This window comes from Hypanus sabinus, chromosome 1, assembly GCF_030144855.1.
Source record: "Hypanus sabinus isolate sHypSab1 chromosome 1, sHypSab1.hap1, whole genome shotgun sequence".
In the NCBI taxonomy this organism is placed as follows: Eukaryota; Metazoa; Chordata; class Chondrichthyes; order Myliobatiformes; family Dasyatidae; genus Hypanus; species Hypanus sabinus.
The window spans coordinates 9,899,945-10,044,123 of NC_082706.1; the positions used below are offsets into that span (position 1 = coordinate 9,899,945).

Sequence of the window (144,179 nt, forward strand, 5' to 3'; positions counted from 1 at the left end):
AAGATGGCTGTGATAACCCTGTTTCGCTTCTTTCCGTTTCTGTGCATGCCGTTTGGACTGAACAATGTAGCACAGACTTTCCAACAGCTGATGGACTCTATTAAAAGACTTAGACTTTCTCCTTGACATACTTGCCACCAGTGCTTTCAAATCCGAACACTTATCTCATCTCCGCACACTTTTCAAGCGCTTAAGCCATCACGAGTTGATTATTAACCCTGCTAAATGCCAGTTTGGGTCGTCAACCACTGACTTTCTCCGCCATCCCTTCTCTGCAGAAGATGTGAAATCCCCTATTATGGATTTCCTACCAGCCTGCACTACTAGAAAATGACAAGAACTTTAGGTGTGATGAATTGCTATCACCTCTTCATTCTGTGAGCTGAATTTACACTCCCCCCCGTGTAGTACGCTTAAAGGTGATACTCCTAATCACGTGTTGTCTGGTCAGCAGACGTGATCAGGGCATCTGATGATACCAAACAAGCTCTTTCCAACCCGACCCTACTGGCTTCCCAATGCACCCACAGCCATTACTACTGATGCTTCAGATTATGCTGTGGGTGCTGTGCGTGAACAGTTGGTCAAAGGTGTGTGGCAGCTGCTCGCCTTCTTCAGCTGGCAGCTCCGCCTCCAACCCCCCCCCCCCACTGAAAGGAAGTACTGATGTACTGATCCTCTGACCGTGAGCTTCTCAGTCTCTATCAGGCCATCATTGTTTTCTTCTAGAAGGTCGCCATTTCACAGTGTTCGTTGACCACAAACCCCTTGTGCACATGATAACTAGAATATCAAACCCTTGGTCTGCACAGCAACTATGCCACCTGGCCTACGTATCAGAGTTCATAAATGAAATACAACAAATCAAGGGGAAAATTAATGCCATGGCTGGTTGGTTCTTATGGCCAGCTGTTGAGGCCGTACACATTGAGGTTGACTATGCCAGCATGGCAGTTACCAAGCTACTGACTCAAGCCCAGGCTTAGCAAACAGCAGTCATGGGCCTGCGGTTAGCTGACATTAGGTTCACTTGTACTATTGTGGCTTTTCTTTAGCTTTGTGACCAAAATTCTACACTCTACCCAGGCTAATTAATGCTGTATACAGTTTCAGCATATCTTAAAAAATATATATTTATTTGTAAATTGGGATCTGAGTGCACCACCCAGGCACCCTGCAAGGTCAGAGCTTATTGCCTGTCACTCACAGTCTCTGACACAGTGGTGGTAAGCTGACACCTTGAACTGCTACTGTTCTTTTGGCAAAAGTACTCCCACAGTGCTGGAGGGTGGAAGTTCCAAGACTGCAACCAGCAACAATGAGGGATTGGCTGAGGCATGGCAAAAGCATGTGAGCGTCATGCAGCCAATGTACTTCTGATTGAATGATCACCAATGAGGTGGCTGTGTATTTGTACTTTAAACAACCACAGTCATCTTCCTTTGTGCAATGTTGGACAGCAGACACTGGAGTCTGTTCCCATTTATGCCATTGATTTCAGTGCACAGGGCTCCTAGGTTTTGCCGTCAGTCAAATGATCCCATAAAATGGAGGGCAGTCAATCCTTCCTCACACTTGGATCAGGGCTGTGAAGAGGTCTGGCGATGAGTGGTCCTGATGAAACTCAAAGTATTGGTAGCAGATTATTATTAAGTGTCACTTGAAAGGACTGCCATTGACACCTTTCAGCGCTTTGTTTCAGACTGAGATGCCTACTCAGCAGATTGGCTTTTCCTATCTTTTATAGAAAAGCTAATAGAAATGAGCTCATCTATTATCCTGAAATAAAAAAGCCGGAAGAACTCAACCAGTCGAGCAGGTGATAAGCAACATCAGTCCTGAGTGCACAAGACCATTTAAGAAAGCCATGAAAGACAGATAAATATAATGGTGGGAAGTGACCAGAGAGCAGTTTTACACCAAGGTAGAAAATTTAGAGGGTTGCAAAGTTCTGTGACAGAAGTTAAAATGTTGTTCTTCTAGCTTGAATTGGACCTCACCACGGCAGTGGAAGAGGCTGCATACAGACAAGTTAGAATGGGAGCAGAATTGAGAATAAAACTGACGTACAACAGGAAGCTCAGTGTCGTGCTGCATTCAGAACACAGGCATTCCACAGAGCAATCACCCAATCTGCATTTGGTTTCTCTGACGCAGTGCGGACAATGGCGTGAACATCAAATGTAATGCACTAGATTGGAAGAAGTTCAAGTGAATTGTTGCTTCACTTGTTTGGGCCCTTAGATGGAGGGAAGGGAAGAGGTGATTTGCTCTCCTCAGAAGGTGCCTTTGGACGAGGCGTGGTGGTGAGAGCATGGACTGGTGAGCCCCAGTGAATGGTCTCTGTGAAATGCAGAAAGGGGAGCAGAGGACAGATGATCAACTGATCTGACTTGTCTCCACTTGGTCTTTTGCCTTGAGGTTCACCTCCCCAACACCCTCTCTTCATCTGTGCTTTGAAAACTGTAAACCCCTTCTCCCCAACTCTGAAGAAGGATCCCTTAGTATTGGTGAATCTTTGGAGTTCATCGCCACAGATGGCTATGGATGCCAGTTGATTGGGTATATTTAAAGCAGAGGTTGATATGTTCTTGATTAGTAAGGGCATCAAAGGTTACGTGGAGAAGGCAAGAGAATGGGTTTAAGAGCAATGATAAATCAGCCATGATGGAATGGCAGAGCAGACTCAATGGGCTGAATGGTCTAATTCTGTTCCTTTGTTTTATGGACTCAAAACATTAATTGATTTCTCTTCCACAGATGTTAGTTGACTGGTTGAGTTTTTCCAGCAATTTTTGTTTCATATTCCAACATCTACTCTTTATTTATTTTCCGGCAATGAGTCGGATTGGATTTGCCCTGCTTTTCATGTGGATGCCTGAGGAATTTTCCACACTGTCAGGTGGATGCTAGTGTTGTAACTGTACTGGAATGGTTTAGCTGGAGATATAACGTCGCTCTGGAGCACGGGTCTTCCGTGTTCAGTTCTACAGCTCGGGAAGGTGCTCATTTTTGTAGCCTTTGCCCTGTCCAGTTCTCTGAGCTATTTTCCTGTTCTATAGGAAAATAACATGGTTAAAGAAGGCATTTTGTTTGTTGCTTTCCCCTTTTAGCTGAGAGGTGGACTAGAAGAGCAGGTAAGTTATTTTGGGACATTACCTTGACTGTATACAGTTCTGTTTAGTAGAGTAATGGAGGGGATAAAGAGGAATTTTGCTAAGACTATAGAAAATTCAGCTGTGAGAAAGATTGATTGGGAATAGAGGTGTATAAAAATCTGTTGAACTAAAGGAAGACCATATTTCCTTTAGTGTAAGGGTGATAAACACCAGAGGACAGAGATTTAAAAGTAATTGGAGGAAGTATTTAGAGCAAAGGTGAGGAAACCTTTTTCACATAGAGAATAGTAGAGTCTGGAACTTATTGACCCGATAGATAACAAGTGCAAAAAGCCATAAGACATAGGAGCAAAATTAGGCCATTCGGCCCTTCAAATCTGATCACCATTTCATTATGACTGATCCGTTTCCCTCTTAACCCTATTCTCCTGCTTTCTCCCCATAACCTTTCATGCCCTAATTAATCAGGAACCTATCAACTTGCACCTTAAATGACCCACTGACCTGCCCCCACAGCCACCTGTGACAAAGAATCCCACTGATTTACCACCCTCTGACTAAAGAAATTCCTCATCTCTGTTCTAAATGGACGTCCCTCTTTTTGAGTCTGTGGCCTGTGGTCCTGGACCATTCCTCCCCCTCCCCCCAAAAGAAACATCCTCTTAAAATCCATTCTCCCTAGGCCTGTTAACATACGATGGGTTTCAATGAGATCTCCCCTCATTCTTCAAAATTCCAACAAGTACCAGCCCAATATCTTCGATTGATACTCATATGATAAGCCTTTCATTTTTAGAATCATTTTCGTGAACTTGCTCTGAACACTCTCCAGTGTCAACGCATTCTTTCTTCATCCTTCTAGTCCTCTTGAAATGATTTTGCCTTCTTCACCCATTCAACATCCAAATGAACCTTCAGGGAACCCTGCAAGAGGACTCCCAAATCCCTTTGCACCTTGGATTTTTGAATTTTCTCCTCATTTAGAAAATAGTCTATGTTTTTATTCCTTCTACCACAGTGCATAATCATAAAATTCCCAACATTGTATCCCATCTGCCACCTTTTTGCCCATTCTCCTAATCTGTCAAAGTCCTTCTGTGGCCTCTCTGCTTCCTCATCATTACCTGCCCCTCCACCTATCTTTATATTGCTTGCAAATTTGGCTACAAAGCCATCTACTTCGTCATCACAGACCCCTGTGGGACACCACTAGTCACCGGCAGCCAACCAGAAAAAGCCCCCTTAATTCCCACTGTTTGCCTCCTGCCAATCAGCCAACACACTATCCATGCTAGTATCTCTCCTGTATTACCCTGGGCTCTTATCTTGTTTAGCAGCTTCATGTGCACCACCTTGTCAAAGGCCTTTTTAAAATCCAAGTGCAAAACATCCACCGATTTTCCCGTTGTCTATCCTGCTTGTTTGTTCTTCATTGAATTCTATCAGATTTGTCAGGCAACATTTTAACTTCAGGAAATCACGCTGACTTTGGCCTAATTTGTCATGTGCCTCCAAATACCCCCAAACCGTATCCTCAACAATTTACTCCCAACATCTTCCCAATCACTGAGGTCAGGCTAACAGGCCTATAATTTCCTTTCTTCTGATTCCCTTCCCTTCTTGAAGAATGGAGTGACATCTTCAATTTTTCAGTCCCCCTGAACCATGCCAGACTCTTATTGATTCTTGGAAGATCATTTCTAATGCTACTATAATCTCTTCAGCTACCTCTTTTAGAACTCTGGGATGTAGTCCATTGTGTCCAGGTGACTTATCTATCTTCAGACCTTTCAGTTTCCCGAGCATTATTCCCTAGTAATAGCAACTCCACTCACTTTTCCCCTTGACATTCTCAAACCTCTGGCATCTTACTAGTGCCTTCCAGTGAAGAATGTTGCAAAATACTCATTCATTTTGCCATTTTTTGTCCCTCATTGCCACCTGTCCAGCAGAATTTTGCAGCTGTCCAATATCTACTCTCTCCTCTATCTTATTCTTTATATATCTGGAAAAAAGCCTTTGGTGCATTTTTGTTATTATTAGCTAACTTACATTCATATTTCATCTCCCCCCCATGTTTTTTTAGTTGCCTCTGTTGTTTTTTAAAATTCCCAATTCTCTATCTTCCAACTAATTTCTACTCAATTATATGCCCTCTCTCTTGCTTTTATGTTGGTTTTGACTTGCCTTGTCAGCCACGGTTGCATCACCTGCCATTAGAATACTTCCTGTTCTTTGGGATGTATTTATCCCGTGCCTTCTGATTTGCTCTCAGAAACCCCTGCCACTGCTGCTCTGCCATCATCCCTGCTAGTGTCCCCTTCCAATCAACTTTGGCCAGCTGCTTTCTCATGCATCTGTAATTCTCTTTACTCCACTGCAATACTGATACATCAGATTTCAGCTTCTTCCTCTCAAATTACAGGGTGAATTCTATCATATTATGATCACTGTTACTTTAGAGTTCCTTATCTTAAGCTCCCTAATCAAATCCAGTTCATTACACAACATCGTTCAGAATTGCTGATTCCCTAGGGAACTCAATCATAAGCTGCTCCAAAAAGCCATTTTGGAGGCACTCCACAAATTGGGATTCTCTTGGGATTCAGCATCAGCTTTATTTTCCCAATCTATCTGCATATTGAAATCCCCCATGACTATCATAAAATTGCCTTTTTGACATGCTTTTTCTATCTTCTGCTGTAATTTGTAGACCAAATTCTGGCTACTTTTCGGGGGCCTATAAATAACTCCCTCAGCCCTATCGTTCTTACCCTTGCAGTTACTTAACTCTACCCCAAAGGATTCTACATCTTCTAATCCTATGTCTCCTCTTTCTAAAGATTTGATTTGATTTTTTACCAGCAGAGCTACTCCTCCTTCCCTGCCTACCTGCATGTCCTTTTGATAGATTCTAAATTCCATATCCTTGGATATTAGGCTTCCAACCACAACCTTCTTTCAGCCATAATTCTCTGATACCTACAGCATCATACCTGCCAATCATTAACTGCACTAAAAGATCATCTGTCTTATTCCATATCTTGTGTGCATTCAAACGTAACACCTTCAGTCCTGTAATTGTCACTTTTCCATTTTGTCCGTTACACTGCAACCCATCCCACAGACTGCAATTTTGCTCTATCATCTGCCTGTCCTTCCTGACAGTCTCACTATACACAACCTCTGCTTGTAAACTAACATCTCTGTCCTCAGCCCTATCACTCCAGTTCCCATCCTCTTGTCAAATTGGTTATAACCCACCCTATCAGCTCTAGCAAACCTGCCCACAAGAATATTGGTTCAGATGTAGCCCATCCCTTTTGTACAGATCAGACCTTTCTCAGAAGAAATCCCAATAATCCACAAGCCTAAAAGCTTTTTCCCTGTTACCTTTGGCACAGGGAAATCAAGAATCTATCCATCTCTGCTTAAAATATACCCAATGACTTGGCCTCTGTAGCCACCAGTGACAATTAATTCCACAGATTCACCATCCTCTGGCAACAGAAATTCCTGTCATAGAGGGTCTTTGAAGAAATGAGATGTGCGTGGTTATGTTGGGAGGTTCATCATCAATGAACATGACAGTAATAGCTTCATAATGTGTTATAACTTTTTTATGTGTTTCTTTTTTGATTTCCAGTCCAAGTTTTATTTGCATATTACTTACCTCAAGATCTGTACTGGTTGGTCTGAGTGTGTAAACTGGGAAATACTGCAATTAATTGTTTGACCTGACACATGATACTATGTGCAATTTTTGCTTACATAAGTAACATTCTTGCAGAATATAATGCTTTCAACTTTTTGTGCACTCCTGTCAGGGTACAGGGAAGTGGTACGAGCGGCAAGATTTACAAGTAATTGACATCTTGCTACAAATGATTACTTTATTTGAGGCTTCAGGACTGAAGAAGAGTCTTGGCCTGAAACGTTGACTGTTTGTTTATTTCCATAAATGCTGCCTGGCCTGCTGAGTTCCTCCAGCAATGTGTGTGCGTTGCTTCTTCCCATTATTTCTCTCAAGGGTGAGGGTGAGCATTCAGAAGTGTTGGTACATATTGTTAGCAATGATATAGGTATACGTGGTGAGGAGGTAGCGAAGAGAGATTTTAGGAAGTTAGGCAGAAAGCTGAGAAACAGGACCTCTAAAGAAGTAATCTCTGGATTGCTGCCTTTGCCAGTGAGGGTCAGAATTGGATGATTTGGCAGGTGGATGCATGGGTGAGGAACTGGTGCATTCAGATTGATGTCTAATTGGAATCTCATCTGGGCATGGCATGACCCATACAAACGGGGAGACTGAACTTAAGGGGGATCAATATCCTTGTGGGCAGGTTGACTTCAGTTGATTGAGTGGATTTAAACTCATTTGGCAGTGCAACTGGAACTGGAGTGATAGTGCTGAAGATGAGGTAGTTGGTTTACAAACAGAGGCAGTGTGTAGTCAGACTCCGAGCAAGGTGAGGCTGATGAAGGGGCAAAATTGCAGTCAACAGGATGAGTTGCAATGTGAAAGGTGAAGAAAATTGACAGACATTGTATCGAAATGATAGCCAGGAAGGCAGACTGGGTGGCGTGGCTCTATTTGTAAAAAATAAAATTATATCATTAGAAAGAGGTGATCAGGGGTCAGAAGGTGTTGAATCATTGTGGATAGAGCTAAGGAACTGCAGGGGTAAAAGATTCTGATGCTAGTTATATACAGACTCCCAATCAGTAGTAAGGATGTGGTCTACAAATTACAATGGGAGATAGAGACTGCATGCCAAAAGGGCAATGTTGCAATAGACACGGGTGATTTCAATATGCAGGGAGATCGGGAAAATCAGGTTGGTGCTGGATTCCAAGTGGGGGAATTTCTAGAATGCCTCCGAGATGGTTTTTTAGAGCAGCTCATGGTTGGGCCCACTGGAGGATCAGTTATTCTGGATTGGGTGTTGTGCAGTGAACCAGAATTGATTAGAGAGATTAGATTAAAAGAGCCCTTAGGGGCAAGTGATAATAATATAATTGAATTCACCCTGAAACTTGAGAAGGAGAAGGTAAAGTCAGATACATCAGTATTATAGTGGAGTAAAGGAAATTACAGAGGCATGAGGGAGGAGTTGCCAGAATTGATTGGAAAAGAACACTGGCAGGGATGACACCAGAGAGCAGGAATTTTGGAAGGCACAGGATAATTACACCCCAAAGAGGAAAAAGTATTCTAAAGGCAAGATGACACAACCATGGCTAACAAGGGAAATCAAAGCCAACATAAAAGCCAAAGAAAGGACATATAATAGAATAAACATTAGTGGGAAGTTAGAGGACTAGGAAGCTTTTAAATACAAACAGAAGGTTAAATACAAACAGAAGGTATTAAGAAGATAAAGATGGAAAATGAAAGTAAGCTAGCAAATAATATTATCGAGCATACAAAAAGTTTCCTCAGATACTTAAAGTGTAAAAGAGAGGTGGGAGTGGATATTGGACCAGTGGAAAATGATGCTGAAGAGGTAGTAATGGGGGACAAGGATGAATTGAATAAGTATTTTGCATCAGTCTTTTCTCTGGAAGACACTTGCAGTACAGTGGAAGTTCCAGGCATTGGGGGCATGAAGGGTGTGTAGTTACAAAAGCTAGAGAGAAGGTTCTTGGGAAACCGAAAGGTCTGAATGTAGATAAATCACCTGGACCAGATAGTGCACACCCCAGGGTTCTCAAAGACATGGGTGAAGAGATTGTGGAGGCATTAGCAATGATTTTTCAAGAATCACTAGATTCTGAAATTGTTTTGGAAGACTGGAAAATGGCAAATGTCACTCCACCCTTCAAGAGAGAGAGGCAGAAGAAAGGAAATTATAGGCCAGTTAGCCTGACCTCAGTGGTTGGGAGATGTTGGAGTCGATTGTTAAAGATCAGGTTTTTGGGGTACTTGGATTCACATGATAAATTAGACCATAGTCAGCATGGATTCCTCAAGGAAAAATCTGTTGGAATTCTTCGAAAAAATAACAAGCAGGATAGACAAAAGGAGAATTGGTTGATATGTACTTGGATTTTTAGCAGGCCTTTGACAAGGTACCATACATAAGGCTGCTTAACAAGATAAGAGCCCATAGAATTACAGGGAAGATTCTAGTATGGATAAAGCAGTGGCTGATTGGCAGGAGGCAAAGAGTTGAAATAAAGGGAGCCTTTTCTGATTTGATGCTGTTGACTAGTGATGTTCCACAGGAGTTAGTGTGTGTTGTCCCGATTCTTTTTACGCTATATGTCAATGATTTGGATGATGGAATTGATGACTTTGTTGTAAACTTGGAGGGGAAGGTAGTTTTGAGGAAGTAGAGAGGCTAAGAAGGACGTTGACATATTAGAAAAATGGGCAAAGAAGTGGCAGATGGAATATTGTGTCGGGAAGTATATGGTCATGAACTTTGGTAGAAGAAATGAAAGGACAGTATTTCCTCGGTGGAGAGAAAATTTAAAAATCAGAGGCGCAAAGGGACTTGGGGGCCCTTCTGCAGAATTCCCTAAAGGTTAATTTGCAGGTTGAGTCTGTGGTGAGGAAGGCAATTGCAATGTTAGCATTCATTTCAAGAGGACTAGAATATAAAAGCAAGGATATGACATTAAGTCTTTCTTAAGTGCTGGTGAGGCCTCACTTAAAGTATTGTGAACAGTTTTGGGTGGAAAAACATGATGCTGCTGCTCAGGTGCATAGTTCACGATCAGAATCAGAATTATTATCACTGACATATGTCACGAAATTTGTTGCTTTGTGGCAGCAGCACAGTGTGATACATTAAAAAAACAGAAATTACAGGGAGAATCAGCTGACACATGATTATCGCAGCCTTGACATGAGCAGATCTGGAAGCTGTTGGCAATAGCTGAACCAAACTCTGACTATATCCCAGTGTTCGGCAGATATGGATTGAACTGATTTGTCATTGATGCAAAGTGATTTCCCACCTCTGCTGCTGCATGTCTAAAGGAAAGAACAGGAAGTTCACTACTGACTTGTGAAGGGAGTACAGTAACTCAGATCCTGCTACCTGGAGGTATTGCCATGACTATTTTGATGGAATGAGTCTCATTTGACAGAGTGCCATGCAACAGCAGCAATTATTTAATTTGCCTGGAAATGGCACCAACTGATCTAATCAACTGTTCTCTTCAGTTTTGTCCTTGCGTTCTGTTCGCTGGAACACTGACAATGATTCCCATAGGATGTTGCAGAACTCACTGTATTTTTGTTATGACCTTGCCTTATTTTGTTCAAGCATTCTGGCTGATGTTTCAAATGTTGCAGAGCTGAGAAGAGAGATAATTTACTGTGTTTTACAGCCATTCCAGGTTGCAGAAACTGGCTGTTTGTCTTGTTTCAGGCTGGAAACATCAGTGTGTGATTCCCAGGTCTTAATTTTGTAAAATGTTTTTGAGTGGATTCAACTGCGTAAGACCTTTGGTCAGTCCTGAACACTGAAGGAGGGTGGTCTGGGGATTTGGGGTGTTTTTTGGATTGGTTGAAATAATTTTTATAAAATAGAGCAAGAGTAAAAATTATCACTGAAATATTTCCCTGTCTGCTTCCTACCTTTCAGCTCATTTCTGTCAACCAGGGTAAATAAAATTTTCAGAATTGTTTAAGCATTGAGCAATTGGTGTCAGTATGAATGCTGCGTTGTTGATATAACTGAACAAGCCTTAGCCACCTGAAGAGTAATGCCATATGTGTGTATATTTTTAAGCATTTGGCATTATTATATATATATTTTTTAATCTACTTCTCTATTGCTAGTTCCAATTCCTTGCTTTCTGCAGATATAGCTTTTACTTTGTGTCTAACAAATGTACAAGCCCGGATGGTGGTGATCGACAATCTTATTTGATCAGGATTTGGTCCTCAGGGAACTGTTTGTTTTGTGCATACCCTTACCCTGGCACACTTTGGATAATGGAAAACTAATTAAATTTATAGTTTTATAGTTCAGAGTTGCACAGTCACACAGAACAAGGCAGCAGGCCATTGACATCCCAAGTCTGTCTCAACTATAGAGTACATCTTTGCATGAACCCTACACAATCCTGTTGTTATTCTCCTCAGATTCTACTAGGGACAGTTTACTGGGGACTTCAACCTACAAACCTGAACATCTGTGGGATGTGGAAGGAAACTAACAGCACCTGAGCAAAAGCCACATGGTCACAGCAGGAACATGTAACCTCCAAACGGTCGGAGGTTTAGGTTTAAATCTGGGTCACTGGCCAGCATTCTATAGCGGGGAAGATGGATTCCTTATAGGAAAGTCAAATGAGGAAGAAGCGGACTGTTGGGTTGTGTTGACATTTTGCTATGGCATTGTGTTTTGACATCAAATCATCGAGAAGTACAGAACAGAAACAGGCCCTTTGGCCCAACTAGTTCATGCTGAAACCACTTAAACTGCCTACTTCCATCCTGTACCGGGACCAAAGCCCTCCATAGCCCTACTATCCATGTACCCATCCAAACTTCACTTAAACATTGAAACTGAGCTTGCATGCACCACTTGTGCTGGCAGCTCATTCCACACTCGCACAACCCTCTGAGTGAAGAAGTTTCTCCTCATGTTCCCTTTTTAAAATATCTCTGCAAGGGCTCTGGCAATTTCCGCAATTGCCTCCCGTAGGGTCTGAAGGAGCATCTTGTCAGGCCCTGGGGATTTATCTACCCTGATTTGCCTCAGGGTAGCAAACACCTCCTCCTCTGTAATCTGTACAGGGTCCATAAAGTTGATGTTGCTTTGCCTCTGTATTCATCCCCTGAGTAAGTACAGATGCAAGAAATGCATTTAAGATCTCCTCCATCTGTTTTGGCTCCACACATGGATTACCATTGTGATCTTCCAGAGTACCAATTTTGTCCCTCTGGGTCACTGGACTCCACTTTGAGGAAAATGTTTGCATATAGGAACCTCAAATGATGGAAGGGCTGACCACAGGGCTGTGTTGATATATCTGCTGTGGTGTCATGTTTTGTTTGGGTAGGAAAGGCTGTGTTCTCAAGTTGATTTGTTTATGATGCCTTCTACAGCAGGGAAGTGTTGAGCCTTGTATGACTGACTACTTGAGGCAGGTTCAGCAGCCAGATATTGAAGGGTACGAGAATGAACCACAACTCTAAAAGCTTATTTAAGAAACAGAACATGATTTTAAAGCACTTTAGTCTGCTGAATTTTTACAGTTGATGAAATCAAAACCCCAATCAATATTTGTCATTGAAACTCTGCGTATATAGCATCTGGCAATGTTGATTCGCTGGAAGTAAAGGATTACCAATAATCTCGTCTCTGTAACATCTCACAATAAAAGAGATTGCATTGAATGCACAAGCTACAGCAACACAAAATTGCTTAAAGGAAACATGCAAACACACAAGCAGAATCATCATTTAACTGGTACTAAAGGAAGAGCCTTTGCATTTTTTTAAGTATTCAATTTCTGTTGCCTTCCACCAGTGATATGAAATTAGCCCTGTTTCCAGCGGTGTTTCTTACAGTAATCAACAGCCTAAAAAAAAATCCAAATAGAAATAAGATATTTTTGTATTATCAAATTCACAATACTCTTTCATTTTACAAGCACCTGATCTTTAAAATTGCTTACATTTTTCTTAAGTTCCTCTAGATTGATTATAACCTGTTATGGGTAACCCTAGGTAATTTCTGAATTAAGTACATGTTCAGCACAGCATTGTGGGCCGAAGGGTCTTTATTCTGCTGTAGGTTTTCTACGTTTCTATGTTTGTTAATTTTATTTAGTGATACGGCATGGTAGCAGACCCTTCCAGCCCAATGAGCCCATGCTGTCCAATTGCACCCATACGCCCAATTAATCTAGTAACCAGCAGGTCTTTGGAATGTGGGGAAACCAGAACACCTGGAGTAAACTCACGCAGTCATGAAGAGAATGTACAAGCTCCTTGTAGACAATGGTGAAATTGAATCTGGGTCACTGGCACTGTAGTAGCATTAGGATAACTGCTATGCTACTGTGTCTTGTCACCATTTTGGCTGCATATGGCATGCTGCGTGACAAGAAGGTCAATGTGTTTTTTTAAGTAGAGAGATAACTGCAAGGTGTATCTGAAAGATCAAGAAAATGGCACAGAAAAGGAGTTGAGGCGGGCATATATCATAGTGAACGGTGGGGCAGGCTTGAGAAATGGAGTGTCCTACTACCCCTCCTAACTTTTCTTTTGTGAAAGAACACAAGAAGTTAACGTGAGGGCATACCGAGTAATTAAGATAAATGTTACTTTAGCCCACAGCGAAAAAAAAGTCAGAGTACAAGTATAGAGATGTCTTCCTCTAATTATTTAGATCCCTGGTGAGACTGCATTTGAATTACATACAGGTTCAGTTTCCCTACCCAAGGAAGGATCACAGTGACTTATCCAACTTGATGCTTTCCAAAAGCTCCAGCACATCCTTTTTCTTAATGTCTAAAAGCTCAACCTTTTCATTCCACTGTAAGTCATCCCTACAATCACCAAGATCCTTTTCTGTAGAGAATACTGAAGCAAAATATTCATTAAGTACCTCCACAATTTCCTCTGGCTCCATACACACTTTTCCACTGTCACACTTGATTGGGCCTATTTTCTCACAACTTATCCTCTTGCTCTTCACATACTTGTAGTATGCCTTGGGGTTTTCCTTAATCCTGTCTGCCAAGGCCTTCTCATGGCCCCTTCTGGCCCTCCTAATTCCATTCTTAAACTCCTTCCTGCTAGCCTTATAATCTTCTAGATTCATATCATTACCTAGTTTCTTGAACCTTTCATAAGCTTTTCTTTTCTTCTTGACTAGATTTTCAGCAGCCTTTGTACACCATGGTTCCTGTGCCTCACCATCCTTTCCCAGTCTCATTGGAATGTACCAATGCAGAACACCACACAAATATCCCCCGAACATTTGCCACATTTTTGCCGTACATTTCTCTGAGAAAATTTGTTCCCAATTTAGGTTTCCAAGTTCCTGCCAAATAGCTTCATATTTTCCCTTACTCCAATTAAACCTGTCTGTTCCTGTCCCTCTCCAATGCTATGGTAAAGGAGATCAAGTACAACCTCTCCTCTTGTAGGCTTATCTACATATTGTGTCAGAAAACCTTCCTAAACACACCTAACAAACTCCACCCCATCTAAACCCCTTGCTCTAGGGAAATGCCAATCAATATTGGGGAAATTAAAATCTCCTACCATGACAACCTGGTTATTATTGCATCTTTCCAAAATCTGTCTCCCTATCTGCTCCTTGATGTCCCTGTTACTATTGGGTGGTCTATAAAAAAACACCCAGTGGAGATATTGACCCCTTCCTGTCCCTAACTTCCACCCATAGAGACTCTGTAGACAATCCCTCCATGACTTCCTCCTTTTCTGCCACCGTAACACTATCTCTGATCAACAATACCCTGCCCTCACCTCTTTTGCCTTCCTCCCTGTCCTTTCTGAAACATCTAAAGCCTTGAACTCTTAAGTAGCCATTCCTGCCCCTGAGCCATCCAAGTCTCGGTAATGGCCACAACATCACAGCTCCAAGTATTGATCCATGCTCTAAGCTCATCCGCTTTGTCCATGATACTCCTTGCATTAAAATAGACACATCTCAAACCATCAGTCTGAGCGAATCCCTTCTCTATCACCTGCCTATCCTCCCTCTCACACTGTCTACAAGCTTTCTCTATTTGTGAGCAAACCACCCCTTCCTCCATCTCTTCAGTTCTGTTCCCACCCCCCAGCGATTCTAGTTTAAACTCTCCCCAATAGCTTAAGCAATCCTCCCTGCCAGGATATTAGCCCCCTCAGATTCAAGTGCAACCTGTCCTTTCTGTACAGGTCACGCCTGCCCCAAAAGAGGTTCCAATGATCAAAAAATCTGAATCCCTGCCCCCTTCTCCAATCCCTGAGCCACGCATTTATCCTCCACTTCAGTCTATTCCTATACTCACTGTCATGTGGCACAGGCAACAATCCCAAAATTACTACCTTTGAGGTCCTGCTTCTCAACTTCCTTCCTAACTCCCTGTAGTCTGTTTTCAGGATCTCCTCCCTTTTCCTACCTACGTTGTTGGTACCAACATGTACCACGATCTCTGGCTGTTCACCTTCCCACTTCAGGATATCGTGGACATGATCAGAAACATCCTGGACCTTGGCACCTGGGAGGCAATCTACCATCCGTGTTTCTTTCCTGCGTCCACAGAATTGCCTGACTGACCCCCTAACTATAGAGTCCCCTATCACTTCTGCCATAATCTTCCTTTCCCTACCTTTCTGAGCCACAGGGCCAGACTCTGTGCCAGAGTCTCAGCCACTGCTGCTTCCCCCAGGTCAGATGTGGGAAGTCCAGGAGTACTTATTGTAAAGGGGGACAGCCACAGGGGTACTCTCTAGTATATGACTCTTGCCCTTCCCTCTCCTGACTGTTACCCTCTTATCGGTTTCCTAAGGCCCCGGTGTGACTACTTGCCCATAGCTCCTATTACCTCCTCACTTTCCCTGATCAGACGAAGGTCATGGAGCTGCATCTCCAGTTCCCTAACACGGTCCCTAAGGAGCTGCTGCTCGACGCACCTGGCACAGGTCTTGCCGTCCAGGATGCTGGCAGTCTCCCGGACATCCCACATCTGAACACATCCCAGTACAGAACACCGGCCTCACAGACATACTTTCTATTCCTATTCTTCACAAGTAACTTACCTTGCCTCAACCTGTTATCGCTGAAGCCCCATTAATGCCAAAGCCCTCCTGTTCTGACTCCTTCTACTCTGTCTCCCGCTCTATAAAGCTGTCTTATTTTAAAACTGTTCCTGCTGGTCTAACTCACTGGCATCCATGCGCCTGCGCAGTCGTTCCTTGATCTTTGTTCCTGATAGCTGTAACACACTTGTGGAAGAATGAGGTTCTGTTCCCTGAGATTGCATTGGGCTTCATTGGAAAAGAGTAAATAATACATTATCTATCTGATGTCACGATAGTATAGTGGTAAGCATGACACTATTACAGCTCGATGCATTCCAAAGTTCATTTCCAGAGCTGTCCTGTCTCTGTATGTCCTCCCCATGAAATATGTGGGGTTTCCCTAGTTGCTCCGGTTTCCTCCCACATTCCAAAGACATAGCAGGTAGGTTAATTGGTCATTCAAAAATTGTCCTGTAACTAGGTTAGGGTTAATTGGGATCGTGGGGTTGCGGGGCCGGTGCCTGGAAGGGCCTAATCTGTGCTTTATCACTAAATAACCGTTGCAGAATACCTTGTTCCTGTTGTAGTCATGGTGGCTCTAGTGCAGCCCCCCTGATATTGGTATAAATTATATTAAGGTCTTTAAGTTGGATGCGACCACAGTGTGAAAGGCAGGCTCTCGGATCCCAGTTTTGTTGGTTCAGTGCAATACTCCAGGAGGAAAAATAAACAATCAGATCTGTTTGTCACCCACTGTCTTCTTTTGTATCTCTGGCTGCTAAGACTATTCCTGTATCACATCAAAAAATGACGTTTACTTACATGACACTTGTCAGCTGTTTTTCGGTCCTTACACCACTGTGCTGGTCCCCAAGTACATTCATTCTCTCCAAGCAGTCGTTCAGTCTGTTTCCTTACACAGAGGTCCAGTTCCTATCAGTAAATCAGAGGCATAGATAGGGTGGATAGTCAGTACCTGTTTCCCAGGGCACCAATAGCAAACACCAGAGGGCATATGTACAAAATTAAGGGAGGGAAGTTTAGGGGAGACTTCAGGGATAAGTTTTTTTTACACAGAGGGTTCTGAGTGCCTGGAATGACTTGCCAGGGATGGTGGTGGAGGCTAAAACATTAGGGGTATTTAAAGAGCAGGGAATCTGCAGATGCTGGAAATTCAAACAACAACACACACAAAATTCTGGTGGAACACAGCAGGCCAGACAGCATCTATAAGAAGAAGCACTGTCGACGTTTCGGGCCGAGACCCTAGTCCTGACGAAGGGTCTCGGCCTGAAACGTCAACAGTGCTTCTCCTTATAGATGCTGCCTGGCCTGCTGAGTTCCACCAGCATCTTGTGTGAGGGGTATTTAAGAGCCTCTTGGACAGGCACATGGATAAAAGAAAATTAGAGGGTTATGGGGTAGTGTGGGTTTAGTACTTTTTTTAAAGGATTATATGGGTTGGCACAACATGGAGGGCTGAAGGGCCTGTACTGTGCTGTAGTATTCTATGGTTCTAAATGTGCAACATTACACTAGTTAAAATTATTTTGAACCATTATGGGTTTGTACAACTCCAAAAGATCATGCTGGAAATATTCAGCAGCTGAAGAAATAAACAAAACTATCACTTCAGGTTGATTAAAATTACTTTTCGCCGAAACTAGTAAAGGTTTGGAAGCAAGTGTAATTTAATTAGAGAACAACTGGGAAAATAATGGAGTGAAGTCAAGATGGCGCTAAGTGGCGACTCCTCTGTTTGCATCTTCAGAAACATTTATATCTTTGATATCTCTCTTTTCCCTTTTCAAGGTTCTTCTGAAGACTCTGGCCCGGAGTTACTCTCTGACTTTGGTTCTCGGTGGGAATGGGACCCGCTCTCAGGGCTTAAAACTGGCTGCTTTTCAATATCTCAAGGACATGGCCTGAAAGGTGAGCCTGTCTTTTTCCCTTATTGGGGGGGGGGGGAAGAGAGAGAGAGAGGAAGGAGAGGAGAGGAGGAGGAGGGAGAGGGGGAGGGAGAGGGAGGGGAGAGAGAGAGAGAGAGATGGAGGGAGAGAGAGAGGGAGGGGGAGAGAGAGAGGGAGGGGGAGAGAGAGGGGGGAGAGGGAGAGAGGGACAGAGAGAGAGGGAGAAGGAGAGAGAGAGAGAGGGAGGGGGAGAGAGAGGGAGGGGGAGAGGGAGGGGGAGAGAGAGAGACAGAGGGAGGGAGGGGGGAGAGGGGGAGAGAGGGAGAGGGCGAGGGAGAGAGGGAGAGAGAGAGAGATCAAATTACCAGGAAAATGAGTTGTCTTTGGGGTACTGCAAGTCTGTGTCTTTATTGATGCTTTGCTGCATGCTTGAGTGCTTGGTGTTGGGCTCAGGGGCGTTTGGGGTTCTAATATTTAACAGTCATTCATTCTTTGAGGAACTCCTCTGTTTTCGTGGACGTTCGCAAAGAAGAAGAATTTCAGGATGTATATTGAATACATTTCTCTGACATAAATGTACCTATTGAACCTATTGAGAGAACAAAGGGTAGAGAGCAGAATGACCGTGGACACAGTTTGTTGATTGTCGCTCACCTGTTTGTAGATGTGAACTGAGGTAAATAAAGGGAATGGCAGACAAAAGTATGTGCTGGGACAATAAGATTTGGAACATTGGAACTTAAAACAGTACAGGTCCTTCGGCTTATCATGTTGTGCTGACCCTTTTACTTATGACAAAATCAATCTAACCATTCCTTCCCCATACAGCATTCAATTTTTCCATCATCCATCTTAAATGTCCCAAATTAATCTGCTTCTAGCAGAACCCCAGGCATTGTGTTCCATGCACTCAACATTGGTAAAATAATTCACCTCCTATACTTTCCTCCTTAAACCTTAAAGTTAAACCTCTCACTGCTCTGGGCAGAAGTTCCCACTTGCTTCAAAAGGAAACAATTTTACCAGTGCTTAAGAAGAATAATGTGAGCGGCCTTAATGACTATCACCCAGTAGCACTCACATATACAGTGATGAAATACTTTTGAGAGGTTGGTTATGACTGGACTGAACTCCTGCCTCAGCAAGGACCTGGACCCACTGCAACTTGCCTATTGCCACAATAGGTCAATGGCAGATGCAATCTCAATGGCTCTGCACACGGCTTTAGACCACCTGGACAACACAACTACCTATGTCAGTGTGCTGTTCATTGACTACAGCTCAGCATTTAATACCATCATTCCCACAATCTTGATTGAGAAGTTACAGAACCTGGGCCTCTGGTGTGTGCTTAGCCCACTGCTCTATTCTTTATATACACATGACTGTGTGGCTAGGCATAGCTCAAATACCATCTATAAATTTGCTGAATTTATATAAATAATATAATATAATAATATAAATACACCCATTGTTGGTAGAATCTCAGGTGGTGACGAGAGGGTGTACAGGATGGAGATATGCCAACCAGTGGAGTGGTATCACAGCAACAACCTGGCACTCAATGTCAGTAAGACAAAAGAGCCGATTGTGGACTTCAGGAAGTGTAAGGTGAAGGAACACAGACCAATCCTCATAGAGGGATCAGAAGTGGAGAGAGTGAGCAGTTTCAAGTTCTTGGGTGTCAAGATTCCTGAGGATCTAACGTGGTCCCGACATATCGATGCAGTTATAAAGAAGGTAAGACAGCAACTATACTTCATTAGAAGTCTGAAGAGATTTAGTACATCAACAAATGCACTCAAAAACTTCTACAGATGTACCGTGGAGAACATTCTGACTGGCTGCATCACTGTCTGGTATGGGGGGTGGGGTGGGGGGGGGGGGGCTACAGCACAGGACCAAAAGAAGCTGCAGAGGGATGTAAATTTAGTCAGCTATATCTTGGGTACCAGCCTACAAAGCACCCAGGGCATCTTCAAGGAACGGTGTCTCAGAAAGGCAGCATCCATTATTAAGGTCTTCCAGTAGCCAGGGCGTGCCCTTTTCTCACTGTTACTATCAGGTAGGAGAGATAGAAGCCTGAAGGCAAACACTCAGTGATTCAGGAACAGCTTCTTCCCCTCTGCCATCCGATCCCTAAATGGACATTGAACCTATGAACACTACCTTACTTTTAAAAATATGCATTATTTCTGTTTTTGCACAATTTTTAATCTATTCAATATATGTATACTGTAATTGATTTACTTTATATTAAGTGTTATTATTATTTTTCTTCTTCTACATTATCTATTGCAGTGAACAGCTGCTGCTAAGTTAACAAATTTCATGACACATGCTGTTGGTAAAAAACCTGATTCTGATTCCTTTATATTAGCTTATTCCCAACTACCCCCCCCCCCCACCACCTCGGAAAGTCTGGTTGTCCACTAAATCTATGCATCTTATCATTTCACCTCTCATCCTCCTCTCCAAAGAGAAAATCCCCAGCTAGCTCAACATATTCTCATAAGGCTGCTCTCTAATCTGGGCAATGTCTTGGTAAATCTCTGTACCCTCTCTGAAGCTTCTACATCCTTCCTATAATGGGCCATCTAGACATAACACAGAAATCAATGTGAGAAATTCTCTACTGCTCCTAACTGATTCTATAACTTTCAAGGGCTCTTTATAATTTTATTTGCACAGTTTATCTTCTTTTACTTATTGGTTTATAGCTGGCCTTTGTTTATGGATAGCTTTTTGTAAAATTTGATTATGTCTTTTTTTTTCTGTAAATGCCTGTCAGAAAATGAATCAAGGTAATACTCACAAAATGCTGGAGGAATTCAGCATCTATGGAAAAGAGTAAACATCGACTCTTTATTCTTTTCCATAGGTGCTGCCTGACCTGCTGAGTTCCTCCAGCACTTTGTGTGTGTTGCTTTGAATTTTTAGCATTTGCAGCCCTTCTCGTGTTTGCGAGTACATGCTAACATTTGCACAATGATAATACACTTACTTTGAAATTTGAATTAAATGTTATATTTGATGAAGCCTCATCACAACTGGCCAGTCTTGACACAAACTATATTGGCTGGCTACCTGGAATTGTTGAATTCAATATTCAGCCCTGATGACTGTAGCACAGCTATGGGAAAATAAGGTTCTTTTCCCCAAGATTATGTTGGGTTACATTGGAGAAATGAAGGCAAAGTCAGAGAGTTCAGAGTTGGAGCAGGATGGAGAATTAAAGCAATAATCAGCCGGAAATTCAGGATGTCCTTACAGACGTCTCAGACGTGTTCTCTGAAGTGGTCAGCCAATTCATCTTTGCTTTCTTCAATATACAGGAAACCACAATGTGAGCACCCAATGAGCAAAGTCTGGGGGAAGGAAATGGGAATCACTCCCTTGTGGATGGAATGTCTGGGGCCTTTGGTGAGGAAGGAAGTAGATGGATAGGGGTTACTTTTCCTGCAGCTGTAGGGAAAATGGTGTGAATAGGACAGGAGGTGGATGAATAAACCACTATGTTAGGAATGATCCCTTTGGAATGCTGGATGGGAAGGTGATGTCTCTTGATGACATGACATCAGAGGTAATGGAAATTACCAGGAAACCATTGCAAAGTGGACAGGGAAACCATTTTTGGTGTGGGGAGGGGAGAGGGTGTAAAAGGAGGAAATGGAACAGATGTAGTTGACCCTAGGGGAAGGAAGCTGTGGATATGGAAGCACGGGTGGGTAAGTTTCCTTGGTTAAGAACAGGTGAATGGAGCCATCAGAGGGAAGCAAGTTGGGAGGAGATGCAGTTGAGGTAGCCGTGTTCCAGTTTAAGATGGCGTTGGTGAAGTACAGCAACAATTTGCTGACATCAAACACAACTATTAACTACATTTTATTAACTACACTATTAACTATATTATTAACTACACTTTTTCTCAAATGATCACTGCAATCAATAGCTTATAACTTAGGTTTCAGAGCTGAGCTTTTGAACTGCCTGTACAACTGGGCATTTTTGAGGTGTGAACTGAATTCTCGAAGCTGCTGGACAGTTGCAGCATGGCATGTATGGGCTGAATTGAGACAGGGGGACCCAGGCCCAAAGGCAGGGAATGAGCCAATACTTGGACGGACTTGGAGCTGATTTGAAAAAGCAGAACATAGGCAAGGCAGAGTTGAGTCAGCAGGGCCTTGGCCCGAGAATGAGGAACAAGCCGAGGTCTAACCGATTTAAGTGCCAGGCAGAATTGAAAAGGTCAGGTATGGGCCAGCTTAAGGCAGCATGCTCTGGGCCTGAGAGTGTACTGAAGTGACTGGGACCCGATTCAAGAGTGAGGAAAGACTGAAGTTTGGCCAATTTTAGCGCCGGGCTGAATTGAAATGGTGAGGGTGTTGGGGCGGGAGGCAACCTATGGGCTGGTGTTCAGCTCGCTGCTCTATGAAGCTTACTCATCTCTGTGCCGAACTGAGGCAGTGGCCTGCAACTAATGGGCTCCTGGATAAGCCGCGACCGTCTTCGTGGCTGTGGACTCGCTTCATGAAATTCAGCCTATTAACTACTTGCATGACTCACTTGGCTCCCACTATTACAGTAGTTCTTTGTTCTCTCCAACTTCAGCCACAATAGTTACCCATTTCTGATTAAAGGTCACTGACCCCAGATATTACCTCTCCTCCTGCTGAGCTTTTCTAACGTTTTGCAGTTGTGCAGAGATCCAGTATCTGCAGATTTTTTAGCTTTCCAAATGGATCAATCATGCCCATTTGTAATTCCAAAGGCATTTTGTAAAATAAGGGGGATACATCCTCGTGGAATAATAACATTAACTATCTGCGATATTTTAAACAGCCCAAATTAGTGTGAGCCACAGCAGACAGGATCAGCAGCTCACATAACTTGTCATGCAGCAAAGACCCCTGTGCTCCCTCCATATTATCACCTACCAGTCTCACGATTCATAATGGTGAATGCAAGCAGTCATTATTTCAACTAAACATTTCCATAAAGAAATATCTGAACAGTAATTACAAAATATCCCTCTTTGCAAACGTGGAGAAAAACTGAAGGATATCATTTAAACTTACCCGACAAATGTCCTTTTCCTCCTGGGACTTTTGAAGCAATTTGCTAAGCTCTTTCTTGTAAGATTGAACGAAGTTTTCACACTGAGAAGACCAAAGCAAACAAAGAAAATCAGTTCCATCCAGGTAGAAGTAACAAATTCTGCTGTACATTGTTCTTACCATCAGTACAGTGTACACCAACTACCAGAAAGCAAAATGAGACAGTTACAGATGAGCATGGGGAAGTATTACATAGAACACTTCAGCCCACATTGTTGTGCCGATCTTTTAACCTACTCTAAGATCAATCTAACCTTTACCTCCGACATAATCATTTTTTTATCATTCATGTGCCTATCTAGAGGTCCTAATCAAAATCAAATCAAATCATCTCTAGTTATCATTCAAACAAACATAGATACAGCTGAATGAGACAATGTTCTTCTGAGGCCAAGGTGCAAACACACAAAATAGCAAGCAAAAAAGCATATTCATTAAAGATAATATAGATAGTCCAAGACTCAGATGGTACAGTCTCCCAGCAGTCCACAAACGCACGGAGTCCAGCCTGTTACTCCATTGCTCGAACACAGGAGAGTGGCACTAACGGGAGAGGCCAGTCCCCAGCCAAGCTCGGATGCCACACTACAACACTCACACGTCTTCTCACCTGGTCCAGCAGCAGCAGGCAAGCCTGATCATTGAGGCTTAGTCCTCACTACATGGAGGCTGCACAGCTCCCATGTCGCCTGTCACGCCACCAGACAAGGGTAAAAGGCTGTGGCAGCCTACATTATCATTGCTCAATAGAGAGTGAAATATCCGAGACAATCTCCTACCGTTATACCGCATGCCACCTTTGCGCACCAACTTCGATGCCTTGGAGTAGCAGGCAGTAAAATGCTCTGCAGCCAGGTCTGCATCTCCGAACCCGCATCTGCTCTGACATCCCAAATGGCTCCTTACCTGAGTTTCTTAAATGCCCCTAATGTACTTGCCACTGCCAGTACTTCTGGCAGAGCAATCCATGCACTCACCACTCTCTGTGTAAAAAAATATAGATGTTACCTCTCCTATATTTTCCTCTAATCTGCTTAAAATTATGCCTCCTTGTATTAGCTTTTTACACCCTAGGAAAAAGTCTCTTGCAATACACTTGATGTGTACCTCTCACCATCTTCCACACCTCTAGCAAGTCACCTCTCATCCTCCTTCACTCCAAAGAGAAAAACCCTAGCTCACCCAACCTATCCTCATATGACATTTCCTCTGGTCCAGGCATCATCCTGGTAAATCCTTTCTGCACCCTCTCCGCTCTCCAAAGGTCCACATCCTTCCTATAAAGAAGTTTCAAAGTACATTTATTATCAAAGAATGTAAAAATTATACAACCTCGAGATTTGTCTGGTTACAAACAGGCACAAAGCAAAATACCTGAAATAACCCAATTAAAAAAAAGACCAACACCCGATGCATAGAGAAAGGAAAAAAAAACAATTCATGCAAACAATAGGAGCGAGCAAGAACATTTCGAATCAAGTTGAGTCCTTAGATCCAAATCCTTGGAGCAGCCCGGACTAGGCCCAAAGCCTCAGTCTCAGTTCATCATATTAGCGGGACAAATCTTCATGAAACACAGCAGCCAGGGCAGTCTCATATCCTCAGCGCCATGGAGAGAGGAGTGAACATCACAGAAGAATGAGCAAAATTGGCTCTCCCTCCAATTCTGACACCCTGTCTTTCCAGTTTACCTGGGCCAGCAGATCATACCTCACATTAGGACCCAGGTACCACTGCAGCAAAAGGCTCAGGGCCTAGAACATGCTGCCTAACAACTCACTCTGGGCCCAGACTTCACTTTGAGACTTCCTACCTACTTTTGATTTCTTCTCAATTTTAACAGTCATTTCACTCTGTTGCACAAATATTTTCTGTAATCAGGGAGTGGATGCAAGGTTAACACTTACTGCTTGTCCCTTCTTTTAAGTGCTAACGTTCCTCTGGCAAGACCGTAAGACCAGAACAGAATTAGGTCATTCAGCCAATCAAGTCTATTTGATCATGGCTGGTTTTATTTTAGGTCAGTACTCCCACAATGTAGTTGGGCAGGGTGTTCAAAGACACTAACAATGAAGGACTGGCAGTATTTCCAAGCCAGACGTTCTCAGGCACCTTGGCCTAGGTCAGTGGAGATGCAGGTTTGGGTGGCACTGTCAGAGTAGCCAGGGTGCGTAACTGAATTGCATTTTATAGATCGTGGAGATCTCCTGCACAGACTGCTTCATTAGCTTTGGCAGTTCCACATGTATTTAAACATTGTCCATCCTGCAGCAAGTATCCTTCTGACCAGCAGGCTCCTGTATGGAGACCGCAGGGAAGGTTTGGGAATTACTGATACTCCTTTGCTGGCTTTTCCAATCCCCACTACATCAATTCACAAGCCAGGAGAGATCATCCTGCCAGTCACAGTCACGCCAGGAAATTGTCAAAGTAGACCCAACAGACTGCATGGCCTCATTTTGCGATGTCTTGTGGCATTACAATGGAAGATTGTTTCGAATTCAGCTCTCTGGACAAGCTCAGTATTGGCTTGTGAAGTCCTTGTGAAACCCAATCTGAATGTTGGTGAGTCCGGTTTGCTGAAAAATGCTGTTGAATTCTCCTTCTGAGACTCTGTGGAGAACTCAGAGTGAACCTACTAGGCAGTGATTAGATTGGATTTTCTTGCCTTTTTATTAAAAGGACTTCCTAGGCAATTGTGCATATTAGTAGTTTAGTAGTTGAATATGGAAATGGGGCCAGAGATGCGACTATTCAAGTTAGCAGACTTTCAGTTCTACCACTGGGACGTTGTCAAATTTGAAAGCCTTTTCTATTTTCCGAGTTATCAGTTTTGTCTTGATATCTAAAGCATCAGAAGACTGGCTTGTGAGAGCCTTGGAGAAGCTGGGATGGATCTTCCATCCATGACTTCTTGCTGAACAAATATATTTTGGGAAAATGTAACCAGACATTTCAATGTGCTGACTCACTCTTAACATGAGTGTCGCACACGCATCAACCAAACCCAGCATCTCCACCAGTCACCCTGGAAGGGCAGAATCTGGAGGTGTTTGAACGTTTGCTGGACACCTTTAAAAACAAATTATTTTAGTGAAATTCTGAGTGAAGATGAATTTCTGGCATCATTGCTGTTGGAGTCCAAACGTACACTTTCACATCCCCATTAACTCACCAGAGAACGTTGGGTTCCAGACAAGGAGTTGCAACCTTTCTCCAGCAGTGTCTTCACTTCTGAACCACTCTTCTGAGCCTGTCTGAGATGTTGCGCAATGCTGTCACATGCATCACAGGATATGATATCCCGCTGTTCATACAAAAGTTCTGGATTGTGGAGGGATTTGTATTAGATAGGCTACAGATTTTATCAGGGCAACATTGATCTTTATAATGTATAACTGCAATAATGGAGAAATCCAACTATAAAAATTTCACTTGCACTGGTGATCCTACTGTGGGGATTTAGAAAGTTAGGAAAAAAAAAACTACTGTGTGGTGAACTTTTGGAATTCTTGAGTTTGGAGTTGTGGAGGCTCACTCATTGAGTTTGTTCAATTTGACTTCCCATTCCAATGTATCAGGCCAGGGTCTCCTCCTATGACGCAGCAGCGACACCCCAATCTGTTTGGATAACCTCCAGCCTGATGGTGTGAACGTCACACTTTAATGGAAATACAGTGAAATGCATTGTTTGTGTTCAGACTGGACTGGAGGCAGGCTGCAAGTGTTGCCATATCTCCAGTGCCAACATAGCATGCTCATAATTTACTAATCTTAACTTGAAATGGAAACTGAAGGAAACCCGTGGTGCGGTGGAGAGAATGCACGAAACTCCTTACAGATAGCAAATCTTGAACTTACAGCTGGCACTGTAAAGTATTATGATGACTGCTATGCTACTGTGCTGCCCCAATATTGTGGAACTGAATGAAACCATTAAGTCATAATACCTATCACTTCTCATTCACAAATTCCACCATCGTTCCTTTTTTCCCCACTTTCTTCCCAGGAATATCCAACAATTAGATCCATTTTTAGTTCCTTTTATAAGACTATAACTGAAGGAGGAAATATTGGGTCCATGTTTACCTCAGCATTCAATACTTTCATGATTTCCATCTCAACAATTTAGCCACCCACCCATATCCCTCAGAATCTGAATCTGCTGATCTTTAGCTTCACTCCTTGTTAACGCACAATCCCAGCAATCTACAAATAGGCTGAATATTGTTGGGATTAAAGAGGCAAGAATTCCATCAAACTCCTGACTTGGGCTGTGCAGAGATATTTTGGTGAGTCAGGAGGCTAGCTACCTTTAATTGTGTAAGTACAGAAGGTACAGAAGCAAGTCAATCTGGTCTGATGGAAATTGTATATTTCTCCTTATAGTTCTATACTTGTATTAAGAAACACACGGTGAACTTCCAGTTCTGCATTACCATGGGAATGAACTACTTGTTCAGTAGATTCAAGCCACTTCCTCATGAGAAGTGGTGAGATCATATTTCAGCTCCTCGAGTGCAGCGGCTGCAGGATATTTTGAGGTAATATTGATCAGAAAACAAGAGGAGATGGAGAGGCAGACCTGTGAGATTGAACAGTAAGATGTCAACTGACAATCTCAGACTCTCCTTGACTTACTTGCTATATCTTAATGCCCTGTAATCTAAGAAAACAGCTGAGTTCTGAATGACTCTGTCTTTGAAGCTCACTGGCATAGAGAAAACTCAAGATTCACAACTTTAGAGGAAGGAGGGAAGAAACTCTTCATTTTGGTTTTGTGGTAGAGACTCCACCATTGATTGAACTCTTCCCAGCATTATCTTTCCAAAGACCTTTCGATCTGTATTTCTAAGCTCCGGAGGCCCAACTTTCCCCCTTCCTTCACAACAAGCCTCTCATTCTAGGAATGGGCTACTGGTCTTTTATCACTCTACCTGCAAGAACCCCAAGAGTAGGTGAGGCACCAAGGTCTCTGGTTCCCCCACCCCCCACCGGCTTCCTCCTACATCCCAAGGTGTGCAGGTTGTTAAGTTATATTAACCCTAACGTGTAGCTGAATGGTAGAAATCTGAGGGAATTGATGATGGAGTGCTGAGAATAAAAAACAAGAGTAGAATTAGTTGATATGATTGGTTGATGGATAGCACAAGCTCAATGGGCCAAAAGGCCTACTTATGCCATGTATTTCTATGGATGGATGAGTAGGACAGAAGGAACAACATTCAAAGAGATTACAGATATTTGTGAAAACTATGTAGTGGTTGCTTTGGAGAAATAAAAGCCTGTGTTATGAACTAGAAGATTAATATCACTAAGCACAGAGTGTACAGGATAATTTTCTGGAGCAATACATTTCTAGTTCGGTGAGGCAGGAGGAATTGCTGGATCGAAGAATACGGGGAAGTAAGTTTTATATAGAACTGCACAGCATAGGAGCAGGCCATTCGGCCCACAGCATTGTGCTGAACCAACTAAAAAGCAATTCAGAAATACCCAAACACTAATTCCTCTTACCTACACAATGTTCATGTCCCTCCATCTTCCTTACGTTCATATGCGCATCCAAATGTCTTTTAAAAGCCTGTAATATATTCGTCTCTTCCACCACACCAGGCAGCACATTCCAGACATCCACCACTCTGTGAGTAAAAAATTTACCCCTCACATCTTCTTTGAACCTATGCCCTCTCACATTCAATGCCATCTGGTATTAGACATTTCAGCCCTGGGAAATAGATATTCCCGGACAACACTATCTTTGCCTCTCATAATCTTATAGACTTCTATGAGATCTCCCTTAATTAAGCCTGAGCTCCAGAGAAAATGACACAAATTTATCCAGCCTCTCATAATAGCACATGCCCTTTAAACCAGACAGCCTCCTGGTAAACCTCTTCTGTACCCCCTCCAAAACCTCAATGTCCTTCCTATAGTGCTGTAACCAGAACTGTCTGCAATACTCCCGATGTGGCCTAAGCACTAATAAAATGCCTCGACTAATAAAATAATTCCATCAGCCTTCTTAACCACCTTATCGACCTTAAGGAGCGTTGAACTTGGATCTACGGATCTCTCTGATCAGTAACTCTGTTAAGAATCTTGACCATAACTGTGTACTGTCTCCTTCCATTTGCCCTACCAAGGTGGATCACCTCACATTTATCTGGGTTAAACTCTATCTGCCATTTCTTTGCCCATATCTGCAACAAATCTGTCATGCTCTATTCTATGCCCGGATTCTACACCATCCACAACTCCACCAATCTTGGTATTATCTGCTTACTTACTAACGCATCCATCTACATTAGTCGAATCCATGTAGAACTCCACTAATCACAGACCTCCAGCTCAAATAAGTCCCCTCAACTTCTCCCATCTTCTACATGCAAACCAGTTCTGAATCTAAAGAGCTAATTCACTGCATCTTCATCTTCTGGATTAGTCACCCATGAGGCACTTTGTCAAATGCCTAACTAAGTAATGTAGACAACGTCCATTGCCCTGCCTTCATCAATCTCTCTTGTCACCTTAAGAAAAAACTCAATGAAGTTAGTAAGATATGACCTGCCCCTCACAAAGGCATGCTGACTCTCCATAATTAGGCCATGGGTTTCCAAATGCTCATATATTCTATCTCTAAGAATATTCTTAAGCAAATGTCCTGCAACTGACGTGAGACTCACTGGTCTATAGTTCACAGGATTTTCCCTTCTTACATAGAGGTACAGTCTTAGCCACTCGTCAGTCCTGCAGGACCTTACCCGCACTACAGAGGACATGAGGCGCCAGCAATCTCGTCTCCTGCCTCCTTCAATAAATTGGGGTAAATCCTATTGGGTCCTTGGGACTTATCCAACTTTATACTCATTAGGAGGCCCAACACTTCCTCCTCCTTGAGCTCTAAATGCCCTAATGTATTTATGCACTCAGCTCTGGTTCTCCATACCCTTTTCCTTGGTAAGTACTGAAGCAAAGTACTCACTGATTACTTTGCTCACATTCTCAGGATCCAAACAAATGTTCCCCTCTTTATCCTGAGTGGTCCTGCCCTCTCCCTAGTTATGAGATCATAAGATATAGAAGCAGAATTAGGCCATTTGACTCATCGAGTCTGCTCTACCGCTCCATCATAGCAGATCCATTCTTCCTCTCAGCCCCAATCTCCTGCCTTCTCCCCATTTCCCTTCCTGCCCTGACCAGTCTAGAATTTATCAACATTTGCCTTAAATATACATAAAGTCTTGGCCTCCACAGCTGCCCGTAGCAATGATTTCCACAGATTGACCATTCTCTGGCTGAAGTAATTTCTCATCTCTAATCTAACAGGACACCCCTCTATTCTGAGGCTGTGTCCTCTGGTCCTAGACTGTCCCACTGTAGGAAACATCCTCTCCACACCAATTCTATCAGTAGGTAGATAGGTTTCGATGAGTTTCAATGGTTTCAAAGGTACATTTAATGTCAGAGGAATGTATACAATATACATCCTGAAATGCTTTTTCTTCGCAAACCATCATGAAAACAGAGGAGTGTCCTAAAGAATGAATGACAGTCAAATGTTAGAACCCCAAAGTAACCCCCAACTCCCCTCTCCCATGTGTAAGCAGCAGCAAACAACCCCCACCGGCAAGAAAAAGCATGGCACCCACCACTGAGCACTCAAGCGTGAACAAGGCAACAGCAAAGGCACTGACTTGCAGTTATCCCAAAGGCTTTGCGTTTCACCTCGTACTCAACATACCACAGGTTCTCTCTCTCCTTAATAAAGGAGAAAGAGATGTCTCCATTTTCCCAGCGAGCAGGGAGACATAACAACTCGCTGGTTTACGATGGTTTACGTCCACCACGTCGCTTTTTTTTAGCTCTGTACCCTAAAAACTAGGCACTCAACCGCAGATATTCCGAAACCCCCAACGACACATGGGTGTCCTGTCATGACACCGACCCTCAATCCGCCCATCTCCAGAGCCCCAAGATCCTAGGCTTCCAAATTTGAGCCAGACTCTTAGGCCGAGCCCTCAGTGTGCCGAACAACGACGGCTGCTTATGAAACCCTGACAGCGGATCCCATTCCCGCAAAGAACTGTAGTCAGCGTGTAACTCCAGGACAGGGTCTTCAAAAGAACCCTGAAAGGGAAAAATGAAGATATTAAAGATGGAAATGGAACTGTTTATGAACATGCAAGCAAAGGAGTCGCCATTTAGTGTCATCACCACTCCGTTCTGCCTTCTTAGGTCACCCCTCATTCTTCTGAATTCCAGTGAATACAGGCCCAGAGCCATCAAATGCTCTTCATATGATACGCCGTTCAATCCTGGAATCATTTTGTGAACCTCCTTTGAACCCTCTCCAGTTTCAGCACATCCTTTCTAAGATATGGGGCCCAAACTGCTGACAATACTCTAAGTGAGGCCTCACCAGTGCTTTATAAAGCTTCATCATTACCTCCTTGCTTTTATATTCTAATCCTCTTAAAATGAATGCTAACATCACATTTGCCTTTCTCACCACAGACTCAACCTGCAAATTTTCCTTTAGGGAATCCTGTACAAGGAGTTCCAAGTATTTCCTCCATTTAGAAAATAGTCTACCCTTTTACTTCTTCTACCAAAGTGCACAACCATACACTTCTTAACACTGTATTCCATCTGCCACTTCCTTGCCCATTCTCCTAATCTGTCTCAGTCCTTCTGCAGCTTCTCTACTTCCTCAAAACTATTTGCCCCTTCACCTCTCTTCATATTGTTTGCAAACTTTCCGGTTAAGATGGCACTACTGAGCGTATGCGACATTCCACTGGTAGTTCAAAAGGCAAGAAATTTGACTAAAAACATTACTAACAACACCTTTTCTGTAGTAAATTGTTGTAAATTATCACCACTAGCAATGAAGTGGCAAGTGAAAGCGAAACAAGTTCGGGGATGAGCTGTGCTGGTGTGTTGCAGAATTGACACAAACGGAGTGAGCCGCCATTCAGAAAGGAGAAGTTGGGCGGAGGAGTTCTGATGCCTGTACAACTGGCCTGGGTGCGAGGTTGGATAGTCTGGCTGCCGAGCCGATTTTAAGAGTTTGAGAGTGGCAAAATCTGAGCCCGGATGCAAGCTGTTGGGCGGCATGGTCTTGGCCCGGAGCCCTTCGCAGCAGTGGTTTCCAGGTCCTAATGCGAGGTACATTAAGCTGTCTGGACAGTTTGCACACTGGCCAGGCATCTTGGGATCAGAGTTGAGAGCCAATTTCACTCACTCTCTGCGATGTTCACTCCTCTCATCATGGTGCTGAGGCTATGAAGATTGCCCAGGCTGCTGTGCTCTGTGCCTGATAATATACTGAGGCTTTGGGCCTACTGTGGGGTTTGGATCTGAGGACTCAACCCAATTCAGAATGTTGATGCTCGCTTCTTTTGTTTGCATGGTTTGTGTTCTTTCCCTCTTTCTCTTGCGCATTGGGTATTGGTCTTTATTATTATCTTTTGATTGGGTTTGTTGGCCAGAAAGAACTACAGTCAGCAAAGCAGTGAGTTCAAATGAATTAAGGGCAGTGGAAGCAGACAGACCAATTACCTTTGTTCTTGCCAGGAGGGAGGAGATGGAGGCTACCATTTTATGAAGAGATTCTCCATTTTGTGAGAGTCTCTTGGCTTGATCAGTGTTTTAAAGTCAATATAATGATGCCTCAGGTAATCTGCTGGACTAGAGGTCATTTCCAGATAAGAAGTTATTTGTGAGATGTCCTTTGGTTGGATGGAACATGCAGGTTTTTGACTGTTGGAGTCTGTATCTGTTCTGCCTGATTCACACATGTTACTGATTGAGAACAAGCAGCTGTCACGGTCCGTAAGGTCCGCATTCCGGTTCACGGTCTGGTCCGTGGATTCCGTATTCTGGTTGATTCTGTTTTCCCTTGTTCCATTGGGTGCCTTAATTGAGGCAGCTGATCCTCATTTCAGGCTTGCAACATAAATAGCTCAGGGGTCCATCTATTCCTTTGCTGGACCATCCCTGTCAGAAACCCGCACCAGGAAACTCAGCATCCGAAACCCACATCTGGAAGCTCGGCGTCAGAAACTCATACCAAGAAGGGTCCCAGCTCTGTGTCCAGTGGCCAAAAAAGGTCCCGGCTCTGTGTCCTGTGTCCAGGAAAGGTCCCAGCTCTGTGTCCTGTGTCCAAGGAGAGTCCCGGCTCTGTGTCTTGTGTCCAAGAAGAGTCCCGGCTCTGTGTCTTGTGTCCACTGTTGAGTCCCGGCTCTGTGTCCTGTGTCCAAGAAGAGTCCTGACTCTGTGTCCTGTGTCCAGGAAAGGTCTCAGCTCTGTGTCTTGTGTCCAAGAAGGGTCCCAGCTCTGTGTCCTGTGTCCAAGGAGAGTCCCGGCTCTGTGTCTTGTGTCCAAGAAGGGTCCCAGCTCTGTGTCCTGTGTCCAAGGAGAGTCCCGGCTCTGTGTCGTGTCCAAGGAGAGTCTCAGCTCTGTGTCTTGTGTCCAAGAAGAGTCCCGGCTCTGTGTCCTGTGTCCAGGAAAGGTCCCAGCTCTGTGTCCTGTGTCCAAGGAGAGTCCCGGCTCTGTGTCCTGTGTCCAAGAAGAGTCTCAGCTCTGTGTCCTGTGTCCACGGTTGAGTCCCGGCTCTGTGTCCAAGAAAAGTCCAAGTCTAGTCAAGTCTGAATCTCAAGTCAAGTCAAGTCAAGTCACTTTTATTGTCATTTCGACCATAACTGCTGGCACTGTGCATAGTAAAAATGAGACGTTTTTTAGGATCATGGTGTTACATGACACAGTACAAAAACTAGACTGAACTACGTTAAAAAAAACAACACAGAAAGCTACACTAGACTACAGACCTACACTGGACTGCATAAAGTGCACAAAAACAGTGCAGGCATTACAATAAATAATAAACAGGACAATAGGGCAAGGGCTCCCATGGGGGGGGGGGGGGTGGGGGGTGGCGGTACTGTCACGGTCCGGTCTGTGGATTCTGTATTCTGGTTGTTTCTGTTTTTCCTTGTTCCATTGGGTCCTTTAATTGAGGCAACTGATCCTCATTTCGAGCTTGCAACATAAATAGCTCAGGGGTCCATCTATTCCTTTTCTGGACCATCCCTGTCAAGAAACCCGCACCAGGAAGCTTGGCGTCTGAAACCCACATCTGGAAGCTCAGCATCAGAAACTCATACCAAGAAGAGTCCCGGCTCTGTGTCCTGTGTCCAAGAAGAGTCCTGGCTCTGTGTCCTGTGTCCAAGAAGAGTTCCGGCTCTGTGTCCTGTGTCCAAGAAGAGTCCCGGCTCTGTGCCCTGTATCCAAAAAGAGTCCTGGCTCTGTGTCCTGTGTCCAAGAAGAGTTCCGGCTCTGTGTCCTGTGTCCAAGAAGAGTCCCGGCTCTGTGCCCTGTATCCAAAAAGAGTCCTGGCTCTGTGTCCTGTGTCCAAGAAGAGTTCCGGCTCTGTGTCCTGTGTCCAAGAAGAGTCTCAGCTCTGTGTCCTGTGTCCACGGTTGAGTCCCGGCTCTGTGTCCAAGAAAAGTCCAAGTCTAGTCAAGTCTGAATCTCAAGTCAAGTCAAGTCAAGTCACTTTTATTGTCATTTCGACCATAACTGCTGGCACTGTGCATAGTAAAAATGAGACGTTTTTTAGGATCATGGTGTTACATGACACAGTACAAAAACTAGACTGAACTACGTTAAAAAAAACAACACAGAAAGCTACACTAGACTACAGACCTACACTGGACTGCATAAAGTGCACAAAAACAGTGCAGGCATTACAATAAATAATAAACAGGACAATAGGGCAAGGGCTCCCATGGGGGGGGGGGGGGGGTGGGGGGTGGCGGTACTGTCACGGTCCGGTCTGTGGATTCTGTATTCTGGTTGTTTCTGTTTTTCCTTGTTCCATTGGGTCCTTTAATTGAGGCAACTGATCCTCATTTCGAGCTTGCAACATAAATAGCTCAGGGGTCCATCTATTCCTTTTCTGGACCATCCCTGTCAAGAAACCCGCACCAGGAAGCTTGGCGTCTGAAACCCACATCTGGAAGCTCAGCATCAGAAACTCATACCAAGAAGAGTCCCGGCTCTGTGTCCTGTGTCCAAGAAGAGTCCTGGCTCTGTGTCCTGTGTCCAAGAAGAGTTCCGGCTCTGTGTCCTGTGTCCAAGAAGAGTCCCGGCTCTGTGCCCTGTATCCAAAAAGAGTCCTGGCTCTGTGTCCTGTGTCCAAGAAGAGTTCCGGCTCTGTGTCCTGTGTCCAAGAAGAGTCCCGGCTCTGTGTCCTGTGTCCAAGAAGAGTTCCGGCTCTGTGTCCTGTGTCCAAGAAGAGTCCCGGCTCTGTGTCCTGTGTCCAAGAAGAGTCAAGTCTAGTCAAGTCTGAGTCTGAGCTTGAGTCCGAGTTCCAGGTCAAGAGCCAAGTCAAGATGCAGGTACCTAGACCCGGCCAAGACCCGAGTTCTCAGTCAAGTTCAAGTCTCAAGTCCTAGTCCAGGTTTTCCAGTTTGTTATTTTACACTCATGTCCAGGTTGATATTTTTTCCTCGCTCCTTGGCTTCCCTAGTATTGTTAATAGACATAGTCTTGTTCAGACAACTACAGTGTCTGTGATTTGCATTTGGGTCCATTCCCAACGCCCCCTTGTGACAAGAGAAATAAATTACCCATTGTCACTTGCTGCGAAGGGGGCAATAGATGGATGCTGGCTTGCAGCAGAGCCACTAGCTGTGTTAAAGGCCAGACACATGACCTACAGCCAATGACACTGGAATGCAATATCTGAATTGGTAAGAAAGGAATATAAAAGCAGTGCTAGTGACTTTAACTCTGTAGGAGAACAGCTATCGGGGATGCGAGGTGCCCTGCTGACACCTGGAGATTTGTAAAAGGACGATGAGGAACATGTGGCCAGCAGCAGAAACTCCTTTTTAACCGGTATTATATTTTCTGTTCTTTGACTGTTCATGGAAGGTCAGGAAAACTTAGCTGGTTTGCACACAGGTATTGGTTGTCTAAGTTCACATGTTCTTCCATTGAGACAATAAAGGTACTTGGCGGTAAATACAGATTCTCTCTTGTGCCTACAAGGGGTGATTCTTGTAACAAATTCTTTCAGGTTTCTTGCTTTGTGGCTACCTGTAAGCAATCAAATCTCAATGTTGTATAATTTACACATTCTTTGAAAATAAATGTACTTTGAAACAAAGCTACAAATTCCATCATCTAAATCATTGACATACAACATAAAAAGAAGTGGTCCCAACACAGACTCCTGTGGAACACCGCTAGTCACTGGCAGCCAACCAGAAAAGGTTCCCTTTATTCCCACTCTTTGTATCCTGCCAAACAACCACTGCTTTATTCACAAAATACACTGCTGGATTCCATGCTGGAATCTCTCCTGTAATACCATGGGTTCTTAACTTGTTAAGCAGCCTCATGTGTGGCACCTTGTCAAAGGGCTTCTGAAAATCCTAGGACACAACAGCAATCGATTCTCCTTTGTCTAACCTGCTTGTTATTTCTTCAAAGAACTCCAACAGGTTTGTTAGGCAAGATTTTCCCTTGAGGAAACAATGCTGACTGGCCTATTTTATCATGTGTTCACATCCTGAACAATCAACTCCAACATCTTCCCAACCACCGAGGTCAGGTTAACAGGTCTGTAGTTACCTTTCTTCTGTCCCCCTCCCTTCTTAAAAAGTGGAATGACATTTGCAATTTTCCAGTCTTCCAGAACCATTCCAGAATCAAATAATTCTTGAAAGATTGTTACTAATGCCTCCACAATCTCTTCAGCCATCTCTTTCAGAACCATGGCGTGCATACCATCTGGTCCAGGTGACCTCATCTACCTTCAGACCTTTCATTTTCCACAAGAGCCTTTTCTCTGTAACGGTAATTTCATACATTTCATGACTTCTGATACCCTGGAGTTTCCACCATACTGCTAGTGTCTTCCACAATGAAGACTAATTCAAAATATTTATTCCGTTTACCTGCCATCTCCTTGTCCCCCATCACTACCTCTCCAGCATCGTTTTCTAATGGACTGATATCCACTCTCGCCTCTGTTTTACACTTCATGTATCTGAAGAAACTTTTGGTATCCTCTTTAGTATTATTGGCTAGTTTACTTTTGTGTTCTATCTTTTCCTTCTTAATGATTTTTTTAGTTACCTTCTGTTGGTTTATAAAGGCTTCCTAATCCTCTAACTTCCCACTAATTTTTGCTCGATTACATGCCCTCTCTTTGGCTTTATGTTATCCTCTTGCTCTTGATGTATGTACAGAATGCCTTGGGATTTGCCTTGATCTTTTCATGGCCTCTACTCCAAACTATCCAACCAATCATATCCGTTGTTCTGATTTTGCCTTTCAGTACTATCCCTGATGTCTACCTCTGGTTCGATCCTTCCCTTACCAACCTGATGCTCCAGTTCTCAGTTTTCTGTAAAACTAGTTTCAACTCTCATGAATAGAACTTGCAACCCTCCCGGCTAGGATATTGACTCCCCTCCATTTCAGGTGCAACTTGTCCCTCTTGTACAGGTCATTGCTTTCCCAGAAAAGGTTCCAAGAACTTGAAATCCTGTCCCTGCACCATCTCCTCAGCCACTTATTCATCTCTGCTTTCACCCCAGTCCTACTTGCACTAGCCCGTGGTACTGGGAGTAATCTGAAGATTACTACCTTGGAGGTCCTTCTCTTCGGCCTCATTCTTAACTTTATATATTCAATGAGTCGGACCTCTTCCCCCTTTTTGCCCATGTCATTGGTGCCAATATGTGCCACGATCCCTGGCTGTTCATCCTTCCCATTAAAAATATCCTGCAGCCACTCCGTTACATCCTAGCACCCAGGAGGCAACAGAATCTCTTTTGTGGCCCCAGAATCTACTTTCTATCCCGTTAACTATCAAGTCCCCTATAACTACCACACGGCCCGACTTTACCCTCCCCGTTGAGCCTCAGAGACAGCGACTTTACCACCAGGGCTGGTTGTTGCTGCCATGATCTGATGGGTTACTGCCCCCTCCCCCCCCAGTAGTATTCAAAGAGGTATACTTGTTGCTGAGGGGAATGGCCACAGAGGAATCCTGCACTTTGGTGGTCACCCATCTACAGTCCGAAGCCTGACTCTGTGTCTCACCACCTATTCAAAAGTCTCATATAAGTATTAATGTCTTCAGCCTCATGAATGATCCGGAGCACATCCAATCCCAGCTCCAACTTTTTGACCCAGTCAGCCAGGTGCTGAAGTTGGGTACATTTCCTGCAGATGTAGTCATCAGGGAAACAGTCAGGTATCCAAAATTTCCACATCTGACAGGAGGAGCATTCCTTCCTGACTACTCTGACCTAAAAAGGCTTACCTCTCCTTAACTATAAATCTGCCTGTTCACACCAAAGCCTTCCCACTCTGTCACTGGCACATTCAAACAATGGCCGCTCTGCTTAAGCCTACCTTCCTTTTATTTGCAGCTGAGTTTAGGCATCTGATGCTGACACTTACCATGCCCGCGCAGCTGAAAATGTTCGGCCTTGCCCAAATCTGCTGCTTTTAGTTGGGGAACACCTAGGAGACAGTGAAGAAAACATCATGAGATTAAAGTTATCTTTAGAAAAGGAGCAATGCAAAGTAAAAGTCATTAATTGGAGAAAGACTAATTTCAATAGATTGATGGAACTTGACATTGAGGGTTAAAACTGCAACAGAGATTAATCAGATTTCCTGAACTTCTGGTAATTGCTCCAACCACCCCTCCTTCATTTCCCATTTCAGTTTCTCTCTCTCACCTTATCTCCTCACCTGCTCATCTCCTCGTCCTTCCCTTTCTTCCATGGTCCTCTGTCCACTCCTCTCAGATTGCTCCTTCTCCAGCCCTTTAACAAACCAATCAGCTCTTTATTTCACTCCCTCTCCCAGTTTCATCTATTATCTGCCACCTTGTACTTCTTCCTCCCCTCCCCTCACCTTCTTATTCTGACTTCACCCCTCCCTTTCCAGTTCTGAAGAAGGGTCTCATCCTGAAACGTCAACTGTACTCCTTTCCATAGACATTGCCTGGCCTGCTGAGTTCCTCCAGCACATTGTGTGTGTTTCTTTGGATCCCCAGCATCTGCAGAATTTTTCAAGTTGGTGGCATTCTGAAATATCCTAGCAAGTCAGTTTATCACCTGCTACATTAAAACACAGTTGGAGCACTGGTCAGTCAACTGTTCCATGCTACTGATTCGTGACCCTGAGTGTACCCTGTTTCATTGGAAGACCAGTCCTTTTAAGACTGACAGTGAACTTAAAGAGGATAATACACACAGCATGCTGGAGGAACTCAACAAATCAGGCAGCATCTAAGGAAGGAAATAAACAGCGAGGTTTGATATACCTATGTCAAGCAGAGCTACTCTTTAAATACTGATGGAATCTGATGAGATGCAACATTTCAAATACAAAACCACAAAATTGCAGATTAGGAAACATTCACAGACAGGTTAAACGCAGATAGGAAATCTGCTAATGAACACCCACCAACCCCAGCTGATGAATCAGCAATCTCTCACAGACAATCAATAACAATAGTGAACAATGGATGGGAAACAACATCACCAACAGAGACTCTGTAGCACCATCACTGACCTCCTGAAAAATCCTAGAAAGGTTCTTGGTTATAGACCACTCCATCACAGATAAAACCCTCTCCACCACTGAGCACATCTACATGGAGCACTGTCATAGGAGCACAACGTCTATCATCAAGAAACCCCACCACCCACCCAGGCCATGGTCCCTTCTCACTGCTGCCATCAGGAAAAAGGTACAGGAGCCTTGGAACCCACACCACCAGGTTCACAAACAGTCATTACCCCTCAATCATCAGGCTCTTGAACCAGAGGAGATAACTTCACTCGTCCCATCACTGAACTATTCCCATAGTCTATGGACTCACTTTCATGGACTCTTCCTCTCATGTACTTTATATTTATTGCTTATTTATTTATTATTATCTTTTTCTTTTTCTATTTGCACAGTTGGTTGTGTTTTGCACTTTGGTTGTTGTCTGTCCTGTTGGGTGTATTCTTTCATTGACTTTACTGTGTTGCTTGGATCTACTGTGTAAGTTTGCAAGAAAATGAACCTCAGGTTTGTATATGGTGACATATATGTACTTTGAATTTTTGATAATAGATCTGCAAACCCAAAATGTTAGTACATAGGGAAAGCATGGTGGTATAGCAGTTAGTGCAACACTATTACAGCACCAGTAATCCAGGTTCAATTTGGCGGCTCTCTGTAAGGAGATGGCACATTCTCCCTGTGAATGCGTGGGTTTCCTCCCACATTCCAAAGACGTATGGGTTAGTAGGTTCATTGGTCACATGTGTGTAATTGGGTGTCATGGGTTCGTGAGTCCAAGCTTTCCAATGTTGTGCCTAACTTGCTGTGTTTTTCCCAGCAGGAAGAGTTCTGCTTTTATTTTATTATTGCTTCTCTGTATTTGATTTGGGAAAGAGAAAAGATAGATAAGGTGGCAAAGGCAGCAGATAATATACTTACCTTTACTGGCTAAAACATTAAATACAAGAACAGGGTGTGTCACGCTAGACCAAATAATACCTCAGAAAGACCACCATGTTAGCATGGCATACAGTTCTGTCTGGAAGGATGTGATTTCTCTAGAGTGTGTAGAGATTATCTGTGGCACAGAATAATACCATTCAGCCCATTATAACCATGCTGGAAAAAATAATTGATAACAGGTTAATCCCAAGTCCAAAATCTTGGCTCTTAATGAAAGGATCATCTTTAGTCAGAATCAGGTTTATTATCACTGACATTTGAAATGAAATCTGTTGTTCTGTGGCAGCAGTATAGAGCAAGAGAAAAAAATGCTATAGGTTACAATAAGAAATTTAAAAATAAAGATTAGGATTCTTGAGGGTTTTTCACCTGAGGTCATGAATGAGCATTGCTAAGCTCAAAGAGGTTATGTCGGAGCTTTTTAAACAAAGGTTTAAAGCCATCTCTTCATTATCCTACTCATCTTAGAATCACTCTGTAAGATGGTTCTAAAGAATGGTTTCGCTCGAGTGGAGAAACTCAGGATTTTTTAAAGACAATGGATTGACTGTTTAGTACCTTGTTATAAGAATAATCGCTTCTCTTACTTCTGGTGAACCTTCACAGCTAAACTTCCTTGTGATTTAAATGTTTTACTTAGAGAATAAGATTTTAATGAGTTAATGCCAAGTGTGATTATATGTTATGACTTTTGATAAGTTTTTTATGACTTTATACACTTTTCTAAAGGTTTTTAAAATCAATATGGCTTATTTTTGGGTATTTTTCATTCTATTGTTTTGAAACTGTAATAACTAATCTATTTGTGTTATGAGGGCTAAGTTTTTTATGGCCATTATTTAGTCTAGCCTGGAATACAGTTGATCTTGGAATTAATTTGGAGTCAAATCAGCAGGTTGTTTTGGGAGGGTGATGTCATTAGCTGTAGCTGCCAGCCTTCTTTTGGCTGGCCTTCTGACTTTGGGAGGGGTGGGTGTCTTTCTTTGGGACGTTAGCCAAATCTGTTGTTTGGTTACCCTATTTCAAGGCTTATTCTTTGGTTTTAATGTTCATTTTACTGGTTATTACTTTAATTTCTCTATTAAATAGAATAATGGGTCATACTATTAACTTACCCAGTCTTAATATGAAAGGACTAAAACACACTGTGAAGCGGAATAAGATTTTTGCCTATGTATTAAAAAAATTAAAGCCCCCAATTATTTTTTTACAAGAAACACATGTATGTAATTGAGACAACTTGGGTCTTTTCAGTAGATGGAAAGGACTACATTTTTACTTCTCTTTCCATCTCTAAGTCTAGAGGAGTTTCAATTTTTATGGATAATTTAGTTCCCTTTGTCCAACATAAAGTAGTGCCTGATAATAATGCGTGTTTTGTCATAGGGTCAGGAAAATTAGATAATAAATTAATGGTATTTGCCAATCTGTATGCTCCGAATACATATGATCCAGGTTTTTTGAGTGTTTTTTTTTCATTTCTGCCAGACTTGAGCCTTTTCTCATTGGTGATGGGAGAAGATTTTAATTGTTGGTTAGATCCAGTTTTAGATCGGTCATCCTTTGAAACAGCAACACTGAATAAATCAGCTTTGTTTATTCAATCTTTTTTAATGAAATACGGCATTGTTGATATATGGCATTTCTTACATCCACTAGGTAGGGAGTATTCGTTTTTTCTCATGTCCATCATACTCAGTCCAGGATTGATTACTTTCTTATTGATAGTCAAATGATTCCTTTAGTTCGATCCTGTGAATACAAAGAAATTGCTGTTTCGGATCATGCTCTGGTACTTTTATCTTTAAATTTAGCTGGTCTTCCTCAAATAAACAGATCTTGGCATTTTAATTTAACTTTGTTATCTGATAAAGATTTCTTAAAGTTTCTGGAGAGACAAATTATTCTTTTTTTAAGAGAATACTTTGGAAGAAACTTCTAGTCTTATTAGATGAGACGCCTTTAAGGCTTTTATTAGAGGTCAAATTATTTCCTATACTGCAAATGTCAAGAAAAAAAGCTAATAAAGAGAGAACTGTTAGCTAATCAGTTAAAACAATTAGACTAAATATATGCCTTGGCTCCAGATCCTGTTTTATATGAAAGGCATGTTGAAATTTGAACTAAATATGATCTTCTTTTAACATATCCAATTGAAACTCAACAGGTAAATTATTGGCTAACCAATTAAAAACCTTTATAGCTAAACGGCAAATTAAAGAAATTTGTAAAGCCAATTGGTGATAGGACAACTGACCATTTAGAAATAAACGATATTTTTAAAGAATTTTATTCTATTCTTTATAGTTCTGACTCTCCCAAAGATAATACTGTAATGAATAATTCTTTAGATCAATTAACCATTCCTACACTTTCTGTTGATAACCAAAAACAGTTGGATCAACCTATTTCGTATGAGGAAATGTAATGTTAAAATTGTACAAGGCATTGGTAAGGCCAAATTTGGAATATTGTGTGCAGTTCTGGTCACCGAATTATAGGAAAGATATCAATAAATTAGAGAGAGTGCAGAGACGATTTACTTGGATGTTACCTGGGTTTCAGCACTTAAGTTACAGAGAAAGGTTGAACAAGTTAGGTCTCTATTCATTGGAGCGTAGAAGGTTGAGGGAGGATTTGATCGAGGTATTTAAAATTTTGAGAGGGATAGATAGAGTTGACGTGAATAGGCTGTTTCCATTGAGAGTAGGGGAAATTCAAACGACAGGACATGATTTGAGAGTTAGGGGGCAGAAGTTTAAGGGAAACACGAGGGGGTATTTCTTTACTCAGAGAGTGATAGCTGTGTGGAATGAGCTTCCTGTAGAAGTAGTAGAGGCCAGTTCAGTTGTGTCATTTAAGGTAAAATTGGATAGGTATATGGACAGGAAAGGAGTGGAGGGTTATGGGCTGAGTGCGGGTAGGTGCGACTAGGTGAGATTAAGGGTTCGGCACGGACTAGGAGGGCCGAGATGGCCTGTTTCCGTGCTGTGATTGTTATATGGTTATATGGAAATTGTCGAGCCTGTACATTCTTTGCACTCAGGGAAGGCTCTGGGTCTTGATGGATTTTCTGGAGAATTTTATAAGGCTTTTTCCTCACTGCTTATATCTCATTTAAGTGCAGTTTTTTTGGACTCCTTTAAGTTGGGTAGGTTGTCACAATCTTTTTATGAAGCTTCTATTTTGCTCACTCTTAAAAGGAATAAGAATCCAACTGAATGCTCTTCATACAGACCAATTTTTTAATGTAACGTTGATACTAAAATCTTATCTAAAGTTCTGGCCCGTAGAATTTAAACTATTTTACCATCTATCATTTCTGATGATCAGACGGGATTTATTAAAATTGATCTCTTAATACGCAAAACCTTATTGGAGGCTCAAAGAGCAACAATAGCAAGAGGTTCCAGAGCCAGGTTAAATAACAACAGACTAAGAGGGCAACCCTGCCAGGTACCTCTATATAACCTAAAATAAGATTTTTGATTATTAGTTATAATAATCAAAACATACTCTTTTATTTAACCAATAAAAAGATTGATAAAGAAAGAAGAAAAATCGATATTCCCATTTTAATATTCATTGTTTATTAAACGCTATTTATTCCCCTTCTAAGGAGATATCGGAATGTGTGATTTTTTTGGACGCTGAGAAGGCTTTTGATTGGGTTGAATGGAATGACTTAAAACTTTAGAAATATTTAATTTTGGGCCCGATTTTATTCAATAGATTAAATTACTGTATCTATCTCCTTCTGCTAGGGTCCTTACTAATTTTCAGTATTCCAAACCTTTTAAAGTTCAATGTGGAACTAGACAAGTTTGTCCGCTGAGCCCTTTGCTCTTTGATTTGGCTTTAGAACCCTTAGCCATTGCTTTTCGAGAAAATAATGATGTTATTGGTATTCTAAGGAGAGGGACTGTTCATAAAGTTTTGCTTTATGCTGATGACCTATTGGTTTTTATTTCTAATGTCAAGGCTTCACTACCTCCTGTGCTTTCTCTACTTACTTGTTCTAACCAGTTTTCAGGATACAAACTGAATTTACATAAGAGTGAACATTTCCTCTGAATAATCCAAGAATTATAAATACCTATTTAATGAAAGTTTTCTGACCTTACTGAATTTTGTAAAAAGGACACTATCAAACTGGTTGCCTTTTTCGTTATCCTCGATTGGCCGAATCAACTCTATTAAAATGAACATTTTACCTAAATTTATATACCTTTTTCAGGTATTACCTGTTTTTAATTCCTAAATCTTTTTTTGATTCTCTTGATTCTATTATATCTTCTTATATATGGAAAAACAAACGTTCTTGACTAAATAAAGCTCATCTTCAGAAATCTAAGAAGAATGGAGGTTTAGCTTCACCAAATGTTAGGTTTTATTATTGGGCAGTCAATATACGAAATCTTGTGGCGACCCATTTCCTGGCACATCCGAACCGGCTCACAATTAGCCAGCGTTCCGGTTAAGGGTGATAGCCTACGGGGATTTGCGAGCACAGAGCTTTGGAGCCTCTGCGCCACGGGGGGCAGGTTGAGGGAGGCTTAAAAGCAAGGCTGGGGATTTAGAATAAAGTTTTTTCTTCGACTGCAGTTACCGACTCCGTGTCGTAATTTTAGCGCTGCATGTAGCACACTGCTACAATCTTACGCTTTGGTCATATTATATTAACCATGAGAACCTTCTGATATGGGTTTCTTTAGAAGCTAACTCTGTTAATAAATTTTCTATTATTTCTCTTCTCAGATCCTCACTCTCTTTATCTTTTAGTAAACTAACTGAAAATTTGGTAGTTAAACATACTTTAAGAATCTGGGTACAATTTAGGAAATTCTTTGGTCTATTGAGATCTTCTTTGTCGAGTCCCATTTGTTTTAACTATTTTTTTAAACCTTTGATGGCCGATTCAGTTTTTAAAGAATGGGATAGATTGGGTATTACAAACGTTTGTAAATGCTTACAGGAGTTTTTGTTGGAGGAAGTCTTCTTTCATTTGAGCAAATGTCAGTTAAGTATAGTTTATCCAAAACTCATTTTCTTAGTTATTTACAAATTAGAGACTTCCTGCGTTCTCAACTATATACATTTCCTATAAGTTCTGATAAGGACTTAGTAGATATAATTTTTAATTTAAAACCTTTTTATAATGGTTCAATATCCAATATTTATGGTATGTTGCTTGGAATAAGAAACGTTCCTATAGACAAAATTAAAAATCTTTGTAAATTGAAGATTTACAGACTTCAATTTCTGTGGAAACTTGGAATGAAAATTTTTAATTGGTGAACACTTCCTCATTATGTGCTCGTCATTCCCTTTTACAATTTAAAGTGGTTCACAGGACTGTCATGTCTAAAGATAAGCTATCACATTTTTATTTGGATAGATCTTCTTTCTGTGATAGATGTAATAATGGAGAAGCTTCATTAATTTAAATGTTTTGGACATGTCCAAGCCTTGAAAGATACTGGAAGGAAATATTCCAAACTTTCTCTGTACTTTTCAAGGTAAATTTCAAGCCTCACCCTTTGGCCGCATTATTTGGTATTGCTGGAGGAAAAGACTTTATTTTGGAGACACCTGATTTGCATATTTTGTCTTTTACTTCTCTTATAGCTAGGAGGGCACTCTTGCTTAAATGGAAGGATGCTGTTCCGCCTACTCATGCTGAATGGTTACGGTATTTTATGTCATGCTTAAATTTAGAGAAGATCTGATGTTCAGTTTTTGAATCTAGCCAAGACTTACATAGATCGTGGGGGCCATTTTTGAGTTATTTTCAAAACCTTTGATTTGTTGTAAAAGTACAGATGATGATTAATAATAATTTTTATTATATGATAAGGGTTCCCCCCCGCTTTTTTCTTGCTTTTCCTAACAGCTCTGACTTTGGTAGTGGGTTTAAGTTTTTTTTTCTGTATAACAAAATTATTATATTTCAATATTATGATTTAATTTACTTTTTATGAATACAGGATTTTGTGATTGTAACTGTATTTTTAATACAATGTATTTGGTACTATTTTATTTTTTTCTTTTGACTTATAATATATATTTTCTTGTACTCTGTATTCCTCTATGCAGAAACTAATAAAAAATATTGCAAGAGTCACTGAATATTATTTATTTATTTATAAATAAATAAATATTCATAAAAAACAAATGGTTTAAATGGTGTCAGGCTTCTGGTTTCACAACACTCAGACCATATCACATAGAAGCAGTTTGCTCCACCATTCCATCATGGCTGACTTATTTTCTCCTCACACCCTATTTTCTGGGAGTAGATCTAGGGACTCAGTCTGGTTCAGAATGCTGTTGCCTTGCTCCTGTTGTTAGCATGATTTGTGTTTTTTCTCTTTCTCTGTGCAGTGGTTTTTTCGAAATTGGGTCATTCCAGTTTCTTGCTTTGTGGCTGCCAGAAAGCAGACAAATCTCAAGGTTGTATAATTTATAGATTCTTTGATAATAAATGCGCATTGAATCTTTGAGAATTCATAGGGCGGACAGACCACAGTTCTTGAATGAACCATAAAGCACCTAAGGTGAATCTGCAAAGTAACTAGAGATGAGCTTTTAACAAAGATTTTACAGCACAAACCATTGTAAACAGTAAAGAATTCGGCAACAATGGTACATCAAGGTGCCCTGTATCGTAAGAGAACGTTTGATACTGCATACCACTGACCGAGAAGATCTCTCACCTCTCATGCTTAGACTGAGAGCCACTGGGCTCACAGGTAGAGTCAGAAAGCCATCAATCCTGGGCGCCAGGGACTTAAATAAATCAGTGGATTGCACTCTTCTCTGTATGTTATTCCATTAACATTTCACTTTGACATTTAATTATATACCACCAAATCCACTTGAACTGGCATCGGGATGGTTACAGGGAAGGAAGGAATCTGCTCTGGATTTAGGGATTGGGTTCGTGTTGGGATAAATCTGGTGAGGATGAGATGAAGCTGAATTTGTCTCAACACGTGGCGCAATTTCGGTGAGAGGATGCAGAGTTCCTTCAGCAGGAGTTTAAAAAAAAATTAGCAGAAAGTCAAGTCAACTTTTATTGTCATTTCGACCATAACTGCTGGTACAGTGCATAGTAAAAATGAGACAACGTTTTTTTCAGGACCATGGTGTTACATGACAGTAGAAAAAACCAGACTGAACCACGTAATAAAAAAAAACAGAGAAAGTTATACTAGACTACAGACCTACACTGGACTGCATAAAGTGCACAAAAACAGTGCAGACATTACAATAAATAATAAACAGGACAGTAGGGCATGGTGTCAGTCCAGGCTTTGAGTATTGAGGAGTCTGTTGGCTTGGGGGAAGAAACTGTTACATAGTCTGGTCGTGAGAGCCCGAATGCTTCGAAGCCTTTTCCCAGACGGCAGGAGGGAGAAGAGTTTGTATGAGGGGTGTGTGGGGTCCTTCACAATGCTGTTTGGTTTGCGGATGCAGAGTGTAGTGTAAATGTCCACGATGGCAGGAAGAGGGACCCCGATGATCTTCTCAGCTGACCTCACTATCTACTGCAGGGTCTTGCGATCCGAGACGGTGCAATTTCCGAACCAGGCAGTGATGCAGCTGCTCAGGATGCTCTCAATACAACCCCTGTTATTAAAAGAGTTTGACAAACCCACGTCGCTACAGGGTCGCAATTACTAATCGGAGCGGTGCCTGGTGCAGAAGGAGCCGGTGAACCAAGAAATTAGCCAGGGTCTGTCCGGATGGAATCGCTCAGTCCCGGCAAAGTTATTTCGGAGCCCATCCCGCGTAAAGAACGCAAACAATATCCCAGTTGGTTGTAAACAGAGACCGACTCGGTTACACTGCTGCGGGCAAGCAGTATTAACAACCCGTGCCCTACCTGGCGAGAGACACAACACAACGAGGAGGAAGGTGAAGCCAGCCATCGCCACTTCAGTGTCGAGAGAGGAGGAACCGACACGAACAGCGACTTGCCCCGACAGCAGCCCCGCTCCCTCTCTCCTGCTTTAAACACCAAGGCTCGGCCAATGAGGAGAAGGGCGCGCCTCTTGCCGCGCCCAGCACCTTATGTCTCTCAGATTGTGCCCCCTTTCCATCTCTGCGCGATTTTCACATCTCCGTGCTGGAGTAGATTAAATGTTGAACTTGTTACTTGCATCAGACTCATGTTGCGCTGAAACAGGGCCTTCGCCGCGTCCCATGCCCGTTCTCCAAGATGCCTGTCTGAACCGGTCACAAACATAAACACACGAGATTCTGCAGATGCTGGAAATCTTCTGGCAAAACCCACAAAAGGCTGGAGGGACTCAGCAGGTGAAGCAGCACCAAGTCACTCTTTCCCTCTGAGAATCTGCCCTCTCATGTCCACCACCTTAACCATTTCTCCCCTCAACCAATCTCCTCTGCTCTAGGGGAAAAAGTCCCAAGACTATCCTTACAACTCAAGTTGTCCAGACCTGGTACATTCCTCATAATCCTTCTCTGAACCCTTTCCAGTTTTTTCTTTATCAATCACTGCATAAGACTATTTTTGGTTCTTTGGTCAGATGCCTATATTTTACGTCTCTGTCTTTGTTCAGGTCCAGAACATACAGTGCAATGCATTGTTTGTGTTAATAACTTACACATTATGGCACCAACATTTCATATCCCCAATGCTTGGCAGAACAACACAGAATACAACAAGAAACAAAGCAACCTCCTCCCTCCCACCCATCCATAACATCTGTAGCAGTTTCCATCAACAAACTTGCTTTCATAATCTTAAATCACTCTACTAGATATTCTTCTTGTTCAAAGAACAGTCCCACCTCATAATTGAAGCCCCTCATCCCTGTGATCATATAAGTAAATCTCTTCTGTTGCCCTGCTAAAAACCTTTTATCCTTTCTCCATGACTCTCTTCTTGTACCTCTTCTGAAAATATTCCCTCCAGGTAACAATGTTTCGTCTCATTATTTTGAAAGAGTTCAAACACCGCAGTACTAAATTTCACTGCTATTTCTATTAGTGGGAGGCTGAGAAGATTTGGAACATTACCAAAGACTTGTACAAATTTCTATTTGTGTATGTTGGAGAACATTCTGACGGGCTGCATCACAGGCTGGTAAGAAGGCTCCAATGCTACAAGGCTCAAGGACAGCTTCTATCCCACTGGACTTTTCACCTCACAATCTACTTTGTTATAATCTTGCACCTTATTGTTTACCTGCACTGTGTCGTGCCTGCATTCTATTCATTCGAGGAGTAGGCAGGCCAGCTGTACTTGCCTGCTGCTGTTTTGGCATAGGAATACATGAATTAGATCCATGGCTGATCTGACCGTAACTTCATCTCCATACTTCTATCCAACTAGGGGAATGTTTCAGTCCTTTGGTTAACCAAAATCTCTGCCTTAAAAATAGGCTCCACATGTATCACCCTTGAAGAAGAGAGAAAAGGACTTCTCTGCTCCTCCAGTCTTGTGTGTGTTGATCCATCTTCTTTCCACCTTAGATGGGCAACCCTTGATTTTAAACAGCTAATTCAGACTCTTCTACAAGAGAAAACACCTCCATATCCACCTCAAGACCCCTCAGGATCTTACATGTTTCAATAAAATTACCTCCCATTCTTCCGAACTGTGGGGAAATACAAACTTAGGCTGACCACCTTTCTACTGGGTTTCCTAATTACCTGTTCTGCATAATAACCTTTTGCAAATCATCTACTTTGCCTTTATTTCTTCAAATTGTGTCCTTTCTTGTGTAATTTCAGTTTATTTTATATACATTCAGTGGATACCTTACTAGGTACTTAATAATTTGAGTTACTGTCACATTCCTGTCAGTTTGAACCAGTCTGACTGGTCTCCCATGACCTCTCTCATGAACTAGATGTTCTTGCCCACAGAACTGCCACTCATTGGATTTTTCTTGTTTTTCTTCACAACATTATCTTTAAATTCTGGAGACTGGTGTGCATAAAAATCCCAGAAAGTCAGTATTTTCTGAGATACTCAAACCACCCCATCTGGCACCAACAATCACTCCATGGTCAAAATCACTTAGATCACATTTTTTCCCATTTTGAAATAAATAATGTGACCACTGATTTATGTCTTTCTTGTGAATGTTGTCTATCTGATATCTGCGATGCTGCTGGAAGTAAGCTTTTCATTGCACCTGTGCTGTACGTAAATTTGACTTTGACACCTAGACTCTTCTGCACGTCAGAGCTCTGCAACCTCCCACCATTTAAAGAATATTCCTTTTTAAAATGTTTTCTTACCAAAATTTCATATTTTTCCCCTTTATACTCCATTTTCCAGATCTTTGATCAGTTAATGATAGTTAGGGGAGCAGACGGGAGATTCTGTGCATGTGAAAAGACACCGGATTGTGTTTGCCTCCCAGGTGCAAGGGTCAGGGATGTCTTGGATCAGGACCACAGTATTCTGAAGGGGGAGGGTGAGCAGCCAGAATTTGTGGTACATATTGATACCAATGACATATTGGTATGAAATGGGAGAGGTCCTGAAGAAAGAATATAGGGAGTTAGGCAGAAACCTGATATGCAGGACCTCCAGGGTAGTAATCTCTGAATTGCTGTCTGAGCTACCTGCCAGTGACGGTAAAAACATGATGATTTGGCTGAGGAATTGGTGCAGAGAGCAGGATTTCAGATTTCTGGATCATTGGGATTTCTTCTGGGGAAAGTATATAAAGTATACCTTTACAGGTATATAAAGACATACTTTATAGGTATATAAAGTGATACTTTATATATTTATAAAGGTATAGGAAGGTAGACATGGTTATAACTGAACCCAAGGGGGATCAATATCCTTGTGGGCAGATTTGATAGAGCTTTTGGGGAGGGTTTAAGGTAATTTGGCAGGGGTATGGGAACCTTGAGGATGGGGCACTCTGTATACAAGTAGATGCAGTGAGTAGTGAGACTGTGAAGAAGGATACAGCTACGAATACATGGCTACTCCATAGAAAGAGTTAAATGCAGCAAGTTCCTGGGAGTTCACATGACAGATGACTTCACTAGGTCCCTTATTAACACCGTCCTGAACAAGAAGGTACAGCAGTGCCTCCACTTCCCAAGGAGATTGAGGCAATCAAGGCTCCCCCACCCCCCATCTTAACTGTGTTTTACAGGCGCATGATTGAGAATATCCTGATAAGCTGCAGATCCATCTAGTACGGGAGCAGCTGAGCATTGGACTAGAAGTCCGTACAAAGGACTGTGAGAACAGATGAGAGGATCATAGGGTCTCCCTACCATCCATCAGGGACATTTATCAGGACTGATGCATACTTAGCATTATTAAGGATCCCACCCATCCATCCAGCATCCTGTTTGACATTCTGCCATTAGACATGATGCTATGATGCATAAAAACAAGAACAGTCAGGATGGGAAACAGTTTCTCCCCCTCCCCCCCCCCCCCAGGCCATTAGGGTTCTGAACTCCCGGCAGCATTGTATTCAAAGTGCCACTGGCTAATTTGTTCTGTACCTACCAATATTTAAAATTAATTCACTTTAGTTTATTATTTATGTGATTCATCTGTAGACTTTTTCCGTGTCTTCATGAGTTATCGTGTGCTTTACACCCTGGTTCGAAGAAACATTATCTTGTTTCTATATACATTATATGGCTATCTATATTATATACATGTATATAGTTAAATGACAATAAACGTCACTTGACTTGACAGGCAGATCACAGGGCAAAATTGCAGTCAATGGGATGAGATGAAGTACAACATGAGGGCAAAATCAAAAAGGGTGATGAATGCAGAAATGAAGGCATTATATTTGAATGCACACAGTATATAATGTAGCACAATTAGAGATTATGGGCATCACAGATTCATGACTGAAAGAAGATCATATTTGAGAGCTTAACATCTAAGGAGTGTATCAAAAGGACAGGCAAGTAGTCAGAGGAAGTTGGGTAGTGCTGTTGGTAAAAAAATGAAATTAAGTTCTTATTAAGAGGTGACATAGAAGATGTAGAATCCTTGTGGGTGGAGTTAAGAAACTGCAAAGTTAAAAAGACCCTGATGGGAGTTAAATGCAGGCCTACAAATAGTTGCCAAGATGTTGGATACAAATTACAATGTGAGATAGAAAAGGGAAATTTTATGATAGACATGGGGAATTTCAAAATGTAGTTAGATTGGGAAAATCAGGTTGGTGCTGGATCCTAAGAGAGGGAATTTGTAGAATACCTACCAGATGGCTCTTTCGAGTAGCTTGTGGTTGTGCCCACTTGGGGATCAGCAGTTCTGGAGTGAGTGCTGTGTAATGAACTAAATTGGATTAGGGAGTTTAGGGTAAAGGAATCCTTAGGAAGCGGTGATCATAATATGACAGAATTCACCATGCAGTTTCAGGGGGAGAGGATAAAGTCAGATGTAGCAGTACTACAGTGGAGTAAAGGAATTTTCAGAGGCATGAAAGAAAAGCTGGCCAAAATTGACTGGAAATGGACACTAGCAGGAATGATAGCAGAATGATAATTTCTGGGGATAATTCGGAAGGTGAAGGATAGATACATCCCAAAGATGGAGTATTCTAAAAGGAAGATGAGGCAACTATGGCTGACAATGGAAGGCAAAAGCAGCATAAAAGCTAAAGAGAGGGCATAAAATATAGCAAAAATGAATGGGAAGTTATAAGACCGGGAAGCTCTTAGAAAACTAAAAGAAGGCAACAAAAAGCTATCAGGAGAGAAAATATGAAATATGAAGGGAAGCTCGCTAATAATATAAAAACAGATAGCAAAGGTTTTTTTCACTTATCCATATTATGCACACATATCATATGCTAGAAGACACTAGCAGTATGCCAGAAATTTGAGAGTGTTAAGGGCAGAAGTGAGTGTAGCTGCAATTCCTAAGGAGAAGGAGCTTGGGAAGCTGAAAGGTCTGAAGGTAGATAAATCACCTGGACCAGATGGACTACACCTACATCTGAAAAAAGTATCTGAAGAGATTATGGAGACATGATGCACCATCAATAACTCTCTGAGACGTGAGGCGAGATATAGGCTTTTATTGGCTGGAAGAAAGGACAAGCAGCAATTGACCACCATACTACATCCTGGAGACTGAGACCAGGGCTCAGGCCCCAATCGCCTTTATACCGGGGTCCATGGGAGGAGCCACAGTCAGTGGGAGGAGCCACAGGAGCAGTCAGCGGGGGTGGGGGCGTGTCCAGACAGGTATATGTAGTTCACCACAAGACATTAGTAGTGATCTTTCAAGAATTACTAGATTCTGGAATCATTCCTGAGGACTGGAAAATTGTAAATATCACTCCACTGTTTATGAAAGAAGGGAGGCAGAAGAAATGAAATTATAGGTCAGTTAGCCTGACTTTAGTGGTTGGGAAAATGTTGGGAGTCCATTACTAAGGGTAAGGTTTTGGGGTACTTAGATGCACATGATAAAATAGGCCAAAGTCAGCAAAGTTTCCTTAAGTAGAAATCTTGCCTGACAAACTGTTGGAATTCTTTGAGGAAATAACAGGCAAAGTAGACAAAGGAGAGTTAGTGAACATTGGATTTTCAGAAGGCCTTGACAAGGTACCATGCACGAGGCTGCTTAAGAAAATAAGAGCCCATGTTGTTACAGGAAAGGTAACACCAGGGAGAGAAGATTGCTGACTGGCAGGAGGCAGGAGTGGAAATAAGAGGGGCTTTTTCTGGTGGCTGCTGGTGACTAATGGTATTCCACAAGAATCAGTGTTGGAACTGCTTCTTTTCATATTACATGTGAATGATTTGGATGATGGAATTGATGCTAAGTTTGAAAATGATATAAAGGAAGTGGAAGAACAAGTAGTGTTGAGGAGGCAGGAAGTATGCAGAATGACTCAGGCAGATTGGGAAAATGGCAAAGAAATGGCAGATGTCATGCGCTTTGGTATAAGGAATAAACGTGTAGACTATTTTCTAAATTAGAAGAAAATTCAAAAATCAGAGGTGCAAGGGGACCTGGGAGTCCTTGTGTGGGATTTCCTGAAGGTTAACTTGCAGGTTAAGGCTATGGTAAGGAAGGCAAATGCAATGTTAGCATTCAATTCGAGCAGACTAGAATATAAGGGCAAGGATGTAATGCTGAGGCTTTATATTGGCAGTGGTCAGACTGCATTGTGAATTTGCGATTTGTGAATAGTTTTGGGCACTTAATTAAGGAAAGGTGTGCTGGACTTGGAGAACATCTGGGGAGGTTCACGGGAATGATTTCAGGATTGAAAGGGTGAACACGTGAGGAGCGTTTGATGGCTCTGGCCTGTATTTGCTGGAGTTCAGAAGATTGGAGGGGGGAACCTATCAAATATTGAAAGGTCTGGATAGAGTGGATGTTTCCTTTAGGGGGTGAGCCTAGGAACAGGGGGCACAGTCTCAGACTAAAGGGAGGTCCATATAGAACAGAAAAAAGAAGGGATTTCTTTAGCCAGGGGGATGTGAATCTGTGAAATTCATTGCCACAGGTGGCTGTGGCGGCCAAGTCATGGAGTATATTTAAAGCAGAGGTTGATAGTTTCTTGATTAATCAGGGCATCAAAGGTTACATGGAAAAGGCAGGAGAATGGGGTTGAGAGGGATAATAAATCAGCATGATGGCACTTGATGGGCCAAATGACTCAACTCTGCTCCTTTGTTTTATGGTTTTAATTTTTATCCCTTTATGGTGTTTTTATGCATTCTTTGTAACTAACCTATCATTAGTTTATTAGTAAATTTAGTATCTGTGGCTTTACTGGCTTCTTCCAAGTCCTATGAGTAAATACTAAAGTGTTGAAAACATAGCACTGGTGAGCTGCTTACACCTTGGCACCCAGTAAAGAACCCATTTATGCCTTTTTTCAGAACCAAACTCAGATTTATAATCATTGACTTATTGTAAATGATGTGAAATTTGTTGTTTTGAGACAGCAATGCAATGCAAAGACATACAATTACTATAAATTACAAAAATAAGTAAGTATTGCAAAGTAAAGGAATAATAAGGTAGTGTTCATGGGTTCATTGACCACTCAGTTTCAGGGGGGATAAAGCTATTTCTGAATCAAGGAGGGTGTCTGCCGGCTTTTGTGCAACACACTCAAAATGCTGGCGTGAGCTGACCACATAGCATCTACGGAAGGGAGTAAACAGTTGATGTTTTGATCTGAGTCCCTTCAACAGGCTCCTGTGCCTCCTGCTAAAGGCAGTAAGAAGAGGAGGCAATTTTCTCTGATGACAATAATGGTCTTTAATGATGGATGCTGCCTCATTGAAGAGGTGCTTTTTGTAGATATGGTGGGGAGGACCATGCCCATAATGGAGCGAGCTGAGTCTATAACCCTCTGCAGCCTCTTACAATCCTGTGCATTGGAGGCTTCATACCAGGCTCTGATGTAACCAGACTGAATGTTCTCCACTGTACATCTGCTGAAATTTTTAAGTGTTTTCAGTGACGTACCAAATCTCCACAAGCTCTGCTCCGAATGATAGAGCCACAGGCATTCTTTCTTTCTGATTACATCAATGTACTGGGCCGAGGATAGATCATTCCTGTTAACATAGAATACTACAGCACAGTACAGGCCCTTCGGCCCACAATGTTGTGCCGACCCTTAAACCCTGCCTCCCATATAACCCCCCCACCATACCTGTCTTGTAATCTCTTAAATTTCATTAGTGTATCTGCCTCCACCACTGACTCAGGCAGTGCATTCCATGCACCAACCACTCTCTAAGTAAAAAACCTTCCTCTAATATCCTCCTTGAACTTCCCACCCTTTACCTCAAAGCCATGTCCTCTTGTATTGAGCAGTGGTGCCCTGGGGAAGAGGCGCTGGCTGTCCACTCTATCTATTCCTCTTAATATCTTGAATACCTCCATCATGTCTCCTCTCATCCTCCTTCTCTCCAGACAGTAAAGCCCTAGCTCCCTTAATCTCTGATCATAATGCATACTCTCTAAACCAGGCAGCATCCTGGTAAATCTCCTCTGTACCCTTTCCAATGCTTCCACATCCTCCTATAGTGAGGTGACCAGAACTGGACACAGTACTCCAAGTGTGTCCTAACCAGAGTTTTATAGAGCTGCATCATTACCTCGTGACTCTTAAACTCTATCTCTCGACTTATGAAAGCTAACACTCCATAAGCTTTAACCAAGCAGTCTTCTGTTCACACTGCAAGTACACCAACACTTTTAATTTCCTCACTAATATTTGATGTAGCATCTTAACAAGTGCCTCTTGGATATATCAAACCTACAAATTCCCTCTTCCTGCCCCTCACCCACCACATGACATTCTTCAAATATGATCAAGTATGTTTTCCTTTACAAAATCATGTCAATTTTCCTGATTAGCTTGAACTCATCAGTTAATAATTCATCAGAGGTGATTGATAAGTTTGTGGCCTATGGTAGAAGGAGATGAGTTTATTAACTTCAAACTTCCTGTATAATCAGTCAAAGAGCTGACCTGCATGTGCATGTAACAAGAGCTGTATAACTCATCTCCTTCTACCTTAGGCCACGAACCTATCAATCACCCATCTGTGGATAATTTCTGGAGGTCCAAGATCCGTATGCTCCACGACCGCTGGATTAAGTGTGTAAATGCAGGAGGGGACTATGTCGAAAAATAAATGTGCTACGTTTTCTAAAATTGACTCCTTCTGCCTTAGGCCACGAACTTATCAATCACCCCTTGTAAGTACCTCCTGTATATTCATGGTCTCCTGCTGCTGTAACTCATCCACTTCAAGGTTCAATGTGTTGTGCGTTCTGCATGCCACTGTTGTTACGCATGTTTATTTGAGTTACTGTCACTGATCTGCCTGCCTGAACAGTCTGGCCATTCTGCTCTGGCATCCCTGATAACAAAGCCTTCTTAACTCACAGAACCGCTGCTCTCTAGGTGCTTTTTTGTCTTCTTGCACCATTCTCTGTAAACTCTAAACTGTTGGGCGTGTAAACCCCAGATCAGCGGTTTCTGAGATACTCAAACCACTCCATCTGGCACCAACAAACATTCCATGGTCAAAATCACTTAGATCCCTTTTCTCCCCTATTCTGATGTTTGGTCTGAACAACATCTAAACTTCTTGCTCATGACTGCATACTTTTATGCACTGAGTTGCTACCACATGAATGACTGATTAGACATTTGCATTACAAGTAGTGTATAGGTGTAGCTAATAAAGTGGCCAGTAAGTGTAAGTTTCAACTCATAAAGATGTGGACAGTAGGATATTGAAAAAAGAGTTTTAACACTTACCCAAAAGGCTGGAATATGTCTAGGGGAAACGGAGATCCAGCCACTCACCAACCCACCTCCCGTATGCGCAGGTGCTGTGAGAATCGAGTTTATGCCTCGCGCCCGCCAACAGTATCAAACCCACAACAAATACCATTATGAAATACACTTTAAAGAGTTTACTAAAATTAAAAGAGTATTAGGCAATACAATATATATATTTAAGGAAAAAAACAAAAGGCGCCAACTTATCAAAGTTCAGTCTGTTTAGTGCACTCGTTGGAGCTCAACCATCGAACCATTCGACCCCTCGTCGCTTGCCTCCGACTTCCACGTCTTCCACCCCGGACTCCCCGGTGGTCTTCCGAGCGCACGAACACCTCCCTCGGCGTCTTTCTCCCGACTCCCCTCATACCAAAAACCCGCGAAAACCCCTCCCCCAAGTTCCCAGCCTCACAAGACACAATAACATTCCCCATTGATTAACAAATGAATACAATTACCATATCAGCCATTCTAAAGTGAAACAACAGCGAGAGAAACACTTATCAGACAAAGAAGCATTCCTACTCGTTACAAACCAAAGAAGCCATTTTGAGTAACATACACAGGACATTGTACATTCTCTCCCCACCAGCAAATGTCATGCCCTCATGTCATTACTAGAGTTCCCCAAAGCTTCTTGCAAAACACAAAACCCAACCCAGGTGCAGAAAGCAGTGACATAACTACCCAGAGCAGTAGAAATCACACTCGGTTCTCCCGGTACCACATATGTCAACCGCTCCGGGGGGGCGCCTAATCCTCTGAGATCTCCATACCCCTTCTGCCCCACTGGGTTGCCTCGTCACTTGCGAACCCACTGTCTCGGATACCCCAGGTCTACCTGACAGACCCGCACCCCTTTCCTCACGGGGGTCCTCCCTCACCTGAGATCTCTCCGGCTCACGCTCGGGTTCCACCCTCTCTCCCACCAATGTAGGCTGCCTCTCCATCTGACCCTCAAGACCTTCCCTCCTCTCACCCAATTCAGTATGGGAAGGGCCAGGAGCCTCCTCTCCTGGTACTGGAGCACCAGCGAATGGGAACGGGGCCCACTCATCTGAGTCGTCCTCTTCCGAATCGGTAGCCATTCCCAGGTGAGGGACCCGTCCCCGCTCTTCAGCAGCGGGCTCTTCCCTTTCTCCGTGCCCTCGCAGAGTCCTTGTACTAGGCGTAACCTCCCACTCGGGCTCCTTATCCACCTGCACCGCTTGACCCAGTGGTAGCAGGTGATTCCGATGGAGTACCTTGATAGGCCCTTTCCCATCCTCAGGTTTCACCCGGTAAACTGGCAGGTTCGGCATCTGGCTCTCTATTACATAGGGGCTGGCCGCCCATCGATCTGCCAACTTGTGCTCATCAGGGAGTCCCAAATTCCGTAAAAGGACCCGGTCGCCTGGCAATAATTGGACAGACTTCACCTTTCGATCATACCGCATCTTATTCCTCTGATTTTGTTTGGTAGCCGCCGCCTCGGCCAACTCGTACGCCCGCTGTAACTCCCTCTTCATGTCGGACACATACTTTAGATGGGACTTCCCGGGTAATTCACCCACTCCACCCCCAAAACACAAGTCAATGGGCAACCTCGCTTCCCACCCGAACATCAGATAATAGGGCGAATACCCTGTAGCATCATTGCGAGTACAATTGTAACAGTGAACCAATTGTCCAATATGACGACTCCACCTGCTTTTCTGCCCAATCTCCAGCGTCCCGAGCATATCCAACAGGGTCCTGTTGAACCTCTCTGGCTGAGGATCTCCCTGTGGGTGATAAGGGGTAGTCCTGGATTTCTCAACCCCAAGCATAGTCAGTAATTCCTGGACAAGGCGGCTCTCAAAGTCCCGCCCCTGATCACTATGGATTCGCCTGGGAAGGCCGTAATGCACAAAATACTTCTCCCATAACACCTTCGCCACTGTCGTCGCCTTCTGATCCTTAGTGGGAAATGCCTGAGCATAGCGAGTGTAATGATCGGTGATGACTAAGACATTCGCGGTGTTGCTGGTGTCAGGCTCAATCGACAGAAAATCCATACATACCAGGTCCAGAGGTCCCGCACTCTGCAAGTGCGACAGTGGAGCCGCCAACGCTGGCAGGGTCTTCCTCCGGATGCAACGACTGCATCCCCTACAGTATTCTTCGACTTCCCCCCTCATCCGGGGCCAGTAGAACCGGTCTTTGAGTAATCCATAGGTCTTTTCCACCCCCAACTGTCCAGAATCATCATGTAAGGCCTGGAGTACAGCCTGCCGATACTCCTCCGGCAGGACCAGTTGCCAACCGCGGGATTGGTCCGGAGGCGTCGTTACCCGGTACAAGATTTTGTTCTTTAACTTCAACCGAGCCCACTCCTTCAACAACAGAGGCACGCATGGGGGTTTCGCCTTCTCAGCCAACGCCCCATCCCCCTTCTCGACCACTCTCCACACTGTGCCAATGCCCGGGTCATTTTGCTGAGCAGTTGCCACTTCCCCCGGACTCAGTTCCGGCAACTGTTTAGTCCGCAGTGCGGTCAGGTCACAGTAAGCTAGGGTTATGGCGTCGTCAAAAACCCCCAAATGGTCCACGGCTCGTTCCAGCCTCCCTCTTTCCTCGGCCTTCATGGTGATAGCAAACTGACACATCGCCTTCACTCCAGGGGCAGGGACACTCTCCCAATCCTCGTCCCTCTCCTGTTCCCCCGGCTCCCGACGAGACAAAGCATCCGCATCAACATTCTTGCTTCCGGGACGGTACCTCAGGCTGAAATCATATACCGACAAGGCCGCCAGCCACCAATATCCTGTGGCATCCAGCTTCGCCGAAGTCAAAATATAAGTGAGAGGATTGTTATCCGTTCTCACCTCAAACTTGGCTCCGTACAGGTAATCGCCCAGCTTGTCCACCACAGTCCACTTCAGCGCCAGGAACTCCAACTTGTGAGTGGGATAGTTTCTCTCTGATGGCGACAAGCTTCGGCTGACAAAGGCTACCGGTCTCAATGCTTTGCCATGCTCCTGGTACAGAACAGCCCCGAGACCCTCTCAGCTGGCATCCGTATGCAGCACATATGGCTTCTGGGGATCGGCAAAAGCCAACACCGGGGCCTGGGTCAGTGCCCTTTTCAAAGATCGGAACGCCTCTTCACATCGATCATCCCATCTCGAGCCAAAAGGTTCTGCCGGGTTCCAGTATCCTCCAGCGTCCTGCCTCTGGTCCCCCGTCCTCTTCTTTCCCACCGGGGGATAACCACACAACAGCTGAGTCAATGGGTGACACACTTTGGAGTATCCTTTCACAAATCGCCGGTAATACCCACAGAAATCTAAAAATGAGCGCAGAGCGCCCACTTTCTGGGGTCTCGGCCAGGTGGTCACGGCCTCTATCTTGGTTGGATGAGTAGCCACTCCCTCTTGCGAAATGATATGGCCAACATAGCTAACCGACGACTTGCAGAACTGGCATTTGTCCAGGGAAAGCTTCAACCCTTCTTCATTAAGCCGGCCCAACACCTTCAACAGCCTCTCCTCATGTTCCTCCAAAGTCGATCCAAACACTATCAAATCGTCCAGGTACACCAGCACCTCCAACAGATTCATATCCCCCACAGTTCTCTCCATGAGCCTCTGGAAGGTGGCTGGGGCACCCGATTTGCCTTGGGGCATTCGTTCGAACTGAAAGAACCCCAGCGGGCAGATAAAAGCGGTCTTCTCTTTATCGCCCGCACTCATCGGGATCTGGCAATACCCACCTCTTAAATCCAGCACACTGAACCACTTCGCACCGCTCAGGCAGGCCAACGCATCCTCGACTCTTGGGACAGTATAGTGATCAGGGACAGTTCGCCGATTCAACGTGCTGTAGTCAACACACATGCGCACTCGCCCATTCTTCTTCATGCCACCACTATTGGGGACGCATAAGGACTTCGAGACTCAGCTATGATTCCGGCCTCCTTCAACTTGCACAAGTGCTGCCGGAGCCAGCTGCCGGGATCTCTCTTGGAACGGGGTGTCTTCCGTCACCCGGATGGTGTGGCGAGTGCTTTTGGAGCAGCCAACATCAAACTCGCCCCGAGAAAAAACAGCTTCCATCTTCAGCATCTTCTCCACTAGCTGGTGTCTCCACTCCGGTGACACAGGGGAATCCCCGAAGTTAAAGACTTCAGCGGTCAGCTCCCTTCGATGCTCCGATCCCTCCCCGGTAGGGGTCCTCACTGGTGCGCTAGACATTACCGTCACCGGGAACAGATGTGCCTGTGGCATTCCCCTCTTAAAGGTGATTTCTCTTGCCGTGGTGTTCCTGACACTTACGGCTATACGCCTCATATGTACCACCTCTGGTCTCTGCACTTCGGGCCTCACCAATGCCCCCGATGGAAATCGTGTCTCCCCTTCAAGATCGTCTAGGGCGTCTACTAACAGGGCTTCTCCCGTCGGCACTCCTGGGAATCTGGGGGTCCCCATCACGAGTGCTACCTCCCCTGGTCGGATCACCTTGGGCCTCGCCTGCGTACACCACACCGTCCCTCGTTTACACTCCAGGTCCAGCCCTAGGGAGGCAACCCCTTCTTTGAACACTGCTCGAAACACTGGATGCCAAGAGGGTCTCCGGAAAGTCTTCACCCCCTTTCTCCTTACAAGCTCCCAGGAGCCGTCGCACCACAGGGGAGTTGGTCCCCACCAGGAGGGCAGCACCACCGGTTTCCACCGGGTCAGGACACACCAACACCAACGTCTCAATAGCTTCGGACACTCCCACATCGCCCTCCGAGAACTCCAATCTCACCGATAGGTACCCATCGTATGGGTAGTCACCCTCGCTCACACCCCAAATCTGCAGGGCGTCAAATGGGGTTATGGGCAAATGCTTTAGATATTGATTGTAGAAAGACCGGTACAATAAGGTCACCTGTGATCCCGTATCAAGAATGGCTTTTGCGTAAACTCCCTCTATCCGTAGACCCACACTGGCACGGGGTCCTACCAGCCCATCCGGAATACAGGCATGGGCACCCGGTGGTCCCCTGGCTGTTCTATGGGAACGTGTTCCTCCAGATGCTCCAGTCCGTTCCGTCACTGAGCTTCTCCTAAGTTTCCCAACACCTCTCCCTTTTTAGTCGTAGGGGGGCTTGTCCTCCGCGGGACTCCTTGTCTCTCACAATCCCACCAAAAGTGTCCCTCCTCTCCACAGCTATAGCACACCCTCGGCCGCCCACTGTCCTGCCTGAAATGCCCCTCTTTCCCACAGTTAAAGCACACGCTGCCTGCCGCCCCTCCTCTCCCAGGACGGCTCCTGCTCCCAATCCACTGCACTGATCGCCCCTGAGAGTGGGTACCTCCCCTGTCCCTCCCGTCCAGAGGGGGTTCCCTACTCCCCGGGGGGTTGTCATTCCTCCACCCAGCCACCACTTCTTGTATCGCTGAGGATCGTTCCTGTAGGCCTGCGCCCCTTTTCCGCCCCAATGCTCTCTTTTCCTCTCGCACCTCTCTAATCAGTTGCCCGAAGGATGGAGGGGGGCCTTTCCTATAAGCCTGCCGGATAGTCCACGCCACCTTGTCCTCCTCCAGAGAGCCACTGAATAGCTGACTCATCCTCACGCTAGCCACGTCAGTCGCCTTCACTACCCCCCGGCGCCGCAGCCCCGAGAGCATCCCCTCCATCCTAAATATGTACTCGGAGAGCTTTTCCCCTCTCCATTGTTCCAGGCGTTGGAACTCTGCTAAAAGCAGCCAGGGTTCCCCTGACAACCCAAACGCTCCCTCCAAAACTTCTATATATTCCTCCACTGAGGCCCCAGGCTTCTCAGCTTTCAACTCCCGGACGGTTTTGGCTGCTAAACCCCTCAGACTTCCCACCAATCGCTGCCTCTTCTCCTCCTCTGAGCCTGGCCACTCCTCTAACATCAAGGACATATGCTCGATCCAGGTCTCATAGTCCACCTCCCAGTCCGGCGTAGGCTTGGCTCCGGAGAACACCCCCAGCTTCAGCCGTGGCCTCTCGGCCACCCCCACCAGGGAGTTAAGTGCAGCTGTCAGCTCCGAGGTTTCCACCCTACCTGGGGGGCGGGGCCTAGTCACGACTCCCTCTTCCCGCCTCCCTTTACTAGTGCCGGCCACCTCTCGGGGGTCCACCTCTAGCTCTAACTCCTCCTCCGATGTCTCCTCAGCCTCATCCTTGGAAAAGGAGTGGAGCCCCCACAGCCCCTCCTCCCCCGGTACACTGACCGTCGCCGGCAGTTCCACCGTCCTGACGTCAGCACTCGTACTAACCAACACCCAACTGGACTCCACCTCTTTACCACACCGTCTAGCTACCAATTCTACCTGCCCAATACCTTTTGCCAAACTTAACCCCTGCACTACCGCGCCTCCCGAAACTCAAAAATCCACTCCGCTCACTACGCATGCATACTGCACCGGTACACCTTCAAATTCGCACCAACAAACAATCTTATCTCTGTCCATCTCCACTCTGCTGCCTGCGCGATTCCACAGTCCCTGACAATCCAATCCGGGACGAGCACCACAGAAAAGGCTGGAATATGTCTAGGGGAAACGGAGATCCAGCCACTCACCAACCCACCTCCCGTATGCGCAGGTGCTGTGAGAATCGAGTTTATGCCTCGCACATTATCAAAGTTCAGTCTGTTTAGTGCACTCGTTGCAGCTCAACCATCGAACCATTCGACCCCTCGTCGCTTGCCTCCGACTTCCACGTCTTCCACCCCAGACTCCCCGGTGGTCTTCCGAGCGCACGTCCATCTCCCTTGGCACCTTTCTCCCGACTCCCCTCACACTAAAAACCCGTGAAAACCCCTCCCCTAAGTTCCCAGCCTCACAAGACACAATAACATTCCCCATTGATTAACAAATGAATACAGTTACCATATCAGCCATTTTAAAGCAGAACAACGGCGAGAGAAACACTTATCAGACAAAGAAGCATTCCTACTCGTTACAAACCAAAGAAGCCATTTTGAGTAACATACTCAGGAAATTGTACAGAGTCTTGGCCCAAAATATCAACCGTTTGTTTGTCTCCCTAGATGCTGTCTGTCTTGCTGAGTTCCTCCAGCATTTTGTGTGGTTTGCTGTGGAAAACAAGTTTGGTTAAGACATTAAGTCTGCAAATGTATTTAATTATTCACATTAGTATGCAGTCTAGCGTAATGCAATTCCCTCTCATGAATTAAAATGACTCAAAAAATAAGAAAGAGGACAAAATATTTGAAGATGCTATTTACAGGGATTAAAAATTCAGCATTTTTGGATGCCTTTTTTGTGTATAGACATTCACTCTGCAGACCCTGAGGGTGAACTTCTCCTGCACAGACTGCAGATCCTGCAGCTATTCAATGTGGTCAGTAATTCTTGGAATGCTTCCCAGGATCATTGCTTGGCAGACTTCTCACATTTTGGATTTTGGCATATGTGGCACCATTTCCAAATTTGCACTCGACATAGAGCATGGAGCTGCAGTGAACTATGACAGTGACAGATTTCAAGAAGATATAGACTGGATAAGAATGGGAATCATTGATAAGTCTCTATATAGTTCTATTAGTCAGAATTACAACTGACTGATAGGGTCATACAGCATAGAAACAGACCCTTTGGCCCATCTAGTCCACACTGAGCTGTATTCTGCCTAGTCCCATTCACCCACACCTGGACCATAGCCCTTCATACCCCTCCCATCCATGTACTTATCCACTTTGCAGTCGACACCCCATCCACTACTTCTGCTAGCAACTCATTCCACACTTGCACCACCTCCTAAGTAAAGAAGTTCCCCTTCAGGTTTCCCTTACATATTTAACCTTTCACCCTTAACTTATGACCTCTAATTCCAGTTGCATCCAATAGAAAAAGCCTGGTTGCATCAACCTTATCCAATTAACATTTAACTTGTATGTATTTTTCTTACTGTAATTTATAGTGTATTTTTTGTATTGTACTGTACTGCTGCCTTAAAACCACAAATTTCATGACATATGTCAGTGACAATAAACCTGATTCTGATTTAGATTCTGTACTCTTCATAATTTTGTGTACATCTCATTCTCCTACATTCCAGGGAATAAATTCCTAATCTATTCAACCTTTCCCTAGTTGTGATGCTTACGGAGTATTAGAGATGCAAGAGGACACTTAAGAAAGAAATCGGGAGGGCTAAAAGAACACATGAAGTTGCTCTGGCAGACAAGGTGATGGAGAATCCTAAGGGATTCTACAGATATATTAAGAGCAAAGGATTGCAAGGGACAAAATTAGTCCTTTGGAAGATCAGAATGGTAATCCATGTGTGGATCCAAAACAAATTGGGCAGATCTTAAGTAAATTTTTACATCTGTATTTATGGACCCTATATAATTACAGAGGAGGAGGTATTTGCTGTGCTGAGGCAAATCAGGGTGGATAAATTCCCAGGGGCTGACAAGGTGTACCTATGGGAGGCAAGTGGAGAAATTGCTGGGGTCCTAACAGAGATAATTAGCTCATCCTTAGCAAGAGGTACCAGAGGATTGGGGGATAGTCAATGTTGTTCCACTGTTTAAAAAAAGGCTCTAAACATAAATCAGGAAATTATAGGCCAGTGAGAGTGACCAGTTGTGGGAAAGTTATTGGAAGGTACTCTAAGGGATTGGATATAAAAGTATATGATAGACAAAGACTGATTAAGGATTATCAGTATGGCTTCTGTGTAGTAGGTCCTGTCTAACCAATCTTATAGTTTTTTTGAGGAACTTAACAAGTAAGTGAATGAAGGCAACGCAGTGGATGTTGTCTACGTGGACTTCAGTAAGGCATTTGACAAGGTTCCGCATGGGGAGGCTGGTCAAGAAGGTTCAGTGACTTGGCATTCAAGATGAGGTAGTAAATTGGATTAGACATTGGCTTTGTGGGAAAATTCAGAAAGTGGTTGTAGATGATTGCCTCTCTGACTGGAGGCCTATGACTAGTAGTATGATGCAGAGATCGGTGCTGGGTTTATTGTTGTTTGTCACCTATATCAATGATCTGGATGATAATGTGGTTAACTGGATCAGCAAATTGGTGGATGATATCAAGATTGGGGGTGTCATTGAGGACAGTGAGGAAAGCTATCACACCTTGCAGAGGGAAAAATGGCAGAAATAATTTAATGCAGACAAGTGCAAGGTTTTCCATTTTGGTAGGATGAACCAGGGTAGGTCTTACAAAGTGAACTGTAGGGCACTGAGGAGTGTGGTAAAACAAAGGGATCTGGGATTACAGGTCCATAATTAATTGAAAGTGGCATTGCATGTTGTTAGGACATAAAGTAAGCTTTTGGCACATTGGCCTTCATGAGTCAATGCATTGAGTACAGGAGATGGGATGTTATGTTGAAGTTGTATAAGATGTTGGTGAGGCCGAATTTGGATTGTGTTGTGTGCAGTTTTCGTCACCTACCTACAGGAAAGATGTAACCAAGGTTGAAAATGTACAGGTAAAATTTACCAGGATGTTGCAGGGTCTGGATGACCTGAGTTATAAGTAAAGATTGAATAGTAAGACTGTATTCCTTAGAACATAGAGATTGAAAGGCAATTTGATAGAGTATACAAAATTATGAGGTGCATAGATAGGGTAAATGCAAGGAGGCTTTTTCAGCTGAGATTGGATGGGACAACAATCAGAGGTCATGGGTTAAGGGTAAAAGGTGAGAAGTTTAAAGCGAACATGAGGGGAAACCAGGCATATAGAGGAGGGTAGTGCAGTGGATGTGATCTACATGGATTTTAGTAGGTTTGGTGGCAGGGTGGAGATATGTCTCTACCAAAGGAGTTGTAAGGCACTAATTCCCTCTGCTAGCCCACAGGACACCACTGGACAAAGTGTAGTACCTGCGTAGTGCACCCCACCCCCCCCCCCGCAACCTGATCAGGGTTATGTGAAGCCAAGGGAGCAGGTGGTGGATGGTCGTACGAGCAGCTGGCGCAGATCACAAGTCCTGGTTATGTGACCACTGACGCCAGGCAGACAATCTCTGAAGAGTATTGATAATGGCTGGGATCACCCATCTTATAAAGACACTGCCCTGAAGAAGGCAATGGCAAACCACTTCCGTAGAAAAATTTGCAAAGAACAATCAGAGTCACCATGATTACCCATAAGACACGACACATAATGATGATGATGATAAGTTGCATAAAACAAATATTCCTGTGAAGTATAAAAACACAACATGACAAATGGTTCATCTATGTCGAGAAGTTAGAGAAAACAAGAAGAAAGAGGCTGTTAAACACACTCTGTGGCCACTTTATGAGGTACTTACCTTTATGGTCTGCTCCTGTAGCCCATCCACTTCAAGGTTTGATGTGTTATGTTTAGAGATGCTCTTCTGCACACCATTGTTGTAACGTGTGGTTATTTGTGTTATTGTCGCCCTTCTGTCAACTCGAACCAGTCTGGCCATTCTCCTTTGATCTCTCTCATTAACAAAGCTTTTTTGCCCAAAGGACTGCCGCTCACTGATATCTTTTTGTGTTTTGCACTATTCTCTGTTGTATGTGAAAATCCCAAGAGAACAGCAGTTTCTGAGATTCTCAAACCAACCTGTCTTGCACCAACAATCACTTCACAGTCAAAGTCACGTAGATCATAGTTCTTCCCTAGTCTGATGTTTGGTCTGAACAACAACTGAACCTCTTGACCATGTCTGCATGCTTTTATGGATTGAGTTGCTGCCATGTGATTGGCTGATTAGATATTTGCATTCACAAACAGGTGTACCTAATAAAGTGGCCTCTAAGTGTATATTAATAACATAGTAGGAATGTAGGTGGCCCATGTGTTGTTGGTAGTAAGGAGGATCATAAGTAGGCTACAGGATAGTTTTGAACATTTGGTAAGAGAGACAAAGTCATGGTAGATGGAATTTAATCCTGATAAGTGTGAGATGATGCTTGTTGAGAGGACTAATTAATAGTTGAGATTCTCGCACAAACTTACCCAAGAAGTGTCTCAGACAATGTACGTACATAACCAGAGCACATTGCACTGGGTTTACCCAATGAGGTCACACACCTTGCCACAGTCTTCCTTTCTCTATATATATCCCCTCCCTTACCCCCCTTCCCCTACCCCTACTGCTCTCAGATTGTGGTGGACATATATTGGATCTTTGGCCTTTGTTTGTGACTTTCTTCAATATTAGCACATCACTCTACAATGCCAGCAATCACCGATTGGGGCTGAATTCCTGCTGCTGTATGTTGGTGCTGGAATCGTGGCAGCACTTGCAGACTGCCCCGGCCCCCCCAGCAACAATCTATTTGCCGTTGACACAAAACAACATATTTCACTGCATGTTCCAATGTGAATGTGACAAATAAAGCTATTCTAACATTTCATTTCAAATCTCTTTATCATTAAAATTGTACTGTGTATGTTTCATCGAGTTGACAGGATCTCACTTGCACAGCTTTCAAAATCAGAATCAGGTTTACTATCACTGATATATACAAGAAGAATTGTTTTTTTTGCGGCAGTTGTCCAGTGCAAGACATAAAACATTATGTCACAATTAACAAAACAATAAATAAATATTGCAAAAGGGGAAAAGTGAGGTAGTGTTCATGGCCTATTCAGAAGTCTGTTAGTGGATAAAAAGCAGCTGTCCGTAAAATGTTGAGTGTGTGTCTTCAGGCTCCTGTACCTCTTCCCTCATGGCTTTAATGAGAACAGGGCCACACACACAAAATGCTGGAGGAACTCAGCAGGCCAGACAGCATCGATGGAAAAGAGTACAGTTGATGTTTCGGGCCGAGACGTCGACTGTTTACTCTTTTCCATAGATGCTGCCTGGTCTGCTGAGTTCCTCCAGCATTTTGTGTGGGTCGCTTGGATTTTCAGCATTTGCAGATTTTCTCTTGTTTATGAGAGCAGGGCTGAAATTTTTCCTTCTGAAGGGGGAGAGAAAGATGTTGAGTTAAAGAAAAGGCAGAAAATGAACGAAATTCATGGGTTCACTGCAGTAAGTACCAGGTGATAATCATAAATAAAAGCTAAAGCAGAAATGGCTGATTACATCAAAAATATAAAAGTGTTCAATTGCACAACGGATAACTGGCTGATGTATACTGGACAAATTGAGTAATATTTTGAAGCAAATGAAATAGCCAATGAGAAATGAGTGCTAGTTTTGCTGAGTGAAATAGGTGGAAAATCACACAGTTTGCTCAGAAGTTTAATTGCTCCAACCAAATCAGCTGAAATTAGTTTTGCTGATATCATGAAAGTTATGCAGGAACATTTAGAATTGAAACCATTATTAATTGAAGAATGCTTTAGGATTCACAAGTGGAACCAAAAGGGAAAGAAATCCATTTCAGCTTCCGTGGCTGAATTGAAGAAATTGTCTGAGCATTGCCAGTTCAGTAATGGGCTTAATGATGCACTGAAAGATTGTTTAGTTTGTGGATTCTTACAAGAAAGCATTAAAAAGATGACTCCTAACTGAAGCACAAAGCATATTCAAAAAAGCAGTTGAAATTGCTGTATCAATGGAAACTGCAGAGAGAGATGCAATTGAGTTGCAGGCAGGAATGAAAGTGAGTGTGAACAAAATTGCACCGTCTAAACAGAAATCTGTTTGGCCAAACAAATTGTGTTGCCATTGTGGCAGGGGCTCACATACACCAGACCAATGCAGGTTCAAATGCAAAATTGCAGAAAATACAACAAAGTAAGACACACACAAAGAGCATGTTGGGCAGTCAAAAATAAATGGACTGCACAGGGAAGAGAAGAAGATAAAAAGTCAAGTGGCAGTTTCAAAAAGGGAATTAATCTGCATGTTATTGATGAAAAATCTCATAATGTAGAGAGTGACAGAGGACTGAGTAACTTTGAGATTTACAAGTGAAAAAGAACACCAGAAGTGAACAGTAAATTAATTAATATGGAATCTGACACTGGCTCAGCTGTTTCAGTCATTCCATAAAATAAATTTGAATGGCATTTCAAAAATACTGAATTGAAACTTGCAGATATCCAACTTAGAACTTGTACTGGAGAAAAGATAACTCCTGTAGGAATGACATTTGTAACAGTGAAATACAACAAACAATAAGCCACATTGGGATTTTTTTGGGGTAAAAACAGGAGGGACCGTGTTGTGGGAACATTAGTGACTGAGGCAACTACACTTGATTGGAGATCCATCCACCATTTGCATGCCGCATTCCCTGCAATGGAGTCAACTGAAAGCTAATTAAGAAAGGGACTGAATGAGGCTAAGGCCACAGCAGTGTTCAAGGATGGCAATGGAAAACACAAACGTTTCAAGGGTAAAATAATGTTAAATGAAAATGCCATATACAAGTTTTACAAAGCCTGTCCTGTTCCATATACCATCTCTGATAAATTAGCCAGTGAGCTAGATTGCATGGAGGCTGAAGGAATTCTTTCCAAGGTTGAGTGGAGCCCATGGGCAACACCAGTGGTCCCAGTGGTCCAGAAGAATGGGTCTGTCAAAATCTGTGGTGATTTAAAGGACACTATCAACCCAGTACTGAAAGCAGATCAATAGAGAATATCTTTGTAAACATTTCTGGAGGAAAATATTTCAACAAAGTGGACTTAACTGAAGCCTACCTACAGATGGAGATAGAAGAAAAGTCCAAAGTGTTTCTCACCATAAACACTCACGACAGCTTTATCACTATAATAGTTTTTTTTTGGAGTAGCATAAGCATTTGCACATGGTGGAAAGCTATGTGCCTGTTGCTGCAAGGCTGCTCAGGCACTCAGTATTATCTGGATGACATCATTGTTACCAGCAAGGATGACAAGGAACATCTCCAAAATCTTAAGACAGTGTTAAAAAGACGAGAAGTTTATTGGCTCAGAGCACTACACAACTCATGTGAATTCTTTAAACCAAGCATCACTAACTGTGGTCACACTATTGACGCATAAGAATTACACAAGTGTGCTCAGAATATTCAAGCAGTGGTGGATGCCCCAAGGCCAAAGGGCATGCTACAGTTCAGATTCAGACTAAGTTTATTGTCATTTAGAAACCACAAATGCAATGCAGTTAAAAAATGAGACAACGTTCCTCCAGAATGATATCACAAAAGCATATGACAAAACAGACTACACCAGAAAATCCATATAACATTTAGCAATCCCCAATCCAGAGTCCGGAGAGGCTGCTGCGTATTAATATTGCGCTACCATCTAGCGCGTTCCCTGGAAAGGAGCTCCCCAGACAAAACAAGACCAAAAACTAAAGCTACAAAACCTGCACAAAACCACATAGTTACAAAATATAGTTACAACAGTGCAAACAATTGCATAATTGATAAAAAACAGACCATGGACACAGTAAAAATAATCCAAAGATGTTAAAGGACTATAAGTTCAAAAGAAATCACCACACAGTTTCCACAAGTCCCCAGGATCCTGACAGACTTGCCATGCCATGCCGGCGGCAAAAGGAAATACCCCCACTATGGACTTCCAAGGCGCCGCCCGACTCAGCCTCGCAGACGCAGCACACACCAAAAACGACCTCTCCGCAGCGGACTCCGAGTCCGTTGAATCTCCGAGCCTCCGACCATCCCCTCCGGTACAGTTTTTCCAAGCACCATCCTCTGCCGAGCGTGTTAAGACGGCCCCGCCAACGGCCATCGGCAACGCGACCCCAAGGACTGGGGGCCTGTACTTCCCGGCAGAGTCCCGGACCTCACAACAGCAGCAGCAACGAAGAAGGTCTTCCTGGAGATTTCCCGATGTTCCTCCGTGCTCCCACGTCGGTTTACAATCGATTATGATTGCGCACGGCACCCCACTTCACAAATAACAGATAATCAGTTCCGGAGTGGCCGCTGCAAGTTGCGTCGCGCTGCCCTGTTGGAAAATTGTTGTGATTCTTTTTAGGATGTGTCAATTACTATGATGGGTTCCTGCCAAACCTGGCTACTGTGCTCCACCCCTGTGCTACTGCACTCATTACCACAGATCGGGAAGAATTGGTAATGGACAAAACAGTGTGAGGTGGCTTTCCAAAAGTTAAAGGAAATGGTGACATCAGACACTGTACTCACACATTATGATCTACCTTGTCCAGTGAAGCTTGCCTGTAACCCCTCGCTTTATGGTATAGGTACAGTCCCTACCATTGCCAAGAAAAATTATGAACAGATTAACAGAGAAGCCTTGAGTTTGGTTGATGTAAAACATATGGGGGAGAGTTTACCCTCATTACTGACCATCAAGCGCTGGTGCTCATTTTTAATCCGCTGAAGGGTATGACACTAACAGCAGCAGCACAAATACAGAGATGGGCTCTGTTTCTTGGAGGACACAACTACAAGGTCGAACTCAAGAGGATAACTAATCATGAAAATGCTGATGGATTGTCCTGTTTACTCTTGGAAACGGAAATAGGTGAAAATTTTTAAAAAGATGTTCCTTTTGACGTATTCTTCCTAATACAAACTGGAAGTCTTCCTATCATGGCAGGAATGATCCGATGAAAGGATCCCCCACTGCCTCCGGCTTCCCAAAGTGGCTGGGATGTACAGCAGGAATTCCAGTTCCCCCATCTTTACCATGCCAGGATGAACTTGCCCTTGATGGATGTTACCTTATGTGAGGACTGAGAGTTGTTGTACCATCCAAGCTTATAGCTGAAGTATTGGAAGAGCTACATGTCGGTCATCTGAGCATGGTTAAAATGAAAGCATTGGCTCAAAGCTTTGACTGGTGGCCTGGGATAGATCGGCAGATCAAGCAGCTTGCCATATACCGCTTGGGGTTCCAACACATCCAGAGGTGCCAAGAACAGTGCCTCTTCATCCCTGGGAATAGCTTAACTGTCTTGGCAAAGGATTCATGTGGATTTTGCCAGACCATTCACGGGCACAAATATCTTGGTAGTAGTGGATGCAGCTACAAATTGGCCAGAAGTGTTCCCGATAGCCTTCACTACTTCATTGAAAACAGGTGATCTAATTTTCTACATCAACAAATTGGTTGACTTCGTAAGGTAATATAGTATATTGCAACTGAGTAAAGTTAATATAGTAATTACAAAGAGGATGAATACTTTTTAGTCTCACAATTTTGGTTTTAATTTTTATTAAATTATTGACAGGTTTTGGAATTTTTCTGTTGATTTGGCATGATGCACAATACTTTGTACATCAGCTCAAAATCCTACTTCAATATATTTTAAATTTAGAAAACGAGATAGTAAAGTGTGAAAATAGTTGTGGTGGCTGAATATTTTTTCAAGGCACTATAAAAGTATGTGAATGACGTACGTCATTATGCCACCAGGTCATATGTGTGAACCTCACTAATGTAAAACTAAGTAGAGCTATTTCCCAGATCCTGTGTTTTTCTTTTGGTTAGTTTTTGGAGTTACAAAACATATCATTGGGGAAGCTATTGTTCCGCAACTTTTTCTGATCTGGTGCATTGGAGAACCCAAAACAGGCCATGATGCAACCAGTCAGAACACTCTCCATGATACATCTGAAGTAAATAACTAGAGTTGTTGGTTATATACAACATCTCAAACTACTCATTGAGCGTGGCTTCTTCATGGTGGCATCAATAAGTTAAGCTCAGAATAGATCCCCTACAAAGGGATCTCTCGTCTCTTTGTGTTTCTACAAAGGGGTTTCCTGATAAGTGGTCTCGGCCCAAAACATCGACAGCTTATTCCTCTCTGTAGATGCTGCCTGACCTGCTGAGTTCCTCCAGCATTTTGCTTGTGTTGCTCTGGATTTCCAGCATTCACAGAATCTCTTGTATTTCTCATTTTTTCCAGTTATTATTTCTGCTCTGACTGCCCGTGAGAGATAAATGAGCAACATATCCAAAACTTGTGATGTGTCTGTCATGCATAAAGGTATCAGATGAGTAACTGGAGGAGAAAATGATGACTGAGCAGGAAAATGGGACTGAGCAGGACAATACACAATGGGCCAGGAGCCTGCCCATTCCGTGCAGCTGATCCTGGAAGAGAATCAGATTCAGAATCAGGTCTGATATCATTGGCATTTGTCGTGAAATTTGTTGTCTTTGGGGCAGCAGTACAATGCAATACATAATAACAGAGGAAAAATTGTGAATTATAGTAAGTATGTATATATATTAAATAGTTGAATTAAATAAGTAATTAAATAAGTCAACAGCTTTCTGCAGCTTACTTTGATCCTGTGGATTAGCACTCCTCCCTTCCATACCAGGCGGTGATGTAGGCAATTGGAATGCTCTCCACGGTACATCTGTAGAAATCTGCGAGATTTATTGGCTCAAGTCCAGAGTTTGAGGCCTGGTGCTTGGAGTCCTTCAGTAGTCAAAATTGGCGAGTCCTGGGGTGGGTACAGAAGATCGAAGCCTGAAGGTCAATTGAAGTTTGGAAGATGAGCCCTGGCGGCCAAAGCCTTGGATATGCGAATCCATTAGCAAAGTTAAAGGTCCAGTGTCTGGGAGTCTATTGGTGGCTGGAGGTCCAGAGATGGGCTGTCCTGGAGTTAGAGGATTGTCTGTGTGTATGCACGGCTACGTGGGTGAGAGGGAGGTGAGAGATTTGCTTTGCTGTTGTTCTGTGTGATGAAAACTACAATTATTACTAAGCAATGCAGTGGTTTAATTATTGAAATACATATGTTTCTTAAGTTTTATATGCATAGAAAGGTAAAATATATACTAAGAAAAACATTTGACTAACTGACGCTAAATAAGACCAGATGTACCTGTTCCGACTTCAATTCTGACTTAAAGATGGACTCGGGAATGGAACTCATTCATAACCCAGGGACTGCCTGTACTTTAAAATAATCTCTAGATTACTTATAATACCTAATACAATGTGAATCCTATGTAAATAGTTGCTACACTGTATTGTTTAGGGAGTAACGACAAGAAATAATAGTCTGTACATGCTCAAACTATGAGTGCTGGAGAGAGAACTTCTGGGTTTTCCCGATCTGCTGTTGGTTGAAATCGCACATGCGGAATCCGCAGATAAGGAGGGCCAACTGTACTTCTTTCAAATTTCTCGAACTTCTATGTTCCAAGGTCTCTAATGCAAGATTCTGAAGTAACACTGCTTCAGTTTTCAGGGAAGGGATCTCTCAAAGACCTCAGCAAACAAGCTTTTGACAAAGTATCTGCCAACTAACATTTGTTAGGCTTACCACTCCAATTATTAACAGCACTTGGAGGATAGAGGGACCGTAAGGTGACATACACATACTGTAATAAATTTATTTTAAACATCAGAAGTATTGACTGAAGGAAAATTAACAAACTGGGCTGCTATCCTAAAGGGAGAATGTATGACAGAGTCATTTGATACAGTTGTCGAAGGTGGTATTAGTAGAAAGACAGTCAAAGCAAGTTTTGGATTCTCTCTCATCCTCACATTGAAGGCAACTTTCATTGGCGTCTACATTACTCTTATTGTACACATCAGGTAGATTTAGAATAGATTTAGCAGCTCAAAATTGGGGTGGCACAGTGGTTAGAACAACGCTTTACAGTACCAGTGAATGCGTTAAACTCCTGTCATTCTCCCTGTGACTGTGCAGATTTCCTCCAGGAGCTCCGGTTTCCTCCCAAGTTCCAAAGACGTACTGGTTGTTAGGTTAATTGGTCGTTGTAAATTGTCCTGTGCTTAGGGTGGGGTGAAATCCGGAGTTGCTAGGCAGCACAGCTCGAAGGGCTGGAAGGGCCTACTCTGTGCTGTATCTCAGTCAATCAATAAATAAGTAATTCAACCAACCAGATATTCCAGGACAACATGGAACATCAGATCCCAAAATGTTTTGCCATTACCATCGAGCCAAGGATTTCCATTAAAAAAACCCAAACTGCTGGAGGAACTAATGCGTCTGGCAGCATCTGCGAAGGCAGAAGGATGGTTGAGTCGCCACATCACAGTGGCTAGGAGGGTGGGCTCGAGGGCCCAGTGACCAACCACCTCTCCCATTTTATAGAACAGAACAGTACAGCACAGATGTGCCAACATTTTAACCTAATCCACGATAAATCTAACCCTTCCCTCCCACATAGCCCTCCGTTTTTCATTCATCCATATGGCCAAGAGTCACTTAAATGCCCCTACTTACCTGCCTCTACCATCACCCACAACAGTTGCGTTCCATGCACTTAACTCTCTAGAGTAAAAAAAAAATCTACCTCTGATATTTCCCCTATACTTCCCTCTATTCAATTAAAGTTATGTCTTCTTGTTATTGTTACCCTGGGAAAAAGACTGTGGCTGTTCACTATCTATGCCTCTTTATCATCTTATGCATGTCCTCCCATCCTCCTTTGCTCCACTGAGAAAAGCTCTAACATACTTAACCTATTCTCTTAAAATATGCTCTTTAATCCAAGTAGCATCCTGGTGAATCTCATCTCACCCTCTCTAAAGCTTCCGTATCTGACCACAACACAGTACTCCCAAATGTGATCTATCTAGAAATTTAAAGGCTGCAAAATAACCTCAAGGCTTTTGAACTCAATCTCTGACCAACGAAGGAACTATGAGGCAGGGTTGCAGTTTTTTTAAGTAAACTTTTTGATGTGTTACAGCATTAATAGCAAGAGAGGGAGGAGGAGCTTAGGAGGATTAATGATGCCTAACAGCTCTATTTCCATTTTTTCTCTTTCAGGGTTCTTTTGAAGACGCTGATCTGGAGTTACACGCCGACTACAGTTCTTTGCGGGACTGGGACCTGTTCTCGGGTTTCACGACTGGCCGTTATTCGGCACGCCAAGGGCTCGGCCTAAGAGCCTAGCTCGCCTCCGGAGGGTCAAGATTTCATGGCTCTGGGGACGGGCAAATCGAAGGTCGGTGTCCGGACAGGAGGTCGGTTTGTCATGGCAGATGGAAGATCTAAGGCTGCGCGCCCAGAGACCCGAGATCTTTGGGCACAGAGCTCGGAAAAAGTGGCGCAAAGGACTTTTAACACTGTAAACCAGTGAGTTGTTTGTTATGTCTCTCGTCTCACTGTGAAACGGAGACACCTTATTTCAGGATGTTCCCCCAGCTTGTTTGTACGTGTTGATTTCAGGATGTGTATTGTATACATTTCTCTGACATTAAATGTACCTTTGAAACCTTTGAATTCCAGTAAACTGTAAAAAAAAAATTAGATTATGTTTGGACAAGGAACAAAGAATCAAGAGCTTCTGCAGATGCTGGAAATCCAGAGCAACAAACACAACTCGGGATTGTCAGCAGGTGAGACGACATCTATGCAGGGAAATAAACACGCAAAGTTTTGGGCCTAAACCCTTTTTCAGGGCTGGGGGAGGGTTGCAGGGGAAGGAGTACCAGCTGGCAGATGACAGGTGAAGCCAGGTGAGGGCCCAAGTGGACGGTTTGGGGGAAAGAGGGATGAAGTAAGAAGCAAGGGGGGTGATAGGTGAGATCCAATGAGGGGGAAGGTGGGTAGGAGGATGAAGTGAGAGGCTGGGAGGATACAGCATTGCTAAGTTATACCCAGCTCAGATCCTCCAGTCACGGGGGATGAGGTATCACAGAGATCAGATCCAAAGACAGAGTCAAGTTACCAGTGCAAGAGGGGAGGTATTAAAATTCCAGTAATTAAGCCCGAGTGTTAGCATCAGTAGCTGTGACCATGTTATTGTAAAACCCCATCCGTTATTACTGACATCTGTTAGGAAATTGTGGTCAAATCCATGGCGATGTGGTTGGTTCCTAACTGACATCTAGGTCAATGAGGAGCAACTAACATTGGACTTGCCAGCAAAGACTAGATCTAACAATCGAATAATGATAAACAAACACTCACAAGCTTGCGAAAGTAGTGGGTGCTAATTGGGAAGTTTGACCCTCATTGGTACAGAGCAGACAGACCTCTACAGTACTGTAAAAAGTTATATATTGCAAGGTCCAAGTGTTAATTGTAATGCTCTTAAAGAGACAGTTAGCAATTATTGTGAAAGATTGCCACAGAGAACAGCGAGTATATGTTGATGGTATACAGGGATGGCATACTGTTAATGGCAACAGTGCTGATGCAGAGAGTGACGTTGGGGTGCAAGTCCAAGGCTCCCTGAAAGTGGCTACCCAGGTTGATAGGGTGCTAAAGAAGGCGCATAGTCAGGGCATTCACTTCAAGAGCCGGGAAGTTATATTATAGCCTTAAAACTCCAGCTAGCCCGCATCCAGAATATTACATTCAATCCTGGTTGCCCCAGTCTAGGAAGGATGTGACGTTTTTGGAGAAGCTGCAGAAGAGATTCACCAGGATGCTAGGTTAGAGGGCACATGCTATAAGGAGAGGCTGGACAAACTTGGGATTTTTCTCCGCGGCAGTGGAAGCTGAGGGGAGACCTAACAGAAATGTGCAAGATTGTGATTGCGAGGGGCAAAGATAGAGAAGGCACCCGGTATCTTTTCCCCAGGCACTGAAAAATCAAATACTAAAGGGATGCATTTAAGGAGAGAGAGAGGGCAAGTTCAAGGTAATGTATGGGACAGGCTTTTTTTTTAATTATAAAGGCAAAGTGTGGGTGCCTGGAATGCAGCAGTAGGGGTGGTAGTGGAGGCAAGTATGATAGGTGTTTAAGAGGCTCTTAGATAGGCATATGAATGATATCATGTGCAGGCATGGGCAATCAATGAAAATTGTTCTCAGCTTCTTCCTGGGCATAATTTGCTAGTGCCACACTGAAGTAGCAGCCTAGATTACTTGCTCAAATCTTGGGAGCAAACCTTTAACTCAAAACATCTGTGCCTCAATCAGAACTGCTAGTCCCTCTCACACTCTGCGCCTCTCCCCCAGATGGTCTGAAGTGAAATAAACCCTTCCATTATGATGACCAAGTGGTGGAAGCCTGAATAATCTCATTCATTTCCTCAAGAGTTGAATTCAATCCCAATTCATTTGATTAAACTTCATCTTACCTGCTGAGGTATCCGGCTTGCAGGATACAGACGAGACGGAAGCAGCTGGGCCAGGCTTGGTTGCTGCTCAGGGATGGTGTTGGAGCGCACTTCCTGCTGGGGAAACTGTGACAGAGACTTGCACAGTCCCAGAGTGGAGCACATCACCTCTGGTTTCTGCCGGAGACCAAGACACAAAGTAAGCACGGAGCAAACTGCGGCAGAAACTTCTCACAATCTCTTGCTGACCTGCAAAAATACAAGCTGCTGAAAGAAAGCAGGTCAGCAGTATCCGAGGAGGGAGGGGAGGTGGACAGTCAACATTTCAGTTTGAGATCCTTCCCCATGGCCAAATGGTCAGTTTGGGTTCAGTAAGTTTTGAAAACAGTGAACACATGCAGTTAAGTTGACACAACTTTTCTTCCTAACTAGTCTTTCCTCTTGGTCCGTCTCACAAGCTTGCATGGATTTCAGGTGGCCTGAACTGTGTACAAGTGTAATGCCATCCTTTCATAAAGACCCAAGAACTAGGATCAGGAGTAGACCATCTGGCCCATTGAGCCTGCTCTGTCATTAAATAAAATAAGATCACAGCTGACCTGGCTGTGTACTCAGCTCCACTTACTTGCCCTTTCCCCATAATCTTTAGTTCCCCTGTTATGCAAAAATCTGCATCTTAAAAATATATTTCATGAGGTGACCTGTGCAGCTTTTCCCTGGGCAAAGACTCTCAGATTCACTACTCTGTGGGAAAAGCAGTTTCTCCTCATCTCTGTCCTAAATTTATTCCTCCGAATCGCGAGCCTATGTCTTCTAGTTACTAGTTGAAAAAATTTCTTACCTCTGTCTTAATTATCACTTTCATAATTTTATATGTTTCTATAAAATCCCCTCTCATTCTTCTGAATTCTAGCAACTCATTCTCTCCTCATCCTAATACCCTCACCTCTAGGATGAACCTGGTGAACATCCTCTGCACTATCTCCAAAGCCAGTATATTTTTCCTCAAATACGGAGACCAGAATTGAACGCAACACTCTTCAGCCTCAGGACTCACACTGCCAGGTTCAGGAACAGTTACTACCCCTCAACCATCAGGCTCTTGAACCGAAGGGGATAACATCAATCAACTTCATTTGCTCCATCATTGAAATATTCCCACATCCAATAGACTCACTTTCAAGGTCTGGATATTTCATACGTTCTGGATATTTATTGCTTAATTACTTATTATTATTTTTTCTTTTTTATTTGCACAGTCTTGTCTTTTGCGCACTGGTTGAACGCCAAGTTGGTGTGGTGTTTCATTGATTCTGTTATGGTTATTATGCTATAGATTTATTGAGTATGCCAACAAAGAAATGAATCACAGGGCTGTACATGGTGACATAAATGTACTTCGATTAAAAATTTACTTTGAACTTTAAAAACTTTTCCTTCACAATTTTAGAGATTTTTAATGGTTGTTGTCAAGTCCCATCCAAATTCATTATACAGAATGAGGAACTGCACATGCTGGGAATTGGTACAACACACAAACACTGGAGGAACTCAGCAGGTCAGGCAGCATTTATGAAGTTTCGGGTTGAGTTGCAGTGTTTTGTGCTTTGTTCCAGACGCGTCTCTTACAGCCATTGCTCCTCTCAGCTTGGCTGCACTTCAGTGGACTTCTTGCTTGGGTGACACTGGTTCCAGCTCGGACAGCTGACCAGTTGAATAATGTGAAGAAACTGAAACACAACTTTAAAAAAAACAGGTGCCCACGATCATGATATTCGCAACACTAGAAAAGCTGAAAGTCTGCAGTGTTTTACTGAAGTAGTATGCTTTAAAGAGTAACATACACAAAATTCTGCAGGAACTCAGCTAGCCAGGCAGCATCCATGGGAAAGAGTACAGTCGCTGTTTCAGGCTGAGACCCTTCATCAGCTCGAAAGGGAGATTTAAACTTTTTCAGGCTTGGCATCCCTGGAAGAGACTTCGTAGTGTAGTAGTCCAATCACAAATAAGAGAAAATCTGCAGATGCTGGAATCCAATTCAGGCCGAAATGTCAACTGTTTACTCTTTTCCATGCATGCTGCCTGACCTGCTGAGTTCATAGAAACATAGAAAGCCTACAGCAGAATATAAGCCCTGTGCCAAACATATCCTTACCTTAGAATTTACCTAGGGTTACTTATAGCCCTTTATTTTTCTAAGCTCCATGTATCTATCCAGGAGTCTTTTAAACAACCCCATTGTATCCGCCTCCACCACTGTCACCAGCAGCCCATTCCACACACTCACCACTCTCTGCGTGAAAAAGCTTGCCCCGACATCTCTGTACCTACTTCCAAGCACCTTAAAACTATGCCCTCTTGTGCTCGCCATTTCAGCCTTGGGGAAAAAACCTCTGACTATCCACACAATCGATGCCTCTCATCATCTTATACACTTCTATCAGTTCACCTCTCATCCTCTGTTACTCCAAGGAGAAAAGGCCGAGTTCACTCAACCTATTCTCATAAGGCATGCCCCCAGACCAGGCAACATCCTTGTAAATCTCCTCTGCACCCTTTCTATGGCTTCCACATCCTTCCTATAATGAGGCGACCAGAACTGAGCATAGTACTCCAAGTGGGGTCTGACCAGGGGCCTATATTGCTGCAACATTACCGCTTGGTTCCTAAACTCAATACCACGATTGATGAAGGCTAATGCACCATTTGCCTTCTTAACCACAGAGTCAACCTGCACAGCTGCTTTGAGCATCATATGGACTCAGACCCCAAGATCCCTCTGATCCTCCACACTGCCAAGAGTCTTACCATTAATACAATTAATACATTGAAATGAGGAAGAATAGTAATTACATTTTATTAATTGTGATCATTACAAAAGTCATTGGAAAAGGAAGCCAGATATGCTCCCAGCATGTTACAAAATGCATGCTTGGAAGTGGCAGCTCATTCCGTACAGTCTGGTATCGCGGGATCCACAGCATCGCGCTTAAGAAAGACCTGATCTGCATTAGGATCAGATCAACATAGATCAATTCCATAGTGTGACTGCACCAGGACCACGTGATCTAAAGACACTCTGACCTTTCTTTCACAGCCACTTTTAAAAACACCAGAATAAAATGCATCAGCCCAGACCCATCAACTCAACCTAAAACGTCCATCGTTAATTCACAGATGCTGCCCGAATCACTGAGTTCCTCCAGCATCTGCGTGTGTTACTCTGGATTTCCAGCATCGACAGAATCTCGTGTTTAGAATAAAACGCACGACTTTCGAATTTGTATATAAACTCCAGTCAGGGTGTTATACCCTACCAATCAATATATCTCGAACACTGCAAGGTAACAGTAAATCCCGCTTCTCTTTTCAAACCACCCTCCTCCAACAATGTCAGATGGTTCACAATGACTTGCATCGTTAATGCACCAAAAAGTACACAAAAATGTCCCTCTCCTTGAGGAAGTGCACCTCTCATCTTTGTGACACAAAGGATTCTGCAGATACCGTCAATCGAGAATAACAAATAATAGAACAGAATTCCGGAGGAGTTCGGCAGGTCGGGAATAAACAGTTTACGTTTCAAGCCGAGACCCTTCCATCAAGACGGCAGATGAAATACAGATAAAAAGGTTTCTGCCAGGAAGATCTCTCACCTCTCGTGGTTAGACTGAGAGCCACTCGGCTCACAGGTGAAATCAGAAAGCCATCAATGCAGGGCGCCTGGGACTTAAATAAATCAGTGGATTGCACTCTTCGCTGTATTGCATTCCATTAACATTTCACTTTGACATATAATTATATACCACCAAATTCAACTAAACCGGCATCGGGGCGCTTACCGGAGGGAAGGAATTTAGGGATTGGGTTCATATCGGGATAAATCTGGCGAGGATGAGATGAAGCTGAATTTGACCCACACTCGGCACAATTCGGTGAGAGGATGCGGAGTTCCTTTTAAAAGAAATAGCAGAAAGACGGCGATGTTAAGCGAGTTTTACAAAGCCAGGCCGGCCCTTAGGCCGCAGTCACTAATCGAAGCCAAGCCCGGCGCAGAAGGAGCCGGTGACCGCAGGGAATTGGGACGGGGTCGGGTGGGGCTGCCCTCCGAGCCCATCCCGCGTAAAGAACGCAAACAATATCCCAGTTGGTTGTAAACAGAGACCGACTCGGTTACACTGCTGCGGGCAAGCAGTATTAACAACCCGTGCCCTACCTGGCGAGAGACACAACACAACGAGGAGGAAGGTGAAGCCAGCCATCGCCACTTCAGTGTCGAGAGAGGAGGAACCGACACGAACAGCGACTTGCCCCGACAGCAGCCCCGCTCCCTCTCTCCTGCTTTAAACACCAAGGCTCGGCCAATGAGGAGAAGGGCGCGCCTCTTGCCGCGCCCAGCACCTTATGTCTCTCAGATTGTGCCCCCTTTCCATCTCTGCGCGATTTTCACATCTCCGTGCTGGAGTAGATTAAATGTTGAACTTGTTACTTGCATCAGACTCATGTTGCGCTGAAACAGGGCCTTCGCCGCGTCCCATGCCCGTTCTCCAAGATGCCTGTCTGAACCGGTCACAAACATAAACACACGAGATTCTGCAGATGCTGGAAATCTTCTGGCAAAACCCACAAAAGGCTGGAGGGACTCAGCAGGTGAAGCTGCATTTATAGAGGGAATAAACAGTCGACTTTTCTGAACCAGACCCTTCATGTGCGTGAAGACCTCCGAGCTCCTTTAAATCGTTCCCATCTGAACCTCTGCCCTCCCCTACTCTGAGGAAAAAAACTGTGTCCATCTACCATATCCATTGCTCCTCTGTAAAGTCATCCCTCAGCCAAACTCCTCTTCCAAGGAAAAAAACACCAGATTATCCACAACTCAAGCCGCCCAGCCCTGGTACTATCCTCGCCAACCTTCTCCGAACCCTTAATGGAATGACACAGCGAAGAGTGAATCCACTGATTTATTTGAGCCCCTGGTGCCCAACATTGATGGCTTTCTAACTTCACCTGTGAGCCCAGTGGCTCTCAGTCTAAGTTTTGGTCTCTTTGAGTTTCCTGAGAATAATTTGGAGGTGCTATTACCATTAGTAACTGAAGAAAAATAATAGAACTTGGGATCTCTATACCACAGAATCACAGAATAGTCATAGCATGGGAAGAAGTCAATCAGCCCGATCTTTGTGCTGGTTTTTTGTAAGGGTATAGTAAGTAGTCCCATTCCCCCCTTCTCGCTGGAGCCGTGCTATTCTTTGCATTTAAATACACACCCAGATCCTTTTCAAACTCCACAATCGAATCTGCCCAAATCCGCTTCCATTGCCAGGCCCACAGTAGAATCAAAATCCTTACTTTTTGGTTCTTTGGTCAGTCACCTGTATTTTATGTGTTTTTGTCCTTGTTCAGATTCAGATTTATTTAGCACATGTACATCAAAACATACGGCGAAATGTATTGTTTGTGTGAACTGCCTACTCATTCTGGCACCAACATAGCATGCCCATCATGCTTGGCAGAACAACACAGAACAAGCAACAAAGCAATCCTCCCTCCCTCCCACCCACACATACACATCAGTGGAAGCAGTTTCCATCAACAAACCTTCCTTTCATGATTTTAAATCCCACCATCATATTGCCTTGTCGAAAAGAGAACAGCCTCGCCTGATAATTGTAGCTCCTCATCTCTCCAATTGTCTTGATAAATCTCTTCTGTTGCCTTCCTAAAACCTTTTTATCTTTCCCAAAGTGGGAGACAACAATTTAATAGTTCATCATGACTCCATTTATAAAGCCTGGAGCAAGTTGAGAAATCATTCTCCTCAACCTGCCTTGACACTTTCAAACAAAATGCTGGTGGAACGCAGCAGGCCAGGCAGCATCTATAGGGAGAAGTGCTGTCGACGTTTTGGGCTGAGACCCTTCGTCAGGACTTGTGAGTTATGACGAAGGGTCTCGGCCTGAAATGTCGACAGCACTTCTCCCTACAGATGCTGCCTGGCCTGCTGCATTCCACCAGCACTTTTTGTGTGTGTTGCTTGAATTTCCAGCATCTGCAGATTTCCTCGTGTTTGACACTTTCAAAGATCTCTGAATATATACCTCCATTCCTCTCTTCTTGTACTTCTTTGCAAAGTAATCCCTCCAGGTTATAATCTTTCTTCTTATTATTTTGAAACATTTCATACATCTCAGTATTAAACCTAACTGCAATTTACTCATTTCTATTAGTTGGAGTCTGACAAGATTTGGAATATCATCAAAGACTCTTTACAAATTTCTATAGGTGTATGGTGAAGGGCATTCTGACTGGTTGCATCAGAGGCTGGTAAGAAGGCTCTAACGCTAACAGCTTCTATCCTCCTGTTATCAAACTCTTGTACAATAACAAACAAGTGAAAATCTGCAGATGCTGGTGATCCAAAGTAACACACACATGGTGGAGGAACTCAGCAGGCCATGCAGCATCTGTGAAAAACAGTAAACAGTCGGCATTTCAGGCTGAGAACCCTTCTTCAGGACTGTTCAATAAGATGGATTCTTGACCTCACAACCTACTTTGTTATGATCTTGCACCTTACTGTTTACCTGCACTGTGTCGTACCCGCACTACATTCGCTCAGTGAGTATGCAGGTGAACTGTACTGCCTGCTGCTGTTTCTGCATGGATCTACATGAATTAAATCCCTGGCTGATCTGACCGTAACTTCATCGCCACGCCCCTATCTAACAAGTGGAATGTTTCAGTCCCTTGGTTATCAAGAATCTAACTATCTCTGCCTTAAAAATAGACTCTACATCTATTGCCCCTTAAGGAAGAGAGAAAAGGATTCTTCTGAGAAAAGAGTCTCCAGCTTTTTGTGTGTGTTGACTCATCTCCTCTCCACCTTAAATGGGTAACCCATGATTTTAAATAGACAATTCAGACTCTCCTTCAAGAGAAAATGCCTTCTCCATATCCACCTCAAGACTCCTCAGGATCGTATACATTTCAATAACATTACCTCTTGTTCTTCTGAACTGTGGCAAATACAAACTTAGGCTGACCAAATTTCCATTTTAAGACAACTACTTCTAGCACTTTAGCATCTTTCTGTACATGAGACCAATGCTGTACATATTCCAGACATGTCTCACCAATGCTCTGTACAACTGAAGCCTAACATCCTTACTTTTGTGCTCTATTCCCCTAGTAATAAAGACTGCCTCTGTTGGGTTTCCTATTGCTTACTGTTGTAGAATAGCCTTTTGCAAATCATCCACTTTACCTTTATTTGTTCAAATTACATTCTCTCTTATATAATTTTAGTTTAATTTATATACATTCAGTGGGCACTTTATTAGGTACCTAATAAAGTAACTATTGAGTGTATGTTCAAGGTCTTCTGCTGCGGCAGTTCATCCACTTTAAATTTCGATGTGTTGAGTGTTCAGAGATGCTTTTTTACACACCACTGTTGTAACGCCTGGTTAATTGAGTGTGGTGAACTATGTGCCTGTCGGGACACGCCCCTGCTGACTGCTCCTGTGGCTCCTCCCACAGGCCCCTGTATAAAGGAGATCTGCGGCCTGACGCTCGGCCTCAGTCTCCAAGACCTTGTATGAGAGACACTCACTCCTGGTTCCTTCTTCCAGTCAATAAAAGCCGATATCTCGCCTACGTCTCAGTGTGAGTTATTGATGGTGCATCATTGAGTTACTGTCGCCTTCCTGTCAGCTTGAAATAGTCTGCCCATTCTCTAAACACAAAGTACACTGCAGATGCTGGGGTCAAAGCAAAATGTCCAACAAGCTGGAGGAACTCAGCAGGTCGGACAGCATCTGTGGAAACGAGCAGTCAACGTTTCGGGCTGCCCAAAACGTTGACTGCTCGTTTCCACGGATACTGCCCGACCTGCTGAGTTCCTCCAGCTTGTTGTAAGCACTGGCCATACTCTGTTGTGAGTGAAAATCCTGGAGATCATAAGACATAGTAGCAGAATTAGGCCATTCAGCCCATCGAGTCTGCTCTGCCATTCAATCACAGCTGATCCCAGATTCCACTCAACCCCATACACCTGCCTTCTCACCATAGCCTTTGATGCCCTGGCCAATCAGGAAACTATCAACTTTTGCTTTAAATATACCCATGGACTTGGCCTCCTCAGCATTTCACAGATTCACTACTCTCTGGCTAAAAAAAAAAATCCTCCTTACCTCTGTTTTAAAAAGTTGCCCCTAGTTCTGGACACCCCCAACATAGGAAACATCCTCTCCACATCCACCCCATCTAGTCTTTTCGACATTCAACAGATTTCAGTGAGATCCGCATGCAGTCTTCTAAATTATAGAGAGTACAGGCCCAAAGCTGCCAAACGCTCCTCATATATTAACCCCTTCATTTCCAGAATCATCCTTGTGACCTGTCTCTGGAACCTCTCCAATGACAACACATCCTTTCTGCGTTATGGGCACCAAAACTGTTAACAATACTCCAGGTGCGGCCTGACTAGTGTCTTATAAAACCTCAGTATTATCTCCTTGCTTTTCCATGATCAGCCATATCTGAGATACTCAAACCAGCCTGTCAGGAGCCAACAATCACTCCACAGTCAAAGTCACATATATCACATTGGTTGTCCATTCTGAAATAAATAAAGTGGTCACTGAGTATATAATTCATGTCTTTGTTGTGAACGTTGTCTATCTGATACCTGTGATGCTGCTGGAAGTAAGTTTTTCACAGCTGTACGTATGATAAGAGATTTGACTTTGACACCTAGACCCCTCTGCATCTCAAAGCTCTGCAACCTCCTACCACTTAGATAATATTCGTTCTTTTGAATTACTCTTATCAAAATTTCCCACCTTCCTCCTTTATACTCCATTTTCCAGGTCTTTGACCAGTTAACTATAGTTAGGAGAGCAGAAAGGAGATTCTGTGTAAAAGGCACCGGATGGTATGTTGCCTCCCAAGTGTCAGGGTCAGGGATGTCTTGGACCGGGTCCACAGCATTCTAAAGGGGGAGGGTGAGTACCAGAAAGGGTAGGGTAATGTAGCTGGTGGAAATGTATGTAAGTCATAACCACCAGCATTTGAGTAGGGGTTCACTTTGAGGCTAGTTTGACGCGATGATGTAGTTACATGAAGTTGGGTTACTGTGTAGTTTTTAGTTTTTGGAGCACAAAAAATGAGTTGTTGTGGCTTTTCATCTGCGAAAACCTACACTCGTGACCCTGATGCTCTAGGACAAATCCAGAGTTATTGAACATGCCGGCCCACTACTGGGGTTTTGGGAATGGAATACCATTGCTTGGTTTGTACAAGCCGAGGCCCAATTCGCACTGCGAGAAATATCCGCTGACAACACCAAATAATTCTGTGTGGTAGCATCCCTCAGCAACTCCATGGCTGTGAGAGTGGTGAGTCTACTAGAACACCTGCCTGGACACAATAAATACCAATCGCTAAAACTCACCTATGAGACCAAAAGATATAAGAGCAGATGTAGGCAATCCGGCCCATTGAGTCTGCTTCGCCATTCAATCATGGGCTGATTCAATTCTTCCAGTCATCCCCACTCCTTTTACAGACTTTTGGACTATCAGAGTCTGAGCATGCCAAATGGTTGCTCTCTTTGCCTGACCTTGGTGACGCTAAATCGTCAGAACTAATGGACCACATGTTGTCTCTCCTGGGAAATCACCATCCTTGTTTTGTTTTTAAACAACTCTTCATGCAGCAAATGCCTGATCAAGTCTGCATTGCCCTCACTAATTTTTTTTATTAAGTGCAATCATGAACAACAGCCAGATCAAGTCAACTAGTTCCCAAAGAGATCTCTGATAGGCCGATCAGAATAGCTGATAGTCTACGTTCAGCCAGGCAGAGAGGCATAGTTCCTCCTCCTTTTCCTGCCTCAATAAACTCAGTCAGTAAGGCCTCCAAACAAACCCAGGTCTGTGTTTTTACCACACTTGCTTTGGTACAAACACTAGGAAGTGCCAACCACCCTGCAACTTTGACAGTGCCAGCACATTGGGACATGAGAGATTGGTGAAATCTGTGAGTTCCAGCTGCCAGGGATGTTCACTTTACATTATGGACACCCTTTCAGGGTGATGCTTCCTGTGTGACACAGGTGCTCAAGTGAGGATGCTGCTGGCATGGCTTATTGATAAGAAGACAACGAGCGATGAAACCTTGCTGGAGGCTGCCAACAGCAACAGGATCCAGACTTACGGGACCCCGAGATGACGCTCTGTTTCAGTGAGCAACCTAAGACATGGGACCTCGTTCTGGCTAAAGTGGCTAGACATCTGCTTGGTGCAGATTTCCTGGATGCCCAAGGACTGTGAGTCGATCTTAAGAAATGCCGGCTTGTGGATGTCAAGGACTTTGGGTCATTACCTTGATTTCCAGTATGTCTGCGACAATGACTCTGTCAAGCACATGCAGCACTGCATGTGAGTTTACTCAACTACTAGGTGAATTCCTACACCTCACCAAGCCCACATTCTCCACGACAGTCACAAAACAAAGTGTTGAGCACCAGATTTCCACAACTGGCCCAGCAATCCATGCCCGTCCTCCTAGAAAACCTGGCAACCATGAAGGGCGAGTTTGCCAACATGGAAAGACTTGACACTGTACGCCGATTGAAACAGCCCCTGGGCTTTGCCCCTACATTTGGTCCCTAAGCCCAGTAGTGGTTGCTGCCCATGTGGCAATTACCGACACCTTAATGAGGTTACCACTCCCCTCCTCCCGATCACTACCTGCTCCCATGCATCCAAGACTTTTCGGCACGTTTAGCTCGGAAATTGATTTTTTCCAAAGTCAATTTAGTTAGTGGTTACTACCAGGTACCTGTGTGCTTGGAGGACATTCCCAAGATGGTTGTGATAACCCTGTTTCGCTTCTTTCAGTTTCTGTGCATGCCGTTTGGACTGAACAATGTAGCACAGACTTTCCAACAGCTGATGGACTCTATTAAAAGACTTAGACTTTCTCCTTGACATACTTGCCACCAGTGCTTTCAAATCCGAACACTTATCTCATCTCCGCACACTTTTCAAGCGCTTAAGCCATCACGAGTTGATTATTAACCCTGCTAAATGCCAGTTTGGGTCGTCAACCACTGACTTTCTCCGCCATCCCTTCTCTGCAGAAGATGTGAAATCCCCTATTATGGATTTCCTACCAGCCTGCACTACTAGAAAATGACAAGAACTTTAGGTGTGATGAATTTCTATCACCTCTTCATTCTGTGAGCTGAATTTACACTCCCCCCCCCCCGTGTAGTACGCTTAAAGGTGATACTCCTAATCACGTGTTGTCTGGTCAGCAGACGTGATCAGGGCATCTGATGATACCAAACAAGCTCTTTCCAACCCGACCCTACTGGCTTCCCAATGCACCCACAGCCATTACTACTGATGCTTCAGATTATGCTGTGGGTGCTGTGCGTGAACAGTTGGTCAAAGGTGTGTGGCAGCTGCTCGCCTTCTTCAGCTGGCAGCTCCGCCTCCAACCCCCCCCCCCACTGAAAGGAAGTACTGATGTACTGATCCTCTGACCGTGAGCTTCTCAGTCTCTATCAGGCCATCATTGTTTTCTTCTAGAAGGTCGCCATTTCACAGTGTTCGTTGACCACAAACCCCTTGTGCACATGATAACTAGAATATCAAACCCTTGGTCTGCACAGCAACTATGCCACCTGGCCTACGTATCAGAGTTCATAAATGAAATACAACAAATCAAGGGGAAAATTAATGCCATGGCTGGTTGGTTCTTATGGCCAGCTGTTGAGGCCGTACACATTGAGGTTGACTATGCCAGCATGGCAGTTACCAAGCTACTGACTCAAGCCCAGGCTTACCAAACAGCAGTCATGGGCCTGCGGTTAGCTGACATTAGGTTCACTTGTACTATTGTGGCTTTTCTTTAGCTTTGTGACCAAAATTCTACACTCTACCCAGGCTAATTAATGCTGTATACAGTTTCAGCATATCTTAAAAAATATATATTTATTTGTAAATTGGGATCTGGGTGCACCACCCAGGCACCCTGCAAGGTCAGAGCTTATTGCCTGTCACTCACAGTCTCTGACACAGTGGTGGTAAGCTGACACCTTGAACTGCTACTGTTCTTTTGGCAAAAGTACTCCCACAGTGCTGGAGGGTGGAAGTTCCAAGACTGCAACCAGCAACAATGAGGGACTGGCTGAGGCATGGCAAAAGCATGTGAGCGTCATGCAGCCAATGTACTTCTGATTGAATGATCACCAATGAGGTGGCTGTGTATTTGTACTTTAAACAACCACAGTCATCTTCCTTTGTGCAATGTTGGACAGCAGACACTGGAGTCTGTTCCCATTTATGCCATTGATTTCAGTGCACAGGGCTCCTAGGTTTTGCCGTCAGTCAAATGATCCCATAAAATGGAGGGCAGTCAATCCTTCCTCACACTTGGATCAGGGCTGTGAAGAGGTCTGGCGATGAGTGGTCCTGATGAAACTCAAAGTATTGGTAGCAGATTATTATTAAGTGTCACTTGAAAGGACTGCCATTGACACCTTTCAGCGCTTTGTTTCAGACTGAGATGCCTACTCAGCAGATTGGCTTTTCCTATCTTTTATAGAAAAGCTAATAGAAATGAGCTCATCTATTATCCTGAAATAAAAAAGCCGGAAGAACTCAACCAGTCGAGCAGGTGATAAGCAACATCAGTCCTGAGTGCACAAGACCATTTAAGAAAGCCATGAAAGACAGATAAATATAATGGTGGGAAGTGACCAGAGAGCAGTTTTACACCAAGGTAGAAAATTTAGAGGGTTGCAAAGTTCTGTGACAGAAGTTAAAATGTTGTTCTTCTAGCTTGAATTGGACCTCACCACGGCAGTGGAAGAGGCTGCATACAGACAAGTTAGAATGGGAGCAGAATTGAGAATAAAACTGACGTACAACAGGAAGCTCAGTGTCGTGCTGCATTCAGAACACAGGCATTCCACAGAGCAATCACCCAATCTGCATTTGGTTTCTCTGACGCAGTGCGGACAATGGCGTGAACATCAAATGTAATGCACTAGATTGGAAGAAGTTCAAGTGAATTGTTGCTTCACTTGTTTGGGCCCTTAGATGGAGGGAAGGGAAGAGGTGATTTGCTCTCCTCAGAAGGTGCCTTTGGACGAGGCGTGGTGGTGAGAGCATGGACTGGTGAGCCCCAGTGAATGGTCTCTGTGAAATGCAGAAAGGGGAGCAGAGGACAGATGATCAACTGATCTGACTTGTCTCCACTTGGTCTTTTGCCTTGAGGTTCACCTCCCCAACACCCTCTCTTCATCTGTGCTTTGAAAACTGTAAACCCCTTCTCCCCAACTCTGAAGAAGGATCCCTTAGTATTGGTGAATCTTTGGAGTTCATCGCCACAGATGGCTATGGATGCCAGTTGATTGGGTATATTTAAAGCAGAGGTTGATATGTTCTTGATTAGTAAGGGCATCAAAGGTTACGTGGAGAAGGCAAGAGAATGGGGTTAAGAGCAATGATAAATCAGCCATGATGGAATGGCAGAGCAGACTCAATGGGCTGAATGGTCTAATTCTGTTCCTTTGTTTTATGGACTCAAAACATTAATTGATTTCTCTTCCACAGATGTTAGTTGACTGGTTGAGTTTTTCCAGCAATTTTTGTTTCATATTCCAACATCTACTCTTTCTTTATTTTCCGGCAATGAGTTGGATTGGATTTGCCCTGCTTTTCATGCGGATGCCTGAGGAATTTTCCACACTGTCAGGTGGATGCTAGTGTTGTAACTGTACTGGAATGGTTTAGCTGGAGATATAACGTCGCTCTGGAGCACGGGTCTTCCGTGTTCAGTTCTACAGCTCGGGAAGGTGCTCATTTTTGTAGCCTTTGCCCTGTCCAGTTCTCTGAGCTATTTTCCTGTTCTATAGGAAAATAACATGGTTAAAGAAGGCATTTTGTTTGTTGCTTTCCCCTTTTAGCTGAGAGGTGGACTAGAAGAGCAGGTAAGTTATTTTGGGACATTACCTTGACTGTATACAGTTCTGTTTAGTAGAGTAATGGAGGGGATAAAGAGGAATTTTGCTAAGACTATAGAAAATTCAGCTGTGAGAAAGATTGATTGGGAATAGAGGTGTATAAAAATCTGTTGAACTAAAGGAAGACCATATTTCCTTTAGTGTAAGGGTGATAAACACCAGAGGACAGAGATTTAAAAGTAATTGGAGGAAGTATTTAGAGCAAAGGTGAGGAAACCTTTTTCACATAGAGAATAGTAGAGTCTGGAACTTATTGACCCGATAGATAACAAGTGCAAAAAGCCATAAGACATAGGAGCAAAATTAGGCCATTCGGCCCTTCAAATCTGATCACCATTTCATTATGACTGAACCATTTCCCTCTTAACCCTATTCTCCTGCTTTCTCCCCATAACCTTTCATGCCCTAATTAATCAGGAACCTATCAACTTGCACCTTAAATGACCCACTGACCTGCCCCCACAGCCACCTGTGACAAAGAATCCCACTGATTTACCACCCTCTGACTAAAGAAATTCCTCATCTCTGTTCTAAATGGACGTCCCTCTTTTTGAGGCTGTGGCCTGTGGTCCTGGACCATTCCTCCCCCTCCCCCCAAAAGAAACATCCTCTTAAAATCCATTCTCCCTAGGCCTGTTAACATACGATGGGTTTCATTGAGATCTCCCCTCATTCTTCAAAATTCCAACAAGTACCAGCCCAATATCTTCGATTGATACTCATATGATAAGCCTTTCATTTTTAGAATCATTTTCGTGAACTTGCTCTGAACACTCTCCAGTGTCAACGCATTCTTTCTTCATCCTTCTAGTCCTCTTGAAATGATTTTGCCTTCTTCACCCATTCAACATCCAAATGAACCTTCAGGGAACCCTGCAAGAGGACTCCCAAATCCCTTTGCACCTTGGATTTTTGAATTTTCTCCTCATTTAGAAAATAGTCTATGTTTTTATTCCTTCTACCACAGTGCATAATCATAAAATTCCCAACATTGTATCCCATCTGCCACCTTTTTGCCCATTCTCCTAATCTGCCAAAGTCCTTCTGTGGCCTCTCTGCTTCCTCATCATTACCTGCCCCTCCACCTATCTTTATATTGCTTGCAAATTTGGCTACAAAGCCATCTACTTCATCATCACAGACCCCTGTGGGACACCACTAGTCACCGGCAGCCAACCAGAAAAAGCCCCCTTTATTCCCACTGTTTGCCTCCTGCCAATCAGCCAACACACTATCCATGCTAGTATCTCTCCTGTATTACCCTGGGCTCTTATCTTGTTTAGCAGCTTCATGTGCACCACCTTGTCAAAGGCCTTTTTAAAATCCAAGTGCAAAACATCCACCGATTTTCCCGTTGTCTATCCTGCTTGTTTGTTCTTCATTGAATTCTATCAGATTTGTCAGGCAACATTTTAACTTCAGGAAATCACGCTGACTTTGGCCTAATTTGTCATGTGCCTCCAAATACCCCCAAACCGTATCCTCAACAATTTACTCCCAACATCTTCCCAATCACTGAGGTCAGGCTAACAGGCCTATAATTTCCTTTCTTCTGATTCCCTTCCCTTCTTGAAGAATGGAGTGACATCTTCAATTTTTCAGTCCCCCTGAACCATGCCAGACTCTTATTGATTCTTGGAAGATCATTTCTAATGCTACTATAATCTCTTCAGCTACCTCTTTTAGAACTCTGGGATGTAGTCCATTGTATCCAGGTGACTTATCTATCTTCAGACCTTTCAGTTTCCCGAGCATTATTCCCTAGTAATAGCAACTCCACTCACTTTTCCCCTTGACATTCTCAAACCTCTGGCATCTTACTAGTGCCTTCCAGTGAAGAATGTTGCAAAATACTCATTCATTTTGCCATTTTTTGTCCCTCATTGCCACCTGTCCAGCAGAATTTTGCAGCTGTCCAATATCTACTCTCTCCTCTATCTTATTCTTTATATATCTGGAAAAAAGCCTTTGGTGCATTTTTGTTATTATTAGCTAACTTACATTCATATTTCATCTCCCCCCCATGTTTTTTTAGTTGCCTCTGTTGTTTTTTAAAATTCCCAATTCTCTATCTTCCAACTAATTTCTACTCAATTATATGCCCTCTCTCTTGCTTTTATGTTGGTTTTGACTTGCCTTGTCAGCCACGGTTGCATCACCTGCCATTAGAATACTTCCTGTTCTTTGGGATGTATTTATCCCGTGCCTTCTGATTTGCTCTCAGAAACCCCTGCCACTGCTGCTCTGCCATCATCCCTGCTAGTGTCCCCTTCCAATCAACTTTGGCCAGCTGCTTTCTCATGCATCTGTAATTCTCTTTACTCCACTGCAATACTGATACATCAGATTTCAGCTTCTTCCTCTCAAATTACAGGGTGAATTCTATCATATTATGATCACTGTTACTTTAGAGTTCCTTATCTTAAGCTCCCTAATCAAATCCAGTTCATTACACAACATCGTTCAGAATTGCTGATTCCCTAGGGAACTCAATCATAAGCTGCTCCAAAAAGCCATTTTGGAGGCACTCCACAAATTGGGATTCTCTTGGGATTCAGCATCAGCTTTATTTTCCCAATCTATCTGCATATTGAAATCCCCCATGACTATCATAAAATTGCCTTTTTGACATGCTTTTTCTATCTTCTGCTGTAATTTGTAGACCAAATTCTGGCTACTTTTCGGGGGCCTATAAATAACTCCCTCAGCCCTATCGTTCTTACCCTTGCAGTTACTTAACTCTACCCCAAAGGATTCTACATCTTCTAATCCTATGTCTCCTCTTTCTAAAGATTTGATTTGATTTTTTACCAGCAGAGCTACTCCTCCTTCCCTGCCTACCTGCATGTCCTTTTGATAGATTCTAAATTCCATATCCTTGGATATTAGGCTTCCAACCACAACCTTCTTTCAGCCATAATTCTCTGATACCTACAGCATCATACCTGCCAATCATTAACTGCACTAAAAGATCATCTGTCTTATTCCATATCTTGTGTGCATTCAAACGTAACACCTTCAGTCCTGTAATTGTCACTTTTCCATTTTGTCCGTTACACTGCAACCCATCCCACAGACTGCAATTTTGCTCTATCATCTGCCTGTCCTTCCTGACAGTCTCACTATACACAACCTCTGCTTGTAAACTAACATCTCTGTCCTCAGCCCTATCACTCCAGTTCCCATCCTCTTGTCAAATTGGTTATAACCCACCCTATCAGCTCTAGCAAACCTGCCCACAAGAATATTGGTTCAGATGTAGCCCATCCCTTTTGTACAGATCAGACCTTTCTCAGAAGAAATCCCAATAATCCACAAGCCTAAAAGCTTTTTCCCTGTTACCTTTGGCACAGGGAAATCAAGAATCTATCCATCTCTGCTTAAAATATACCCAATGACTTGGCCTCTGTAGCCACCAGTGACAATTAATTCCACAGATTCACCATCCTCTGGCAACAGAAATTCCTGTCATAGAGGGTCTTTGAAGAAATGAGATGTGCGTGGTTATGTTGGGAGGTTCATCATCAATGAACATGACAGTAATAGCTTCATAATGTGTTATAACTTTTTTATGTGTTTCTTTTTTGATTTCCAGTCCAAGTTTTATTTGCATATTACTTACCTCAAGATCTGTACTGGTTGGTCTGAGTGTGTAAACTGGGAAATACTGCAATTAATTGTTTGACCTGACACATGATACTATGTGCAATTTTTGCTTACATAAGTAACTTTCTTGCAGAATATAATGCTTTCAACTTTTTGTGCACTCCTGTCAGGGTACAGGGAAGTGGTACGAGCGGCAAGATTTACAAGTAATTGACATCTTGCTACAAATGATTACTTTATTTGAGGCTTCAGGACTGAAGAAGAGTCTTGGCCTGAAACGTTGACTGTTTGTTTATTTCCATAAATGCTGCCTGGCCTGCTGAGTTCCTCCAGCAATGTGTGTGCGTTGCTTCTTCCCATTATTTCTCTCAAGGGTGAGGGTGAGCATTCAGAAGTGTTGGTACATATTGTTAGCAATGATATAGGTATACGTGGTGAGGAGGTAGCGAAGAGAGATTTTAGGAAGTTAGGCAGAAAGCTGAGAAACAGGACCTCTAAAGAAGTAATCTCTGGATTGCTGCCTTTGCCAGTGAGGGTCAGAATTGGATGATTTGGCAGGTGGATGCATGGGTGAGGAACTGGTGCATTCAGATTGATGTCTAATTGGAATCTCATCTGGGCATGGCATGACCCATACAAACGGGGAGACTGAACTTAAGGGGGATCAATATCCTTGTGGGCAGGTTGACTTCAGTTGATTGAGTGGATTTAAACTCATTTGGCAGTGCAACTGGAACTGGAGTGATAGTGCTGAAGATGAGGTAGTTGGTTTACAAACAGAGGCAGTGTGTAGTCAGACTCCGAGCAAGGTGAGGCTGATGAAGGGGCAAAATTGCAGTCAACAGGATGAGTTGCAATGTGAAAGGTGAAGAAAATTGACAGACATTGTATCGAAATGATAGCCAGGAAGGCAGACAGGGTGGCGTGGCTCTATTTGTAAAAAATAAAATTATATCATTAGAAAGAGGTGATCAGGGGTCAGAAGGTGTTGAATCATTGTGGATAGAGCTAAGGAACTGCAGGGGTAAAAGATTCTGATGCTAGTTATATACAGACTCCCAATCAGTAGTAAGGATGTGGTCTACAAATTACAATGGGAGATAGAGACTGCATGCCAAAAGGGCAATGTTGCAATAGACACGGGTGATTTCAATATGCAGGGAGATCGGGAAAATCAGGTTGGTGCTGGATTCCAAGTGGGGGAATTTCTAGAATGCCTCCGAGATGGTTTTTTAGAGCAGCTCATGGTTGGGCCCACTGGAGGATCAGTTATTCTGGATTGGGTGTTGTGCAGTGAACCAGAATTGATTAGAGAGATTAGATTAAAAGAGCCCTTAGGGGCAAGTGATAATAATATAATTGAATTCACCCTGAAACTTGAGAAGGAGAAGGTAAAGTCAGATACATCAGTATTATAGTGGAGTAAAGGAAATTACAGAGGCATGAGAGAGGAGTTGCCAGAATTGATTGGAAAAGAACACTGGCAGGGATGACACCAGAGAGCAGGAATTTTGGAAGGCACAGGATAATTACACCCCAAAGAGGAAAAAGTATTCTAAAGGCAAGATGACACAACCATGGCTAACAAGGGAAATCAAAGCCAACATAAAAGCCAAAGAAAGGACATATAATAGAATAAACATTAGTGGGAAGTTAGAGGACTAGGAAGCTTTTAAATACAAACAGAAGGTTAAATACAAACAGAAGGTATTAAGAAGATAAAGATGGAAAATGAAAGTAAGCTAGCAAATAATATTATCGAGCATACAAAAAGTTTCCTCAGATACTTAAAGTGTAAAAGAGAGGTGGGAGTGGATATTGGACCAGTGGAAAATGATGCTGAAGAGGTAGTAATGGGGGACAAGGATGAATTGAATAAGTATTTTGCATCAGTCTTTTCTCTGGAAGACACTTGCAGTACAGTGGAAGTTCCAGGCATTGGGGGCATGAAGGGTGTGTAGTTACAAAAGCTAGAGAGAAGGTTCTTGGGAAACCGAAAGGTCTGAATGTAGATAAATCACCTGGACCAGATAGTGCACACCCCAGGGTTCTCAAAGACATGGGTGAAGAGATTGTGGAGGCATTAGCAATGATTTTTCAAGAATCACTAGATTCTGAAATTGTTTTGGAAGACTGGAAAATGGCAAATGTCACTCCACCCTTCAAGAGAGAGAGGCAGAAGAAAGGAAATTATAGGCCAGTTAGCCTGACCTCAGTGGTTGGGAGATGTTGGAGTCGATTGTTAAAGATCAGGTTTTTGGGGTACTTGGATTCACATGATAAATTAGACCATAGTCAGCATGGATTCCTCAAGGAAAAATCTGTTGGAATTCTTCGAAAAAATAACAAGCAGGATAGACAAAAGGAGAATTGGTTGATATGTACTTGGATTTTTAGCAGGCCTTTGACAAGGTACCATACATAAGGCTGCTTAACAAGATAAGAGCCCATAGAATTACAGGGAAGATTCTAGTATGGATAAAGCAGTGGCTGATTGGCAGGAGGCAAAGAGTTGAAATAAAGGGAGCCTTTTCTGGTTTGCTGCTGTTGACTAATGATGTTCCACAGGAGTTAGTGTGTGGACCTGATTCTTTTTACGTTATATGTCAATGATTTGGATGATGGAATTGATGACTTAGTTGTAAACTTTGCAGATTTTACAAAACTAGTTGGAGGGGAAGGTAGTTTTGAGGAAGTAGAGAGGCTAAGAAGGACTTTGACATATTAGAAAAATGGGCAAAGAAGTGGCAGATGGAATATTGTGTCGGGAAGTATATGGTCATGAAATTTGGCAGAAGAAATGAAAGGACAGTATTTCCTCGGTGGAGAGAAAATTTAAAAATCAGAGGCGCAAAGGGACTTGGGGGCCCTTCTGCAGAATTCCCTAAAGGTTAATTTGCAGGTTGAGTCTGTGGTGAGGAAGGCAATTGCAATGTTAGCATTCATTTCAAGAGGACTAGAATATAAAAGCAAGGATATGACATTAAGTCTTTCTTAAGTGCTGGTGAGGCCTCACTTAGAGTATTGTGAACAGTTTTGGGTGGAAAAACATGATGCTGCTGCTCAGGTGCATAGTTCACGATCAGAATCAGAATTATTATCACTGACATATGTCATGAAATTTGTTGCTTTGTGGCAGCAGCACAGTGTGATACATTAAAAAAACAGAAATTACAGGGAGAATCAGCTGACCCATGATTATCGCAGCCTTGACATGAGCAGATCTGGAAGCTGTTGGCAATAGCTGAACCAAACTCTGACTATATCCCAGTGTTCGGCAGATATGGATTGAACTGATTTGTCATTGATGCAAAGTGATTTCCCACCTCTGCTGCTGCATGTCTAAAGGAAAGAACAGGAAGTTCACTACTGACTTGTGAAGGGAGTACAGTAACTCAGATCCTGCTACCTGGAGGTATTGCCATGACTATTTTGATGGAATGAGTCTCATTTGACAGAGTGCCATGCAACAGCAGCAATTATTTAATTTGCCTGGAAATGGCACCAACTGATCTTATCAACTGTTCTCTTCAGTTTTGTCCTTGCGTTCTGTTCGCTGGAACACTGACAATGATTCCCATAGGATGTTGCAGAACTCACTGTATTTTTGTTATGACCTTGCCTTATTTTGTTCAAGCATTCTGGCTGATGTTTCAAATGTTGCAGAGCTGAGAAGAGAGACTGTGTTTTACAGCCATTCCAGGTTGCAGAAACTGGCTGTTTGTCTTGTTTCAGGCTGGAAACATCAGTGTGTGATTCCCAGGTCTTAATTTTGTAAAATGTTTTTGAGTGGATTCAACTGTGTAAGACCTTTGGTCAGTCCTGAACACTGAAGGAGGGTGGTCTGGGGATTTGGGGTGTTTTTTGGATTGGTTGAAATAATTTTTACTCTTGCTCTATTTTATAAAAATTATATCACTGAAATATTTCCCTGTCTGCTTCCTACCTTTCAGCTCATTTCTGTCAACCAGGGTAAATAAAATTTTCAGAATTGTTTAAGCATTGAGCAATTGGTGTCAGTATGAATGCTGCGTTGTTGATATAACTGAACAAGCCTTAGCCACCTGAAAAGAAATACCATATGTGTGTATATTTTTAAGCATTTGGCATTATTATATATATATTTTTTAATCTACTTCTCTATTGCTAGTTCCAATTCCTTGCTTTCTGCAGATATAGCTTTTACTTTGTGTCTAACAAATGTACAAGCCCGGATGGTGGTGATCGACAATCTTATTTGATCAGGATTTGGTCCTCAGGAAACTGTTTGTTTTGTGCATACCCTTACCCTGGCACACTTTGGATAACGGAAAACTAATTAAATTTATAGTTTTATAGTTCAGAGTTGCACAGTCACACAGAACAAGGCAGCAGGCCATTGACATCCCAAGTCTGTCTCAACTATAGAGTACATCTTTGCATGAACCCTACACAATCCTGTTGTTATTCTCCTCAGATTCTACTAGGGACAGTTTACTGGGGACTTCAACCTACAAACCTGAACATCTGTGGGATGTGGAAGGAAACTAACAGCACCTGAGCAAAAGCCACATGGTCACAACAGGAACATGTAACCTCCAAACGGTCAGAGGTTTAGGTTAAAATCTGGGTCACTGGCCAGCATTCTATTGCGGGGAAGATGGATTCCTTATAGGAAAGTCAAATGAGGAAGAAGCGGACTGTTGGGTTGTGTTGACATTTTGCTATGGCATTGTGTTTTGACATCAAATCATCGAGAAGTACAGAACAGAAACAGGCCCTTTGGCCCAACTAGTTCATGCTGAAACCACTTAAACTGCCTACTTCCATCCTGTACCGGGACCAAAGCCCTCCATAGCCCTACTATCCATGTACCCATCCAAACTTCACTTAAACATTGAAACTGAGCTTGCATGCACCACTTGTGCTGGCAGCTCATTCCACACTCGCACAACCCTCTGAGTGAAGAAGTTTCTCCTCATGTTCCCTTTTTAAAATATCTCTGCAAGGGCTCTGGCAATTTCCGCAATTGCCTCCCGTAGGGTCTGAAGGAGCATCTTGTCAGGCCCTGGGGATTTATCTACCCTGATTTGCCTCAGGGTAGCAAACACCTCCTCCTCTGTAATCTGTACAGGGTCCATAAAGTTGATGTTGCTTTGCCTCTGTATTCATCCCCTGAGTAAGTACAGATGCAAAAAATGCATTTAAGATCTCCTCCATCTGTTTTGGCTCCACACATGGATTACCATTGTGATCTTCCAGAGTACCAATTTTGTCCCTCTGGGTCACTGGACTCCACTTTGAGGAAAATGTTTGCATATAGGAACCTCAAATGATGGAAGGGCTGACCACAGGGCTGTGTTGATATATCTGCTGTGGTGTCATGTTTTGTTTGGGTAGGAAAGGCTGTGTTCTCAAGTTGATTTGTTTATGATGCCTTCTACAGCAGGGAAGTGTTGAGCCTTGTATGACTGACTACTTGAGGCAGGTTCAGCAGCCAGATATTGAAGGGTACGAGAATGAACCACAACTCTAAAAGCTTATTTAAGAAACAGAACATGATCTTAAAGCACTTTAGTCTGCTGAATTTTTACAGTTGATGAAATCAAAACCCCAATCAATATTTGTCATTGAAACTCTGCGTATATAGCATCTGGCAATGTTGATTCGATGGAAGTAAAGGATTACCAATAATCTCGTCTCTGTAACATCTCACAATAAAAGAGATTGCATTGAATGCACAAGCTACAGCAACACAAAATTGCTTAAAGGAAACATGCAAACACACAAGCAGAATCATCATTTAACTGGTACTAAAGGAAGAGCCTTTGCATTTTTTTAAGTATTCAATTTCTGTTGCCTTCCACCAGTGATATGAAATTAGGCCTGATTCCAGCGGTGTTTCTTACAGTAATCAACAGCCTAAAAAAAAATCCAAATAGAAATAAGATATTTTTGTATTATCAAATTCACAATACTCTTTCATTTTACAAGCACCTGATCTTTAAAATTGCTTACATTTTTCTTAAGTTCCTCTAGATTGATTATAACCTGTTATGGGTAACCCTAGGTAATTTCTGAATTAAGTACATGTTCAGCACAGCATTGTGGGCCGAAGGGCCTGTATTCTGCTGTAGGTTTTCTACGTTTCTATGTTTGTTAATTTTATTTAGCGATACGGCATGGTAGCAGACCCTTCCAGCCCAATGAGCCCATGCTGTCCAATTGCACCCATACGCCCAATTAATCTAGTAACCAGCAGGTCTTTGGAATGTGGGGAAACCAGAACACCTGGAGTAAACTCACGCAGTCATGAAGAGAATGTACAAGCTCCTTGTAGACAATGGTGAAATTGAATCTGGGTCACTGGCACTGTAGTAGCATTAGGCTAACTGCTATGCTACTGTGTCTTGTCACCATTTTGGCTGCATATGGCATGCTGCGTGACAAGAAGGGCAATGTGTTTTTTTAAGTAGAGAGATAACTGCAAGGTGTATCTGAAAGATCAAGAAAATGGCACAGAAAAGGAGTTGAGGCGGACATATATCATAGTGAACGGTGGGGCAGGCTTGAGAAATGGAGTGTCCTACTACCCCTCCTAACTTTTCTTTTGTGAAAGAACACAAGAAGTTAACGTGAGGGCATACCGAGTAATTAAGATAAATGTTACTTTAGCCCACAGCGAAAAAAAAGTCAGAGTACAAGTATAGAGATGTCTTCCTCTAATTATTTAGATCCCTGGTGAGACTGCATTTGAATTACATACAGGTTCAGTTTCCCTACCCAAGGAAGGATCACAGTGACTTATCCAACTTGATGCTTTCCAAAAGCTCCAGCACATCCTTTTTCTTAATGTCTAAAAGCTCAACCTTTTCATTCCACTGTAAGTCATCCCTACAATCACCAAGATCCTTTTCTGTAGAGAATACTGAAGCAAAATATTCATTAAGTACCTCCACAATTTCCTCTGGCTCCATACAAACTTTTCCACTGTCACACTTGATTGGGCCTATTTTCTCACAACTTATCCTCTTGCTCTTCACATACTTGTAGTATGCCTTGGGGTTTTCCTTAATCCTGCCCGCCAAGGCCTTCTCATGGCCCCTTCTGGCCCTCCTAATTTCATTCTTAAACTCCTTCCTGCTAGCCTTATAATCTTCTAGATTCATATCATTACCTAGTTTTTTTGAACCTTTCATAAGCTTTTCTTTTCTTCTTGACTAGATTTTCAGCAGCCTTTGTATACCATGGTTCCTGTACCTTACCATCCTTTCCCAGTCTCATTGGAATGTACCTATGCAGAACACCACACAAATATCCCCCGAACATTTGCCACATTTTTGTCATACATTTCTCTGAGAAAATTTGTTCCCAATTTAAGTTTCCAAATTCCTGCCAAATAGCTTCATATTTTCCCTTACTCCAATTAAACCTGTCTGTTCCTGTCCCTCTCCAATGCTATGGTAAAGGAGATAGAATTGTGGTCACTATCTCCAAAATGCTCTCCCACTGAGACACCTGACACCTGACCAGGTCCATTTCCCAATACCAAATCAAGTACAGCCTCTCCACTTGTAGGCTTTTCTACATATTGTGTCAGAAAACCTTCCTGAACACACCTAACAAACTCCACCCCATCTAAACCCCTTGCTCTAGGGAAATGCCAATCAATATTGGGGAAATTAAAATCTCCTACCGTGACAACCTGGTTATTATTGCATCCTTCCAAAATCTGTCTCGCTATCTGCTCCTTGATGTCCCTGTTACTATAAAAAAACACCCAGTGGAGATATTGACCCCTTCCTGTTCCTAACTTCCACCCATAGAGACTCAGTAGACAATACCTCCATGACTTCCTCCTTTTCTCTGATCTCTGATCAACAATACCCTGCCCTCACCTCTTTTGCCTTCCTCCCTGTCCTTTCTGAAACATCTAAAGCCTTGAACTCTTAATTGGGATCGTGGGGTTGCGGGGCCGGTGCCTGGAAGGGCCTACTCTGCGCTTTATCACTAAATAACCGTTGCAGAATACCTTGTTCCTGTTGTAGTCATGGTGGCTCTAGTGCAGCCCCCCTGATATTGGTATAAATTATATTAAGGTCTTTAAGTTGGATGTGACCACAGTGTGAAAGGCAGGCTCTCGGATCCCAGTTTTGTTGGTTCAGTGCAATACTCCAGAAGGAAAAATAAACAATCAGATCTATTTGTCACCCACTGTCTTCTTTTTTATTTCTGGCTGCTAACACTATTCCTGTATCACATCAAAAAATAACGTTTACTTACAGTACACTTGTTGGCTGTTTGGAGGCTCTTACACCAGTACGCTGGTCCCAAAGTACATACAACCCGTACAAACATTCGTACAGTCTGTTTCCTTACACAGAGGTCCAGTTCCTATCAGTAAATCAGAGGCATAGATAGGGTGGATAGTCAGTACCTGTTTCCCAGGGCACCAATAGCAAACACCAGAGGGCATATGTACAAAATTAAGGGAGGGAAGTTTAGGGGAGACATAAGGGGTAAGTTTTTTTTTACACAGAGGGTTGTGAGAGCGTGGAATGACTTGCCAGGGATGGTGGTGGAGGCTAAAACATTCGGGGTATTTAAAGAGCAGGGAATCTGCAGATGCTGGAAATTCAAACAACAACACACACAAAATTCTGGTGGAACACAGCAGGCCAGACAGCATCTATAAGAAGAAGCACTGTCGACGTTTCGGGCCGAGACCGTAGTCCTGACGAAGGGTCTCGGCCTGAAACGTCAACAGCGCTTCTCCTTATAGATGCTGCCTGGCCTGCTGTGTTCCACCAGCATTTTGTGTGAGGGGTATTTAAGAGCCTCTTGGACAGGCACATGGATAAAAGAAAAATAGAGGGTTATGGAGTAGTACTTTTTTTAAAGGATTATATGGGTCGGCACAACATGGAGGGCTGAAGGGCCTGTGCTGTAGTATTCTATGGTTCTAAATGTGCAACATTACACTAGTTAAAATTACTTTGAAACATTATGGGTTTGTACAACTCCAAAAGATCATGCTGGAAATATTCAGCAGCTGAAGAAATATCACTTCAGGTTGATTAAAATTACTTTTCGCCGAAACTAGTAAAGGTTTGGAAGCAAGTGTAATTTAATTAGAGAACAACTGGGAAAATAATGGAGTGAAGTCAAGATGGCGCTAAATGGCGACTCCTTTGTTTGCATCTTCAGAAACATTTATATCTTTGATATCTCTCTTTTCTCTTTTCAAGGTTCTTCTGAAGACTCTGGCCCGGAGTTACTCTCTGACTTTGGTTCTCTGTGGGAATGGGACTTACATCCTCGATTGAAAATCAATTAATGAAAACTAAATCTGATTTTTATATACATAGTGATAAATCTGGTAAACTGTTAGCTAGTCAATTGAAGAATGCTCTGGTTAAACGTCAAATCACTAAGATTGGTCAGCAGAATGGGAATCTGACAGTAAATCATGATGAGATAAATAAGGCATTTCAAGATTTCTATACCTCCCTGTATCAATCTGAATTTCCTCAAGATTATAATACCATGTCTGATTTTCTTGGAAAATTAAATTTTTCAAGGTTATCATCTGATGATCTTTTGATATTGGATACTCCTATTACGGATGTAGAAATTAAGGGGGCTATTTCCTCAATGAATTCTGGGAAAGCACCGGGTCCAGATGGTTATACAGTTGAATTTTTTAAATTTTTTTCCGCTACTCTTTCCCCTTGGTTAGGTAAGGTTTTTGAGGAGGCCATTAGATTAGGGAATTTGCCACAATCTTTTTATAGAGCTTCCATTTCTCTAATATTGAAGAAAGATAAAGACCCTACTAATTGTGCTTCTTATAGACCTATATCTTTATTGAATGTAGACTCCAAGATTTTTTCTAAGTTACTGGCATCAAGATTGGAGAAGGTATTACCCAAAATTATTTCAGATGATCAAACTGGCTTTATTAAAAATCGTTATTCTTTTTTTAACATTAGGAGATTGTTGAATATTGTTTATACTCCCTCACATGATACTTCAGAATGCGTGATTTCATTAGATGCAGAGAAAGCATTTGACAGAGTTGAATGGCCTTACTTATTTAATGTGTTGGAGAAGTTTAATTTTAGTCCGATATTTATATCATGGATTAAATTGATTTATCATACTCCAGTAGCCTCAGTGGTTACCAATAATCAAAGATCTCCCTTTTTTCGCCTATTTCGGGGCACTAGACAGGGATGTCCTCTTAGTCCATTACTATTTAACATTGCCTTAGAACCTTTGGCAATTGCCATCAGACAATCACAGGATATTTTGGGTATTAATCGTGGGACAGATATTCATAAGTTATCTTTGTATGCAGATGATTTATTACTATTCATTTCTAACCCGGAGAAATCCATTCCAGCAGTTTTATCATTATTAGCTCAATTTAGTGAGTTTTCTGGGTATAAGTTAAATCTTAATAAAAGTGAATTGTTTCCATTAAATAAACAGGTCCCAATTTATGGAAATTTACCCTTTAAATTAGTTAATGACTCTTTTACTTATTTAGGGATCAAAATCACAAAAAACCATAAAGATTTATTTAGATTTAATTTTTTACCCTTAATTGATCAGATTAAAGGTTTGTTTACTAGGTGGTCACCTTTGTCTCTATCCTTAATAGGTAGGATTAATGCTATTAAGATGGTTATTTTACCTAAGTTTTTATATATTTTTTCAAGCGATACCAATTTTTATCCCGAAATCTTTTTTTACTAATGTTGACTCTAAAATTTCTTCATATATATGGCAGTATAAAAATCCCAGGTTAGGTAAAACATATTTACAGAAGACAAAAAAGGAAGGCATTACCTAATTTCAGATTTTACTATTGGGCAGTTAATATTAGATATTTGTTATGTTGGTTGAAAGATGGGGGTGGATCTTTTGGCCCTTCTTGGGTGAGTTTAGAAACTAAATCGGTATCAGCTTATGCTTTGGGTTCTATTTTAGGGACTTCTCTCCCTTTTGCTCTTTCTAAATTGCCGAAACGAATTGACAACCCGATAGTTAAACATACATTGCGTATATGGTTTCAATTTCGGAGATTTTTTGGGTTGACTCAATTCGTTTTAAATAGTCCTATTGTATCTAATTGTTTTTTTCACCCTTCCATTATAGATCAAGCTTATTCAGCTTGGAAAACTAAGGGATTACTAAGATTTTCTGATTTATTTTTAGATAATTGTTTCATGTCTTTTGAACAATTATCCAACAAATATAACTTGCCGAGATTTCATTTTTTTAGATATTTACAGATCAGACATTTTTTAAGTTCTGTACTCTCTACGTTTCCAAATTTTGTGCCTTCAGATATTTTGGAGAGTTTATTTGAATTAGACCCTTTTCAAAAAGGGCTTATTTCAAAACTTTATAAAATAATTATGAAGATACGTTCAGAGCCTCTTTATAAGACTAAACAGGATTGGGAAAGAGAGCTTAGTTTTAGTATTTCTAGTGAGAATTGGGATAGAATTCTTCAATTAGTTAATACATCATCGTTATGTGCCAAACATTCACTAATACAATTTAAGGTCGTACATAGCATTTAATACCATCATTTAATACCATCATTTAATACCATCATTCCCACAATCTTGATTGAGAAGTTACAGAACCTGGGCCTCTGGTGTGTGCTTAGCCCACTGCTCTATTCTCTATATACACATGACCGTGTGGTTAGGCATAGCTCAAATACCATCTATAAATTTGCTGAATTTATATAAATAATATAATATAATAACATAAATACACCCATTGTTGGTAGAATCTCAGGTGGTGACGAGAGGGTGTACAGGATGGAGATATGCCAACCAGTGGAGTGGTATCACAGCAACAACCTGGCACTCAACGTCAGTAAGACAAAAGAGCCGATTGTGGACTTCAGGAAGTGTAAGGTGAAGGAACACAGACCAATCCTCATAGAGGGATCAGAAGTGGAGAGAGTGAGCAGTTTCAAGTTCTTGGGTGTCAAGATTCCTGAGGATCTAACGTGGTCCCGACATATCGATGCAGTTATAAAGAAGGCAAGACAGCAACTATACTTCATTAGAAGTCTGAAGAGATTTAGTACATCAACAAATGCACTCAAAAACTTCTACAGATGTACCGTGGAGAACATTCTGACTGGCTGCATCACTGTCTGGTATGGGGGGGGGGTGGGGTGGGGGGGCTACAGCACAGGACCAAAAGAAGCTGCAGAGGGATGTAAATTTAGTCAGCTATATCTTGGGTACCAGCCTACAAAGCACCCAGGGCATCTTCAAGGAACGGTGTCTCAGAAAGGCAGCGTCCATTATTAAGGTCTTCCAGTAGCCAGGGCGTGCCCTTTTCTCACTGTTACTATCAGGTAGGAGAGATAGAAGCCTGAAGGCAAACACTCAGTGATTCAGGAACAGCTTCTTCCCCTCTGCCATCCGATCCCTAAATGGACATTGAACCTATGAACACTACCTTACTTTTAAAAATATGCATTATTTCTGTTTTTGCACAATTTTTAATCTATTCAATATATGTATACTGTAATTGATTTACTTTATATTAAGTATTATTATTATTTTTCTTCTTCTACATTATCTATTGCATTGAACAACCGCTGCTAAGTTAACAAATTTCATGACACATGCTGTTGGTAAAAAACCTGATTCTGATCCCTTTATATTAGCTTATTCCCAACTACCCCCCCCACCACCACCTCGGAAAGTCTGGTTGTCCACTAAATCTATGCATCTTATCATTTCACCTCTCATCCTCCTCTCCAAAGAGAAAATCCCTAGCTAGCTCAACATATTCTCATAAGGCCTGCTCTCTAATCTGGGCAATGTCTTGGTAAATCTCTGTACCCTCTCTGAAGCTTCTACATCCTTCCTATAATGGGCCATCTAGACATAACACAGAAATCAATGTGAGAAATTCTCTACTGCTCCTAACTGATTCTATAACTTTCAAGGGCTCTTTATAATTTTATTTGCACAGTTTATCTTCTTTTACTTATTGGTTTATAGCTGGCCTTTGTTTATGGATAGCTTTTTGTAAAATTTGATTATGTCTTTTTTTTTCTGTAAATGCCTGTCAGAAAATGAATCAAGGTAATACTCACAAAATGCTGGAGGAATTCAGCATCTATGGAAAAGAGTAAACATCGACTCTTTATTCTTTTCCATAGGTGCTGCCTGACCTGCTGAGTTCCTCCAGCACTTTGTGTGTGTTGCTTTGAATTTTTAGCATTTGCAGCCCTTCTCGTGTTTGCGAGTACATGCTAACATTTGCACAATGATAATACACTTACTTTGAAATTTGAATTAAATGTTATATTTGATGAAGCCGCATCACAACTGGCCAGTCTTGACACAAACTATATTGGCTGGCTACCTGAAATTGTTGAATTCAATATTCAGCCCTGATGACTGTAGCACAGCTATGGGAAAATAAGGTTCTTTTCCCCAAGATTATGTTGGGTTACATTGGAGAAATGAAGGCAAAGTCAGAGAGTTCAGAGTTGGAGCAGGATGGAGAATTAAAGCAATAATCAGCCGGAAATTCAGGATGTCCTTACAGACGTCTCAGACGTGTTCTCTGAAGTGGTCAGCCAATTCATCTTTGCTTTCTTCAATATACAGGAAACCACAATGTGAGCACCCAATGAGCAAAGTCTGGGGGAAGGAAATGGGAATCACTCCCTTGTGGATGGAATGTCTGGGGCCTTTGGTGAGGAAGGAAGTAGATGGATAGGGGTTACTTTTCCTGCAGCTGTAGGGAAAATGGTGTGAATAGGACAGGAGGTGGATGAATAAACCACTATGTTAGGAATGATCCCTTTGGAATGCTGGATGGGAAGGTGATGTCTCTTGATGACATGACATCAGAGGTAATGGAAATTACCAGGAAACCATTGCAAAGTGGACAGGGAAACCATTTTTGGTGTGGGGAGGGGAGAGGGTGTAAAAGGAGGAAATGTAACAGATGTAGTTGACCCTAGGGGAAGGAAGCTGTGGATATGGAAGCACGGGTGGGTAAGTTTCCTTGGTTAAGAACAGGTGAATGGAGCCATCAGAGGGAAGCAAGATGGGAGGAGATGCAGTTGAGGTAGCCGTGTTCCAGTTTAAGATGGCGTTGGTGAAGTACAGCAACAATTTGCTGACATCAAACACAACTATTAACTACATTTTATTAACTACACTATTAACTATATTATTAACTACCAGTATCTGCAGATTTTTTAGCTTTCCAAATGGATCAATCATGCCCATTTGTAATTCCAAAGGCATTTTGTAAAATAAGGGGGATACATCCTCGTGGAATAATAACATTAACTATCTGCGATATTTTAAACAGCCCAAATTAGTGTGGGCCACAGCAGACAGAATCAGCAGCTTACGTACCTTGTCATGCAGCAAAGACCCCTGTGCTCCCTCCATATTATCACCTACCAGTCTCACGATTCATAATGGTGAATGTAAGCAGTCGTTGTTTCAACTAAACATTTCCATAAAGAAATATCTGAACAATAATTACTAAATATCCCTCTTTGCAAACGTGAAGAATACCTGAAGGATATCATTTAAACTTACCCAACAAATGTCCTTTTCCTCCTGGGACTTTTGAAGCAATTTGCTAAGCTCTTTTTTGTAAGATTGAACGAAGTTTTCACACTGAGAAGACCAAAGCAAACAAAGAAAATCAGTTCCATCCAGGTAGAAGTAACAAATTCTGCTGTACATTGTTCTTACCATCAGTACAGTGTACACCAACTACCAGAAAGCAAAATGAGACAGTTACAGATGAGCATGGGGAAGTATTACATAGAACACTTCAGCCCACGTTGCTGTGCCGATCTTTTAACCTACTCTAAGATCAATCTAACCTTTACCTCCTACATAATCTTCATTTTCTTATCATTCATGTGCCTATCTAGAGTTCCTAATCAAAATCAAATCAAATCATCTCTAGTTATCATTCAAACAAACATAGATACAGCTGAATGAGACAATGTTCCTCTGAGGCCAAGGTGCAAACACACAAAATAGCAAGCAAAAAAGCATATTCATTTAAGAAAATATAGATAGTCCAAGACTCTGATGGTACAGTCTCCCAGCAGTCCACAAACGCACGGAGTCCAGCCTGTTACTCCATTGCTCGAACACAGGAGAGTGGCACTAACGGGAGAGGCCAGTCCCCAGCCAAGCTCGGATGCCACACTACAACACTCACACGTCTTCTCACCTGGTCCAGCAGCAGCAGGCAAGCCTGATCATTGAGGCTTAGTCCTCACTACATGGAGGCTGCACAGCTCCCATGTCGCCTGTCACGCCACCAGACAAGGGCAAAAGGCTGTGGCAGCCTACATTATCATTGCCCAATAGAGAGTGAAATATCCGAGACAATCTCCTACCGTTATACCGTATGCCACCTTTGCGCACCAACTTCGATGCCTTGGAGTAGCAGGCCGTAAAATGCTCTGCAGCCAGGTCTGCATCTCCGAACCCGCATCTGCTCTGACATCCCAAATGGCTCCTTACCTGAGTTTCTTCAATGCCCCTAATGTACTTGCCACTGCCAGTACTTCTGGCAGAGCATTCCATGCACTCACCACTCTCTGTGTAAAAAAATATAGATGTTACCTCTCCTATATTTTCCTCTAATCTGCTTAAAATTTTGCCTCCTTGTATTAGCTATTTACACCCTAGGAAAAAGTCTCTTGCAATACACTTGATGTGTACCTCTCACCATCTTCCACACCTCTAGCAAGTCACCTCTCATCCTCCTTCACTCCAAAGAGAAAAACCCTAGCTCACCCAACCTATCCTCATATGACATTTCCTCTGGTCCAGGCATCATCCTGGTAAATCCTTTCTGCACCCTCTCCGCTCTCCAAAGGTCCACATCCTTCCTATAAAGAAGTTTCAAAGTACATTTATTATCAAAGAATGTAAAAATTATACAACCTCGAGATTTGTCTGGTTACAAACAGGCACAAAGCAAAATACCTGAAATAACCCAATTAAAAAAAAGACCAACACCCGATGCATAGAGAAAGGAAAAAAAAACAATTCATGCAAACAATAGGAGCGAGCAAGAACATTTCGAATCAAGTTGAGTCCTTAGATCCAAATCCTTGGAGCAGCCCGGACTAGGCCCAAAGCCTCAGTCTCAGTTCATCATATTAGCGGGACAAATCTTCATGAAACACAGCAGCCAGGGCAGTCTCATATCCTCAGCGCCATGGAGAGAGGAGTGAACATCACAGAAGAATGAGCAAAATTGGCTCTCCCTCCAATTCTGACACCCTGTCTTTCCAGTTTACCTGGGCCAGCAGATCATACCTCACATTAGGACCCAGGTACCACTGCAGCAAAAGGCTCAGGGCCTAGAACATGCTGCCTAACAATTCACTCTGGGCCCAGACTTCACTTTGAGACTTCCTACCTACTTTTGATTTCTTCTCAATTTTAACAGTCATTTCACTCTGTTGCACAAATATTTTCTGTAATCAGGGAGTGGATGCAAGGTTAACACTTACTGCTTGTCCCTTCTTTTAAGTGCTAACGTTCCTCTGGCGAGACCGTAAGACCAGAACAGAATTAGGTCATTCAGCCAATCAAGTCTATTTGATCATGGCTGGTTTTATTTTAGGTCAGTACTCCCACAATGTAGTTGGGCAGGGTGTTCAAAGACACTAACAATGAAGGACTGGCAGTATTTCCAAGCCAGACGTTCTCAGGCACCTTGGCCTAGGTCAGTGGAGATGCAGGTTTGGGTGGCACTGTCAGAGTAGCCATGGTGCGTAACTGAATTGCATTTTATAGATTGTGGAGATCTCCTGCACAGACTGCTTCATTAGCTTTGGCAGTTCCACATGTATTTAAACATTGTCCATCCTGCAGCAAGTATCCTTCTGACCAGCAGGCTCCTGTATGGAGACCGCAGGGAAGGTTTGGGAATTACTGATACTCCTTTGCTGGCTTTTCCAATCCCCACTACATCAATTCACAAGCCAGGAGAGATCATCCTGCCAGTCACAGTCACGCCAGGAAATTGTCAAAGTAGACCCAACAGACTGCATGGCCTCATTTTGCGATGTCTTGTGGCATTACAATGGAAGATTGTTTCGAATTCAGCTCTCTGGACAAGCTCAGTATTGGCTTGTGAAGTCCTTGTGAAACCCAATCTGAATGTTGGTGAGTCCAGTTTGCTGAAAAATGCTGTTGAATTCTCCTTCTGAGACTCTGTGGAGAACTCAGAGTGAACCTACTAGGCAGTGATTAGATTGGATTTTCTTGCCTTTTTATTAAAAGGACTTCCTAGGCAATTGTGCATATTAGTAGTTTAGTAGTTGAATATGGAAATGGGGCCAGAGATGCGACTATTCAAGTTAGCAGACTTTCAGTTCTACCACTGGGACGTTGTCAAATTTGAAAGCCTTTTCTATTTTCCGAGTTATCAGTTTTGTCTTGATATCTAAAGCATCAGAAGACTGGCTTGTGAGAGCCTTGGAGAAGCTGGGATGGATCTTCCATCCATGACTTCTTGCTGAACAAATATATTTTGGGAAAATGTAACCAGACATTTCAATGTGCTGACTCACTCTTAACATGAGTGTCGCACACGCATCAACCAAACCCAGCATCTCCACCAGTCACCCTGGAAGGGCAGAATCTGGAGGTGTTTGAACGTTTGCTGGACACCTTTAAAAACAAATTATTTTAGTGAAATTCTGAGTGAAGATGAATTTCTGGCATCATTGCTGTTGGAGTCCAAACGTACACTTTCACATCCCCATTAACTCACCAGAGAACGTTGGGTTCCAGACAAGGAGTTGCAACCTTTCTCCAGCAGTGTCTTCACTTCTGAACCACTCTTCTGAGCCTGTCTGAGATGTTGCGCAATGCTGTCACATGCATCACAGGATATGATATCCCGCTGTTCATACAAAAGTTCTGGATTGTGGAGGGATTTGTATTAGATAGGCTACAGATTTTATCAGGGCAACATTGATCTTTATAATGTATAACTGCAATAATGGAGAAATCCAACTATAAAAATTTCACTTGCACTGGTGATCCTACTGTGGGGATTTAGAAAGTTAGGAAAAAAAAAACTACTGTGTGGTGAACTTTTGGAATTCTTGAGTTTGGAGTTGTGGAGGCTCACTCATTGAGTTTGTTCAATTTGACTTCCCATTCCAATGTATCAGGCCAGGGTCTCCTCCTATGACGCAGCAGCGACACCCCAATCTGTTTGGATAACCTCCAGCCTGATGGTGTGAACGTCACACTTTAATGGAAATACAGTGAAATGCATTGTTTGTGTTCAGACTGGGCTGGAGGCAGGCTGCAAGTGTTGCCATATCTCCAGTGCCAACATAGCATGCTCATAATTTACTAATCTTAACTTGAAATGGAAACTGAAGGAAACCCGTGGTGCGGTGGAGAGAATGCACGAAACTCCTTACAGATAGCAAATCTTGAACTTACAGCTGGCACTGTAAAGTATTATGATGACTGCTATGCTACTGTGCTGCCCCAATATTGTGGAACTGAATGAAACCATTAAGTCATAATACCTATCACTTCTCATTCACAAATTCCACCATCGTTCCTTTTTTCCCCACTTTCTTCCCAGGAATATCCAACAATTAGATCCATTTTTAGTTCCTTTTATAAGACTATAACTGAAGGAGGAAATATTGGGTCCATGTTTACCTCAGCATTCAATACTTTCATGATTTCCATCTCAACAATTTAGCCACCCACCCATATCCCTCAGAATCTGAATCTGCTGATCTTTAGCTTCACTCCTTGTTAACGCACAATCCCAGCAATCTACAAATAGGCTGAATATTGTTGGGATTAAAGAGGCAAGAATTCCATCAAACTCCTGACTTGGGCTGTGCAGAGATATTTTGGTGAGTCAGGAGGCTAGCTACCTGTTACAGCATATCAAGCCTTTAATTGTGTAAGTACAGAAGGTACAGAAGCAAGTCAATCTGGTCTGATGGAAATTGTATATTTCTCCTTATAGTTCTATACTTGTATTTAGAAACACACGGTGAACTTCCAGTTCTGCTTTACCATGGCAATGAACTACTTGTTCAGTAGATTCAAGCCACTTCCTCATGAGAAGTGGTGAGATCATATTTCAGCTCCTCGAGTGCAGCGGCTGCAGGATATTTTGAGGTAATATTGATCAGAAAACAAGAGGAGATGGAGAGGCAGACCTGTGAGATTGAACAGTAAGATGTCAACTGACAATCTCAGACTCTCCTTGATTTACTTGCTATATCTTAATGCCCTGTAATCTAAGAAAACAGCTGAGTTCTGAATGACTCTGTCTTTGAAGCTCACTGGCATAGAGAAAACTCAAGATTCACAACTTTAGAGGAAGGAGGGAAGAAACTCTTCATTTTGGTTTTGTGGTAGAGACTCCACCATTGATTGAACTCTTCCCAGCATTATCTTTCCAAAGACCTTTCGATCTGTATTTCTAAGCTCCGGAGGCCCAACTTTCCCCCTTCCTTCTCAACAAGCCTCTCATTCTAGGAATGGGCTACTGGTCTTTTATCACTCTACCTGCAAGAACCCCAAGAGTAGGTGAGGCACCAAGGTCTCTGGTTCCCCCACCGCCCACCGGCTTCCTCCTACATCCCAAGGTGTGCAGGCTGTTAAGTTATATTAACCCTAACGTGTAGCTGAATGGTAGAAATCTGAGGGAATTGATGATGGAGTGCTGAGAATAAAAAACAAGAGTAGAATTAGTTGATATGATTGATTGATGGATAGCACAAGCTCAATGGGCCAAAAGGCCTACTTATGCCATGTATTTCTATGGATGGATGAGTAGGACAGAAGGAACAGCATTCAAAGAGATTACAGATATTTGTGAAAACTATGTAGTGGTTGCTTTGGAGAAATAAAAGCCTGTGTTATAAACTAGAAGATTAATATCACTAAGCACAGAGTGTACAGGATAATTTTCTGGAGCAATACATTTCTAGTTCGGTGAGGCAGGAGGAATTGCTGGATCGAAGAATACGGGGAAGTAAGTTTTATATAGAACTGCACAGCATAGGAGCAGGCCATTCGGCCCACAGCATTGTGCTGAACCAACTAAAAAGCAATTCAGAAATACCCAAACACTAATTCCTCTTACCTACACAATGTTCATGTCCCTCCATCTTCCTTACGTTCATATGCGCATCCAAATGTCTTTTAAAAGCCTGTAATATATTCGTCTCTTCCACCACACCAGGCAGCACATTCCAGACATCCACCACTCTGTGAGTAAAAAACTTACCCCTCACATCTTCTTTGAACCTATGCCCTCTCACATTCAATGCCATCTGGTATTAGACATTTCAGCCCTGGGAAATAGATAGTCCCGGTCTACACTATCTTTGCCTCTCATAATCTTATAGACTTCTATGAGATCTCCCTTAATTAAGCCTGAGCTCCAGAGAAAATGACACAAATTTATCCAGCCTCTCATAATAGCACATGCCCTTTAAACCAGACAGCCTCCTGGTAAACCTCTTCTGTACCCCCTCCAAAACCTCAATGTCCTTCCTATAGTGCTGTAACCAGAACTGTCTGCAATACTCCCGATGTGGCCTAAGCACTAATAAAATGCCTCGACTAATAAAATAATTCCATCAGCCTTCTTAACCACCTTATCGACCTTAAGGAGCATTGAACTTGGATCTACGGATCTCTCTGATCAGTAACTCTGTTAAGAATCTTGACCATAACTGTGTACTGTCTCCTTCCATTTGCCCTACCAAGGTGGGTCACCTCACATTTATCTGGGTTAAACTCTATCTGCCATTTCTTTGCCCATATCTGCAACAAATCTGTCATGCTCTATTCTATGCCCGGATTCTACACCATCCACAACTCCACCAATCTTGGTATTATCTGCTTACTTACTAACGCATCCATCTACATTAGTCGAATCCATGTAGAACTCCACTAATCACAGACCTCCAGCTCAAATAAGTCCCCTCAACTTCTCCCATCTTCTACATGCAAACCAGTTCTGAATCTAAAGAGCTAATTCACTGCATCTTCATCTTCTGGATTAGTCACCCATGAGGCACTTTGTCAAATGCCTAACTAAGTAATGTAGACAACGTCCATTGCCCTGCCTTCATCAATCTCTCTTGTCACCTTAAGAAAAAACTCAATGAAGTTAGTAAGATATGACCTGCCCCTCACAAAGGCATGCTGACTCTCCATAATTAGGCCATGGGTTTCCAAATGCTCATATATTCTATCTCTAAGAATATTCTTAAGCAAATGTCCTGCAACTGACGTGAGACTCACTGGTCTATAGTTCACAGGATTTTCCCTTCTTACATAGAGGTACAGTCTTAGCCACTCGTCAGTCCTGCAGGACCTTACCCGCACTACAGAGGACATGAGGCGCCAGCAATCTCGTCTCCTGCCTCCTTCAATAAATTGGGGTAAATCCTATTGGGTCCTTGGGACTTATCCAACTTTATACTCATTAGGAGGCCCAACACTTCCTCCTCCTTGAGCTCTAAATGCCCTAATGTATTTATGCACTCAGCTCTGGTTCTCCATACCCTTTTCCTTGGTAAGTACTGAAGCAAAGTACTCACTGATTACTTTGCTCACATTCTCAGGATCCAAACAAATGTTCCCCTCTTTATCCTGAGTGGTCCTGCCCTCTCCCTAGTTATGAGATCATAAGATATAGAAGCAGAATTAGGCCATTTGACTCATCGAGTCTGCTCTACCGCTCCATCATAGCAGATCCATTCTTCCTCTCAGCCCCAATCTCCTGCCTTCTCCCCATTTCCCTTCCTGCCCTGACCAGTCTAGAATCTATCAACATTTGCCTTAAATATACATAAAGTCTTGGCCTCCACAGCTGCCCGTAGCAATGATTTCCACAGATTGACCATTCTCTGGCTGAAGTAATTTCTCATCTCTAATCTAACAGGACACCCCTCTATTCTGAGGCTGTGTCCTCTGGTCCTAGACTGTCCCACTGTAGGAAACATCCTCTCCACACCAATTCTATCAGTAGGTAGATAGGTTTCGATGAGTTTCAATGGTTTCAAAGGTACATTTAATGTCAGAGGAATGTATACAATATACATCCTGAAATGCTTTTTCTTCGCAAACCATCATGAAAACAGAGGAGTGTCCTAAAGAATGAATGACAGTCAAATGTTAGAACCCCAAAGTAACCCCCAACTCCCCTCTCCCATGTGTAAGCAGCAGCAAACAACCCCCACCGGCAAGAAAAAGCATGGCACCCACCACTGAGCACTCAAGCGTGAACAAGGCAACAGCAAAGGCACTGACTTGCAGTTATCCCAAAGGCTTTGCGTTTCACCTCGTACTCAACATACCACAGGTTCTCTCTCTCCTTAATAAAGGAGAAAGAGATGTCTCCATTTTCCCAGCGAGCAGGGAGACATAACAACTCGCTGGTTTACGATGGTTTACGTCCACCACGTCGCTTTTTTTTTTAGCTCTGTACCCTAAAAACTAGGCACTCAACCGCAGATATTCCGAAACCCCCAACGACACATGGGTGTCCTGTCATGACACCGACCCTCAATCCGCCCATCTCCAGAGCCCCAAGATCCTAGGCTTCCAAATTTGAGCCAGACTCTTAGGCCGAGCCCTCAGTGTGCCGAACAACAACGGCTGCTTATGAAACCCTGACAGCGGATCCCATTCCCGCAAAGAACTGTAGTCAGCGTGTAACTCCAGGACAGGGTCTTCAAAAGAACCCTGAAAGGGAAAAATGAAGATATTAAAGATGGAAATGGAACTGTTTATGAACATGCAAGCAAAGGAGTCGCCATTTAGTGTCATCACCACTCCGTTCTGCCTTCTTAGGTCACCCCTCATTCTTCTGAATTCCAGTGAATACAGGCCCAGAGCCATCAAATGCTCTTCATATGATACGCCGTTCAATCCTGGAATCATTTTGTGAACCTCCTTTGAACCCTCTCCAGTTTCAGCACATCCTTTCTAAGATATGGGGCCCAAACTGCTGACAATACTCTAAGTGAGGCCTCACCAGTGCTTTATAAAGCTTCATCATTACCTCCTTGCTTTTATATTCTAATCCTCTTAAAATGAATGCTAACATCACATTTGCCTTTCTCACCACAGACTCAACCTGCAAATTTTCCTTTAGGGAATCCTGTACAAGGAGTTCCAAGTATTTCCTCCATTTAGAAAATAGTCTACCCTTTTACTTCTTCTACCAAAGTGCACAACCATACACTTCTTAACACTGTATTCCATCTGCCACTTCCTTGCCCATTCTCCTAATCTGTCTCAGTCCTTCTGCAGCTTCTCTACTTCCTCAAAACTATTTGCCCCTTCACCTCTCTTCATATTGTTTGCAAACTTTCCGGTTAAGATGGCACTACTGAGCGTATGCGACATTCCACTGGTAGTTCAAAAGGCAAGAAATTTGACTAAAAACATTACTAACAACACCTTTTCTGTAGTAAATTGTTGTAAATTATCACCACTAGCAATGAAGTGGCAAGTGAAAGCGAAACAAGTTCGGGGATGAGCTGTGCTGGTGTGTTGCAGAATTGACACAAACGGAGTGAGCCGCCATTCAGAAAGGAGAAGTTGGGCGGAGGAGTTCTGATGCCTGTACAACTGGCCTGGGTGCGAGGTTGGATAGTCTGGCTGCCGAGCCGATTTTAAGAGTTTGAGAGTGGCAAAATCTGAGCCCGGAGCAAGCTGTTGGGCGGCATGGTCTTGGCCCGGAGCCCTTCGCAGCAGTGGTTTCCAGGTCCTAATGCGAGGTACATTAAGCTGTCTGGACAGTTTGCACACTGGCCAGGCATCTTGGGATCAGAGTTGAGAGCCAATTTCACTCACTCTCTGCGATGTTCACTCCTCTCATCATGGTGCTGAGGCTATGAAGATTGCCCAGGCTGCTGTGCTCTGTGCCTGATAATATACTGAGGCTTTGGGCCTACTGTGGGGTTTGGATCTGAGGACTCAACCCAATTCAGAATGTTGATGCTCGCTTTTGTTTGCATGGTTTGTGTTCTTTCCCTCTTTCTCTTGCGCATTGGGTATTGGTCTTTATTATTATCTTTTGATTGGGTTTGTTGGCCAGAAAGAACTACAGTCAGCAAAGCAGTGAGTTCAAATGAATTAAGGGCAGTGGAAGCAGACAGACCAATTACCTTTGTTCTTGCCAGGAGGGAGGAGATGGAGGTTACCATTTTATGAAGAGATTCTCCATTTTGTGAGAGTCTCTTGGCTTGATCAGTGTTTTAAAGTCAATATAATGATGCCTCAGGTAATCTGCTGGACTAGAGGTCATTTCCAGATAAGAAGTTATTTGTGAGATGTCCTTTGGTTGGATGGAACATGCAGATTTTTGACTGTTGGAGTCTGTATCTGTTCTGCCTGATTCACACATGTTACTGATTGAGAACAAGCAGCTGTCACGGTCCGTAAGGTCCGCATTCCGGTTCACGGTCTGGTCCGTGGATTCCGTATTCTGGTTGATTCTGTTTTCCCTTGTTCCATTGGGTGCCTTAATTGAGGCAGCTGATCCTCATTTCAGGCTTGCAACATAAATAGCTCAGGGGTCCAGCTATTCCTTTGCTGGACCATCCCTGTCAGAAACCTGCACCAGGAAACTCAGCATCCGAAACCCACATCAGGAAGCTCGGCGTCAGAAACTCATACCAAGAAGGGTCCCAGCTCTGTGTCCAGTGGCCAAAAAAGGTCCCGGCTCTGTGTCCGGCATCCAAGAAGGGTCAAGCCCTGTGTCCAAGGAGAGTCCTGACTCTGTGTCCTGTGTCCAGGAAAGGTCCCAGCTCTGTGTCCTGTGTCCAAGGAGAGTCCTGACTCTGTGTCCTGTGTCCAGGAAAGGTCCCAGCTCTGTGTCCTGTGTCCAAGGAGAGTCCCGGCTCTGTGTGCTGTGTCCAAGGAGAGTCCCGGCTCTGTGTCTTGTGTCCAAGAAGAGTCTCAGCTCTGTGTCCTGTGTCCACGGTTGAGTCCCGGCTCTGTGTCCAAGAAAAGTCCAAGTCTAGTCAAGTCTGAATCTCAAGTCAAGTCAAGTCAAGTCACTTTTATTGTCATTTCGACCATAACTGCTGGCACTGTGCATAGTAAAAATGAGACGTTTTTTAGGATCATGGTGTTACATGACACAGTACAAAAACTAGACTGAACTACGTTAAAAAAAACAACAACACAGAGAAAGCTACACTAGACTACAGACCTACACTGGACTGCATAAAGTGCACAAAAACAGTGCAGGCATTACAATAAATAATAAACAGGACAATAGGGCAAGGTGTCAGTCCAGGCTCTGGGTATTGAGGAGTCTGATAGCTTAGGGGAAGAAACTGTTACATAGTCTGGTCGTGAGAGCCCAAATACTTTGGAGCCTTATCCCAGACGGCAGGAGGGAGAAGAGATTGTATGAGGGGTGCACGGGGTCCTTCATAATGCTGTTTCCTTTGCGGATGCAGAGTGTAGTATAGATGTCCATGATGGCAGGAAGAGGGACCCCGATGATCTTCTCAGCTGACCTCACTATCTACTGCAGGGTCTTGCGATCCGAGATGGTGCAATTTCCAAACCAGGCAGTGATGCAGCTGCTCAGGATGCTCTCAATACAACCCCTGTAGAATGTGATGAGGATGGGGTTTGGGAGATGGACTTTCCTCAGCCTTCGCAGAAAGTAGAGACGCTGTTGGGCTTTCTTTGCTATGGAGCTGGTGTTGAGGGACCAGGTGAGATTCTCCGCCAGGTGAACACCAAGAAATTTGGTGCTCTTAACGATCTCTACCGAGGAGCCGTCGATGTTCAGTGGGGAGTGGTCGCTCCATGCACTCCTGTAGTCAACAACGATCTCTTTTGTTTTGTTCACATTAAGCGACAGGTTGTTGGCTCTGCACCAGTCCGTTAGCCGCTGCACCTCCTCTCTGGAAGCTGACTGATCGTTCTTGCTGATAAGACTCACCACAGTCATGTCATCGGCGAACTTGATGATGTGGTTCGAGCTGTGTGTTGCAGCACAGTCGTGGGCCAGCAGAGTGAACAGCAGTAGACTGAGCGCACAGCCCTGTGGGGCCCCCATGCTCAAACTGATGGTGCTGGAGATGCTGCTCCAAATCCTGACTGACTGAGGTCTCCCAGTCAGGAAGTCCAGGATCCAGTTGCAGAGGGAGGTGTTCAGGCCCAGTAGGCTCAGCTTTCCAATCATGAGGGATGATTGTGTTGAATGCTGAACTGAAGTCTATGAACAGCATTTGAATGCATATGTCTTTTTTGTCCAGGTGGGTTAGGGCCAGGTGGAGGGTGGTGGCAATGGCATCATCTGTTGAGCGGTTGGGACGGTACACAAACTGCAGGGGGTCCAGTGAGGGGGGCAGCAGGGTCTTCATATGCCTCATGACGAGCCTGAGTTCCTGGTCAAGCCAAGCACGAGTTCTAGTCAAAGAGCGTCCCAGCCAAGACCTGAGTTCTCAGTCAAGTCCCAGTCCAGGTTTTCTGGTTTGTTACTTTATGTTCGCGTCCAGGTTGATATTTTGTCCTCGCTCCTTGGCTTCCCTAGTATTCTTAATAAACATAGTCTTGTTCAGACTACTGCAGTGTCTGCATCTTGCATTTGGTTTCGTTCCTAACGCCCCCTTGTGACAGAACGGTCCAGCCAAACATGGACCCAGCAACACAGACACTGCCATTAAACTCTGGTCAGCCGGGGGTCCCCCTTGTTGAAACCACCCCCCTCCAACTCACCTGGATCATCGATAATCTGGGAAAGCTGGTTGGATCATCAGGAGGCTCCCATGGAGGGGGGGCGGGGGGTGGCGGTACTGTCACGGTCCGGTCTGTGGATTCTGTATTCTGGTTGTTTCTGTTTTTCCTTGTTCCATTGGGTCCTTTAATTGAGGCAACTGATCCTCATTTCGAGCTTGCAACATAAATAGCTCAGGGGTCCATCTATTCCTTTTCTGGACCATCCCTGTCAAGAAACCCGCACCAGGAAGCTTGGCGTCTGAAACCCACATCTGGAAGCTCAGCATCAGAAACTCATACCAAGAAGAGTCCCGGCTCTGTGTCCTGTGTCCAAGAAGAGTCCTGGCTCTGTGTCCTGTGTCCAAGAAGAGTCCTGGCTCTGTGTCCTGTGTCCAAAAAGAGTCCTGGCTCTGTGTCCTGTGTCCAAGAAGAGTCAAGTCTAGTCAAGTCTGAGTCTGAGCTTGAGTCCGAGTTCCAGGTCAAGAGCCAAGTCAAGATGCAGGTACCTAGTCCCGGCCAAGACCCGAGTTCTCAGTCAAGTTCAAGTCTCAAGTCCTAGTCCAGGTTTTCCAGTTTGTTATTTTACACTCATGTCCAGGTTGATATTTTTTCCTCGCTCCTTGGCTTCCCTAGTATTGTTAATAGACATAGTCTTGTTCAGACAACTACAGTGTCTGTGATTTGCATTTGGGTCCATTCCCAACGCCCCCTTGTGACAAGAGAAATAAATTACCGATTGTCACTTGCTGCGAAGAAGGCAATAGATGGATGCTGGCTTGCAGCAGAGCCACTAGCTGTGTTAAAGGCCAGACACATGACCTACAGCCAATGACACTGGAATGCAATATCTGAATTGGTAAGAAAGGAATATAAAAGCAGTGCTAGTGACTTTAACTCTGTAGGAGAACAGCTATCGGGGATGCGAGGTGCCCTGCTGACACCTGGAGATTTGTAAAAGGACGATGAGGAACATGTGGCCAGCAGTAGAAACTCCTTTTTAACCGGTATTATATTTTCTGTTCTTTGACTGTTCATGGAAGGTCAGGAAAACTTAGCTGGTTTGCACACAGGTATTGGTTGTCTAAGTTCACATGTTCTTCCGTTGAGACAATAAAGGTACTTGGCGGTAAATACAGATTCTCTCTTGTGCCTACAAGGGGTGATTCTTGTAACAAATTCTTTCAGGTTTCTTGCTTTGTGGCTACCTGTAAGCAATCAAATCTCGATGTTGTATAATTTACACATTCTTTGAAAATAAATGTACTTTGAAACAAAGCTACAAATTCCATCATCTAAATCATTGACATACAACATAAAAAGAAGTGGTCCCAACACAGACTCCTGTGGAACACCGCTAGTCACTGGCAGCCAACCAGAAAAGGTTCCCTTTATTCCCACTCTTTGTATCCTGCCAAACAACCACTGCTTTATTCACAAAATACACTGCTGGATTCCATGCTGGAATCTCTCCTGTAATACCATGGGTTCTTAATTTGTTAAGCAGCCTCATGTGTGGCACCTTGTCAAAGGGCTTCTGAAAATCCTAGGACACAACAGCAATCGATTCTCCTCTGTCTAACCTGCTTGTTATTTCTTCAAAGAACTCCAACAGGTTTGTTAGGCAAGATTTTCCCTTGAGGAAACAATGCTGACTGGCCTATTTTATCATGTGTTCACATCCTGAACAATCAACTCCAACATCTTCCCAACCACCGAGGTCAGGTTAACAGGCCTGTAGTTACCTTTCTTCTGTCCCCCTCCCTTCTTAAAAAGTGGAATGACATTTGCAATTTTCCAGTCTTCCAGAACCATTCCAGAATCAAATAATTCTTGAAAGATTGTTACTAATGCCTCCACAATCTCTTCAGCCATCTCTTTCAGAACCATGGCGTGCATACCATCTGGTCCAGGTGACCTCATCTACCTTCAGGCCTTTCATTTTCCCCAAGAGCCTTCTCTCTGTAACGGTAATTTCATACATTTCATGACTTCTGATACTCTGGAGCTTCCACCATACTGCTACTGGCTTCCACAATGAAGACTAATTCAAAATATTTATTCCGTTCACCTGCCATTTCCTTGTCCCCCATCACTACCTCTCCAGCATTGTTTTCTAATGGACTGATATCCACCCTTGCCTCTGTTTTACACTTCATGTATCTGAAGAAACTTTTGGTATCCTCTTTAGTATTATTGGCTAGTTTACTTTTGTGTTCTATCTTTTCCTTCTTAATGATTTTTTTAGTTACCTTCTGTTGGTTTATAAAGGCTTCCTAATCCTCTAACTTCCCACTAATTTTTGCTCGATTACATGCTCTCTCTTTGGCTTTATGTTATCCTCTTGCTCTTGATGTATGTACAGAATGCCTTGGTATTTGCCTTGATCTTTTCATGGCCTCTACTGGCTTCCCTAATTCTCTTCCTTAGTTCTATTCTGGCTTCTGAATACTCGTCATCTGCTCCATTTGATTCTAATTTCTGAATCTTTACATACTTTCCCTTTTTCTTCTGGACTAAATTCATCAGCTCTCTGTGGTCTTGCCAAGAAAAGGTGGTCCCAATTAACTCTTCTTAGTTCCTGCCTAATGCCCTCATAATTTGCCCAATTCCAATTTAAAACTCTCCCATAAGGACCATACCTATTTTTATCTAAAGTTAAGGAGTTGTGGTCACTGTTCCCTAACTGAAAGGTCAGTAACCTGGGCACACTCATTACCCAATGCTAGGTCCTCTCGTTGGTTACCCACATACTGATTTAAGAACCTTCCTGGATACACTTAACAAATTTTGCCCCATCTAGACCCCTTGCATTAATAAGGTCCCAGCTTATATTAGGGAAGTTGAAATCTCCATGAAAACAGCCCCATTATTTGTTTACACATATCCTTAATCTGATTACATACCTGTTCCTCAATGTCCCAGAGGCTATCAGGGGATCCGTTGGACAATCCTATCAGTGTGATTGCACTTTCCTGTTCCTGAGTTCAACCCTAATGGACTCAGTATCTGACCCCTCCATTATGTCTCCTCTGAATGCAGCTATGACATTGTCCCTGATTAATAGCGCATCTCCACCCCCTTTTTTACCTCCTGCTCTATTTTTCTAAAACTTTACAAACCTGGTACATTAATCACCCATTCCTGCCCCTCTCTCAACCAAATTTCAGTAATGGCCACAACATCATAGTTCCTCGCACTGATCCATGCTCTAGGGTCATCACCCTTCCCTACTATAATACTCCAAGCATTAAAATATAATACTCCAAACTATCCAACCAATCATATCTGTTGTTTTGATTTTGCCTTTCAATACTATCCCTGATGTCTACCTCTGGTTCGATCCTTCCCTTACCAACCTGATGTTCCAGTTCTCAGTTTTCTGTAAAACTAGTTTCAACTCTCATGAATAGAACTTGCAACCCTCCCGGCTAGGATATTGACTCCCCTCCATTTCAGGTGCAACTTGTCCCTCTTGTACAGGTCATTGCTTTCCCAGAAAAGGTTCCAAGAACTTGAAATCCTGTCCCTGCACCATCTCCTCAGCCACTTATTCATCTCTGCTTTCACCCCAGTCCTACTTGCACTAGCCCGTGGTACTGGGAGTAATCTGAAGATTACTACCTTGGAGGTCCTTCTCTTTGGCCTCATTCTTAACTTTATATATTCAATGAGTAGGACCTCTTCCCCCTTTTTGCCCATGTCATTGGTGCCAATATGTGCCACGATCCCTGGCTGTTCATCCTTCCCATTAAAAATATCCTGCAGCCACTCTGTTACATCCTAGCACCCAGGAGGCAACAGAATCTCTTTTGTGGCCACAGAATCTACTTTCTATCCTGTTAACTATCAAGTCCCCTATAACTACCGCACTGCCCGACTTTACCCTCCCCGTTGAGCCTCAGAGTCAGCGACTTTACCACCAGGGCTGGTTTTTGCTGCCGTGATCTGATGGGTTACTGCCCCCCTCCCCCCCCACCCAGCAGTATTCAAAGAGGTATACCTGTTGCTGAGGGGAATGGTCACAGGGGAATCCTGCACCTTGGTGGTCACCCATCTACAGTCCAAAGCCTGACTCTGTGTCTCACCACCTATTCAAAAGTCTCATATAAGTATTAATGTCTTCAGCCTCATGAATGATCCGGAGCACATCCAATCCCAGCTCCAACTTTTTAACCCAGTCAGCCAGGTGCTGAAGTTGGGTACATTTCCTGCAGATGTAGTCATCAGGGAAACAGTCAGGTATCCAAAATTTCCATATCTGACAGGAGGAGCATTCCTTTCTGACTACTCTGACCTAAAAAGGCTTACCTCTCCTTAACTATAAATCTGCCTGTTCACACCAAAGCCTTCCCACTCTGTCACTGGCACATTCAAACAATGGCCGCTCTGCTTAAGCCTACCTTCCTTTTATTTGCAGCTGAGTTTAGGCATCTGATGCTGACACTTACCATGCCCGCGCAGCTGAAAATGTTCGGCCTTGCCCAAATCTGCTGCTTTTAGTTGGGGAACACCTAGGAGACAGTGAAGAAAACATCATGAGATTAAAGTTATCTTTAGAAAAGGAGCAATGCAAAGTAAAAGTCATTAATTGGAGAAAGACTAATTTCAATAGATTGATGGAACTTGACATTGAGGGTTAAAACTGCAACAGAGATTAATCAGATTTCCTGAACTTCTGGTAATTGCTCCAACCACCCCTCCTTCATTTCCCATTTCAGTTTCTCTCTCTCACCTTATCTCCTCACCTGCTCATCTCCTCCTCCTTCCCTTTCTTCCACGGTCCTCTGTCCACTCCTCTCAGACTGCCCCTTCTCCAGCCCTTTAACAAACCAATCAGCTCTTTATTTCACTCCCTCTCCCAGTTCCATCTATTATCTGCCACCTTGTACTTCTTCCTCCCCTCCCCACACCTTCTTATTCTGACTTCACCCCTCCCTTTCCAGTTCTGAAGAAGGGTCTCATCCTGAAACGTCAACTGTACTCCTTTCCATAGACATTGCCTGGCCTGCTGAGTTCCTTCAGCACTTTGTGTGTGTTTCTTTGGATCCCCAGCATCTGCAGAATTTTTCAAGTTGGTGGCACTCTGAAATCCACAAAATCTCAGATGCACTCAATAGATTAGGAAACATTCACAGACAGGTTAAACGCAGATAGGAAATCTGCTGATGAGCACCCACCAACCCCAGCTGATGAATCAGCAATCTCTCACAGACAATCAATAACAACAGTGAACCATGGATGGGAAACAACATCACCAACAGAGACTCTGTAGCACCATCACTGACCTCCTGAAAAATCCTAGAAAGGTTCTTGGTTATAGACCACTCCATCACAGATAAAACCCTCTCCACCACTGAGCACATCTACATGGAGCACTGTCATAGGAGCACAGCGTCTATCATCAAGAAACCCCACCACCCACCCAGGCCATGGTCCCTTCTCACTGCTGCCACCAGGAAAAAGGTACAGGAGCCTTGGAACCCACACCACCAGGTTCACAAACAGTCATTACCCCTCAATCATCAGGCTCTTGAACCAGAGGAGATAACTTCACTCGTCCCATCACTGAACTATTCCCATAGCCTATGGACTCACTTTCATGGACTCTTCCTCTCATGTACTTTATATTTATTGCTTATTTATTTATTATTATCTTTTTCTTTTTCTATTTGCACAGTTTGTTGTGTTTTGCACTTTGGTTGTTGTCTGTCCTGTTGGGTGTATTCTTTCATTGACTTTACTGTGTTGCTTGGATCTACTGTGTAAGTTTGCAAGAAAATGAACCTCAGGTTTGTATATGGTGACATATACGTACTTTGAATTTTTGATAATAGATCTGCAAACCCAAAATGTTAGTACAAAGGGAAAGCATGGTGGTATAGCAGTTAGTGCAACACTATTACAGCACCAGTAATCCAGGTTCAATTTGGCGACTCTCTGTAAGGAGATGGCACATTCTCCCTGTGAATGCATGGGTTTCCTCCCACATTCCAAAGACGTATGGGTTAGTAGGTTCATTGGTCACATGGGTGTAATTGGGTGTCATGGGTTCGTGAGTCCAAGCTTTCCAATGTTGTGCCTAACTTGCTGTGTTTTTCCCAGCAGGAAGAGTTCTGCTTTTATTTTATTATTGCTTCTCTGTATTTGATTTGGGAAAGATAAAAGATAGATAAGGTGGCAAAGGCAGCAGATAATATACTTACCTTTACTGGCTAAAACATTAAATACAAGAACAGGGTGTGTCACGCTAGACCAAATAATACCTCAGAAAGACCACCATGTTAGCATGGCATACAGTTCTGTCTGGAAGGATGTGATTTCTCTAGAGTGTGTAGAGATTATTTGTGGCACAGAATAATACCATTCAGCCCATTATAACCATGCTGGAAAAAATAATTGATAACAGGTTAATCCCAAGTCCAAAATCTTGGCTCTTAATGAAAGGATCATCTTTAGTCAGAATCAGGTTTATTATCACTGACATTTGAAATGAAATCTGTTGTTCTGTGGCAGCAGTATAGAGCAAGAGAAAAAAATGCTATAGGTTACAATAAGAAATTTAAAAATAAAGATTAGGATTCTTGAGGGTTTTTCACCTGAGGTCATGAATGAGCATTGCTAAGTTCAAAGAGGTTATGTCGGAGCTTTTTAAACAAAGGTTTAAAGCCATCTCTTCATTATCCTACTCATCTTCGAATCACTCCATAAGATGGTTCTAAAGAATGGTTTCACTCGAGTGGAGAAACTCAGGATTTTTTAAAGACAATGGATTGACTGTTTAGTACCTTGTTATAAGAATAATCGCTTCTCTTACTTTTGGTGAACCTTCACAGCTAAACTTCCTTGTGATTTAAATGTTTTACTTAGAGAATAAGATTTTAATGAGTTAATGCCAAGTGTGATTATATGTTATGACTTTTGATAAGTTTTTTATTACTTTATACACTTTTCTAAAGGTTTTTTAAATCAATATGGCTCATTTTTGGGTAATTTTCATTCTTTTGTTTTGAAACTGTAATAATTAATCTATTTGTGTTATGAGGGCTAAGTTTTTTATGGCCATTATTTAGTCTAGCCTGGAATACAGTTGATCTTGGAATTAATTTGGAGTCAAATCAGCAGGTTGTTTTGGGAGGGTGATGTCATTAGCTGTAGCTGCCAGCCTTCTTTTGGCTGGCCTTCTGACTTTGGGAGGGATGGGTGTCTTTCTTTGGGACGTTAGCCAAATCTGTTGTTTGGTTACCCTATTTCAAGGCTTATTCTTTGGTTTTAATGTTCATTTTACTGGTTATTACTTTAATTTCTCTATTAAATAGAATAATGGGTCATACTATTAACTGACCCAGTCTTAATATGAAAGGACTAAATCACCCTGTGAAGCAGAATAAGATTTTTGCCTATATATTAAAAAAATTTAAGGCCCCCAATTATATTTTTTTACAAGAAACACATGTATGTAATTGAGACAACTTGGGTCTTTTCTGTAGATGGAAAGGACTACATTTTTACTTCTCTTTCCATCTCTAAGTCTAGAGGAGTTTCAATTTTTATGGATAATTTAGTTCCCTTTGTTCAACATAAAGTAGTGCCTGATAATAATGGGTGTTTTGTCATAGGGTCAGGAAAATTAGATAATAAATTAATGGTATTTGCCAATCTGTATGCTCCGAATACATACGATCCAGGTTTTTTTGAGTGTTTTTTTTTTTCGATTCTGCCAGACTTGAGCCTTCACTCATTGGTGATGGGAGGAGATTTTATTTGTTGGTTAGATCCAGTTTTAGATCGGTCATCTTTTGAAACAGCAACACTGAATAAATCAGCTTTGTTTATTCAATCTTTTTAAATGAAATACGGCATTGTTGATATATGGCTTTTCTTACATCCACTAGGTAGGGAGTATTTGTTTTTTTCTCATGTCCATCATACTCAGTCCAGGATTGATTACTTTCTTATTGATAGTCAAATGATTCCTTTAGTTCGATCCTGTGAATACAAAGAAATTGCTGTTTCGGATCATGCTCCGGTGCTTTTATCTTTAAATCTACCTGGTCTTCCTGAAATAAACAGATCTTGGCATTTTAATTTAACTTTGTTATCCGATAAAGATTTCTTAAAATTTCTGGAGAGACAAATTATTCTTTTTTTAAGAGAATACTTCGGAAGAAACTTCTAGTCTTATTAGATGAGATGCCTTTAAGACTTTTATTAGAGGTCAAATTATTTCCTATACTGCAAATGTCAAGAAAAAAAGCTAATAAAGAGAGAACTGTTAGCTAATCAGTTAAAACAATTAGACCAAAAACATGCCTTGGCTCCAGATCCTGTTTTATATAAAAGGCATGTTGAAATTTGAACTAAATATGATCTTCTTTTAACATATCCAATTGAAACACAACAGGTAAATTATTGGCTAACCAATTAAAAACCTTTATAGCTAAACGGCAAATTAAAGAAATTTGTAAAGCCAATTGGTGATAGGACAACTGACCATTTAGAAATAAACGATATTTTTAAAGAATTTTATTCTATACTTTATTGTTCTGACTCTCCCAAAGATAATACTGTAATGAATAATTCTTTAGATCAATTAATCATTCCTACACTTTCTGTTGATAACCAAAAACGGTTGGATCAACCTATTTTGTATGAGGAAATTTCCGAGCCTGTACATTCTTTGCACTCAGGGAAGGCTCTGGGTCTTGATGAATTTTCTGGAGAATTTTATAAGGCTTTTTCCTCACTGTTTATATCTCATTTATGTGCAGTTTTTTTGGACTCCTTTCAGTTGGGTAGGTTGTCACAATCTTTTTATGAAGCTTCTATTTTGCTCACTCTTAAAAAGAATAAGAATCCAACTGAATGCTCTTCATACGGACCAATTTTTTTATGTAACGTTGATACTAAAATCTTATCTAAAGTTCTAGCCCGTAGAATTTAAACTATTTTACCATCTATCATTTCTGATGATCAGATGGGATTTATTAAAATTGATCTCTTAATACCCAATACCTTATTGGAGGCTCAAAGAGCAATAGCAAGAGGTTCCAGAGCCAGGTTAAATAACAACAGACTAAGAGGGCAACCCTGCCAGGTACCTCTGTATAACCTAAAATAAGAGTTTTGATTATTAGTTATAATAATCAAAACATACTCTTTTATTTAACCAATAAAAAATTGATAAAGAAAGAAGAAAAATCGATATTCCCATTTTAATATTCATTGTTTATTAAGCGCTATTTATTCCCCTTCTAAGGAGATATCGGAATGTGTGATTTTTTTGGATGCTGAGAAGGCTTTTGATTGGGTTGAATGGAATTACTTAAAACTTCAGAAAAATTTAATTTTGGGCCCGATTTTATTCAATAGATTAGATTACTGTATCTATCTCCTTCTGCTAGGGTCCTTACTAATTTTTAGTATTCCAAACCTTTTAAAGTTCAACGTGGAACTAGACAAGTTTGTCCGCTGAGCCCTTTGCTCTTTGATTTGGCTTTAGAACCCTGAGCCATTGCCTTTCGAGAAAATAATGATGTTATTGGTATTCTAAGGAGAGGGAAAGTTTTGCTTTATGCTGATGACCTATTGGTTTTTATTTCTAATGTCAAGGCTTCACTACCTCCTGTGCTTTCTCTACTTTCTTGTTCTAACCAGTTTTCAGGATACAAACTGAATTTACATAAGAGTGAACATTTCCTCTGAATAATTTATTAATATTAACCTTCCTTTTAAAATTGTAAGAAATTTACCTATTTGGGTGTAACAATTACCAAGAATTATAAATACCTATTTAATGAAAATTTTCTTACCTTACTGAATTTTGTAAAAAGGACACTATCAAACTGGTCACCTTTTACGTTATCCTCGATTGGCCGAATCAACTCTCTTAAAATGAACATTTTACCTAAATTTATATACCTTTTCAGGTATTACCTGTTTTTAATTCCTAAATCTTTTTTTGATTCTCTTGATTCTATTTTATCTTCTTATATATGGAAAAACAAACGTTCTTGACTAAATAAAGCTCATCTTCAAAAATCTAAGAAGAATGGAGGTTTAGCTTTACCAAATTTTAGGTTTTATTATTGGGCAGTCAATATATGAAATCTTACATTTTGGTCATATTATATTAACCGTGAGAACCGTCTGATATGGGTTTCTTTAGAAGCTAACTCTGTTAACAAATTTTCTATTATTTCTCTTCTCAGATCCTCACTCCCTTTATCTTTTAGTAAACTAACTGAAAATTTGGTAGTTAAACATACTTTAAGGATCTGGGTACAATTTAGGAAATTCTTTGGTCTATTGAGATCTTCTTTGTTGAGTCCCATTTGTTTTAACTATTTTTTTAAACCTTTGATGGCCAATTCAGTTTTTAAAGAATGGGATAGATTGGGTATTACAAACGTTTGTAAATGCTTACAGGAGTTGTTTGTTGGAGGAAGTCTTCTTTCATATGAGCAAATGTCAGTTAAGTATAGCTTATCCAAAACTCATTTTCTTAGTTATTTACAAATTAGAGACTTCCTGCGTTCTCAACTATATACATTTCCTATAAGTTCTGATAAGGACTTAGTAGATATAATTTTTAATTTAAAACCTTTTTATAATGGTTCAATATCCAATATTTATGGTATGTTGCTTGGAATGAGAAACGTTCCTATAGACAAAATTAAAAATCTTTGGGAACAAGATTTACAGAGTTCAATTTCCGTGGAAACTTGGAATGAAAATTTTTAATTGGTGAACACTTCCTCATTATGTGCTTGTCATTCCCTTTTACAATTTAAAATGGTTCACAGGGTTCTCATGTCTAAAGATAAGCTATCTCATTTTTATTTGGATAGATCTTCTTTCTGTGATAGATGTAATAATGGAGAAGCTTCATTAATTTACATGTTTTGGACATGTCCAAGCCTTGAAAGATACTGGAAGGAAATATTCAAAACTTTCTCGGTACTTTTCAAGGTAAATTTCAAGCCTCACCCTTTGGCCGCATTATTTGGTATTGCTGGAGGAAAAGACTTTATTTTGGAGACACCTGATTTGCATATTTTGTCTTTTACTTCTCTTATAGCTAGGAGGGCACTCTTGCTTAAATGGAAGGATGCTGTTCCACCTACTCATGCTGAATGGTTACGGTATTTTATGTCATGCTTAAATTTAGAGAAGATCTGATGTTCAGTTTTTGAATCTAGCCAAGACTTACATAGATCGTGGGGGCCATTTTTGAGTTATTTTCAAAACCTATGATTTGTTGTAAAAGTACAGATGATGGTTAATAATAATTTTTATTATATGATAAGGGTTCCCCCCCACTTTTTTCTTGCTTTTCCTAACAGATCTGACTTTGGTAGTGGGTTTAAGTTTTTTTTTCTGTATAACAAAATTATTATATTTCAATATTATGATTTAATTTACTTTTTATGAATACAGGATTTTGTGATTGTAACTGTATTTTTAATACAATGTATTTGGTACTATTTTATTTTTTTCTTTTGACTTATAATATATATTTTCTTGTACTCTGTATTCCTCTATGCAGAAACTAATAAAAAATATTGAAAGAGTCACTGAATATTATTTATTTATTTAAAAATAAATAAATATTCATAAAGAACAAATAGTTTAAATGGCGTCAGGCTTCTGGTTTCACAACACTCAGACCATATCACATAGAAGCAGTTTGCTCCACCATTCCATCATGGCTGACTTATTTTCTCCTCACACCCTATTTTCCAGCCTTCTCCCTATTACCTTTGATGCTCTTTCCCCTATTAATCAAGAACCTATGCTTTAAATATAACAACTTGACCTCCACAGACATCTGTGACAATGAATTTCACTAAGTCTGGCTAAAGAAATTCCTCATGTTATAAAGGAATGTTCTTTTCTCAGTCCTAGACTCTACCACTATAGGAAACATCCTCTCCACCTCTATTCTATCTAGGTCTTTCAATATTTGGTAGGTTTCAATGATTCTAAACTCCAGTGAATACAGGCCCACAGTCTTCAAATGCTCCGCAAAAGTTAACCCTTTCATTCGCAGGATCCCTTCAGAGAATAAGTTCCAGCTCTTCACTCACTGAGCAAGATAATTTTCTCTCATCTATTCCCTAATCCTTTTAACAATTAACATAAAACTAATCTCCCTAGTTACTGAACAGTCCACCATGGAGTACTGGTGAATCCTGTTCCCTTGTCCAAGCCTCCCATGATTTTATACACCTTTATCAAATCTCCACTCACACTTGCTTCTTATATAGAAACCCAACACTGGCCAATCTCGCATCTGCAATTTTCCACACCTGGAAGCAACCCTGAGGCATATGGCTTGCATCTTGCCTCAGGCACAATGGCTTCTTCTCTCATTTGATGTAAACAAGGTTGTTGCTGGGTCTGGCAGACCTGATTTATAAGGAAAGATTGAATGGGTTAGGACTGTCTTCCTTTGAACAAAGAAGACTGAGAAGATGTTTGGTAGAGCTATACAAAATTATAAGGGGTATAGACAGGGTAAATTCAAACAGGATTTTTCCACTGAAGTTGGTGGGACTCTAACCAGAGGTCATGGGTTAAGGGTAAAAGGTGAAATGTTAAGGGGAACGAGGGGAAACCACACAAAGCAGACCAACATACAACCAATGTGCAAAAGAAGTTGACCAGGGACATTCTGAATCGCAATATGTTCAAGCTAGGGTCATAGACCGAGTTGGTGTTACTGCTGCCGGAGATGGAACAAGTGATTTGGAGAGGAGTTAATGCAGAAGAGATTCAATGCCCTTCTACTTAACCCAGGTGCGAGGATGGATTACTCCAAGCGCTGAGTTAATTTGGTGAGATCAAGGATAGCTTCGGGCTGGACGGTCCAAGCGTATTGCGACGCCAGGGTCTGGGTCTTAGAGTGAGGCACTACCGGGCGCTTGGATAATTTAAACATTGCAACAGAGAGACTGCCTGAATGATGGAAACAGAGGCGAGAGCCAGGCTGATTTTGCTCCCTCTCTTGTGAACTGATCCGGCTGCTGTGCGTTTTTGCCTTGCTGAGTTGGGACCAATGCTTGGGCCTACTCCGGTTGTTTTGGGAGTAGATCTAGGGAGTCAGTCTGGTTCAGAATGCTGTTGCCTTGCTCCTGTTGTTAGCATGATTTGTGTTTTTTCTCTTTCTCTGTGCAGTGGTTTTTTCGAAATTGGGTCATTCCAGTTTCTTGCTTTGTGGCTGCCAGAAAGCAGACAAATCTCAAGGTTGTATAATTTATAGATTCTTTGATAATAAATGCGGATTGAATCTTTGAGAATTCATAGGGCGGACAGACCACAGTTCTTGAATGAACCATAAAGCACCTAAGGTGAATCTGCAAAGTAACTAGAGATGAGCTTTTAACAAAGATTTTACAGCACAAACCATTGTAAACAGTAAAGAATTAGGCAACAATGGTACATCAAGGTGCCCTGTATCGTAAGAGAACGTTTGATACTGCATACCACTGACCGAGAAGATCTCTCACCTCTCATGCTTAGACTGAGAGCCACTGGGCTCACAGGTAGAGTCAGAAAGCCATCAATCCTGGGCGCCAGGGACTTAAATAAATCAGTGGATTGCACTCTTCTCTGTATGTTATTCCATTAACATTTCACTTTGACATTTAATTATATACCACCAAATCCACTTGAACTGGCATCGGGATGGTTACAGGGAAGGAAGGAATCTGCTCTGGATTTAGGGATTGGGTTCGTGTTGGGATAAATCTGGTGAGGATGAGATGAAGCTGAATTTGTCTCAACACGTGGCGCAATTTCGGTGAGAGGATGCAGAGTTCCTTCAGCAGGAGTTTAAAAAAAAATTAGCAGAAAGTCAAGTCAACTTTTATTGTCATTTCGACCATAACTGCTGGTACAGTGCATAGTAAAAATGAGACAACGTTTTTTTCAGGACCATGGTGTTACATGACAGTAGAAAAAACCAGACTGAACCACGGAATAAAAAAAAACAGAGAAAGTTATACTAGACTACAGACCTACACTGGACTGCATAAAGTGCACAAAAACAGTGCAGACATTACAATAAATAATAAACAGGACAGTAGGGCATGGTGTCAGTCCAGGCTTTGAGTATTGAGGAGTCTGTTGGCTTGGGGGAAGAAACTGTTACATAGTCTGGTCGTGAGAGCCCGAATGCTTCGGAGCCTTTTCCCAGACGGCAGGAGGGAGAAGAGTTTGTATGAGGGGTGTGTGGGGTCCTTCACAATGCTGTTTGGTTTGCGGATGCAGAGTGTAGTGTAAATGTCCACGATGGCAGGAAGAGGGACCCCGATGATCTTCTCAGCTGACCTCACTATCTACTGCAGGGTCTTGCGATCCGAGACGGTGCAATTTCCGAACCAGGCAGTGATGCAGCTGCTCAGGATGCTCTCAATACAACCCCTGTTATTAAAAGAGTTTGACAAACCCACGTCGCTACAGGGTCGCAATTACTAATCGGAGCGGTGCCTGGTGCAGAAGGAGCCGGTGAACCAAGAAATTAGCCAGGGTCTGTCCGGATGGAATCGCTCAGTCCCGGCAAAGTTATTTCGGAGCCCATCCCGCGTAAAGAACGCAAACAATATCCCAGTTGGTTGTAAACAGAGACCGACTCGGTTACACTGCTGCGGGCAAGCAGTATTAACAACCCGTGCCCTACCTGGCGAGAGACACAACACAACGAGGAGGAAGGTGAAGCCAGCCATCGCCACTTCAGTGTCGAGAGAGGAGGAACCGACACGAACAGCGACTTGCCCCGACAGCAGCCCCGCTCCCTCTCTCCTGCTTTAAACACCAAGGCTCGGCCAATGAGGAGAAGGGCGCGCCTCTTGCCGCGCCCAGCACCTTATGTCTCTCAGATTGTGCCCCCTTTCCATCTCTGCGCGATTTTCACATCTCCGTGCTGGAGTAGATTAAATGTTGAACTTGTTACTTGCATCAGACTCATGTTGCGCTGAAACAGGGCCTTCGCCGCGTCCCATGCCCGTTCTCCAAGATGCCTGTCTGAACCGGTCACAAACATAAACACACGAGATTCTGCAGATGCTGGAAATCTTCTGGCAAAACCCACAAAAGGCTGGAGGGACTCAGCAGGTGAAGCAGCACCAAGTCACTCTTTCCCTCTGAGAATCTGCCCTCTCATGTCCACCACCTTAACCATTTCTCCCCTCTCAGGTCACCCCTCAACCAATCTCCTCTGCTCTAGGGGAAAAAAGTCCCAAGACTATCCTTACAACTCAAGTTGTCCAGACCTGGTACATTTCTCATAAACCTTCTCTGACCCCTTTCCAGTTTGTTCTCTTTGAGTTTCCTAAGAATAATCAGGAGATGCTTTTAACACTGAGAAAAAATAATGTAACTTGGCTTCTATATAACACAGAATCACAGAACAGTTATAGCATTGAAAGAAGTCAACCAGCCTGTCATCTTTGTGCTGGTTTTCTGTAAGGGTATAGTACAGGGGTGGGCAAACTTTTTGACTTGTGGGCCACAAAGGGTTCTAAAATTTGACAGGGGGGCCGGACCAGGAGCAGATGGACGGAGTGTTTTGGTAATACATCTCACAAGAGAAAATAAAATATCATGGGATATGTAGAAAACATGTGCTTTAATTTCAATTGAAAATGAACAAATGCATTACAACAAAATATCTGTCTTTGAAGTCCCATGGTATTTAGCTATTTATTGAAATGACTTTTAAAACACTGAAAATTAAATGAATAAAATACAGCTTTTTTTGATAGTAACAGCTATTATTTTAAAGCACTGAAAATTCTGTTATCCTTCAAGATATTATCATCATCACTCTCCTCCTGACTGTCTTTATTTCAAAAATGGTAGGAGATGCAGGTCTACTTGTCCTGCTCCTTCTTATTCAATTGTCCCCGTGCCAAAACTCAACAACGACCAGCACAATGACAGAACACTGACAGCGCGCCAGTATGCGGAGCGCGTTATTTGATCTGGAGTGCATTTTTTATTTTGAGAATGTACGTGCACCTGCGCACTACTCATGTCCATCACTTAACAGAAATGACATGTAACATGTAAGGCTTATTGAAAAAATATTTTCAAATGCATTTTTTACATAACACAACAAAGAAACTTATTTTTAATTTCAGTGGGAACAGTGTTGTTGGTCTCCCTTTTTAGCCAGCGCATCAAAGTCTGGATTTAGTTTTGTTGTGGCGATTCTCAGGATGGATCTGAGGTGTTGGTCAGTTAACTTGGATCTGTGGCTGGCTTTGTTGATGTTCATGACGCTGAACGCCTGTTCACACAAATAGGTTGAGCCGAACAAAGAGTAAAGCGCAAATGTGGAGTAATACGCTGCACCTCAACAAAGGTCAATGTGTAGCGGTGTGCTACATGCAGCGCTAAAATTATGACACGGAGTCGGTAACTGCAGTCGAAGAAAAAAACTTTATTCGAAATCCCCAGCCTCACTTCTAAGCCTCCCTTAACTTGCCCCCCGTGGCGCAGAGGCTCCAAAGCTCTGTGCTCGCAAATCCCCGCAGGCTATCTCCCTTAGCCGGAACGCTGGCTAATTGTGAGCCGGTTCGGATGTGCCAGGAAATGGGTCGCCACAAATGTATATAGAGTGTGTCATCTATTGGGAAAACACCAGAATTGTGGGGAAAAAACATTAACAAGGTTTATTAATATAATTTCATCAAGTTCTGTGGGCCGGATTAAAAAGCTTAACGGGCATATGGCCCGCGGGCCGTAGTTTGCCCATGCCTGGTATAGTAAGTAGTCCCATTCCCCCCTTCTCGCTGGATCCATGCTATTATTTGCATTTAAATACACACCCAGATCCTTTTCAAACTCCACAATTGAATCTACCCAAATCTGCTTCCATTGCCAGGCCCACAGTACAATCAAAATCCTTATCAATCACTGCATAAGACTATTTTTGGTTCTTTGGTCAGTTGCCTATATTTTATGTCTCTGTCTTTGTTCAGGTTCAGAACATACAGTGAAATGCATTGTTTGTGCTAATAACTTACACATTATGGCACCAACATTTCATATCCCCAATGCTTGGCAGAACAACACAGAATACAACAAGCAACAAAGCAACCTCCTCCCTCCCACCCATCCATATCATTTGAAGCAGTTTCCATCAACAAACTTGCTTTCATAATTTTAAATCACTCTACTAGATCTTCTTCTTGTTCAAAGAACAGTCCCACCTCATAATTGAAGCCCCTCATCCCTGTGATCATATAAGTAAATCTCTTCTGTTGCCCTGCTAAAAACCTTTTATCTTTTCTCCATGACTCTCTTCTTGTACCTCTTCTGAAAATATTCCCTCCAGGTAACAATGTTTCGTCTCATTATTTTGAAAGAGTTCAAACACCGCAGTACTAAATTTCACTGCTATTTCTATTAGTGGGAGGCTGAGAAGATTTGGAACATTACCAAAGACTTGTACAAATTTCTATTTGTGTATGTTGGAGAACATTCTGACGGGCTGCATCACAGGCTGGTAAGAAGGCTCCAATGCTACAAGGCTCAAGGACAGCTTCTATCCCACTGGACTTTTCACCTCACAATCTACTTTGTTATGATCTTGCACCTTATTGTTTACCTGCACTGTGTCGTGCCCGCATTCTATTCATTCGAGGAGTAGGCAGGCCAGCTGTACTGCCTGCTGGTGTTTCGGCATAGGGATACATGAATTAGATCCATGGCTGATCTGACCGTAACTTCAACTCCATACTCCTATCCAACTAGGGGAATGTTTCAGTCCTTTGGTTAACCAAAATCTCTGCCTTAAAAATAGGCTCCACATGTATCACCCTTGAAGAAGAGAGAAAAGGACTTCTCTGCTCCTCCAGTCTTGTGTGTGTTGATCCATCTTCTTTCCACCTTAGATGGGCAACCCTTGATTTTAAACAGCTAATTCAGACTCTTCTACAAGAGAAAACACCTCCATATCCACCTCAAGACCCCTCAGGATCTTACATGTTTCAATAAAATTACCTCCCATTCTTCCGAACTGTGGGGAAATACAAACTTAGGCTGACCACCTTTCTACTGGGTTTCCTAATTACCTGTTCTGCATAATAACCTTTTGCAAATCATCTACTTTGCCTTTATTTGTTCAAGTTGTGTCCCTTCTTGTGTAATTTCAATTTATTTTATATACATTCAGTGGATACCTTACTAGGTACTTAATAATTTGAGTTACTGTCACATTCCTGTCAGTTTGAACCAGTCTGACTGGTCTCCCATGACCTCTCTCATGAACTAGATGTTTTTGCCCACAGAACTGCCACTCATTGGATTTTTCTTGTTTTTCTTCACACCATTATCTTTAAACTCTGGAGACTGGTGTGCATAAAAATCCCAGGAAGTCAGCATTTTCTGAGATACTCAAACCACCCCGTCTGGCACCAACAATCACTCCATGGTCAAAATCACTTAGATCACATTTTTCCCCATTTTGAAATAAATAATGTGACCACTGATTTATGTCTTTCTTGTGAATGTTGTCTATCTGATATCCGTGATGCTGCTGGAAGTAAGCTTTTCATTGCACCTGTGCTGTACGTAAATTTGACTTTGACACCTAGACTCTTCTGCACGTCAGAGCTCTGAAACCTCCCACCATTTAAAGAATATTCCTTTTTAAAATGTTTTCTTACCAAAGTTTCATATTTTTCCCCTTTATACTCCATTTTCCAGATCTTTGATCAGTTAATGATAGTTAGGGGAGCAGACGGGAGATTCTGTGCATGTGAAAAGACACCGGATTGTGTTTGCCTCCCAGGTGCAAGGGTCAGGGATGTCTTGGATCAGGACCACAGTATTCTGAAGGGGGAGGGTGAGTAGCCAGAATTTGTGGTACATATTGATACCAATGACATATTGGTATAAAATGGGAGAGGTCCTGAAGAAAGAATATAGGGAGTTAGGCAGAAACCTGATATGCAGGACCTCCAGGGTAGTAATCTCTGAATTGCTGTCTGAGCTACCTGCCAGTGACGGTAAAAACATGATGATTTGGCTGAGAAATTGGTGCAGAGAGCAGGATTTCAGATTTCTGGATTATTGGGATTTCTTCTGGGGAAGGTATATAAAGTATACCTTTACAGGTATATAAAGTCATACTTTATAGGTATATAAAGTGATACTTTATATATTTATAAAGGTATAGGAAGGTATACATGGTTATAACTGAACCCAAGGGGGATCAATATCCTTGTGGGCAGATTTGCTAGAGCTTTTGGGGAGGGTTTAAGGTAATTTGGCAGGGGTATGGGAACCTTGAGGATGGGGCACTCTGTATACAAGTAGATGCAGTGAGTAGTGAGACTGTGAAGAAGGATACAGCTACGAATACATGGCTACTCCATAGAAAGAGTTAAATGCAGCAAGTTCCTGGGAGTTCACATGACAGATGACTTCACTAGGTCCCTTATTAACAGCGTCCTGAACAAGAAGGTACAGCAGTGCCTCCACTTCCCAAGGAGATTGAGGCAAGCAAGGCTCCCCCACCCCCCATCTTAACTGTGTTTTACAGGCGCATGATTGAGAATATCCTGATAAGCTTCAGATCCATCTAGTACGGGAGCAGCTGAGCATTGGACTAGAAGTCCGTACAAAGGACTGTGAGAACAGATGAGAGGATCATAGGGTCTCCCTACCATCCATCAGGGACATTTATCAGGACTGATGCATACTTAGCATTATTAAGGATCCCACCCATCCATCCAGCATCCTGTTTGACATTCTGCCATTAGACATGATGCTATGATGCATAAAAACAAGAACGGTCAGGATGGGAAACGGTTTCTCCCCCCAGGCCATTAGGGTTCTGAACTCCCGGCAGCATTGTATTCAAAGTGCCACTGGCTAATTTGTTCTGTACTTACCAATATTTAAAATTAATTCACTTTAGTTTATTATTTATGTGATTCATCTGTAGACTTTTTCCGTGTCTTCATGAGTTATCGTGTGCTTTACACCCTGGTTCGAAGAAACATTATCTTGTTTCTATATACATTATATGGCTATCTATATTATATACATGTATATAGTTAAATGACAATAAACGTCACTTGACTTGACAGGCAGATCAC

The 144,179-nt window shown here is 42.7% G+C and overlaps 1 protein-coding gene across 2 annotated transcripts; it reads right to left on the reverse strand.

Moving 5' to 3' along the window:
* Positions 1 to 11,959: 11,959 nt before the first annotated feature.
* LOC132391274 (prosaposin-like) lies at positions 11,960 to 79,637 on the reverse strand. Of its 2 annotated transcripts, XM_059964224.1 has the most exons (6): positions 74,915 to 79,637; positions 38,351 to 38,413; positions 26,040 to 26,188; positions 22,826 to 22,906; positions 16,663 to 16,773; positions 11,960 to 12,662 (listed from the first exon to the last, which is right to left on the reverse strand). In XM_059964224.1, the coding sequence occupies exons 1-6, from the start codon at positions 74,946 to 74,948 to the stop codon at positions 12,621 to 12,623; spliced, it is 480 nt and encodes a 159-aa protein (XP_059820207.1). In that variant the 5' UTR covers positions 74,949 to 79,637; the 3' UTR covers positions 11,960 to 12,620. The 2 variants fall into 2 exon arrangements, with proteins under 2 accessions (XP_059820207.1, XP_059820216.1); XM_059964233.1 differs by lacking the exons at positions 38,351 to 38,413; positions 74,915 to 79,637 and adding an exon at positions 27,304 to 28,078.
* Positions 79,638 to 144,179: the final 64,542 nt, after the last annotated feature.

Bases quoted from the DNA above. Each gene is read 5' to 3' on its own strand.
- LOC132391274 (XM_059964224.1), bottom strand. From the start codon at position 74,948: ATGGAAGGGAGGAGTGCTAATCCACAGGATCAAA. The intron at 22,907-26,039 runs GTGAGTTAATGG...TGGTCTTCTCAG, and splicing joins CTGGAACCCAACGTTCTCTG to TGTGAAAACTTCGTTCAATC. The intron at 16,774-22,825 runs GTAAGTTTAAAT...ATTTACTGATAG, and splicing joins AGGAAAAGGACATTTGTCGG to GAACTGGACCTCTGTGTAAG.